Source organism: Nicotiana sylvestris, chromosome 7 (assembly GCF_000393655.2).
Source record: "Nicotiana sylvestris chromosome 7, ASM39365v2, whole genome shotgun sequence".
Classification (NCBI taxonomy): Eukaryota; Viridiplantae; Streptophyta; class Magnoliopsida; order Solanales; family Solanaceae; genus Nicotiana; species Nicotiana sylvestris.
The window spans coordinates 88,861,038-89,005,216 of NC_091063.1; the positions used below are offsets into that span (position 1 = coordinate 88,861,038).

Here is a 144,179-nt window from a genome sequence, read left to right on the forward strand (position 1 = left end):
CCCCGAGGATTCGGCTGAGTTTCAGACGTGTTTCGAAATGTTTTGCACTGAAAATAGAAAATCTGGTGTGTTGGTGCTCTGATGTCGCAATTGCGAGCACCAGATTTGCAATTGCGAACATGGTAAGGGAGCGACAGCTATCACAAATGTGATGTGTATTTCACATTTGCAAATTATGGGCCTGGTTAGGACAGCTCACATTTGCGAATCTTTTCTCGCATTTGCGAGGAGGACAGACTTCACAAATTCGCAATTGCGATATTTCCTCTGTGTATCAGTGGCTGTAATTGTGAGCGTTTCTTCGCAATTGTGAGGGTTCGCAAGTATCTCAAATGCAACATCTACAACTGAACAAAAGGTTAGAAAGTCATGATTTCATATCGTTTTATCATATTTTAGAAAGCTATGCTCGGTCGAAAGCGAATTGGAGAGGGGAATTTCATCTACAAACATTGGGTAAGTGATTCTAATAAATTTTCAAATATATTTCATGAATATATCTTAGATTTAATATTAAATTTATGTGAATCAAAGAGGAAAATAGGAAAGTTTTGTCAAGTCTTTGGGAAAAATAAAGAATTGTGTTTTGGGAGTCGATTTGGACTCAGATTTAAAAATATCACACATATATGGACTCGTGGAAATATGGGTTGTCATAATCTACCCTTAGACCCGGATTTTGATCGGGCGAGCCGGGGGTTGACTTTTGTGACTTTTTGAAAATTTTGTAAAGATCAAAGCTTTTTCTGTTTTAGTTATTTTCTCTAGCATTGGTTGATGATATTAAGTCACTTTTTGTTAGATTTAAGCAGTGTGGAGGTGAATTTTAGGGGAAAAGCTATTTTTGATGGTTGAGTTTTGCCTAGTTGAGGTATGTATCTTGCCTAACTTTGTGTGGGGTAACTACCCCTTAGGATTTGGGTTGATTGAGCTATTTGTGTTATGTAAAAGTCGTGTATGCAAGGTGACGAGTGGGTACATTGGCTATATGTGGTAATTAACCGGTTTAGGTTATTTAGACTATGTCTGTGCCTTTATTTGAATTGTCATAACATGTTATATTCCTCATTGTTAATCATCTATTACATGTGCTAAACTGCACTTACATGTTTTATTTGACATTGTTAACACTTGTTGTTCCTCTTACTTGTTATTTTGCTCTTATATGCTTTAGTTGAAGTTATTACGTTCCTTATTGCCTTGTTGGATCTTTAATTGTTGACTTGCCTTTACTTGAAGTTGTTGTTTCGTGAATTATCTTCTTGTTGAGATATTGGTGTTGAGGTTGTGAAAGTCGTTATCATACTGAGGTGAAGTTGTTCATTGTTGAGATATCTTTCATGTTGAGAAAATTCATATTTCATTATTGTTGAGATTCTTGTGCACATTATGGTTGAGCCATGGGCAATTTGTAGTTGAAATATTGATATTGTTGATTTTTGGCAAGTTATGGCATATGGGCACTTGTGGTGCGAGTTGTTATTGTGTTGAGATATTGATGCGCATGCAGAGGCATAAGGATAGGGGTTAATGTGAATTAGGCGGTATAAGGTTGGATTTATGTGCGTGTTGCTAGTAAGGGAATTACTTAAAGCCACGCGGTGACATAAGGTGGACTAATGTGCGTGTAGCTATTTCTGGAAAAATGTTTTCATAACTATCTAAATGTAAGGCTCACATGGCGGTATAAAGAAAGATTGTGAGTGAAATTGTTAAATGTGAATACGAGGTGGTACCTTGGTTGTGCTCTTGTTGTGCATTTCATATTGAATAGAGTTATTGGTTGAACAGATCTTGTTGCTTTTATTTATTTATTTTCTTACCAGTTTTGTCTGTATTTGACTACTTGTGATTCTCATTAATTGCTTCCTTCTGGCTATCTTTATGCTTACAGTTCTGTCATTAGTTTACGTTACTACATTGTTTTGTTATCATTCATTTCTCCATTTTCTATTACTTCTAGTTATTATATTTTTGTTCTGTTATCACGTCCTAGTAGGTGTCTTGACCTGGTCTCGTCTCTACTCTATCGAAGTTAGGCTTGATACTTACTAGGTATCATTGTAGTATACTCATACTAAGCTTCTACACTTCCTTTTGTGCAAATCTAGGTATGTCTGCCCATGTTGGATGTTAGTGATTGACTTGTTAGCTGCTTTTCGAATACTTCAAGGTATACCTGCTCGGCGTCCGCAGGCCTCGGAGTCACCTTTCATTATTTTCTCATTATCGTTGTTTCCTTTAGTAGACAGTGTTGTAGTAGACCATATTAGAAAATTTTGTAGAGCTTATGACTCAGTTCCACCAGTTTTGGGAATTATGTTGTCGAGGTTCTAGTTTGGAAGTTAATATGAGTAAATCTATTTTACTTTAGTATCTCTGATTGGTTATTTCTTTTAAGTTATTATCAAATGTTAGGCTTACTAGTCTTAGAGACTAGGTGCCATCACGACATCCCAAGGTGGGAAATTGGGTCGTGATAAGTTGGTATCAAAGCTCTAGGTTCATAGGTGTTACGAGTCATATGCAGGTTTAGTAGAGTCTAGTGGATTGGTACGGAGACGTCCGTGCTTATCTTCGAGAGGCTACGAGAATGTTAGGAAAATTCTACTTCTTTGATTCCTTATCGTGCGAATTTGTTAACTTCCAAATCTGAATATTTATCTTTCTATTCTCTCATAGATAGTGAGGGCTAGCACTGTTGGAAATCAGACACCCGCATCCCCCTACTAGAGTCGTGAAAGGCTGGGGTCGGGGCAGAGGTTAAGGCTAAGGCTTAGGCTGAAGAGGAGCACGTAGTGCAGCTAGAGCATCTGCCAGAGTTGCGACTAAGGAGCCACCAGTAGCTCCATTTGGGGGGCAGGCACCCGAGGCACATGTTATCACCCAAGCACTTTAGGAGACCCTAGCACAATTATTGAGCATGTTTGGTACTCTAGCTCAGGTGGGATTGATTCAACTTCCACTAGCCATATCTTAGGCTACGGGAGGAGCTCAGACTCCCACGGTCCGTACTCTAGAGCAGCAGGTCCATGTTGATCAGGTCCCGGAGGTTTTGCTAGCATAGCCTATCATTCGGATTCAACCCAAGGTTAGAAAAGTGGCATCTGAGGAGGAGGAGGATCTTAGACTTGAGAGGTGCAAGAAGTATTATCCTCCTACTTACAATAGCCTAGCTATAGAAGATGCATAAGGTTTTCTAGAAAAGTGCCACCGTATTCTATGCACCATAGGTACTGTGGAGACGAGCAGGGTTGCTTTTACTATATTCCGACTATCAGGACCAGCGTATCAGTGGTGGCGGTCTTACGAGGAGGATAGCCCATCCGATGCAGCTTCACTCATATGGACTCAATTTTTAGAGATGTTCTTAAGAGATTTTGTTCCCCAGACCCTTCGGGATGCATGGCACATGGAGTTTGAGTAGCTGCGTCCTATGACAGTGTTAGAGTATGCCATCAGATTCAGTGAGTTGTCCAGATATCCATCCACCTTGGTTTCTATAGTCAGAAAGTGAGTCTGTCAATTCATTGAGGGGTTCAACTATGGTATTAGATTCAGCATGGCTCGAGAGTTGGAGACAGATACCCCATATCAGCAGGTGGTAGAGATTGCTCGGAGTTTGAGGGTATACTGGGTCATGAGAAAGAGGACACGAAGGCCAAAAGGCCTCGAGGTACTAGAGGATTTAGTAGTGGCCACAGTGCAGCTACAGCCTGTCATGGTAGAGGCTATGTGAATCGTCCAGTTCATTCAACACTTCCAGCTTCTAATGGTGCTCCAACTGCTCTGAGGTCTCAGGTTGCCCATTTTGCTCAACCACTATCCAGTGCACCTCCTGCCCGGGGTGCCTTCAGCGGTTAGTCTAGTCGATCAGACTAGAGCCAGTTTCAGTAGCCATGCCCATTAAGAGCTTGCTTTGAGTATGGTGATACCCGACATATGGTGAGGGACTGCGCCAGGCTCAGAAGGGATGCACCTCCATAAACTACTCAAGCTTCGTAGATTCCACCTGGTCCACAGACTTCATAGGCCATGATTGTTGCTCCAGTTGCCGCTCTACCCGCACAGCCAGTTAGGGGTGGGGGTCAGGCAGGTAGAGGTCGCCCTAAAGGGGGAGTCCAGGAAAGATTCTATGCTTTTCTAATAGGATGGAGGCGGCCGCATCAGACATAGTCATCACAGGTATGGTTCCAATTTGTCATAGTGATGCATCAGTCTTATTTGATCCGGGATTCACTTATTCATATGTGTCATCTTACTTTGCTCCGTAATTGGATATATCTCATGATTTTTTTATTTCTCTTGTTTATGTGTCCATGCTAGTGGAAGATTGTATTGTTGTAAACTGTGTGTATCTGTCGTGCTTAGTTTTTATTGGTGGTTTCGAGACCAGAGTTGATCTACTGTTACTCAACATGGTAGACTTTGATATGATCTCGGGCATGGACTGGTTGTCCCCTTATCATGATATTCTAGATTGTCCCACCAAGGTTGTGACATTAGCTATGCCAAGCTTGATGCGATTAGAGTGGAGGGGTACATTGGATTATACTCCTAGCAGGGTTGTGTCCTTTCTAAAGGCTCGGCGAATGGTTGAAAAGGGGTGTGATGCATATCTAGCCTTTATGAGAGATGTTAGTGTTGATACTCCTACCATTGAGTCAGTTCCAGTAGTGAGAGACTTCCCAGATGTATTTTCAGCACATCTTCGGGGCATGCCGCCCGATAGGGATATCGATTTTGGTATTGACTTGTTGCTGGGCACTCAGCCTATTTCTATCACACCTTATTGTATGGCACCAGCAATGTTGAAGGAGTTGAAAGAGAGCTACAAGAGTTTCTTGATAAAGGTTTCATTTAGCCTAGTGTTTCATCGTGGGGTGCTCTGGTTCTGATTATGAAGAAAAATGATAGTTATATGCACATGTATATTTACTATCAACAGTTGAACAAGGTTACAGTGAAGAACAGGTATCCATTACCGCGCATTGATGACTTATTTGACCAACTCCAGGGTGCCAGAGTGTTCTTGAATATTGATTTGAGGTCAGGGTATCACCAGCTAAAGATTCGGGATCCGGATATTCTGAAGACTACTCTCAGGACTCAGTACGGTCACTACGAGTTCCTTGTGATATCATTCAGACTGACCAACACCCCGGCAATATTTATGCACCTGATGAACAGTATATTCCAGCCATATCTTGATTCAGTTGTCATTGTACTCCCCCAGTCGGGAAGATCATGAGCAACATCTTAGGATCGTGCTCTAGACCTTGAGGAAGAACAAGTTGTATGAAAAATTCTCAAAGTGTGATTCTGGCTTGATTTAGTAGCATTTTTGGGTCAAGCGGTGTCAAGTGAGAGAACAAAGGTAGATCTTAAAAAGATTGAAGCAGTTTAGAGTTGGCCCAAACCGTCCTCAGCTACTGAGATTCGGAGTTTTCTTGGTTTGGACGGATATTACCGTCGGTTTCGTATCTAATGTTGCACCTACGACTAGATTAACCTAGAAGGGTCCCCCTTTTAGATGGTCTGAGGAGTGTGAGGCGAACTTTCAAAAGGTCAAGACTTCCTTGACTACAGCCCCAATTTTGGTGTTGCCTACGGGTTCGGGGTCTTACACTTTGTATTGTGATGCGTCACATGTTGGGCTTTGTGCGGTGTTAATGCAAGACGGTAGGGTGATTGCTTACACGTCCCCATAATTGAAGGTCCATGAGAAGTATTATCCGGTCCATGACTTGGAATTGGCAGCTATTGTTCATGCAATAAAGATTTGGCGGCACGATTTGTATGGTGTCCCATGTGAGGTCTATACCGACCACTGGAGTCTCCAACATCTATTCAAACAGAAGGATCTTAACATGTAGCAGCGGAGAAGGTTAGAGTTGCTTAAAGACTATGATATCACTATCCTATATCATCCCGGGAAGGCCAATGTAGTAGTCGATGCCTTGAGTATAAAGGTAGAGAGTTTGGGCAGTTTAGCACATCTACCAGCAGCAGAGAGACCACTAGCCCTGAATGTTCAGGCTTGGCTAATCAGTTTGAGCTATTGGATGTTTCAGAGCCTAGACAGTTCTTGCTTGCGTGGTTTCTCGGTCTTCTTTATATGACCGCATTAGAGAGCATTAGCATGATGACCCACATTTGCTTGTCCTTAAGGACACGGTGCAGCATGGTGATGCCAAGGAGGTTTCTATCAGAAATGACAGGGTGTTGTGGATGCAGGGCCGATTATGTGTGCCTAATGTCGATAGGTTGCATGAGTTGATCCTTGAGGAGGCCTAAAGTTCACGGTACTCCATTCATCCGGGTGTCGCTAAGATGTATTAAGATTTGAGGCGGCACTATTGGTGGAGGAGAATGAAGAAAGATATAGTGGAGTATATGGCTCGGTGCTTGAATTGTTCAGTAGGTGAATTATGAGCATCAGAGGTCGGGCAATTTGCTTCAGAGATTTGAGATTCTCGAGTGGAAATGAGAGCATGTTACCACGGACTTCGTTGTTGGACTCCACAGACTTTGAAAAAATTTGATACAGTATGGGTGATTGTTGACAAGTTGGCCAAGTCGGCTCATTTTATTTTGGTGGTGACTACCTATTCTTCTCAGGAGTTGGCTCACATCTTTATTCATGAGATTGTTCGTCTCCGCGGTGTGCTGGTGTCCATTATCTCCGACCAGGGCATGCAGTTTACATCGCATTTCTGGAGAGTTGTGCATCATGTGTTAGGCACATGGGTTGAGTTGAGTACAGCATTTCACCCCCAGATGGACAGGTAGTCCGAGCGCACCACTCAGATATTAGAGGATATGCTTCATGCCTGTGTTATGGATTTTGGGGTTTCTTGGGATCAGTTCTTGATGTTGCAGAGTTTGCCTACAACAACAGCTACCCATTGATTATTCAGATGGCTCCTTTTGAGGCCCGGTATGGGAGACGAGTCATTCTCTAATTAGTTGGTTTGAGTTGGGTGAGGCTAGATTGTTTGGCATAGATTTGGTTTGAGATGCCTTGGAGAAAGTCAAGTTGATTCAAGATCGGGTCCGTACAGCTCAGTTTAGGCAAAAAAAGTTATGTCATTTAGAGAGTTTTTAATGTTGCATTCATGGTTGGAGAGAGAGTTTTGCTCTGTGTTTCACCCATGAAGGGTGTAATGAGATTCGGGAAGAAGGGCAAGTGGCGCCCTAGGTATGTAAGTCTTTTTAAAATCCTTGAGATAGACGATGTTCCATGTTTCTATGCTCTGGAAGTATTGTGATGATCTGTCCATGTATTAGACTTTAGCTCAGTCCAATTGGACAAGGATTTGACTTATATTGAGGAGTTAGTGGTTATCTTGGACAAACAGGTCCAGAAGTTGAGATCAAAGAATATTACTTCAGTGAAGGTTCAATGGAGGGGTCATCCGGTCGAGGAGACGACCTGGGAGACCGAACACGACATGCAGAATTGTTATCCTCACCTTTTCATCACTTTAGGTATGTCTTTATGCACATTCGAGGAAGAACGTATATTTTAAGAGGGGGGAAATGTGACATGACCGGTCGTTTTGTGTAATTGTCACGACCCAAACCGATGGGCCGCGACAGACACCCGGTGCCTTACTCAACCGAGTAATATATCTTTCTTATTACATCATCATGGGTAAGTGGGCCAGAAGGGTTGTATGAGGCAACAAGAATAAAATATAAGGAAACACTCGACATAAAATGACCTAACCTGATATAGAAACTTATACACGTGACATTCGGGCCTATAAGGCCACATGATCATTTGTAAACTCAAAACATAGGCCAACAAGGCCATACCAGTATCTGTATATATGGCATCTGTCTATAAGCTTTTAAGAGTACATACGTATCATAAAGGTCGGGACAAGGCGCCGCTATACCAAATAATATGCGTCTAAATCATACTGACCAAACAAGCAACTCCGAAGCAGATGGAGAGCACCAACATCTTCCACTGAGCTGATAGCCTACTTGGAGGACTCTCGACCTGTCTATCGGGACCTGCGGGCATGAAACACAGCGTCCCCAGGCAAAAGGGACGTTAGTACAAATAATGTACCGAGTATGTAAGGAATGAAAATTAGTCAATAATAGACATGAGAGAAACATGGAGTAAAAGACTTAACATGTATATCTGAATAGCTTTATGAATCATTTAATATTATAATGTCATGCATATGCGTATAAATGCCATACCATGCATGGGTATATGCGTTCATAATATCATCAAGCCTCTGAGGGCATCCCATCATATCATCTCAGCCACTCTAGGCAAAATCATTAACGTATACCAGCTGATCAGGTGGTGGTGTGTATATAATGCTGTAACCTTTTCTCATATCCCATATACATATAATATACATATATATGCGTATATAACGTCATCTGGTCTTGGGTTAATATACATGTATAAATGAATGCAATGCATGAGAAGTGCGTCAATAAAAGGGGTTGAAAATTTATTGATTTTTTTTAGCAGGTATATTGGTATGAATGAACATATTATAGATTATATAATATAGAAGAGCCATACGGCACGAGCAGTTGACGGAACGTCATAAGACCATTGTACCTCTGAGTAATATCATGAAACAAACTTTATCAACTTATGTATTTTCTGAGACTCATAAATAGACGACAGAATAATAAGACATATGGCAATTCAAGAACATAGGCATCTCTAATATTTCTATGAATAGATTCATTTATGGAAGTTGTGCATATGCTCGTTTCGTTCGTGTCATATAGATCATGCCAAAAAGAAAGAAGGGATAACCTTAACATACCTGAGCCGATTCTCTTGGAAATCCCTCTGACCCACGTCAATTGCAACAACATGTAACGGCGGATCGAAGTAGGGAGAAAATCCGTATGATATTCTTGAGAAAGATTGTATCGTAGTTCCTTAAAATTGCAAAATCTCGTATTGCTAGGGTGCTAAAAAATTTCGTTGGATTCACGTTTTTAACATTGGAATCCTTGTATGAATTGGTTGAAGATGTTATAAAAATTCCTTACGTTACTTGAGTTGGAGAAGTCTTATAAAATTTCTCAAAGTTGTGAGCTTCTCCAGCCGTGACCTTGAGTTATTCATTCAAACATCATTTTCTTGATCCTTTGAGATGTCTTTTACTAAGTGGGTGTGGGCCCCACATCTTTGATGACTAAGCCCGATAATTTACATAAATAAGCCACCTTAGCATGTGATTAATGAGTCATTTATTCAAGACCTCTATGGCTGCCACCTTTTAGCTTATCCATTCTCAACCAATCAACCACCAACATCTTAGTTAATTGTTAATCCTTCATTAACCACTAATTACCCAATTATCCACATAATTAAGAATTATCTCAAATTACTTAAAATAATACTCACTTTTAACACATCTTATATACCTTACTATCATGGTCATGTGATACCTTGTATGGCAGAAGTCCATAAATACCGAGTATTTTAGCTCGGGTCGTATTTTATCCCAATATGTCAAACTTCGAAGAAACTTATTTTCTTCGATTTGCTTACCTTCTCACCTTCACGAATTTACTCATCATTTGTTTGAAATAGCATAATGCTTATAATCTCAAAGTAATCTCATTCCCGAACTTACGTTGATTAACTTACGACGAAACTTTAACATACGAAAATGTGGGATGTAACATCTCATTTCCGAGTTTATACCAATTTACTTATGGCGTACTTCTACGTACAAAAACATGGGATGTAATAGTAAATGCAATCCATTTTCCATTTTGATGCTTTACACATGTGTAATTTAGTTTTTATGACTTGTGGGGTTGATTGGTTTTGCTTCGGGAAGACTTCGGGTTGATTTAGACCCTTTTGGTTCTTGACTTAGAAGCTTAAGTTGAAAATATTGACCAAACTTTGACTTTTGTAAAAACAACCCCGGAACGGTGTTTTTATCGCTTTGATGGCTTTGTATCGTGATTTCGGACTTGGGTGTATGACCGGAATCGAATTCGGAGGTCCGTAGGTTGATTTGTGTTGTTTTGCTAAAAATTGGCAATTTGAGGTTTAGAAGTTTGACCTTAGGTTGACATTTGGATATCGGGTTTGGAATTTTATTTTGGGACTTGGAATAGATCCAGTATGATACTTAGAACTTATCAGCATAATTTGGTATCTATTGGAGTTGATTTGATAGGATTTGGATGCTTCGTTGCAATTCTAGAAGTTCTTGAACTTTACTTTGAAATTCATGCGTTTTGGTGTCCGATTCATAGTTCTAGATGTTATTTTTGTGTATTGATCACGCGAGCGAGTTTGTATGATGTTATTAGACTTGTGTGAATATTTGTTTCAGAACCCCGAGGGCTCGGATGAGTTTCCAACGTGTTTTGGAATGTTTGGGACTGAAAAAGGAAAATCTGGTGTGTTGGTGCTTTGATGTCGCAATTGCGAGCACCAGCTTCGCAATTGCGAACATGGCAGGGTAGGGTAGGGACAGTTATCACAAATGTGATTCTTAGTTCATATTTGAAGTATGGGCCTGGGTAGGACAACTCGCATTTGTGAAACTTTTCTCGCATTTGTGAGGAGGACAAACTTTGCATTTGCGAAGTCTAAGTCGCAATTATGACATTTCCTCAGTGTATCAGTGGTCGCAATTGTGAGCCTTAATTCACAATTGCGAGGGTTCGCAATTGCGAATCCAGTGTCATAAATGCAACATTTGCAACTAAACAAAAGGTTAGAAAGTCTGGATTGCATATCATTTTATCATATTTTAGAACCCTAGGCTCGGTAGGAAGTGATTTGGAAAGGGGATTTTCATCTACAAACATTGGGTAAATGATTCTAATTAATTTCCAATTATATTTAATGAATGTATCATAGTTTTAACATCAAATTTATGTGAATCAAAAGGAAAATTGGGAAGTTTTGTCAAGTTTTTGGAAAAAATGAAGAATTGAGTTTTGAGAGTCGGTTTGGACTCGGATTTTAAAACAAAATACATATATGGACTTGTGGGCTTATGGGTAGTCAAAATATACCCTTTGACCCGATTTTTTATCAGGCGAGCCCAGGGTTGAATTTTTGTTGACTTTTTGGGAATTGTGTTGTCACGACCCAAAAATTGACCCGGTCATAATGGCATCTATCATATAACTAGGCCAGCCGATACAATTTCTGAATCAACCATTATTCAATAAAAGTCATTTTTATACTATTTATTAATCAATAATCTCATGATGTAAGTCTAAATGAACAATACGGAATAAACACACAAGCTCGACATCGGGGAGTCACTAGTCATGAGCATCTACTACAACTGTCTAACAACATCAAGACCAATATGGCGGGGAAAATCACAAGAATACACTAAGGGAGAAGAAGGAGGGAGAAAAGCAGGGTTGCGATCACCAGGCTGCTACCTTGATAACTCTGATGAACTTGCCACCGAGCTTAGAAATACCTGAATCTGCACACAAGGTGCAGGGAGTAATGTGAGTATGCCAACTCATAAGTAATAAAAGTAAATAAAGACTGAGCATTAAGAAATCATGTAAACCACATCATAACAGCACAGTGGGTACAACATATTTCCAAAACAAGATACAAATCAAATCACGCCGTTCAACTCCTATTTTGGGAAAATCCTTTGAAAAATGTCTTTCTAACAGTTTTAGTAGAAGTTCAATGCAATTTATAGTGAAAGTGGTAAAATCATAATCGGCCCCTCGGCCAAAACATAGTTCGTATATAGCCCCTCGGGTAAGCAGAAATTCATAACCATCTCATAACTTAAAAATCTCAATAGAAGTAACAAAGCCAAATCAGTGACTAAATTCTGAATACCTCGTAAAAGCTCTAATATTAATGGAAGTTGTTTAAAACATTTGCTTAACATTTTCAATAGAGGCTCAGTATAAAGATGAGGGAAAGTAGTAATTTAATCAACATATTCAATAGATACTCACTTTAAGGAGAAGTGAAAACAGTAATTTCATAAACAGGCCCCTCAGGCAAAGCATCACTTGTATATGTGTATATATATAGCCCCTCCGGCAAGCCTCTCAGTCACTCATGACTCAACTCTCAGGAATCAGCGCTCACACTCAGTACTCACGATCAATAGGTACCTTATCATAACCGTTGCGGCGTGCAGCCCGATCCATATATCGATGCGGCATGCAGCCCGATCCATATATATAATCTACTGCGCTTACTGGGGGTGTGCAGACTCCAGAGGGGCTCCTACAGCCCAAGTGCTATATCGCTGCAGCGTGTGGCCCGATCTAACATATCGATGCGGTGTGCAGCCTGATCCATATATTATATAATCCTCACAACCAGGCCTTCGGACTCTCTCAGTCATTAACCTCATAATCAGGGCATCGGCCTCTCTCATCCATCAACCTCACAAGCCACTCGAACTATCAGTAAAATAGGGCGTTCAGCCCAAAATATCATTTATAGCATCAAAACTGGGTCATTAAGGCTGAGTTATGAAATCAGTAAAACACAACATCGCTGAGTACAAATATTAAGTCAAAACTATGAGGAATAGTAGTAAAAACCCCTAAGGGTCCAAACAGTTGGCACGAGGCCCAAATATGGCATTCAGCTCAAAACATAATAATTTTTTCCAAAACACAATAGTATCAAATAGTTTTCTATCAAATACGCGACTTAATAGTCGTACAGGATGGACCAAGTCATAATTCACAATGGTGCACGACCCCACGCTCGTCATCTAGCGTGTGCGTCACCTCAAATTAGTGAAATGATGTGAAATCCGGGGTTTCATACCCTCAGGACAATATTTACAATCATTACTTACTTCAATTCGGTCCAAAGTCTAGTCTGTGTTGCCTTTGCCCCTCGAATCGGCTTCCAATTGCTCCAAATCTAACCAAAATCATATTCATACCATTAAAATATGCTAAGGGAACAAAGCCCACTCGAAAATAACCAATTTACATCAAAAATCCCGAAATTGACCAAATCTTACTCTCGAGCCCGCGTCTCGAAATCTGATAAAAATCACATCAATAGAATCCTTACACTCTCATGAGTCTACCCATAATAAATTCATCAAAATCCGACCTCAATTGCCCATTCAAATCCCCAAAAGAATTCTTAAACTTTTCCACCATTTTCCCCCAATTTCCACTCTAATTTCTCAAATTAAATTATGAAATTCAAGACTAAATCATGGAATTAAACCAAATATGAGTGAAGAATACTTACCTCAACCACTTCTCTGAAATTCCTTTCAAAAATCGTCTAATTCTGTGGTCTCTAGCCCAAAATATGATAAATGGGTTCAATCCCTCGATTTTAATATTTAACACTGCAGCCCAGATTTAACCCTTTGTGAATGTGGTAGCTCCCTCGCATTCGTGAAGCACAATTAACTCTGACTCGGAAATCCTTCTATGCAAACGCGATGACCCACTTGCGAACGCGATGACCCACTCGTGAACGCGAACCCTTACCAGCTCAACCATCGCGAACGTGATAGCCTCTTCGCGAACGCGATGAATACTCAGATCAACCTTCGCGTTTGCGTCCATACCTTCGCGAACACGAAGAACAAAATTACCATCTCAGAAAATACTCTTCGCAAACGTGAGGCCCTCCCGCGAATGCGATGAACAACCCTTCTGCAACAGAAAACTAGCAAAAATCTGCTAACACTCAAAACCAAGAATTGGTCCGTTAACCATCCGAAACTCACCCGAGGCCATTGAGAACTCAACCAAATATGCCAACACATCCCATAAAATCATCCAAACTTGTTTCAACCCTCGAAATGCCTAGAACAACATCAAATCATCATTGGATTCAAGCTTAAGAATCCCAAAAACTTCCGAATTACGAATTTGATCAAAAAATCTACCAAACCTCGTCCAAATGACCTGAAATTTTGCACACACATCACAAATGAAACAATGGACCTACTCCAACTTCAGAAATTTCATTCTAACCCCGATATCAAAATTTCCACTGCCGACCGAAAAATGTCAACTTTCCAATTTTGCTAATTCAAGCCTAAATCTACCACGGACCTCCAAAATACATTCCAGATGCGCTCCCAAGTCCAAAATAACCTAACGGAGCTAATCAAATCATAAAAATCCAAATCCGAGATTGAATACTAAAAAGTCAAAACTTGGTCAAACCTTTCAAATTTTAAGCTTCAAACTGAGAACTGTTCTTCTAAATTCATTTTGATTACCCTGAAAACCAAAACCAACAATTTACATAACTCATAATACATCACACGGGGCTAGTCATGCTTGAGAACTGACGAGCGAAGTGCAAATGCTCAAAACGACCGACCGGGTCGTTACATATGAAAAGATCAAAGCTTTATTTATTTTAATTATTTTTCCTTTCATTGGTTGATGATATTAAGTCACATTTGGTTAGATATGAGCGGTGTGGAGGAGAACTTTAGGGGTAAAACTATTTCTAAGGGTTGAATTGGCCTAGATGAGGTAAGTATCTTCCCTAACTTTATGTGGGGGAAATTACCCCTTTGGATTTGGGTTTATTGTGTTATTTGTGTTATGTGAAAGTCGTGTACGTAAGGTGACGAGTGAGTACATGGGTTATATGTGATAATTGACCGGTTTAGGTTATTTAGACTCTTTTCATGCATTTAATTGAATTTTCATAATATGTTATATTCCACATTGTTAACCAACTATTACATGTGTTAAACTACCCTTACATACTTTATTTGACATTGTTAACACTTGTTGTACGTCTTACTTGTTATTTTACTCTTATATGCTTTAGTTGAAATAATTGCCTTCCTTATTGCTTTGTTGAATCTTTAATTATTGATTTGCTTTTACTTGAAGTTGTTATTTCATGAATTATCTTCTTGTTGGGATATTGGTGTTGAAGTTGTTAAAGTCGTTATCACATTGAGGTGAAGTTGTTAATTATTGAAATATCTTTCATCTTGAGCAAATTCACATTTTATTTTGCTATTGCTGAGATTCTTGTGCACATTGTGGTCGAGCCATCGGCTATTTGTAGTGAAAATATTGATATTGTTGATTTTTGGCAAGTTATGGCATATGGGCCCTTGTGGTGCGAGTTATTATTGTGTTGTGATATTGATTCACATGCGGCGATATAAGGATAGGGGTTAATGTGTATGCGGCATCATAAGGTAGAATTTATGTGTGTGTTTTTAGTAAGAGAATTACTTGAAGCCACGCGGCGACATAAGGTGGGCTAAAGTGCATATAGCAATTTCGGAAAAATATTTTCAAAACTATCTAAATATAAGGTTCATGCGGCAGTATAAGGAAAGATTGTGATTGAAGTTTTGAAATATGAATACGAGGCGGTACCTCAGTTGTTATTCTTGTTGTGCATTTCATATTGAAAAGAGTTATTGGTTGAACAGATCTTTTTGTTTTTATTTCTTCCTAGTCTTACTAGTTTTGTCTGTATTCGACAACTTGTGGTTCTCATTAATTGCTTCCTTCCGGTTATCTTTATGCTTACAAATCTGTCATTAGTTTACGTTACTAAATTTCTTCGTTATCATTCATTTCTCCGTTTTCTATTACTTCTCGTTATTATATTTTTGTTTTGTTTTCATGTCCTAGTAGGTATCTTGACCTAGCCTCATCATTATTCTACCGAGGTTAGGCTTCATACTTACTAGGTATCGTTTTGGTGTACTCATACTACACTTCTGTATATCTTTTTGTGCAGATCCAGGTACATCTGCCCATGCTGAACGTTATTGTTAGCTACTTTTTCGGAGACTTCAAGGTGTACCTGCTCGGCGTCCGCATGCCTCGAAGTCATCTTCCGTTATTTTCTCATTATCGTTGTTTCCTTTATCATATAGTGTTGTAGAAGACGTTTTTAGAAAATTCCGTAGAGCTTATGACTCAGTTCCACCGGTTTTGAAAATTATATTGTTGAGGTTCTATTTTGGAAGTTAATATAAGTATATATGTTTTACTTTAGTATCTATGTTTGGTTATTTCCGTTAACTTATTATCAAAAGATAGGCTTACCTAGTCTTAGAGACTAGGTGCCATCAGGACATCCTAAGGTAGGAAATTGGGGTTGTGACAAATATCCTTTACATGAAAGACAATCAGGGTCTATTATCAAACAACAGGTGCAGAAACTTTAACGAGGATACTCAGGCTCATACTAATAAAGTTTTTAGAGGATTGCAAGATGATAGAGGAAGTTTCAGAACATTAATGATATATTAAGCAGGCATGGTTCTAGTAGCAGAATAATCAATCCAAGTGAACAAGTTGAGTATGATAGCCTGGACATGATGATGATGATGATGATCAGTCTTAGATTTGTTGACAGCATAGTTAATCCAAGAGGTGATAATATGATATAGCACAAAGGCAACAAGCATAACTCTTAACCAAACTCTAAGGATAATCAAGGGCATAGCATAAGCTAGGTTAATAACAGCTGACAGAATACATATAAAATTAACTGTAGAAACTTATTAGAATTTTGGTCAATCACTTCATGACATATTCATACAATGGAACTCACACGTATGGCCACACAAATATGAAGGTTAATAGAAGATCTCCACAATGATGTTTTAATGAGTTACAGAATTACAGAACACATTTAAAGAGAGCAGGAAACTCAAACAACGAAGCTGATCCATTTAACTACAATGATAGGCTTGTATTGGACCTTTAAGTGTTCACAATTAGCATAGTCCTAGCTTTGTCAAAAAAATAAATAATTCAAGTTCATGACATAGATCAACAAGTAGTAGTTTTAATCAATATGAGATAGGTGAAACAGGCATAAAGAGCTTAGTAATACATCAAAAAGGTTAAGATCAGAATATGTATAGAGAATCATTAAGGTCTATTAATTAACTACAGAAATCCATTACTTAGATCATTCAACTTAGAGAAACATTCATCAAGTTCACAAAGATAGTCGATTAGCATTAATAGTTTCAGATTACAAGAGAAACATTTGGTTCATATAGTGAAGATAACATACAACTTCAAGGCACGATTAACAACAATAAACCAATAGCATATACCATAGACAAATATAAGTAGCAGAAATAACATGGCAAGCATGATTTCAAATTAAACAATTAAAGAGGGCAGGGTTAGTATATACTGACCTTCCTTTGAGCAGCAAACCAAACAAGGTTTTTGTTTTGCCATTTGGGAAACAAAAACTTAAACTTCAAACAGTAAATGAACTCGGAGCCAAAAAACAACAACAACAGTCCAGTGTAATCCCACTAGTGGGGTCTAGGGAGGGTAGTATGTACGCAGATCTTACCTCTACCCTGAGGGGTATAGAGGCTATTTTTAGGAGACCCTCAGCTCAAGAAGACGATAAGAGACAATATATTAGTATTATCAATAGAATCATAATAAAATAACAGTAATATAAAAAAACACGAAATAGATGGAAAGTAAAACAATAACTAGTAGGTAAAGACCGGCATCAGTAGAAACCACTAACATCCTAAGACTAAATCCTAACTGGCAAGTCTCACTCTGATGCGGCGAAGAAATATTCACAACTACCTCCTAACCTACAGCCTTAATGCTCGACCTCCACAATTCCCTGTCAAGGGCCATGTCCTCAGTAATCCTAAGTCGTGTCATGTCCTGCCTGATCACCTCTCCCCAATACTTCTTGGGCCATCCTATACCTCTCCTCATGCCCACCACAGCTAGTCGCTCACATATCCTCACCGGTGCATCAGTGTTCCTCCTCTAAATGTGCCCGAACCATATGAGTCTTGCTTCCATCATCTTGTCCTCCACAGGGGCTACGCCCACCTTCTCCCGAATAACTTCATTCCTAATCTTATCCATCTTAGTATGCCCTCACATCCACCTCAACATCCTCATTTGTGTTACTTTCATCTTCTGGATATGTGAGTTCTTAACCGGCCAACACTCGGTCCCGTACAACATGGCAGACCTAACCACTGTTTTATAAAACTTACCTTTTAGTATTGGTGGCATTTTCTTGTCACACAGGACCCCCGATGCTAACCTCCACTTCATCCACCCCACTCGGAGTCAAAAAAAGAGAAAGAAAACTGATAACTCAGCTAAAAACCTAAGCTTTCAATTGTGTTTGTCAATGTATGTTCGTGTTAGGTTCTTTTGTTAGGTGAGAGCATTGAAGGCTCTACTTATAGTGGCATTGAATGACTAGGGTTAATAGTTTTGAAATGGTGAGTAGAAGATGACGATTATCTGATCATGAAGGCAAAGCGAGTGAAAATCAAAAAGGATGGAGGGAAAATCATTGAAGAATTTTACCTGGGCATGAGGAATGGCCGTTGAAGGTGAGAACCCATCGGACAAACCCCAATGTCCAGAGGTCATTGCATTTGACCTCTGGACACAAATAATGATAATGGTGCTGAAGAAAAACGACCATGCATGCCATGGATTTGAAAACGGGAAGAAAGAAACATGTAATTCTTCAGTAACACATTCTGGGTCTAGGGTTTGATTTGGGCTTTTTTGAATTCTATCAGCGGAAATGAAAAAGAAACAGTATGATTCACGGATTAGGGATATATACGCATTTTAGATTTCAATTGAGATGACTTTGCACAAATTTATACAAGGTTTTGAGATTGATGGGGTTAGGGCAGAGGAAAGAATAGGGAGCAAAAGGGGAAGGGGGTGGCTGGTAACGGCAAAAATGAATTAGGATTAGTGGGTATATTGGGGTCGGTCTCTAGGATTAAGGGTGAGAGATGGAACGGGAGCCGATGGATCTTTTGATCAATGGCTCCAATTATTTGCAGAATTAAAATTAGCAAAAAAGTTTAATGAGGAAAAAACATTGGCTGTTGGATTCTTGTAATCCAACGGTTGAGATAAAATCTGGTAGGGGTTTTAAAATAAGGAGAGAGCGAAGAATAATTGTAGACTGTTGATGAATTATATCAACGATCCAGATGTATTGTGCTTGTTTTGTGAGTGTGGGAATGGGCTACGTGGCATGATTTTGTTGGCTTAGAGGGGAGTTCATGGATTGCCAACATAAATTGGGTCAGGTTGTTTGGACTGTGTCAGGTGGGAGAATTGGGCCAATTGTTGGGCTGGTTTTAATTCAAGAAATAGCCAATTTGTATTTAATTGTTCAATTGCAATTATAGTCATTTAGTCTTTAACCCTTTAAAATTAATTTAAATTAAACTTAATTAATTCTAATAAATCTGATAGAAAATATAATCATCAAATACGCCACTAATTACTGTAATTAGCAAATTATTTATTAGACACTTTATTTTCTAAAATGGAAAACTATTTTTGGATTAATTCAAATAATAAACGAGTCAATTAAAACCCAAAGGTTAATTTGTTTAAATTAATTCTAAAAGTTATATTTCAAAATATAGAGGTTATTTTAATTATTTTAAAATAGCAAAGGTAATATATTTCTTATAAATATTTAATATCTAATTATTAATTTAACATTATTATTACCTATTTGTATAAAAATAAGTATTATTGATTGGAAAATATTTTTAACACATTTTTCGCAAATCATTCAATAAAAATAATTTAATTTTAAAGGGGAGGGTCAAAATTGGTCGTCAACAAGCACTGCCTCGTTCGCATAGGTTAAGCACTGCCTCATCTGCACCTCATCTGCATATGCTAAAAATTGCCTCATATGCATAGGGCTAAACATTTGTCTCACTATTTGCATAGGGCTGAGCACCGCCCTCTTGCTTCCATGAGGCTAAGCTCCGCCTCCACATCTGCATAAGGCTAAACATTGATATCACTATTTGCATCGGGCTAAGCACCACCCTCCTACTTGCATGAGGCTAAGCTCTTCCTCCATACTTACATAAGGCTAAGCATTGCCCTCACTATTTGCATCAGACTAAGTACAGCCCTCCTACTTGCATGAGGTTAAGCTCTTCCTCCATCATTGCATAAGACTAACCATTGCCTTTATCTGCATAGGGCAAAGCATTTCCCTCATTATTTTCATAGGTCTAGGCACTGCCCTCATACTTGCACGAGGCTAAGCTCTACCTCCCCCCTGCATAAGACCAAGTATCGCCCTCCCGTCTACATGAGGCTAAGCTCTGCCTCTATCCTCTCATAAGGCTAAGCATTGCCTTCATTATCTGCATAGGGCTAAGCGTTGCCCTTTTTCTTGTTAAGTAGTTAAATATCGCTCTATCATTACATCTCATGGGCTGAAGGATCGCCACACTATCCAAAAGCGTCATGGCCTGAAGGCACCATCTTCACAACCTAAGGACACTATCCAATGGCCTAAGGACCCAAAAATGTATATCATTATCCTAAAACGTCATAGTCTGAAGGCACCATCTTCATGGCCTAAGTACACCATTTCATGGCCTAAGGATCCAAAAGTTAAATATCAGTATCCTTGTCACGGCCCCAAAATCCTACCTTTAGGATTGTGATGGCACATAGTATATAAGACTAGGTAAGCCTAACACATGATGAGATATAGCAGAGATAACCAACTTAACTATTAGTTATAAAACTGATACCTGACACAACATAGTTGAAACTGAATAATAGTTATACACTCCCCAAAACTAATAGTACAGAATCATAAGCTCTACTGAGAGTACACTAAAAATCACTAAATACAATCCTATATGGAAATAAAGTAAACAGTAGCAAAGAACAATAGAAGGTGACTCTGAGGCCTACGAGCGGACATGTAGGTATACCTTGAAGTCTCCACAACAACTCTGATAATCAGCTTGCTATCGCTGGGCTCGCTTCAAGGTACCTGGATCTGCATATAAATATGCAGAAGCATAGTATGAGTACACTACAATCGATACCCAGTAAGTATAAAGACTAATCTCTATGGAGTAGTGACGAGGTTCAAGTCAAGATACTCATAAATCATATAACTTGTGGAAAATATCATGAACTAGCGAAAGGATAATAACCGAAAGGAATAAAAACTAAAATCTCATCATATAAGCGATAACCGATTAGAACAAATAAGGTCCCATTCCGACAATAAATCATCAAATAGAATCACACAAACGGCACTTCATGCCCATTTTATCAATCACCCTTGGCACAACAAAGTTATCATGCCATAATATAGGTCACACTCGCATGGCAAAGACTTCATCCTATAATGTATATCACAACCACGGCAAAGACCTCGTGCCATACTATATACCACACCCGCACGGCAAAGACCTCGTGCCACAATGTATACCACAATCGCACGACAGAGATCTTATGCTACAATGTATTTCATAATCGCACGGCAAAGACCTTATGCCACAATTTATATCACAACCCGTGCCAGTTAGCCATAACATGCTCAAGAGAAATTTATCGATAATCAAATAAAGTAATGCATGATAACAACTTATGTTTTATTTCATTCCGTCATATCACCAACAATTCAATAGAATATGAGATAACACGCCACGTAGGTGAATTTACCTTGGCAACCAAATCAGCAAGTAAATGACAGAGACATAGATTAGCACATTGGGAACTACACAACAAAATAGGTAGAAATGCATGACACGCACAAGAAGTCACACCACCACACAAACCTCATCAATAAAACGCCCTCAGGCCATCACATGTTATCCCCACATACCCATGTTGTCTTGCCGCGTGTGCAATAATAAAGTAAATGCCCACCTTATCTCGTCATACGCGCATAAATAATTATCCCACCATGTCTTGACACATGCTCAAATCCTATATATATATATATGGAGCCCGCCTTGTCTTATCGCATGTGCAATATCAATAATAACAATAGCACGGCATAAACCTCGTGCAAACACCCTGACAATCTGCTCAACAAATCCACATGTGCCAAAATCATAACAACACAACATGCCAATAACTGTCATCAACACATAAACTCACAAATCTGCCAACCCAATGCACAAGGACAATTCAATAAGAAAATGTGGGTCGGTATTCAACATATAAGCATGAAAGCCATCTCAAATTAGCAAGAATCTTGCAAACGCCCAATTTGGCCAAATAAGAATTAAAATCCTAGAACATGATCTCTAGCATGGGATATAAAATTAAAGTAAACAACTAAAGTGAAATCATGTAAAACAAAGACTTCTCAATCAAGAAAAAGCGATAAAATCAACCTCGAGTCAAATCTGGTCATAGCCAACACATATATGCCCGTATACACACTTGTCACCTTATGTACACGTCGTTCACGCAGTACAAATGGTGCAATTAGACCAAATCCTATGGGAAAGTTTTGTCCACACAAAGTTAGGCAAAGTACTTATCTCAAAATCTCTTAATCAATACTCTAAAAATATTGTTCCTCTAAAAGTCACCTCCGTTCGGCTCAAATCTAACCAAAATCGACTTAATAACATCAAACAATGCAAGAGAAACCAATTTCAATTAATAAAGTTAATATCTTTACATAATTTCCCAAAAGTCAACTCCGAGCTCGTCCAATCAAAATCCGAGTCAAAGGGTATATCTTCACCCAAAATTATCTCTTCAAATCTCATGATTTAGATTTTAAATCTCATAAATAATCATGTTATATAATCTAAATTGAGTTAAAATCACTTACTCAATGACTTTGTATAAAAATATCTCCTCAAAATCGCCTCCCACTGAGTCTAGGGCTCAAAATATGTGATAAATGAAGCTAAGTCCCAAAATATCCAACTATAAACAAGCTGCAGATGTCACATCTTTTACCTGGGATTCGCAAATGCGACCTACCACAAACGCGGAGAAGTCATCGCAAAAGAGGCCCTTGAACAACTCTGAAGATGTCGCAAAAGCGACATAAAATTCGCATATGCGAACACAGGCACCTTCGCAAAAGCGACAGAATTGTCGTAAATGCGGTAACCCCCTGTCTAGGTTCCCATCGCAAATGCGATCGAATAGTTCACAAAGGTGAACTCCTCATCCCCCATCCACACTTCGCAAAAGAGAGAAAAATCTCGCTATCACGACCCTAAACCCAGACCCGATCGTGATGGAGCCTCTCCTGAAGACAAGGCCAGCCAACACACTCCCAATTCATTTTTAAGCAATTAAATAATACAAATTAAGTCTTAATCATAATAATAATCCCAAAATAAGATGAACCATACAGTTTGCGGAATATACATAGCCCGGCATCGGGGTATCACCAGTCATGAGCATGTATGATAAAATCTACAAGTCTGAAAGAGTATACACCAACTATTACATAACTAAAATAGGAGAAAATAAGATAGAGGGAGAAGCACTAGGCTGCGAACACTGAGCAGCTACCTAGTGAATCTCCAAAGTCTGCTGAAAGTTGCCAACTCTCGCAAGCAGGACCTGAAGCGCCTGAATTTGCACACGGGGTGCAGTGAGTAAAGTGAGTACTCCAACTCAGTGAGTAATAGTAATAAATGCGGACCGAGCAATAAGAAATCACGTAAAGTCACATCATCAGGCTATAAAGAAGCAGTAAAAGCCAGTAAAAACAATGAAACAATGAAGATATGAAAAGTCACTTTAATTCAGTTTAATCTTCTTTACAAATGCCTTTTTAGCAGTTAAGCAAGTAAATGACAGGCAGCTAGAAAAGATAAACACATAAATAACCGCCCCGCAGGCACAATACCAATAGAATCAGTCCATCGGGCAACACATGGAACAATACCAGCCCCTCGGGCTATATCTCATATTATAATGGGTACCCGCACTCACTGGGGGTGTACAGACTGCTAGAGGGGCCTCTTACGGCCCAAGCGCAATATCAAGCCATCTCGTGGCATAATCACATAGGTTCTCGGCCTCATATCAATTAGCCACTTCGTGGCGTACAAATTTCAGGCCCTCGGCCTCATAATTATAATTAGTGTTTCCTCACAACATAGGCCCTGGCCTTACTCAGTCAAAATCTCACAAGCCACTCGGGCAATAGTAAAATATGATGCTCAGCCCAAAATATCATTTAAAATATCATTTTAAGTGTTAAAGCAGAGTAAACATGGCTGAGTTATAAAAACAGTAGAATATAGCATTACTGAGTACAAGTATAAACTCAAAACAATGAGGAAATATTAGTAAAAATCCCCTAAGGATTCAAATAGTTGGCACAAGGCCAAAAAATGGAATTCAGCCCAAAACATGATGATAGCAAATAGTTTTCAATCAAATACACGGTAAAACAGTCATTCGGGATGGACTAAATCACAATCCTTAATGGTACACGACCCCACGCTCGTCATCTAGCGTGTGCATCACCTCAATATAGGACAACGATGTGCAATCTGGGGTTTCATACCCTCAGGACAACATTTACAATCATTACTCACCTCGATCCGGTCCAAACTCTAGCCCGCGATGCCTTTACCCCCTCTAATCGACCTCTGGATGCTCCAAATCTAACCAAAATCAGTACATAGCCATTAAAATATGCAAAGAGAACAAAGCCCACTCGAAAATATCTATTTTACATCAAAAATCCCAAAATTGCTCAAACCCGGCCCCCGGCCCCACGTCTTGAAATCCAATAAAAATTATATCAGTAGAATCCTCATCTACCCACGAGTCTACCTATATCAAATTCATCAAAATCCGACCTCAATTGCCCATTCAAATCCTAAAAGAATTCTCAAACCTTTCTTCCATTTTCCCCAATTTTCACTCTAATTTCTCAAATTAGATGATGAATTTCAAGACTAAATCATGGAATTAAACCAAAATATGAGTGAAGAATACTTACCCTAATAGATCCACTGAAAATCCCCTCAAATTTCACATTCTCCCGAGCTCTCCAATAACTTTTATGATATTGGACTTAAACCCTCGATTTTAAAATATAAACAGTCTGCCCAGATATTTCTTCATCGCGAATGTGACATATCCCTCGCATTCGCGAAGCACACCGCTTCACTGACCGGAATTCCTTTTACGCGAACGTGAGAACCCTCTCGTTAACGCGATGCACACCTGACTCAACACTTCGCGAACGTGACCTCTACTATGCGAACGCGTAGAACAATTGCCTTGGGGAGCCAACTACTCCTCTTCCTCTATGCGAACGCGACATAAGCCTCGCGAACGCGGAGAATCACAGCATCACAACATCGCAAATGCAACACACAAAACACGAACGCGAAGACAAAATTTGCTGCTTCAGAGAATACCCTTCATGAACGCGAAGAACAAATCGTCTGCAACAAAAACCAGCAAAAACTGCCAAGTCCAAAGTCCAAAATTGATCCGTTTAACCATCTGAAACTCACCCGAGGCCCTCGGGACCTCAACCAAACATGCCAACATATCCCATAACATCGTTCAAACCTGTTCCAACCTTCGGAACGCTCAAAACAACATCAAAACACCAAAACTACAGCGGATTCAAGCCTAAGAATTCCAAGAACTTACAAATTCCGCTTTCGATCAAAAAGTCTACCAAACCTCGTCTGAATGACCTGAAATTTTGCACACACGTAAAAATTGACACAACGGACCTACTCCAACTTCCGGAATTCCATTCTGACCCTTATATCAAAATCTCACCTATCAACCGGAAACGCCAAAATTCCAATTTCGTCAATTCAAGCCTAAACCTTCCACGGACCTCCAAAATACATTCTGATCACGCTCCTAAGTCCCAAATCACCTAACGGAGCTAACCAAATCATAAAAATTCCAATCCAAGGTCATCTACTAACAAGTCAAATCTTGGTCAAACCTTCCAAATTTTTAAGCTTCAAACTGAGAACTGTTCTTTCAAATTCATTCTGATTACCCTGAAAACCAAAACCGACGATTTACATAAGTCATAATACGTCACACGGGGCTAGTCATGCCCGAGAACTAGCGATCGAAGTTCAAAATCTCAAAACGACTGATCGGGTCGTTACATCCTCCCCCACTTAAACATACGTTCGTCCTCGAATGTGCCCAGAGCCGATCCAAAAGCCAACCAATCGCTGAATAACCTTACCACGCACATACCCAGGGGTGATCCCACATCATTCTATCTCATATAGGTCCGATAACATAACGTAACTGAAATTTCACAATCCAACCTAGCCCATAAATCTTAGAACCACATTTCCACTTCTGAAATCATCCATAAGATTAGAATCTCACATCTATACTCTGAATAAGCCCAAATAAACTGTAATAACCCATACCTGCAACCTCAGGTGCAATTACATGATATACCACATAACTCAAATACTTGTAGCGATGACTTCTAATCACAGCAGCTGCACACAACAACCGAATACCGATAGTAAACCTCTTATCAACTAAAGCCTTATTCCCACACATTCATATACTGCCAATGATAAATGAAACACGTAGAAAGTCAATAACCATTCCTCATATCAACCATTCATGAAGCCACTCATCCTTCGGTAAGGACCCTAGCAAATTTCTGAGCCGAACATCAATATTATCCTTCCAACATGCCGAAACCGATTCCGTTTGTATTCATTTTAGATCCCGACGATCTCATCTAATTCAACACACCTACTCTAGTGACATGACACATCAATACAATCTAAAGCCACAACTCTTGCAACCCGCGCACCAATAAGCAACAATCCGAACGTACTCAAATCATGAAAAATGACTCAAATGAGAGAGTTGTACCGCAAGCTCACCAGTACCACCACACACAATGCTGAGAACCCATCACACATCATAGAAACAAAACACACGAATCTAACCCGAAGGGTCATACCTCCATATAACTTCACTGCAATACGTGACCCTATCCAAACACCAGTCCACACGAAACACCTCAAGTCATTACGCTCAAAATAGACAACCACGCACAATTTGATGTCTGGAACCAAAGCAAATCATCATACCCATGGTGATGCAATGACATAACGCCATACAAACCCTAAAGGACACAACCGATACGCCCTCCGTCGAGCAATACCCAATACTCTTCCAGCTCGAATTCCACTGAGAGACCCCAATAAAACTGCACCACATGTGCCTATAACCAACAAATTCCAACACCTCGCAACACGTAAAGGTAACTTATAGATCTCTCCAGGTCACTAATAATCTCAACAACAATCGAATAAACACATCCATCAACAATACAACTCGGAGTCAACCAAGCCGACTCAAGTTAGAACACACATCCACATTGGCCTGCCAACGAACCCCTTATCAAGGAAACCCTGAAGCTACTCCTTCAACTCCTTTAACTCTGTTGGTACCATACGATACGATGCTCGGCACCAAATCAATACCTAAATAAACAATCTTGTCCGGCGACCTGCCCGGCTACAAGAAACACATCCGAAAAGTCTCTCACCACCGGAACTGAATCAATGGTAGGAGTCTCTACACTGACATCCATCACGAATGCCCAAATAAGAAAGACAATCCTTCCTAGCCATCTGCTGGGTCTTCGAAATATAAAACTACCCTACTAAGAACATAATTCGTCGAACCTTGCCACTCAATCTGCGGCATTCCCAGCATAGCCAACATTGCCACCTTAGTGCAATAGTCCAGAATAACAAGACATAGAGACAACTAGTCTATACCCAATATCACATCCAAAACCTAACATACCAAGCAACAAGGATCCACTCAGGTCTCCAAACCTCCCAATAGTTACCACACAAGACCGATGTACGCGGTTCACAACCATGACCTAACTTTTCTATGAGAACTTCTAGTCTCCAAATCCTTATAGCACACGGATCACCATATCTGATCCCAACTCCACCTAAATATGCAACACACCTCTAATACCCAAACATCCATGAGAGGTACTCCTATAATTCTTCTGTTCCACCAAGCAAACTCGAATATCAGCAGTCGATCAAACAAGAGAGTGTCGTAATACTAGTGAAGTATTCTTAACTCAACCACATTGCTCTTTCTAAAATATATACCCTCATCAAGCCACATTAATTAGCAATATCACCTCCCTAATAATCTGAAGATCATTTCCCTAATCATCTGGAGTTGTCCATGCTACCTAAGATTTTGTGACCTTCCTTCCAAAACTGACCCGTGATATTACACATCAAATCTCAATCCTGCACAACATACCGCACATACCATACCATCCTAGGATAAACATAAGAACTTCATATCCCTTCTGAGCCACAAGAAACTATGTACTCAACTAACTAAGAACTTCCCATTTGATCCCATCTAGGAGAAAGAATCACTATACATCCCATGCTCCTCATGCCAGTAGAAAATATACATCTCCAAACCGTGGTAGAAACCATCAAGAACTCTCTGAATTCTATTTGCAAAAAACTACACCGTCAGGACTGAATCCTTCTAACTCAAACAAGCTACGCAGGTCACTAAAACCCAAGAGAAAATTCTACAAAATACCTGAAGAAACTCATTACCTCGTACGTAAAGAACTAATCATATCCTTACCATGCCGATCCGGCCTACTACCAAGCTATCTCATCTATCCAAGTTCCTTCTGATTTACCTCCAACTTGATACTTCTTCTTGCTATAACACCATAGTTCCTCAATCCAGGTTCACCACACGAGACCCAGGCATAAAACCACAGCGTCTAAGGCTCATAAGCTACTGAATACTCTCTTAAATATTCCCAAAAGCACCACATTCAACATAACTACCCTGGAGGGTTTTCCTGCAGTCCCAAAGTCATTTCCTTCACCTTCTTGATACTGATATATAGAATCCCATGACGATATAGAAATACCATGAGTCTTGACACCCTCCAATGAACAACTCAGTTTCTAGCCAAATATACAACTTGAAAAACTCCAATTACTACATATAAAATCTTGAACTGATTAGAACCATTCTCGAGAGTCATCCACTCTACTCAAACTTCAATTAGACTGATCAAATTAACTGAACAACCTGTGCCTCATTAGCACTCCGACACCGCATGATGTAACATCACCTATAACCAAGCAACTTCCTGCTCTATGCGTCGCACATCCTTTACCAATAACCACTCAAGACATTCCGTGATTCTCATATATCTATGAAGCATAATATAACCTTTTTCAAAATTTTACTTTACTCAAGCCATCCTCGGTCTCAATCTCAGTAAACCATAATTGATTCACCCATACGCCTCAAACTGGAACCAATATAGCACATAACCATGCAATCAACTAATCAATAGCAGACTCCCCCACTTGGCTCGAAGCCATAGATCAAGACACACTCAATAACTCATAACGCATATACTCTATTACTGCCATAATACCATAGTGAGATTAAACTCAATCCTTCATAAGCTCGTGAAACATAGACCATCTAGTACTTTAAATCTTCTGCAAATCTCGCATTTACTCTCGTAACAGTTAAACCCACTCTCTTAGGCAACCCAAGTTCAAATTGCAACACATATATTTCCCCGGTACAGAGATCTTCCAATAAACGACATAAAGGATTACGCAAACTTTAGAACAATCCGCAGGAGATAACCCACCTGATTCGCCTCAACTAACATCTCTTTATACCCTTCCACCTTCATAGACATTACGCAGTCACTTGATCTTCCTAAGTATGAACTCATATCACAATATGAAATCCACTTCACTCCCCCAACTAGAAAACATGAAAAGATTCTTCACACACCAATAACTCGGGGCTATAAATCAAGACGGAAATCAAGCACCTAATAGTTCTTCTATCCTCCAACAGACCCTTCTTGTCGCTCCCAAATCGTATGAATACATCTCGCAGTCATAACATACTCATCACATCGCCATCCAGCCATCACTTCTACTAATAGGGACATTACCGAACATTTAAGTTCAAAAACACGTGCTCACATAATCAATGCCTCAGTGCTCAAGCTGTAAGCGAAACCCGGCCTCAAGTCCTCCAGACTAGACCAACATCAACGCACAGAGATCACATCTCGCCCCTCGATCAGGGAATCACAAGCCATCGATGCATATCTGATACTGAGCGCTCATGTGCGCATACGAACGCGTTGAAGGAATTCAAAGAGTTATATTTCAAGCTGAATCAAGGACGCACGATAAGAATTCAAGAATGTGAAGTTTTTCCTAAAGGTTTTGTAGCCTCCCGAGGATAAGTACAGACGTCTCCATACCGATCCGCGAGACTCTACTAAACCTGCTCATTACTCATGAGACCTATGTAACCTAGGCTCTGATACCAACTTGTCATGACCCTAAACCCGGACCCGATCGTGATGGCGCCTCTCGTGAAGAAAAGGCCAGACGACACACTCCCAATTCATTTTTAAGCAATTAAATAATACAAATTAAGTCTTAATCATAATAATAATCCCAAAATAAGGTGAACCATACAGTTTGCGAAATAGACATAGTCCGGCATCGGGGTGTCACCAGTCATGAGTATTCATCATAAAATCTACAAGTCTGAAAGAGTCTACACCAACTACTACATAGCTAAAGCAGGAGAAAATAAGATAGAGGGAGAAGCACTAGGCTGCGAACGCCGAGCAGCTACCTAGTGAATCCAAAGTTTGCTGAAAGCTCCCAACTCTCGCAAGCAGGACCTGAAGCGCCTGAATTTGCACACGGGGTGCAGGGAGTAAAGTGAGTACTCCAACTCAATAAGTAATAATAATAAATGCAGACTGAGCTATAAGAAACCACGTAAAGTCACATCATCTGGCTATAAAGAAGCAGTAAAAGCCAGTAAAAACAATAAAACAGTAAAGATATGAAAAGTCAATTTAATTCAGTTTAATCTTCTTTAGAAATGTTTTTTTAACAGTTAAGCAAGTAAATGACAGGCAGCTAGAAAAGATAAACACATAAAGAACCGTCCATTGGGCACAATACCAACAAAATCATCCCATCAGGCAACAAATGGAACAATACCAGTCCTTCGGGCTATATCTCATATAACAATGGGTACCCGCGCTCATTGGGGGTGTGCAGACTCCTGGAGGGGCCCCTTACGGCCCAAATACAATATCAAGTCATATCATGGCATAATCACATAGGCTCTCGGCCTCATATCAACGAGCCACCTCGTGGCGTATAAATCTCAGGCCCTCGGCCTCATAATTATAATCGGTGTTTCCTCACATCATAGGACCTTGGCCTTACTCAGTCAGAATCTCACAAGCCACTCGGACAACTGTAAAACATGATGCTCAGTCCAAAATATCATTTAAAATATTATTTTAAGTTTTAAATTAGAGTAAACATGGCTGAGTTATGAAAATAGTAGAATATAGCATGACTGAGTACAAGTATAAAGTCAAAACAATGAGAAAATATCAGTAAAAATTTCCTAAGGGTTCAAATAGTTGGCACGAGGCCCAAATATGGCATTCAGCCCAAAACATGATGATAGCAAATAGTTTTCAATCAAATATACGGTAAAATAGTCATTCGGGATGGACTAAATCACAATCCCCAACGGTACATGACCCCACGCTCGTCATCTAGCATGTGTGTCACCTCAATATATCACAACGACGTGTAATCCAAGGTTTCATACCCTCAGAACAACATTTACAATCATTACTCACCCCAATCCGGTCCAAACTCTAGCCCGTGATGCCTTTGCCCCCTCGAATCGACCTCCGGATGCTCTAAATCTAACCAAAATCATTACATAACCGTTAAAATATACTAAGAGAACAAAGTCCACTCGAAAATATCCAATTTACATCAAAAATTCCGAAATTTCTCAAACCCAGCCCCCGGCCCCACATCTCGGAATCTGATAAAAATCACATCAATAGAATCCTCATCTACCCTCGAGTCTACCCATATCAAATTCATCAAAATTCGACCTCAATTGCCCATTCAAATCCCCAAAAGAATTCTCAAACTTTTCTTCCATTTTTCCCCAATTTTCACTCTAATTTCTCAAATTAGATGATGAAATTCAATACTAAATCATGGAATTAAACCAAATATGAGTGAGGAATACTTACCCCAATAGCTCCAATGAAAATTCCCTCAAATTTCACCTTCTCCCGAGCTCTCCAATGGCTTTTATGGTATTGGACTTAAACCCTCGATTTTAAAATATAAACAGTATGCCCAGATATTTCTTCATCGCGAACGCGGCAAATCCCTCGCGTTCGCGAAGCACACCGCTTTACTGACCGGAATTCCTTCTACGCGAACGTGAGAACCCTCTCGCGAACGCGATGTACAGTTGACTCAACACTTCGCGAACGCGACCTTTACTATGTGAACGCATAGAACAATCGCCTTGGGGACCCAGTTACTCCTCTTCCTCTATGCGAACGCGACATAAGCCTCGTGAATGCGGAGAATCACAGCATCACAACAACACGAACGCGGCACACAAAACGCGAACGCGAAGACAAAATTTGCCGCTTCAGAGAACACCCTTCGCGAAAACGTGTCCCTGACCGCGAACGCGAAGAACAAATCGTCTGCAACAAAAACCAGCAAAAACTGCCAAGTCCAAAGTCCAAAATTGATCCGTTTAACCATCCGAAACTCGCCCGAGGCTCTCGGTACCTCAACCAAATATGTCAACATATCTCATAATATCGTTCAAACTTGTTCCAACCTTCAGAACGCTCAAAACAATATCAAAACACCAAATTTACATCAGATTCAAGCCTAAGAATTCTAAGAACTTCCAAATTCCGCTTTCGATCAAAAAGTCTACCAAACCCCGTCCGAATCACCTGAAATTTTACACAAACATCACAAATGATACAATAGACCTATTCCAACTTCCGGAATTCCATTCCGGCCCTTATATCAAAATCCCACCTATCAACCGAAAAATGTCAAAATTCTAATTTTGCCAATTCAAGCCTAAACCTTCCACGGATCTCCAAAATACATTCCGATAATGCTCCTAAGTCCCAAATCACCTAACGGAGCTAACCAAATCATAAAAATTCCAATCCGAGGTCATCTACTAACAAGTCAAATCTTGGTCAAACCTTCCAAATTTTTAAGCTTCAAACTGAGAACTGTTCTTCCAAATTCATTCCGATTACCCTGAAAACCAAAACTGACGATTTACATAAGTCATAATACGTCACACGGGGCTAGTCATGCCCAAGAACTAGAGAGCGAAGAGCAAAAGCTCAAAACGACCGGTCAGGTCGTTACACTCGCAAATGCGATCATTGCAAATACAAGCGGACCTCCGCAAATGTGAGTTCTGCATCACCAACAACTGGAAGCAATGATTAAAACACTCTGAAACACATTCGAAACTCACTCGAACCCCCGGGGCTCCACACTAAATATCCACACAAGTATATAAATATCATAGGAACTCGCTCGTGCAATCAAAATACCAAGATAACAACCAAAACCACGAATCGGACACCAAAACATATAAAAATTACAATGAAACTTAAGAATTGCTAGAAACACATTCATGCATCGGATTCCTATCAAACCAACCCGGAATGATACCAAAATTTTCAAACAATTTCTAAACAACAAAATGGACATGTTTCAAGTCCCGAAACCAAAATCCGAACCCAATTTCCATGAAGTCAAACCATGATCAAACTTGGGAAAATTCTAAATCTTCAAGACAACTTTCGCCAACAAGTGCCTAACCAACCTAGGAGCCTCCGAATCTAATTCTGGGTATATGCCTAACTCCACAATCACCATCTGGATTTAACAGAACCATAAAAACTCTGATCTGAGATCAAATATGTAAAAAGTCAAACTTTGTCAGCTCTTCTAACTTTAAGCTTCTAAAATGAGAATTATTCTTCTAAATCAATTCCGAATCGCTAGAAAACTGAAATCGACTATACACACAAGTCATAATAAACAATATGAAGCTACTTAAGACCTTAAACCACTGAACAGAATACTGAAACTCAAAATGACCTGTCGGGTCATTATAATTTTAAGGTGTCATAGTCTGAAGGCACCATCTTCATGGCCTAACGACACAATTTCATGGCCTAAGGATCCAAAATCTACACATCATTATCCAAAGGCTTCATAGTCCATAGGCACCATTTTCATAGCCCGAGGATACTATTTCATAAACTAAGGATCCAAAATTGCACATCATTATTTAAAGGCACCATAGTAAGGCATTATTTTTATGGCCTAAGGACACCATTTCATAGCATGAAAATCTCTTACTTTACACTCCATGGCCCAGGACATCATAGCCAAGGACATCATTCTCATTGTCTGAAGGCATCTTTCATGGTCTAAAGGGAATTTGCATCATGTTTAAATATCCGCGGTATATTGCATTCATCATATTAACTCTTACATCTACTTGCGTACTAATTGTCTTATTTAGCAATACTTAAAATTTGCAGGTACAAGAAAAATTGCAACAAGTTCTTGTTATCAAACTGGGGCAATTTTTACATTTAGTATCTCTCTACTTTCGATTTCTACTCGATTTCAATGTCACTGCAACTTGACATTGAAGTAATTTTCTAGAATTAACGTCTCCTTCAAGTGTTAAGTGCGCCTTTATACTCTTTATAATATTTATTTTCACCTCTTACTTCTCTTTCCTCAATTTTCGCAACCATTTCTATCTTACTTAGAATTATATTACTTTTCAGTCCTATTTTCACCATACTTCCTTCTACTTTTATGCAATCATAATATCTGGTATTATCATTATTCAATACTGGGGAAATTTTTTAGGTATTCATGTCCTTACTTAATCTAGAACTACACGTGGCATAATTCTCGTAGAGCCCAAGATATGTAGGCAACTCAAAAATCGGAGTTCGGCTATTTTTTTTTTCAAAACTCTTATTCCCTCTTTTCTTGTGTTACACCACTACTTTTTAGTGAGACAAAAGTGGCTACTATGTCAATTTCTTTGTCCGACAACCCCTTTATTATTCTCAGGCAAAAAGGGCAACTGTTGAACATTTAATTTTGTTCTTCATTTTCCTATTTATTCTTTTGAGCCTCTATTTCAATTGTAAATTTCATAATAAATTTTTTGTAGCATTAAAAATATTATTATAAATATTTTATCACCTTTGTATCATACATCATGTTTTTCATTACGTACCTTATTAATTTAAATTACAATATTAGGCATTTTAGGTATTACAATTTAAAGCCACTGTTTTCAATGTATTTAGACTTTAGTCACTCCTTTAAAAAACTTATACCTGACTGGACAAAAATACCCTTCTGGTATAACTTATACCTACGCTATCAACACAAGCAGTAGTTACACAAAGAGAAGAAGCGAGTAGCAGCAGCAGTTACCACAGCGGCGATCAACTGAGGACGAACCACCATTTCTCTTCCCGATTTCAAAAATTCAGCATTCTAATCCAAAAAAACGACATAGATAAACAGTAAGTTGTAATTTCATGTGTTTCTATCGATTTTTATTTCGCTATAGTTATACTTTTTTAGATCTGTATTGATTTGATTATATATTAGATAAGAATTTGATTTTTTTTGAATTTCTGGATTGATAAATTTATAGACATTGCCTCCTATGATAATTCTGTATTCCGGACATAGTGTCTTCATTTTGGAAATTGAATTCAAAAAAATAAGAACACTATGTCCTTAACTTTGATTCTACTGGCCTCATTTTGCAAATTGAATAAAAAAACTTAAGGACAAAATGTCCTTCACTTTGTTGTTGTTCTTCTGTATACAAAGTCCTGTAGCTTGAGTTTCAAATTGTATGTTTTAATTTCTGGTTCAAATGTTAAGGACTGACAGTCCTTAACTTTTAAATACATGTTTAAATGTTAAGGACTAGCAGTCCTTAACTATTAATTCCATGTTTAAATGTTAAAGGACAGGCAGTCCTGAGCTTTTAATTTCTGGTTGAAAAGTTAAGGACTGGCAGTCCTTAACTTTTAATTCCATGTTTAAATGTTAAGGACTGGCAGCCCTTAACTTTAATTACATGTTTAAATATTAAAGGACAGACAGTCCTTAGCTTTTAATTTCTGGTTCAAAAGTTAAGGACTGTCAGTCCTTAACTTTTAATTCCATGTTTAAATGTTAAGGACTGGCGGTCCTCAACTTTTAATTTCATGTTTAAATGTTAAGGACTGGTGGTCCTTAACTTTAATTACATGTTTAAATGTTAAAGGACAGGCAGTCCTTAGCTTTTAATTTCTGGTTCAAAAGTTAAGGACTGACAGTCCTTAACTTTTAATTCCATGTTTAAAACTTAAGGACTGGCAGTCCTTAACTTTAATTTTATGTTTAAATATTAAAGGACAGGCAGTCCTTAGCTTTAAATTTCTGGTTCAAAAGTTAAGGACATGCAGTCCTTAAGTTTTAATTTCTAGTTCAAAAGTTAAGGACAGACAGTCCTTAAGTTTTAATTTCTTATTCAAAAGTTAAGGACTGGAAGTCCTTAACTTTTAATTCCATGTTTAAATGTTAAGGACATGCAGTCCTTATCTTGGTCTTGCACTTACAGTACACCTGTTCTTAATTCTACAAGGATTGCTTTATAACGTATGTCCTTTGTTTCCCATTCTCTTGACTTGTAGGATGGAAACAATATGCATAATAGTTGCTTTTAATGGTAGATGGACTGAAGACTATAAATATCTTGATCATCAAACAAAGCTTTTCCTAGCACCTGAGTCAATTCAGTTTGAAGATTTCGTTAAACAGATTTTTGAGCTTATTGAATTGGATAGAGAAAAGTTTGAAATAGTGATATGGTTTGATATCAACCTTGGAACAAGCAAAGGAATGCTTGTATCCAAAGATTTAGATCTTCACACATGTATAGAGTTGCTAAAAACTCATTCACTCTTCAAGAGCTGTCGTTTCATAGTTGATATTTCGGAAAGAGTTTTTGCATCAACAAGCAATGAACATGCCAACACAAAAACTCAACATGACAATCAAGAGCGATGCCAACAGATAGTTGAAGTAGATATGGTTGAAGCTCAACCATTAAATGAAGAGGTGCATCAAACATTTGATTCTATTCAAGTAGAAGGACAAAGCATTATAGAGATTGACAACGAACAAGCTTTGGGTATTCAAGTCTTAGAGAGTGCACCGGTAATCGAAGTAGTTGCTGACAAAACCTGCACTCAAATAACTAGACGAAGATCAAATTTGAAACAAAAAGAATCCCCAACTATGATATTAAGAGAAAATGCTTCTTTGGAGAAAGTAAAAGTCGGATCAGTATTTGACAAGAAGAAGAGCATAATTAACTATTTTTCCAATATAGCAATCAAAGGACATTTTGAATTCAAAGTTGTTAGATCAAGCTCGACAAGATATTCGTTGACATGCAATGATGATAGGTGTCGTTGGTGTGTGAAGAATTAAAGACTCAACATTATTCAAGATAGTAAAGCTTGGGAAAAAGCATGACTGCTCTCTTAACACTAGGAAAGCAGATCAAAGGCATGCTATTTCAAAGTTGATTAGTGGTTACATTATCGATAATCTTCGGGACCCAAGATTTGAAGTTACACCAGCTTTTGTCATGGCAGAGATGCAAAAATTGCATGGACTAGACATTGGATATCACAAGGCGTGGCGTGCTATTCAACATGCTTCCGTTTTAATAAGAGGAAGTCCCAAAGAAAATTATGAATTATTGTGTTCATACTTGTATATGATGACAAGTAAGAACCCGAGAACTTATACTAACATAAAGATAGACGACAACAACAGGTAAAGAATTTAGGACATGCTGTCTTTAGCCTTGTTAACTTTTTAGTTGTAACCAAAAGTTAAGGACTGCATATCCTTAAGTTTTGAACTTGTAATTAAAAGTTAAGGACTTCCAGTCCTTAAGTTTTGAACTTTGAAATAAAAGTTAAGGACAGCATGTCCTTAACTTTATAACTTGTAAATGTAAGTTAAGGACTGACTGTCCTAAACTTCGGGTATTTTAACCTTGTTTTATATTGTATTTTCAGGTTTCTTTATATGTTTTACGCATATGGATCATCGATAGCTGGTTGGAATCATTGTAGACCAGTGATTGCTATTGATGCGACTTTTTTGAAGTCAAAATATCGTGGTGTTTTAATGATTTCAGTTTCAAAAGATGCAAATAACCAAATTTTCCCATTAGCCTTTGGAATAGCAGAATCTGAAAACAACAATTCCTATGAGTGGTACTTTAGTCAGCTTCGCAATGCAATTGGGAGCCGTGAGAATTTGATTTTTTTATCAGACAGGCATCAAGCTATTGCAAATGGCATTGTAAAGGTATATCCTGAAAGCCATCATGGGATTTGCATCTATCATTTGGAGCAGAACCTAAAGCGAAGAAAGGTGAAAAGTGAGGTCATAAAACTTTTCCAAAGTGCTGCAAGAGTATACAGGCGTAAAGAATTTGACATATACATGTCAGATATTGCAAATGTAGATAAGAAAACTTATGACTACTTGATGGAAGAACCACCAGAAAGATGGGCACGTTCTTATAGTCCACGACGAAGATATGACATGCTCACAACAAACATAGTTGAGTCGATGAATTTAGTGCTATTAGAAGCAAGGGAGCTGCATATACTAAGAATGATGGATTTCATTCAAGTAAAGCTACAAGATTGGCTTTATGAAAGAAGAAATAAAGCAGAAGGAACATTTTATGATGTTTCTTGTTGAGTAGAGGAGGAATTGAAGAAAAGAATAGATTTAGCATTTACTTTGAACGTAAGTATTATGTTTTATGTTTATATTATGATTTTAACATTTTTTAACATAATGTACTCACTTATAATTTTTCAACATTGAAGGTCTTCCCTGTTGATTCATGGCGTTCTAGAGTTGAAGAAGAAGGAATAACTTTCTTGGTGGACTTAAACAAAAGAACATGTGATTGTTTTCAATTTCAACTTGATGAATTACCATGCATACATGCAATTGCAGCTATCGAGAAGAGAAATATCAAGAAGTTCGACTTTTGTTCGCACTGGTACTTAAAGGAATCTTGGCTGAAAACATATGAAAGACAAATACATCCTGTAGGACATACTAATTCTTGGATTGTACCAGAGAGTGTTAAGTCACAAATTGTTAAACCTCCAGATTTCAAAGTGCCACCAGGTACAAGGCAAAAGAAAAGGCATATTCCTGCTACCGAGCCATCAAAAATAACATTCAAATGTGGTCGTTGCAGAAGAATTGGTCATAATAGAACAGTTTGTATATATTCTCCGGCACTCCATCCATTTTCAAGAAAGCATAGAGAAGAGTAGAAATATACACTTATGTTTATCGACTCTTTTAAGTTTTTGCTATAGATTGTATTCATTATTATTCTAATTTGAGCGGATGCCTAGATTTTCAATATTTATATCTTGTTACGTTCTTTTAATTTCTTTTGAGTTCAACAATTAAAAGTTATTAACAGGAGTCAGTAAGTTCAACTTGCAATTTTGAAAACTTAAGGACTGTCTGTCCTTAACATTGAATTTCAAGTTCAAAAGTTAAGGACATGAGGTCCTTAAGTTATAGTCCCATGTTAAAAACTTAAGGATTGTCTGTCCTTAACTTTGAATTTTAAGTTCAAATGTTAAGGACATGAGGTCCTTAAGTTATAGTCCCATGTTAAAAACGTAAGGACTGTCTGTTCTTAACTTTGAATTTCATGTTCAAAAGTTAAAGATATGAGGTCCTTAAGTTATAGTCCCATGTTAAAAACTTAAGGACTGTCTATCCTTAACTTTGAATTTCAAGTTCAAAAATCAAGGACATGAGGTCCTTAAGTTATAGTCCCATGTTAAAAACTTGAGGACTGTTTGTCATTAACTACAGGAGTCCTTAAGTTTGAAATACAAGTTCAAAAGTTAAGGACATGAGGTCCTTAAGTTATAGTCCCATGTTCAAAACTTAAGGACTGTCGGTCCTTAACTTTGAATTTCAAGTTCAAAAGTTAAGGACATTTGGTCCTTAACTTTGAATTTGAAGTTCAGTTACACTTAGTCATGAACAAATACTAACAAACTCAATGGACAAATCAACAGTTGAGAGAAACAACGAAATAAATAACAAAATGCCTTGACATAACTTTTGAAATTATAATTTTGCATAGCTGTTACAAAAAATTACGCTATGCCAACAAAACAAAATATAAGTGTCTTTTCACAAATTTACATAATATTTCAGAACTATCCTAAACTGGCAGAATTTAGATGTCACCTTTACAGCAATTTTATACAAAATAACACCACAATTTCTTTATAACTCCTTTGGACAATGTTTCATTTTCACTCTCATAATCATAACCAACATTTTCTGGTGGAGTATCATAACCAGAATTTCTTTTCCATTCACCATGTGCCCAAAGATTTACACAAGTTCATTTCGAAAGTCTTTTATGTCTTCGGGTTGGAATTGCTGCACGTCTTTCCCCATCATCAGCAACTCGGCAAATTTGACCAGGAATGCACCACAATCAGTCCTAAGAGAAATGTAAGATATGCAGTGAATTAAACAATAAATCTCAAGTACATATAAATAATATAACAAATAACAACACGTACGATCCAGTTTGGTGTGGTGATCTTTGCCACTGTATATCAAATTTGTTGAAGACATTCCCAAAAGACTTGTGATTTTTGTCAAACTGTGAGAACTTTAGCAAATGGGGGATCATGCGTGCATACATTTGCATGTAGTTCATTCCTGCTTCATATGGCTCACTGTATATGGAATCGTATACATCAATCTTTTTCTGATTCAAGTCCAATACTCCCAACAGAAAGTGTGTCACAGCTTTATCATCTTCTGAAGGAAGCCGACATGGAAAAAAGATTTTGTCAACCTCAGTCCATGCAATTCCACATCTACGGCTGTCCCCCCACACATATGGTGTCAGAAATAACTGATTATCACCAGCACACCAAAACTCATCACTAGCATCTTCACTGAAATCTTTATACACAAGTGCCATATAATTATCAAAAAGAACATCAGTAGTTGTGCATCGAAAAGGATGATCGCGAGGGTGGTAGCATTCCTTCTTTCTCAGATAATAGAGAGCAATGTCAATATGCTTCATAAAAAGGCAAAAAATAAAACAAATCAATAACAAATCAGTCATAAAATAATGAAAAAATGATAAATTAATAATAGAAAAAATAAATGCCTTGTGAATTATCTAACCTTATCATCAAGATCAAATTTGTTATCTGAAAGCTCAAGGAAAAACATTTTGCTACTGATTTTTTGATGATACAATTTGTATGGTTTTTTCCTCACACTATTATCATCAGCATATAAATCAATTTGTCCCCTGAAAATTTTGAAAATGTCAAGTTAGAATTTAATCCTGAACTTAGCCTTTCATGCTGAAAAATTAATGACAGGCAATCCTTAAATTTGAATTAGAAGTTCAAAAGCTAAGGACAATTGGTCCTTAACTTATAGATTCAAGTTTAAAACTTAAGGACTGTCTGTCCTTAAGTTTGAATTCAAAATTCATAAGCTAAGGACATGCAGTCCTTAAGTTTGAGTATCAAATTCAAAAGCTAAGGACACTTGGTCCTTAACTTATAGATTAAAGTTTAGAACTTAAGGACTTTCTGTCCTTAACTTTGAATTCCAGGTTCAAATCTTAAGGACAAGAAGTCCTTAAGTTTTAAACTTGAATCTATAAGTTAAGGACAGTTAGTCCTAAAATTAGTCTTACAATCACAGAAGTTAAGGATGTAGTGAAACACATTAAGAGACTTACTCTTTTTTGCGACCTCTCCTTTTCTCCTTGCCCAACCACACAATGAATTTCTTCTCTAATTTTTCATCTTCTGTGGCATAATGAAAAATACACCTACGAGTATAGGTTGATTTTATCCAACCTGAACTCTTCGGAGTATTTTGATTGTCTGCCTTGGAACTTACTGATTTTCCTTCCTTATCAAAAAGAGATTTCAACTGCCAGCTTAACTTCTTGTTCCTTTTACCTCGACCAAGTTCTTCTTCAACATTTCCTTCACCCTCCATAGTCAAAGTCGCATTAATGTCCATTTGTGTACTTGGAGGAGTAGGAGTAAAAAGAGAAAATGACGGACCATCATAACCAATACTGTGTCTCTTTTTTTTCCTTGTATATTGGTTAAGATCGTCATCATTGGTGTCCTCTTTGTTTTCCTCTGCTGGCGACACTATATATATATATATATATATATATATATATATATATATATATATATATATATATATATATAAATATTCATATTAGTTTTCTGCAACAGGTCAAATGAAGAGACAAAATTTTAATTGTACATATAATAATTAGGGCACAATCTATACATGTCTTCTCCGCAGTACCTTCTTGTGTTTTTTAAAAAGACAACTCAGCTAAGATATTGCGTGCAACATTTTCTTTTTCTTGTAATTCCACATTTTCTTTATCTTGCAGTTGTTCATCATGATCTTTAGATGCTTGTTGACATGATTCTGCAAAATTATTTACAAGAGCTAACATGTTAATAATCTTTAATTAAAACAAACATATATAAAATTAAAAAAGCACTGCCTAACCATTTGCAATATCCAAGATCATTCCAGCTACATCATCATCATCACATGTTGCATCTATAGATTTGGAACCAATCTCACTTCTTCCTATGTCTTGAGATTGTAGTGCAGTTTTCTCTTGTTACTGCACTCCAGCTTCTTCGCTTGTTGCTTCAAAAGATACTGTAACATTTGCAATTAATACCCATTCTAATAATTCACTAAAATAAAGATACAATATATAATGAAAATTTTATCTAACCTTGACTGGCACAAGTTTGAACTCCAAATTTTTCTTTGTATGACAGCGGTGTAGAGAGATCATACGTTCCTTCTAAGCATTTGCATACAATCTCGCTGACACTTGTCCCCAATGGACTTGTTAAATCCTCCTGTGATTGCAATCCACAAACTCTACAAATTTTCTCTGGCACTCCTTTCTCTTGTTGATTCTCCTTCTCTTGACAATCTCCTAAATGTTCAACTTCTGATGCACATGCATAGTTTATATGTATTAATCTATTGAATATACATTTCAACGAAAAAAATCAAAATTTATATCTAACCTTTCCCAATATCAGTAACATTTTCAGTTTCATCATCTAGATGTGCATCTTTAAATTCTCTTTCATACTGACCCTCTGCATGCACATCCATATCATCACGTTCAATACCACCTGCATCTTGGTTGAATATGCCAGTAGGCTCAGTAGCACGACAATGATCATCAACTCCATATTTTCTAATTGGAACACTAGATTCTCTATCTGTGTTCATCTGATCAGCTTTCCCAAACATGTTCATCAAAGTATCAAGCTTTGATCCTAGAGTTTTCTTTAAATCCTGAGAAAGCAACTAAGTTACAAAGAGAAGGACATGTTTAAAACTTAAGGACATGCAATCCTTAAGTTTGAACTCCAAGTTCAAAAGTTAAGGACAAGAAGTCCTTAACTTTGAATTCCAAGTTCAAAACTTAAGGACATGATGTCCTTAAGTTTCATTTCAAAGTTCAAAAGTTAAGGACAAGAAGTCCTTATATTTCAATTCCAAGTTCAAAATTTAAGGACACAAAATCCTAAAGTTGGACTAACTGAAATTACCTTGATTTCATTCTCAATCTTTTTTTCTGATACAGCAATTTTCTGATTAACTCTGGTAACTTCTGCTTGCAAATCCTTCTTAAAACTCTCTGATAATCTCTAAATCAAAAAACATAATATAAAAAAAAAGGTGTTCGTAAGCAAGAAATAATCAAATAAAAAACTAATATTATTCAAAGGCAGAAACACATACTCTAACAATTTTCTAAAGTACGCCTTCGTCAAATTGTGTGAAAGAAGACCTTGAGCCTCGACCTTGTGAAACTGGCTCATCCACACAAAGAGGCTCCGTATCTTCTTCTTCCACGGGAATAAAGGGTGACACCTCAATCAACTTACACCTATTATATAAAAAAACTAAACATAAGTATACATAACTAAAACAAATAAACAAAAAAAGAGATAGTAATTACATTAACTTACTTTTTCATTATGAAAATATTTTCTACAAAGAGCATCAAATTGTGGAGACTTCATTTCAGAATAACATAACATTCGAGGATAACCAGCTTCTTTGAAGTTCACAAATTGTTTCTCTTGGAAAATAGGAAGTACTTCCATAATCCAGACACAAAACGCAAAAGGAAAGCCAACTAAAGTGTAGCTATCAATATCTTTTTCTTTCTCTTTCTCCTTCTGAACATCATTCTCATTTGATTTCAAGCAACTCTTCAATGATTTTAATAGCGTCTCATAAGCAAGAGAGCCCCAGTTGAAGGAAGCGCAAAGTGCATCATCGTCAACAATTTTCATTATTTGCTCTGACACATTCCTATTTTTCCTCTTGCCCATCAAAACTGACTCAACAAAATAGAGTGTTGCCAACTTCAAAGCATCATCATCACTGCCAGCAAATGATGAAGTTGTACCATGTGGGCGACTATAAATAAAACTATACAAATCAGCCAACTCAATTTTGTCCTTTCCAGGGAAATAGACTCTTAAAAGCCTATTCTCTTTCTCATTTAAACCTTTCATGTCAAGCGACGAATAAGACTTCAAACCAGTAATAATATGGAATGCATCACGAGTAAACTTAATATCGCGGTCAAATACCTTGAAGGTCATCGAATCAGGTTCATTACTAACAATTTCAGAAAGCAATACACAGTGCATAAGTTTACCCGAGAACTTCACACTTTGTAATCTGAAGAAGTTGCCAAAAATACTTTCCCTCAATTTCTTCCATTGGCTATTCGATAGAAAACTTTTAATTGTTTCCTTATATTGAAAATCTCCTTTCCAATATACCAGAAAATTACGCCAATCGTCAAAATCAAACAAATGATCGTCTTCCATTATAACACTAGAAAAGAAGGAAAAACAAACAAAGATTAGGACTTAACTTAAAATTTCAAGTTTAAAAGTTAAGCAAATACAATCCTTAACTTTAAATTTTAAGTGCAAACGTTAAAGAAATACAGTCCTTAACTTATACTTTCAACTTCCAAAGTTAAGGACACTTAGTCCTTAACTTCAAGTTTCATGTGCAAAAGTTAAGGACAATAAGTCCTTAACTTTAAATTGTAAGTGCAAAGGTTAAGGAAATACAGTCCTTAACTTATACTTTCAACATCCAAAGTTAAGGACACTTAATCCTTAACTTCAAGTTTCATGTGCAAAAGTTAAGGACAATCAGTCCTTAACTTTAAATTGTAAGTGCAAAGGTTAAGGAAATATAGTCCTTAACTTATACTTTCAACATCCAAAGTTAAGGACACTTAGTCCTTAACTTCAAGTTTCATGTGCAAAAGTTAAGGACAATCAGTCCTTAACTTTAAATTCCACCTACAAAATTTAATGTCGTTTCTTCCTTACATTTAATGAACACAGTTAACTGAAAATTCATAATCACAGTAAGCTTATGAATTTCAACGACTATTTTTATGAAATATACCTACATAATCAAATATGTTGAATCAACCACAAACACATTTCAAATTTCACACACTAAAAATTTATCAAAAACAGAATCACACAAAATATACTACACTAAATCAACATATAATGCTAATTTTTGAAATTTCACACATACTTCACATGGCATTGAACCAACTTACACATAAAGAAAAACGAAAATGCATAAAAAAAACATATTACCAGTCGCGATTGACAGAAGATGACGGAGAAGATGAAGGAGCAGAAGTTTAACTGAGATTGCAGTTTCCATGCGAGGAAGATGAAGAAGCGCAGAATACGGAAATAGAAAATAAGGGTTAACCGCTCTCGTCTGAACTCTGAACGAATGAAAATAAGGGTTTTCGTCGATTTTGGGATTATACAAGAAATATAGAAAGGGTAATTGTGTCTTTTCCCCCTTAGTCATGGCTATTTTTGAAAAGCATTTTAAATAGTGGATAAAAATTAAATACACCCTTATTTAGTGGCTACTACACGCCATTTTTACAAAAATAAACAATAAAATAAATAATAGCCTATTTGGCCAAAGAAATAAAGCCCAAAGCCAGCAACCAACGGGTTAATTTTCAAAGTCTTACTAGCGCCTCTTACTCTTTTTTTTTTATTTTTCTTTTTGGTTCAAATTATTTTATTAGTCTAGTTATATTTTTATAATATTTCCTTTCCTTGCTCTCATTATTTATTTTATTTTTTTAACCACCCGTTGGCTTCTCCTTCCCTCTTTTATTGGATTTTTTCTCTTCATCTTCAATTACCGCTATAATTTTTTATACAAGAATCCCAAAAAGTTGCTCTAATTTTCCTACCATTTTTGTTGCTCTTATGCATCTTCCTATATACTTATACGGATTCGTCCATTCTCTTTTAATAGAGATTTGAATATTTTTTAAAAGTCAATCGTCATTGATTTTCCGTTTAAATTTCAAATGAGATCCTAACCTTAATCTCATTATAAATACATATATCTTAAGATTATTGTAGGAGGCTGCATCTATATACGCTTTTTCACTACTCTCAGTGCTTCTCAAAATCACAGCACTCTCTATTCTCTTTTTATCTTATGTACTGTTACTGTATTAGTCAAAATCTGACCGCTACGGTCGATCCAACCAACATCCCGTCCAAGCGGCGAGGCAGTGGAAGACGACATGGTTTATTCCAAATCTCATACTCACAACATCCTCCAAAGTTAAAAAAACAATGCTCAGGGGACGACGAAAGCGGACATAGTAGGAAAGTGTATCGAATCAAACACATAGCAAAGCTTCCATAACTATATATATGGCGGGAAACCTTCTGAAAAAGGGGGGCTCTTTCTCTTTCTCTTTCCTCTCTCCTATAACCTTCATAGTAGAAGGAAGAAAAAGGCAATCTCCAAGGGAGCATGTAAAAGGTTTTTCTCCACCGATTAATGGGAGGCAAAATGAAAAGCTTCAATAAGATTGTTCACCTCTATTTTGTCTTATGCATTACTTTCTAATTAAGTTCATAGATCTGGAGTTTATTACATTTGACTGAGATTTACCTCATCATTTTCTTTAATTGATTTATTCAAAAAGGTTTCAATATCTTTTGGGTCAAACAATTTGGCGTCGTCTGTGGGGATTTCTTAGTGAAAACTTCCTAGTCTCCTCCAGATCAAAAATCGAAAACACGATCACCCACCGAAATGAATGGTAAGTAAACCTTACACGCCAACCTAGATCATAATGCTATACACAAGCAGAGGTTGCAACAAACATCCTCCCTCGCGTGTCGGGCAGCCCACGAGCCAGTCAAAATGAGCCTAGCCCGCACAGGACGATGGCACCAAAAAAAAGAGAAGGGAAAGAGAGCCGAATATGGCTACCGAGTTCAAAAAGCATCACCCCCGTCAACCATTGAAACTCCAAGCAAAGCGAGCAACGTCACAGATCTACCTTTTGTTGTTTGCTCAAACAAAAACGCAAGCATCGCGCGGGCAAGCACGTGAGGAAACATCCCAACTGAGGAATAGGGAATTGCTACGAAGCGACCGAAATATCGTCCGCCAAACGAGCCCAACTCCTAGGAAATGATACCCCCTGAGTAACACCCCTTCTCCCTCACTAAGAAGGTGTCCCGGGAAGGCCCTTCCAGGGATTTAAAGACCGGGCCGACGAGGGAACTTCCCAAGATCAAAAGGCCGACGAGGGAAAACTCCAACAGAAGTGTGAAACGAGTGCTAGCAAAGCAGCATTGTTTTCTGCTCTCCAACACCACATTCCCCGACCCAAATAAAATTAGGCTAACTCGAACTCCCCTAGAAGATACCCGACTATCCGGAAAACCAGGAACAACGACAGGTTAATATTTCGACGAAAGTTCGAAATAACACCCTAAAGGCCAAGGGCCTTCGTCAAAAAGAAGAGTTCGACCTTGATCGAACAACGGCGGGTTAATATTTCGACGAAAGTTCAAAATAACGCCCTAAAGACCAAGGGTCTTCGCCAAAAAGAAGAGTTTGACCTCGATCGAACAACGACGGGTTAATATTTCGACGAAAGTTCGAAATCTCCTCTAAAAGAGGAGAAGGAGGCACTGTCCATAGCAAAGAGAATTAAGAAAAAAACAAGAAGAAACAAGAAAAGCAGAAGAAAATGCCAAAAAAGAAGAGTAAAGTTCTATTCAAACCAATTCATAATCAGTTGAGCAACAAACAGACTAGTATGGAGAAAGCTCCTAAAGATCCAAATCTGATATTACTCCAAGATGCAAGAAGTAGAACAACTAGCACTGCAAATGGCCAACAGGATCTACGCAACCCAAGCAATGAATCGGTGTCGAAGGTCAAGGATAGTACCATACCTGTTCATACAAAAGACATAAATAAGACTACTGTTATGGAGTGAAAATTCGAAATAACATCATAAAGGACAAGGGCCTTCGCCAAAAAGAAGAGTTCGACCTTGATCGAATAGCGACGGGTTAATATTTCAATGAAAGTTCGAAATAACACCCTAAAGGCCAAGGGCCTTTACCAAAAAGAAGAGTTTGACCTCAATCAAATAACGACGGGTTAATATTTCGATGAAAGTTCAAAATAACACCATAAAGGCTAAGGGCCTTCGCCAAAAAGAAGAGTTCTACCTTGATCGAACAACGACGGGTTAATATTTCGATGAAAGTTCGAAATAACACCCTAAAGGCCAAGGGCCTTCGCCAAAAAGAAGTGTTAGACCTCGATAGAACAGCAACGGGTTAGTGTTTCGACGAAAGTTCGAAACAACACCCTAAAGTCCAGGGGCCACCGCCGAAAAGAATAGTTCGATCTCGATTGAACAACAACGGGTTAATATTTCGACGAAAGTTCGAAATAACACCCTAAAGGCCAAAGGCCTTCGCCAAAAAGAAGAGTTCGACCTCGATAGAACAACGACGGGTTAATATTTCGACGAAAGTTCGAAATAACACCCTAAATGCCAAGGGCCTTCGCCAAAAAGAAGAGTTCGACTTTGAACGAACAACGACGGGTTAATATTTCGATGAAAGTTCGAAATAACACACTAAAGACCAAGGGCCTTCACCAAAAAGAAGAGTTCGACCTCGATCGAACAATGACGGGTTAATATTTTGACGAAAGATCGAAATAACACCCTAAAGGCCAAGGGCCTTCGCCAAAATGAAGAGTTCGACCTCGATCAAACAACGACTGGTTAATATTTCGATGAAAGTTCGAAATAACACCTTAAAGGCCAAGGGCCTTCGCCAAAAAGAAGCGTTCGACCTTGATCGAACAACGACGGGTTAAGATTTCGACGAAAATTCGAAATAACACCCTAAAGGCCAAGGGCCTTCGCTAAAAAGAAGAGTTCAACCTCGATCGAACAACTACGGGTTAATATTTCGATGAAAGTTCAAAATAACACCCTAAAGGCCAAGGGACTTCGCCAAATGAAGAGTACAACCTTGATCGAACAACGACGGGTTAATATTTCGACGAAAGTTCGAAATAACACCCTAAAGGCCAACGGCCTTCGCTAACAAGAAGAGTTCGACCTTGATCGAACAACGACGGGTTAATATTTCGACGAAAGTTCTAAATAACACCCTAAAGGCCAACGGCCTTTGCCAAAAAGAAGAGTTCGACCTCGATCGAACAACGACGGGTTAATATTTCAACGAAAGTTTGAAATAACACCCTAAAAGCCAAGGGCCTTTGCCAAAAAGAAGAGTTCGACCTTGATCGAATAATGATGGGTTAATATTTTGACAAAAGTCCGAAATAACACCCTAATGACTAAGGGCCTTCGCCGAAAAGAAGAGTTCGACCTCGATCGAACAATGACGGGTTAATATTTCGACAAAAGTTCGAAATAACACCCTAAAGGCCAAGGGCCTTCACCAAAACGAATCGACCTCGATCGAATAACGACGGGTTAATATTTCGATGAAAGTTCGAATTAACACCCTAAAGGCCAAGGGCCTTCGCCAAAAAGAAGAGTTCGACCTTGATCGAATAGCGACGGGTTAATATTTCAATGAAAGTTCGAAATAACACCCTAAAGGCCAAGGGCCTTCACCAAAAAGAAGAGTTTGACCTCAATCGAACAACGACAGGTTAATTTTTCGATGAAAGTTCAAAATAACACCATAAAGGCCAAGTGCCTTCGCCAAAAAGAAGAGTTATACCTTGATCGAACAACGACGGTTTAATATTTCGATGAAAGTTCGAAATAACACCCTAAAGGCCAAGGGCCTTCGCCAAAAAGAAGCGTTCGACCTCGATCAAATAGCAACGGGTTAGTGTTTCGACGAAAGTTCGAAACAACACCCTAAAGTCCAGGGGCCACCGTCGAAAAGAAGAGTTCGATCTCGATCGAACATTGATGGGTTAATATTTCGACAAAAGTTAGAAATAACACCCTAAAAGCCAAGGGCCTTCGCCAAAAAGAAGAGTTCGACCTCGATAAAACAACGACGGGTTAATATTTCAACGAAAGTTCGAAATAACACCCTAAAGGCCAAGGGCCTTCGCCAAAAAGAACAGTTCGACTTTGATCGAACAACGACGGGTTAATATTTCGATGAAAGTTCGAAATAACACACTAAAGACCAAGGGATTTCGCCAAAAAGAAGAGTTCGACCTCGATCGAACAACGACGGGTTAATATTTCGACGAAAGTTCGAAATAACACCCTAAAGGCCAAGGGACTTCGCCAAAACGAAGAGTTCGACCTCGATCAAATAACGACGGGTTAATATTTCGACAAAAGTTCGAAATAACACCCTAAAGGCCAAGTTCCTTCGCCAAAAAGAAGAGTTCGACCTTGATCAAACAACGACGGGTTAATATTTCGACGAAAGTTCGAAATATCACCCTAAAGGCCAAGGGCATTCGCCAAAAAGAAGAGTTCGACCTCGATCAAACAACGACGGGTTAATATTTCGACGAAAGTTCGAAATAACACCCTAAAGGCCAAGGCCCTTCGCCAAAAAGAAGAGTTCAACCTTGGTCGAACAACAACAGGTTAATATTTTGACGAAAGTTCGAAATAACACCCTAAAGGCCAAGGGCCTTCACCAAAAAGAAGCGTTCAACCTCGATCGAACAGCAACGGGTTAGTGTTTCGACGAAAGTTCAAAACAACACCCTAAAGGCTAGGGGCTACCGCCTAAAATAAGAGTTCGATCTCGATCGAACAATGACAGATTAATATTTCGACGAAAGTTCGAAATAACACCCTCAAGGCCAAAGTCCATCGTTGAAGAAAACTGGGACTCACGACAGGATATTATTTCGGTGTAGGCTCGAAAGTAACATCCCTCCGGCTCAGGTCACTGTTAGAAATAGAGTTGGATCTCTTTCGGGCTATGATGGGATAGTACCTCGACATAAGCCCAAAAGCATCATCCCATAGGTCAAAGCCATTATTAGGGTCCTACTCAGCCCATGTGACGTTAGATTCCCTAAGAGTCAAGAACTCATCACACGGGAATCTACTACTTTGCACCAAAATTATGAAGAGCAAAATGGGAAAGGAAGTATAGAAAGCATATGACACTGGAAAATCCCTCTTTACACAAAGTTACTACGCAAACAGCCGTAGATTACATACGGCTAAAATCAACGGAGTCCAAGAAAAACAATAAACAGCAATAGAAAAGAAAAAAAAGACAAAGATATCAATTCTTTCACTCGGCACCATCTCCAGGAAGTCCTCCCTCATCAGCCTCCGGCGTCAGAGTCATATCCGTAGTTAACACGAGCCTCTCATGCCTTCGCCTGTGCTCCTTCATACGTGGCCTCGGTAACATTGCCCACCTCCCACAGACTCTTATATATATCCCGTTGGGCTTCAGCATGAACCCAAAGCTCGTGCAAGTGGTGGGGAACAGCGACGGAGGAAGATTCGACTTGAGCCAATAGTTGCTCTTTTTCGGCCTCCAGAGCAACAACCCGATCCCCCAAGGTCGATGCTTCCCGGTCGATCTCACCAATGCGTTCCTCAAGCCTCGCCTCCCTTATCGTGGCCATCGCCCTTTCTGATTCCTACTCGGATTGGAGGACGCAAGTAGTGTTCTCCAGGGCCGCCGCCCTTGCCGAAGCCGAAGACCAGACACTCTCAATGTTCTCCAACCCGACAACCTTTCTCTCCAACTCAGCCAATTTTCCCATCCACTTCGCGCTCATCGCCCCGACCCGTATAAGGTTCTGATCCATCTCAGACTGCATTGACCTCAGCTTTTCCTAAAGATATTCACACGTTGTAGCAACCCCCTTGCCTAACTCAAGCTCCTCGTCCTTCGAACCAAGTTGCTCCTCGAGCACGCTACTTCTGCAAACGGCCTCCATCAATTGCTGGTCCCTCTTCTCTAATTCCTCGCCAAGGGATCAAGCACCGGGATTCTCCTTTAGTCGCTCGTGTATCTCACAGCAGTTATTGCGATAGCGCCAATATTTCTCCAACGCCTTCAGAAAAATCTTAGTCTGAATGTACCCTATGAGCGTTCTCAATCTCCAACATGTACGTCTGAAAAATGAAAATATGGGTTAAGACCGTGTCTTCTAGAAAATAAAAGGGACATGAAAGAAAGGCGGAACGTACCCGCAAGCCCATAGCGGCCACTTCATGCATCAAGTCAATATCAGGAACATTCCGAAGAGCCTCGTTCTCGGCAGCGAAACACAAAATATCGAACTACGGCACCAAATCCTCCGTGTCCCCTGGGAGATTAATATCTGATGAGATCTCAAGAATACGGGGCAGGCCCCCCGCATGAACCACCAAGCGGGTAAGACCCTCTTCAAATATCCTAACATCATCGGGATCGAGGTCCGACTTGGATTCGTAGTCATCAACCATGACACCCTTTCCCCTTTTAACAGCCGAGGAGGAAGCACGATTAGGTATTGAGGTCAAAAGCCCGTTCGAAATAACAACAACGGCCTCAGAAATCTGGCCCCCCATTGCGGCAAGTTGTTTATCAACGATAGTGGCAGGAATCTCCGCCGACGGGGCAGATACAATGGCTGGCTCCGTTTCTACAGGCGGAATAGTATCAACCCCCGCCCCAGATCCCGTCAAGGGAGAGTCGTCCTCCAGATGTATTACAGTCGGAGGTGCTGTCCCGGACTCCACTCGCCGCCTCTTGGACGGCCCTCTCCTTCCTCAGCACGGGAAGACTCACCAGCTAGATAAGCGGCATGGGTTGGAGCCTCAATATGAGGGTTGTCCTCCGTAGGTATGACCACAACCGTAGACTCGACTGAAGCAGCCCTCGACGAAGGTCGAGCAGTAGATATTGCAGCTAGGCGAGCAGACGATGCAGGCTGGCGAAAAGCTAATGGAGGAGCCCTCACTCTCCGCACTCTCCCTGACATCAACGAATAGCACATGAGAAACCAAGTAAAAAGGGAAAAGGGAAAAATAGCGAACAAAAACGACATCATTCACCTGTAAGAGGCTTGCGTCCATATTTCTCATAGAAGGTCGACCATGTGCGAACCCCCACCGTATGAGAAAGGATGGCACTCACCCACTCGCGAATACCTTCAACAGGTGTAGGGGTAGTTTCGCAGTTGTAAGAACATAAAACAGTTTAGTACTATAATAGAAAGCGATCGGGCATCCCTCCGACTAAAAGTATAGAAACTTGCGTGAGAAGTTCCACTTCTCAAGGAACCCCGTAGGATCCGCCACAAGGTGCTCGGTCCACACATAGAAGTAATTCTCATAGAAGTGATGGTTAGCCCTGTCGTCCATCTTTACCACCCATGTGAATCATCGTGCCACGAATGAGCTGAGGGAAGAAGATATTGAGCATGTGCCCCAAAGTGATCTCGCGACCGGCGAGCTCCGCAAACTTGAGCAGCATAAGGAATAGTTTATACAGGTACGGTGAAAGTTGAGCGAGCATACCACATAATAGCGGCATAAATCTACCACCAAAAGAGGGAGATGAACCTTGTATCCAACAATAAAGGGATAGGCGTAGAACACGCAATACCCTGGGCGGTCAAAATGGACTATGTCGTCCCCCACCGCCAGCAGTATTTTGATGTAGCGAGGAATTCCCCACCTAGCCTTCAATTCTATGATCCCCTTTTCATTTATAACAGAGGAGGCAGGTTCTGGCTCCTCCCCTGCGGGATTGTAGAAGTCAGTTAATGCTTTCCCAGGGCAAGGCAAGATCTCAGCCACCGATGGGACCTCCTCATCCCCTGCCACTTCTGCTCCTCCGGTGGTCAGAACATCACTTTCCAGCGCCAGAATTGTGATAGGGAGATCAGCGCGAGAAGAATCACCAGCCATTTGTGTCAAGTTGGTAAAGTAAAGGGATAAAGAAAAGGATAGATAAAAGTTTTCGACTAACTGGGGAAAATTAAAAATTTGAAGTATCAGGAGAAAAGAATATTTGCAAAGTTCTTTCAAGTAAAGGGCAAAGAAGTGTGTCAACCGAATGATGTATTCCTTCTATTTATAAGAGACATAAATCCTCCAAGCACGAAACCCAAGAGTCGCCAATCGAATCTGATAGGGCACGAAACATTTCAATTCCCTGGGAACGTGTGTCATAATGGCGGCAACCACGAACAATATTTCAATCCAAATGACGTTTCGGTTCTGAAACAGCTGCAATGGTCCAAGGATATAGAAAGGGCGACGTTACCTTACTTGAGCCTAAGGATCATGCCCAAGGGGCAGGTAGTCAGATTTCTCTCAGATATGTAATAATCATAGTTCGTCTGTCAGGCACGGCAGAGGACGACCCCGAAAGACAGAGGGACTAACTGTATTGGTCAAAATTTGACCGCTACGGTCGATCCAAACGACATCCCGTCCAAGCGACGAGGCAGTGGAAGATGACACGGTTTATTCCAAATCTCGTATTCACAATATCCGCCAAAGTAAAAAAACAATGCTCAGGGGACGACAAAAGCGGACGTAGTAGGAAAGTGTATCGAATCAAACACATAGCAAAGATTCTATAACTATATATATGGGGGAAAACCTTCTGAAAAAGGGGGGCTCTTTCTCTTTCTCTTTCCTCTCTCCTGTAACCTCCATTATAGAAGGACGAAAAAGGCAATCTCTAAGTGAGCATGTAAAATATTTTTCTCCACCGATTAATGAGAGGCAAAATGAAAAACTTCAATAAGATTGTTCACCTCTATTTCGTCTTATGCATTATTTTCTAATTAAGTTCATAGATCTGGAGTTTATTATATTTGACTGAGATTTACCTCTTCATTTTCTTTAATTGATTTATTCAAAAAGGTTTCAATATATTTTGGGTCAAACAGTTACGTTTGAACTCTGCTTTCGCTCCTTTTCTTTGAAATCCGTTATAAACGAGAAGTTTTATTTTGTGTCTCATACAACTGACACTAGTTGTATGAGGCTCCTTTTTGTCTCACAAATTTGTGGACCCCAATCTTACACTTCTGGGTCCACAGAAATCTAGGTCCACAAAACCGTGAGACAAAAAAATTGGTTCATACAACTAGTGTCAGTTGTATGAGACACAAAATAAAATTTTCTGTTAGAAACTTACCGTATCGATAAGTTTGGAGGCTCTGTTGTATTTTTCTTGAACTAGTATTTAATGATGGAACTGGTATTCTGTTCAAAGACTCTAGTATTCCAAATTGATTTTAGTTTTCTTTCAACTGTTCTTCACTCTTCAAGAAGGTTAGAGCTCTCATCTCCTTATGTTTAAAGACTATGTATTTAATGTCTGTTTTTACCCCATGTTGTGTCCTATATGCCTAGAGATAATATGTTGCATATAAACTGATTAAGTTCATTGAAAGATACATTTATTTCCTCCTTCCTCTTTCTGCTAAGTGCGTGAGTCAGTATCTGTTAGCCTCTTAATTTTGGTGAACCCATAGCACATACTTGGATATTATAGAAATCAGTTGTAAGAATCTCTTCATTGCGAAACTCTTGCTAGTAACTAGCTGTAGCCGACGATGTACATTGTTCCATGTGTATTATTTCTTAAAAATCATTCCTTTAAGTTCTTGTTAGAATAATTATGTTGCTAAATATGTTTATGGCAGATGATAAAATTCTATACTATCCTTTTTCTAATTTTATTTACAGTAAGCACTAATATTGGTAATGACCCGACCGGTCGTTTTGAGCTTTAGCATCCTATTCTGTGGTTTGAAACTTTGAGTAGCTTCATATGATGTATTATGACTTGAGTGTATGGTTAATTCGATTTAGTGGTAAATTAATTTGGAAGAATAACTCTTGATTTGGAAGCTTTCCAAGGGAAAATAATGATGAACTAATGAAGGAATCCAAGCATCTCATGGAGGAGTTGAGGAAGGACAAAGAAGCTCATGCTCAGCAAATTACAACTCTTGTGAAGGCCTTGATCCCGTCTATCTCTCACCCCTGAACTTGGTCTTTATCCCCCTTTCAATTGTTTCAGTCTAGTGTTCCCAGTAGTGTTCTATTTTTTCCATTTGTGTTAGTTCTAATTAGTATATCTGAATTTTTTTGTTTTAATGCCTTTTTTATCAAGGCCTTTGGCTTAAATTGGCACTATCTAATGCATATTCTTATGTTATTCTCTTGTTTCTCACATAGCTAATATCATTAGAATAGTTCATTTTGTCATGATTTATCTTGTGTTTGTTGTGCAGCCCCAATGGCCATGAATCTTGTATTATGTGTGATTACTTAGTTTATCTCATAGCTATCCAGCTTTGATGATGCCAAAAGGGAAAGATATAATAGGGGGAGGGGGAGGTTCACATGTCACTTCACCCGTTTTTAATATTTGATGATTGATTGATGATTGATGCTTTCTTTGATATTCATATTTGACAGTTCTAGTTCTCTCCTGATTCATAGGCATAGTGTTTGTCATCATAAAAAAAGAAAAATTTGTTGAGTTATGTGTTTTGATGATTAACAAGTATGTGTAATGAACATATGCTAAGAACCAGGTTCTCACAGTATCTGCTAAAGGTCCTTACAAGGAGTAACTTTTTCTGCAAAAGTTACTACAATGTGATATTTGTGGAAGGTATTACAATGCGATAAAGGATGCTGCCTAAAGATATCTGCAGATAGGAGTCACGAAACTTGAGAAGTCCTTATGATCTTAGGACCTATAAGGGGATTAGAGTTTGACTGTGTCTAGGACTCCCAAAGATCTGGAATCTGTGGCGACTTAAATACTTTGCCCAAAGACTGTTGAAGATCATCCTTTTACACATCTACTGAGCACAAGAAGCATAACATTTTTCAGTTCACAATACACTTAAAGTTTCTGACCAAGACTATTTGTAAAGTCAGTTTATTTTCTACTAGAGTCAGTCTAGTTCGTGTATTAGGGAATTGAGTTGTATTTAGGTTTTCATTCAAACAGTGTTAGTTTAATTATTGTCTCAGTTCGCAAGTTAGAGTAACTTGTAGTTTTCATACAATCAGTAGAAGAAGTTGAATTGTGGAGAATTGTGGAGGTATATTAGGTTACAAGAGTTGTAATCTCACATTTGGTTCATTTGTTCTAGTGAAGTTGAAGTTAAATCCTAAGTGGTAGGTCGCAGTTTTTGCATCTTTGAGCCGGGTAATTTTCTATGTTGAATTGTTGTTCTTTACTTTTCTATTAATTTTTTCTAAGTTCAAGGAATAGGGTAAAGAACCAAGTTCTTTAGTTATTTAGGAGGGCACTCAAACTAAAATCATGAATTTCTTCATTACTAGGCGGTTCTAAATCAATCAACTTTCCCCTCTTCTCACAATCTTTTTTTGTCTCCTGTAAATTCAATGGTTGTTCAACAATTCTAGTCCACCACATATTCACATCGAGCCAATGTAATCAACAAATGGAATACTAGCAATGATCAAAGATTTTTTAAACTGTACCATAATAAGAATCAAATGAATATTGAAGGCATCAATGATTTTACCAAGAAAAACAAACAAATCTGTTTCCTCCAAAGACAACCACATTTTAGATCAAAAAGCATGAGAAGAGAATATCAGCATACTTATTGGTATCTCTCCTAAAAGCATATACATCAAATCATCATGACCAAGCATAGGGGTGAATCCACCCCTTTAGAAAGGGGTAGCATGGCACCCGCTAAGATGATAAAATTTTCATTACCTATGTTAAAATTTTTTAAATTAGGTTAAATATTTGATCCTGTCACCCACAATCGTAAACTAAACAAAGATGTCATGGCTAGTAGAAGATGATCAAAAAAATATTCTACTAGGGGTCCTTAAGATTTTGACAAGAAATTTGTTTATTTTTGTAGTTACAGAAGTAAAGAAACCATGTAATATGTGTGTGTATACCACCAATAATCTATATCTATATATTACTAAAAGAAAAGGAAAAAGCCTCCACATTAAGCCAAGTAGTAACCTCACAGCAGGCCACTTGGCAATTTAGGACAAAGTTAGTTAGGTTAGGTAATAATTTATTTATTTTTAAATTTAAATTTAAATTTAAAAAAATTTAAATTATACATTATGTGTTGTTAATAATTAGTTACTCTCTTTGAGTTAACAAATTTGAAGTTTTAAAATTATTTTAAAATAAAAAAACGAAAAATAAGAATATTACCAATTTAAATCGGAGAATAGTTTCTTCCTAATATGATAGTATATATCTATAAATAAATAAATAAACTGCAAATATTTTTTTTGATAAAGTAAATAATTTGATTTTGAATTTTAAAAAAGAATTATTTCGAATTTATAGATAAAAATATTTGAGTTGACACAAAATAAAAGTTCATATGTTTATGGAAAGTAATCTAACATAGCAATAATTAAGAATATCAATAGATTTATAACAAAATAGTAAAATACTTATCTATTTATATTTTAAAAAAATCAAAATTACAATTTGATTTAAATATAATTGTATTTCAATTATAAGTAAATTCAAAATAAATAAAACTAATTACAATATTAGAATAAATAAATGTACACATATGAAAATAGAGATGATATGAGGATATTATAACATTGAATTGATTTAGAAAAATAAAATAAAATAAGTAAATAATACAGAAATATATAATTGAAACTTTTATCTTTAAATTCGAATTCAAATTATTTTCTTTATCAGAAAAATATTGGCAGTTTGAATTGGCAATTTTTATAGGTATAAACTTTTATAGGTATTGACAAGAGGGGTTGCTCTGATGGTAAACAACCTCCACTTCCAATTGAGAGGTTGTGAGTTCGAGTCTCCCCAAGAGCAAGGTGGGAAGTTCTTGGAGGGAAAGATGCCGGGGGTCTATTTGGAAACAGTCTCTCTACCCTAGGGTAGACTGTCATAGAGGGAAGAAACTACATCCCACTTTGAATTGGCAGTTTATTATTTTATTTATTTTTATCAAATGTTTTAAATAATTTTAAAACTTCAACTTTATTAAAGCTTAATTTTATTTTATTTTTAAAATTCTTTAATTTTCTAAATTTATCAATTATATCTTTGGGTATTATATACTTAATTTATTTTATTTTTCTAAATTAATTCAATGTTGCAATATCCTCATATTATCTCTATTTTTATCTTATGTATATTGTTTCTACTGTAATATTATAATTAGTTTTCTTCACTTAAAATTTTACATACAATCAAAATATTACCATAGAATCAAATTGTAGTATTGAACTTTTTTTCAAAATATAAAGAAATCACTATTTTACTATTTTATCAGAAATTGACTGATATTATTAATTATCGCTATTTTTGTATTATTTGCCATAAGAAAATAAAAAAAATTATCTTAATTTAAATATTTCTATTTATAAATGTAAAATAATATCTTTATCTTAGTATTCAAATACAAATTATTTTCTTCATCAAAAAAATATTGAAAGTTTGGATTGACATTATAAATATAGACTACCATATTTGGAAGAAACTACTTCCTAATTTGAATTGAAATTTTTTTAAAAAAATAATTAAAACTCCAACTTTGTAGGAGTATAATTTTATTTTATTTTTCACAATTCTTTAAGTATTATTTCGAATTTACAAATAGAAATATTAGAGTTGAGATAGAAGAAAAGTTTATTTACTTATATCATATAATGTAAAAATATCAAATTAAGAATATCAGTAAATTTATGACAAAATAGTAAAATTATTTATTTGTATATATTTTTAAAAAAAAATAAAAATTATAAATAAATTTAAATATGATAGTATTTCGATTATATGTGAAATTCAAAATGAAAAAGAATTAATTATAATATTACACAAAAATGTACAAAGATGAAATAGAGATAATATAAGGATATTTTAAATTTTAATTAATTTAGAAGATAAAATAAATTAAGTATATAATACACAAATATATAATTGATAAATTTAGAAAATTAAAGAATTGTAAAAAAATAAAATAAAATAAAGCTCCAATAAAGTTGAAGTTTTAAAATTATTTAAAAAATAAAACAAAAATAAAATAAAAATTTGACAATTCAAATTGGAGGGTAGTTTCTTGCCCCTATGATAGTCTATACCTGTAAAAAGTTTCCAATTCAAACTGCCAATATTTTATGATAAAGAAAATAATTTGAAGTCAAATATAAAAATAAATTATTATTTCGTATTTACACATAGAAATATTAGAATTGAGATACAAGAAAAGTTTATTTTCTTATAGCAAGTAATGCAAAAATAGTAATTATTAAGAATATCAACAGATTTATGACAACATAGTAAAATTAGTTATTTGTATATATTTTTTTAAAAAGTCAAAATTATAATTTGATTTAAATATTATGGTATTTCGATTATATGTGAAATTCAAAATGAAGATAATTAATTATAATATTACAAAAAAATGCACAAAAAGAAAATAAAGATAATAGAGGATATTTAACTTTGAATTAATTTAAAATAATAAATAAATTACGTAAATAATACACAAATATATTATTGACAAATTTAGAAAATTGAAGAATTGCGAATAATAAGATAAAATTTTAAAAATAATTTTTCTAAGAAGTAATAGTGAACATTGATATTAAGGCAAGTGGCACGCTAATAAAATGTCATATTAATAATTTAATAATACTAAATAATAAATAAAATAAGAAACAAAATGTTATACGATGATTATGTAATTCATTTTTCTTTAATTTCATATAGTTTATTTAATGAAATATTGTATTGAAAAGTAAGATGCCAATTGAAATTTTATTGACACAGCATAATATAATATAATAAAACTATAAATTGTAATTTAAAATAATAAATATTCTTTAATATTGAATGCGCAGTGCGCGAGTTCTAATGCTAGTTGACTATAAAAGCTGGAGCAGTAGCTAGTACCTCTCCATTATGGAGACAAATATCATCTTGTAAAGAGTATCTCATGGTATAGAGATGGAAAGTCATCCCAAGCAATTCTGATATCACAAGTCCATAATCGTCCTGAAATTATGAATATTGTTCGCGCTTTGCATTATTAGGAAATTTCTCTGATCCATTTAAATACAACTTTAGACATGTCTGAATATTCTAGAATTAAAAAAACTAAAGCAAGAAACACATTTCAACTAGAACCAGATAAGGTAAAAAGATAGTACTCTAATATATATAAGAATGCTTTTAGATTTAACATTAGAAATGAAATCACTTGATTCTAGACAAAAGACCGCGATAAAGGTGTACATAACCAAAAAAAAAATTTTAAAAAAGTACTAACCAATGTTTTAAAAAACTAAAGCAAAGTTGGAGTATAAATGATACACCCATAAATTATTTCAACTTTATATTCCTCCTTCATTTAAGATGAGGAACATGTTAAAGAATAGATTTATATAATGTATACGGTTAAAATCGGGCTTCCTTAATTTTGGACGGCTAATCGAAACAGGGTGGCATATCAAAGCTTGGCCCCACATTGTATCGAACCATGGCACAGAGATGGGTTGCTAAGCTCATTAATCGGTGATCGATCAAGAACGAGACCAGCCATGATCGAGACCGAACCGGGTAGAGATCGAAGAAGGTCCGCTAAAGTCGAATAACAGAAAGCCGAGATATCCGTGATCGGGCAAGAATCGTGGCGGAAATCTTGACACGTATCAAGTCAAGGTCGGACATTTAGCCAATCATGGGATTTCCTTCTATATTCAGAATTGTACCATAAGTGGAACTCCTCTACTGTATAAAGGGGATTCTAATCATTTTGTAAACATCTTATTCACGCATAACAAAGTAATATATTAAAAATTTCTCTCTTAAGCTCTGTTGTTTGGTTCATACTCTTTTTAGCATACTCTGCTGGTTCGAGGGCGATCTAGCTCGAAGGCCATATTCGCTCATTATATTGGTTTATTTTATTTTACAGTTAATTTCTAACATTAATTCTCATATTTCTCAGTTTGTACTAAGTAAAATCGCGTATCCTTAAAACCACTTATAAGTTTAATTGTTATATAATTTTAAAGGTAAACACATAAGTTGAAACATTTAAATAAAACTATATGCAAACTGGAGATTATATATATTTCTTTCGAAATATTGACAAAAATTGAAGAGTTGCCTAAAAAAAGGGGGCATTTGCATCTATACCTGCTTTTTGTGTCACGCTTTAACTTGTGCCCATTTTGCAAAAAAATTACAAGCGTACCCGCTTTTTCGCATAACTTCAGCATACGAGGCTAAAGTAGCAAAGGCAATCATGCAAAACTTCAGTATTCTAGTAGCTGGGCCTGAAGTTCAGCTCCAGAGCTGAAGTTTTTGTTTTGTAACTGGCGAACTTCAGCTCTAGAGCTGAAGTTTTGTTTTTGTAACTGGCAAACTTCAGTTCTAGAGCTAAAGTTTTTGTTTTGTAACTAGCGAACTTCATCTCTAGACCTGAAGTTTTTTGTTTGTAACTGGCGAACTTCAGCTCTAGAGCTGAAGTTTTTATTTTGTAACTGTCGCACTTCAGCTCTAGAGCTGAAGTTTTTGTTTGTAACTAGCGAAATTCAGCTCTAGAGCTGAAGTTTTTGTTTGTAACTGGCGAACTTCAACTCTAGAGCTGAAGTTTTTAAAACCCTTAGAGTATGTACTCCTGAAGTTTCTATTTTTTGGGGAGGAAGATTGACCTTTCAAATTTCGTATTCTAAGTAAGGAGATGGCTTCATTAATTTATTCTGGATCGAAACGTTGAGAAACACATTATGGTTCTGCTTGACCATAGCATCTCGACGATGGAGACGGTGTCAAGGAGATTCAAAGAAATGCAAAATTATATTTGAGATTTGAACTAATGACGTAAAAAAATATTTTGAGTTACATCAACCATATCACAAAAAGGTTTTCTTACGTTACAATTATCATAATTATGTATAGTAAGATGACTTCTGAGGAATTGAGTGAAGCCACAGTATTGTTACATCAATGTTAAGTTTCGGAGAGATATGGAGATCACTGGGAGAAGGAGGAGGAAGAGGAGAAAGGAGCTGAAGTTGTTTAAAAAGGGGTACAAGTTAAAAGTTTTTTTAAAAAATAAGTATAAATTAAATGAAGGCGACCAAATAGGATGCCCCATGCAATTTTATTTTTTTTAAAAAAATGCCACATGTGCAATTTTTTGGTAGTCGGGGCACAATGTTTATTACGCCCAAAAATAAAGAAAAAAAAAATTAGTAGGAGTACCAAACTTTCTTGTTCGATGATTGGAATATTTGTGGGATTAAACCGCAGTTTTCCACTTCCCGTCGTTAGTAGTCTAAAACCCGACTCTGATAGCGACGGCGACAAGTTACCTACAGAGCCCCAAAAATATAGGAGTTCTCTAAACACCCAATTCTTCGGAATGCATGCCGTGGAATCGCAGGTAATTCTCCTTTGAAAAAATCGAGAATATGTCGGGAGGCGAGTACGATCACAACGTTTTATTACGTTCTACTTCATCGGCGTCAGAAGGCGATTTAGAAAGCCAGTCGCCGAGGAGAACGAATACCAGAAGCTTTAAGGATCTATTAAAGCGGTTGGATCGAGGTTTTTCGGGTCGGCGATCATGTGATATAAAGCGATCAGATAGGGACCAAAACTCGTCGTCTTCTCCTTCTTCTAATCGCGGTGTTTCGGATGAAATTCTCGGCGATAGTGCTCCGCCGGAATGGGCGATGTTGCTTGTTGGATGTCTCCTTGGCCTTGCTACTGGCCTTTGTGTTGCCGCCTTTAACCGCGGGGTTAGTTTCAGCTTTTCTTTCAAAATTTTATAGCTTTTTATTCCTTTCTTCGGTTGGCTTATAATGAACTTATTTTTGCCTCCAATAACTGGACAAATATGAGAAATTTAACCTCCAATGGGGACCGTTATACTCTATTCTGGCGTGTATCAGTCCAATACTATATAGTTTATCTTCTAAAGCACATTAGGGTTCTTATTTAGTACCAAAATCTGAAAGCTAAAAATTATGGACATTGGGAACAGCAAAATGCTGTTGCATTCGGAAATCTGCATGTTATATTTAAAGATATTCCTCTTATTTATTTGCTTAAGTCTCTTTCCTGGGGTTGTAGGGTTTCCACAGTATAGATCTAAAGTTAATGAGTAGCCGCAGTTCTTCTGTATGCGTGTGTTTTAATGAGGGAATATGCATGTAGCGGGACTGATTTTGTGACTTGCAAGTTTATCCGACCATTTTCTTTGTTGATTAAAGGTGTTGCATTTAGAGAGTTACTTTGAACAGTATCGTTTCTTGTTTTGGATGACAACGAGGATATTTGTTTAGGTACACGTAATACACGAGTGGGCGTGGGCTGGTACTCCTAACGATGGTGCTGCTTGGCTTCGTTTGCAAAGACTAGCTGATACTTGGCACCGGATACTTTTAATACCAGTTCTGGGTGGAGTCATTGTTGGCATGCTGCATGGTCTGCTTGAAATATTGGACCAAATAACACAGTCCAGTTCTTCTCAGGGACAAGGATTTGATTTGATTGCTGGAATCTTCCCTACAGTGAAGGCCATTCAGGCTGCTATAACTCTAGGTACTGGTTGTTCTTTGGGTCCTGAAGGCCCTAGTGTAGATATTGGGAAGTCATGTGCCTATGGATGCTCAGTGATGATGGAAAACAACCGGGAAAGAAGAATAGCTCTTATTGCAGCTGGTGCAGCTGCTGGAATTGCTTCAGGTATGCTGTTTCCCATTACGAAGTATCTGAACCAGGAGTTTTTTCGTTTATCACTTCCTAAGTAATGAAGAGTATAAGACCTTTTGCAAAATTATATGTCTGGAAGATGCACGGTTTGTTTATAAATTCTGGTATGATGATCACTGAGAGGTTAGAGGTAATCTAGGGACATTGACAAAGATCAGAGACATTGGTTGCTCGATCTCAAAACCATTATGAACGGATGATTTTTGTAAAATTCTCTCGTTAGGAAGGTTTTTGCTATGTTATTGCCTCTATGGATTATGAATCTCATGCATATTCGAGTGACACTAAGAGCACTAAAGAGACTCTCATGCTTTCCCATCTTTTACTTCATTCCCAAGAGACCTTTCTCTTTCCCAAAAATGAAACAGTGTCACCAAAATAGGCTGTCGCCTTGGCGCCCAGCTGTCCCTTTATTTGTTGTATAGAAAAGCCGGCAAGTCTTTTGGGCTTGAAATGTTCAATATGGGTCTTATTATCAAAGGAGTAGAAACTATTCCTGCAAGCTAATATGACTTCTGTGTTCCCAAAGGCTGTTTGTAATTGTAAGGAGATATACTTGCTTATTATGTTTGTCGATATGCCACATACATATTCCTCCTTAGTGTACTTCTTGATATGTGTATGTATGGGACAGTATAATTGTCTGTGTGAATTGTGGAGCTTTGTGCCTTGCCGGAGCTTGCCTCAGCTGGTGGATGGATCTTCAGGTTTAAGTTTCTTGTACTACAGGTTTCAATGCAGCGGTAGCGGGTTCTTTCTTTGCGATTGAAACAGTTTTAAGACCACTCCGTGCAGAAAATTCACCCCCATTTACAACTGCAATGATCATATTGGCTTCTGTTATATCATCAACTGTATCAAATGCAGTACTTGGAGAGAAACAGGCTTTCACAGTGCCCACGTATGATATGAAATCTGCTGCTGGTATTTGATCTAATTCTGGTTTATTTTATCATGGCTAAAACATTGCTACATCAGTGCTTCGGTATTTCCGTGGCTGCTGTTCTCTTTATTTATGGTGTATCTGCGCTTGTACCAATTGCCATGGATATTTGCTCTTTCACAATTTCGCTGCACACAGTTGCTGTTCATGTTGCATTGTTGGATGGAAATTTTTTTAATCAGGGAACTGGGAGTTGCATTTCTGCTCTATTTTTACCATTTCTCCTGAGAATGTTTACTGTTGGTATTATCTGTTCATACTTACATACTGTCTTTCAGACATAACATCAAACACTCTTTTCTTCGCTTCTATATGCCTATTGTAACATGTGAATATACTGCGCTTTTGATGGTAACAAGGAAAACAGTGACGTGTTCTTATTTTTCCACGCATAGGCACACATTAGTTAGCTCGTAACTTGGAGTCAGTGTGCTATTCAAGTTTTTAGCACGTACCAATGTTTTGAATAGCGTGAGGCGACAAATAGCGATGAGGGCCCGCTTCACTGAGGCGAGAAGCGAAGTGCTCGCCTTTTTGATGTGAAGCGACAATTTATATAAAAAAATAAAATATTAAATTATAAAAATATTAAATTATATATATACACACACACACATACTCAATAACAATAATATATTAATAAATATATCAATTCAAAAATATATCAATTAAAAACTCAGGTTTGAAGAAGCTCTCTGCCTCTGCCCGTGAAGGAGAAAATAGAGCCAAAAAAAAAAAAAAAAAAAAAAAGAGAAGAAGAAAAGGGAAGGAAGGAAGGAAGAAATAATGAAAGAAAGAAAAAGCTCTCTGCTGCTCGATCCAAAACAACAGAGCAAAAAAGAAAAAGAAGAGAAGAAGAAGAAAAAGGAAGAAAGAAAGAAAGGAGAAACAAGAAAGAAGAAAGAAAAAAAAGGGCAGAAACTCGAAGAAGAAGAAGGGAGAAGAAAGAAGAAAAGATATGAAGAGAAGCATACCTGATGAAGAAGCTTGAAGAAGAAAGAAGAATCGTTGATGTGACTGGGTCGACTTGAAGGAGAAAGAAGAAGAAATTGCTGAAGCCCTAAATTTTTTCTTTAATCGCTGGTCTGCTGCCATTTTCTTTTCGTTTTTTCAAAAAGCGATGCTACAGGGCGTTTCTCGCGACACAGTGCCTCTCGCTACACAGGCAGAGGCGCTCGCCTTTTTGAAATCGCCATGCAAGAGGCAAATAGCGCTGGAGGCTCGCATCTCATCGCCTCATGCTATTAGCGCTGAGGCGAGCGATATTTACAACACTGACACGTACTATGATTATGCTTAACGATTAACCTCTTTCAGTATCTCGGACTTTCGATTGTGTAAAAGTGGGCTGTAGTCATTTCCTGTATGATAGATTTTTAGAAAGGGAGTGGATAAAGTGATGACTGTTGTAGATAACTGGTTATCATGTTACTTCATGCTTTTACATGCATAAGCTCTGTCTTGATTGTCATTCTATTCAATATAGATTTCTTTCTGAATGCTTAAGAATCTTCCTTTTGTAGAGCTTCCATTGTATCTGATACTGGGGATGCTGTGTGGAGTGGTAAGTGTGGCTTTCACTCGATTGGTGTCCTGGTTCACCAAGGGGTTTCAGTTCCTCAAGGAAAAATTTGGACTTTCTGATGTTGTCTGCCCTGCCTTGGGGGGTTTAGGAGCTGGTGTAATAGCTCTTAGATATCCTGGAATTCTCTATTGGGGTTTCACTAATGTTGATGAAATCCTTCATACTGGGAAGACTGCATCTGCACCTGGAATCGGATTGCTAGCCCAATTAGTTGCTGCTAAAGTCGTGGCCACTGCTTTGTGCAAAGGGTCTGGCCTTGTTGGTGGATTGTATGCACCAAGTTTAATGATAGGTGCTGCTGTAGGTGCTGTATTTGGAGGGCTAGCTGGGGAACTTATAAATTCAGCTATTCCAGGGAATGCTGCTATTGCTCAGCCACAGGCATATGCACTGGTCAGATGATATACTTTTTCCATATTACTTTCTCCCAACAATTATTTTATTACACTTCATTGCAGTTTAGGAAGTAAACTTTTCTAATGGATAAATTTAAACAATGTAGGTGGGAATGGCTGCTACACTAGCTTCCGTTTGCTCAGTGCCTTTGACTTCAGTGCTCTTATTGTTTGAGTTGACAAAAGATTATAGAATTTTGCTTCCTCTCATGGTTAGTCTTGCTGAACAAAGATTCACTAGCTCTACTTGTTTTCATGTGTGTTACTAAAAGCTGTTTCACTTGCTTAAACACCTAGCTATGTCCATAATCTCCTATCTTCTGAGTAACTTAAGTCTGTCACATAATCTTTCTTACTTTCTAGTTTCTACTAACCCAAGTCTTCTTTCTGATGGATGGCTGTCATACTAGGTTATGGAGGAAATGTACTTTTATTACGTATGAGTTACTTCTGAGTTTCTTTCATCCTGAAATCAAGGTTTCTTGACTTTCATGGATGTCTGATTTGCCTTTACAAGTTATATCTTAGGGAATCATTATTTATGTATCTGAGTTTTAACTTTGTGGCAGTATGGCTGTTTGTTTGTACTAAATTTTAACTTTGTTGCATTGAATTTGAGCTCTTAGTGTGTGTTTGACCTCCAAATTTGGATTGTGTGTATCGTTTGGCCCTTATTCGAATATTCTGCTGGAAGAGACTAAATTAGAAATTTTTGGGTGAAATAAGATCAAGTAGTTTGCTTAAATCTTGGTTGAAATCACTCTGGGGAGGGGTTGACAAATGATCCTGACACGTTGGACTGTTGTCCACTCTACATATGAGAAGTCAGAGGGCTAGAAAGTAGGAGAGCATTCTATAATTAGGAGGAGAGTATTCTGTAGTTAGGAGCCTAATTCTCTTATATTACATTACATTACATCACATAATAATGTAATATTACATTGTATGTATATATATATTTGTGTCCGTGTGTGTCCGAGTCAGCTTGCAAGCATCGCGAATATTCCAGCATGTACTTGCTATCTCCCACCAGCATAGGTAGCCTACCAAGGCTTAGCAGAGAGGAAGAAATCACCTAATGTTTTCTCTGCTGGGATTTAAACACATTATTGTACTATAGTAAGACTTAACCGTTATAGGACTTTCACATATAAAAATATGACTTGTATATTTGACAACTAGGAGTTAATGGAATCCTATAGAACACCCGGATTTATACAATAAAGGATCGGACACGATCTATGTAAAATTAGATCTAGAATGCTTTCTAACTGAGTTACAAAATTGTATGAGATAAATCTAACTTGCTCTCCTAGTTTCCAGACGTGTTAGTTCTCCTAATACTCTAGGTTATCTGGTATCTTGTGGACCCATCGAAGTCGAATGGGGAAATGTCTGTTCATTATTACGATCGGGAAACAAAAAGCATTTATTTATTGAAGTCCAGCCCAATCTTGAGTAAAGTTGCCACCATATCTAGGAAAGATAGAGCTAAAATACTGAGTTTCCTACAAATAAATAAATTAACAAATATTTTGTTTAACTTATCTCGTTGATTTGATTTAGTAAAGATTGATCTCATCTGAAGGTAGGGGTAAGGTCTGCCTCACACTAGCCTCTCCGGATCCCACTATGTAAGATTATACTGGGTATGTTGTTGTTGTTGGTGTTGATCTCATCTGAAGACCTTGTATTGAAGTCTAGTCCAATCTTCAGCAGAAATACCAAATATTAAGCTGAAAATGTAGAGTGCTTAATATATAAAACAATAAATGATTCATTACGTCTCTTGATTTCATTAGTAAAGGGTCTAGATATCTGATGGAATTATTCTAATTCAGTTCAACTGAAAGATAGAACACCGAAATGGAAAAGTTTTACTTAAGGATTTAACTACTCCCTCTGTTTCAAGTTCTGTGCCTTACTTTTCCTTTTTAGTCTGGTTCAAAAAGAACGTCTCTTTCTATATTTAGTAACTCTTCAACCCCAACTTTCCACATGACATATTTATAACCACAAGATTCAAGAGCATTTTGGTGCATTACACAATCTTTAGTTTAAGACCACAAGATTTAAATGTCTTCCTTACTTCTTAAACTCCGTGCCCAGTCAAACTAAGACACATATATTGAGACGGAGGGAGTACCTCTTTTACCAGCCAACCAACGACCAGAGTTCTGCAAAATCTTAGTTGTTTGCTATTACAAGGCTTGTTGGTTACTTGCGTCCTAGTAATTAAATCCACTAGGAAGATTCCTTGAGCTCCAATCGGAAGAACCGTGAATAAGTATGGTTGAAATCTTAGTTTGGACAGGCAAACTCATGCTCGCATCACTCGCATCACTCAATTATAGAACAGGAACATATCTCTGCATGTTAACACTTCTAGAAACGACAGTATAACATAACTTACTAATAAAAAGCTTGCTGATTTGTTTGCCACCTCATCTAATAGCTTAAGCTGTTAGAGTTGGGACACATTCATTTATTCATTCCAGATCACTTGCATGAAGAAGTAGACTAAACACACCTGGACTTTGCATTAGCCACTAGGTGAAGAAGGAGAGGATCAGCTTCTCTGAGCTGAGGTATATGAAGAATGGCATTGATAAACATCTGGAATGGAGTCAACTGTTACTTCTACCTGCTCTTGTAGCATGTGGAATTGTTTGACTGCCCCATCTAGAAGCTCAAGTTAGAGAGACACATTTATTTATTTATTTTAAGTAACAAAAATGCTGGTTGCAATAACCATGTGTATTTTCCCCATACAGATTCAGAGATTTTTGATAGAATACTGCATTGCCTTCCTAGCAATTTTTTTTGGGGGGGTGGGGGTGGGGGTGGGGTTGAAGATGATTGAACTTGGAAGATCGAATTTTTTTTGCTTATGTGGTTGTAAAGTAAATTAGGGTTATTTCCACGTAAAGCTATAGTTTTTTCAGATTGTAGTATTAATGCCTGACCGTATGGTTTGCTAGTTAGTGGATCTCAGTTATCTTTGTACAATCGCATGGATAAACTTTGTTATTGTTGGTTGAATTTTCAATGCCATAATGATATGTGGGGTAACACTTGCACCTTTTAATCATGCAAGTGTTTTAAATTTTCTTCACTAGGGTGCTGTTGGACTGGCAATATGGGTGCCTTCTGTTACAGACCAGCCAAAGGAAACGGATGTATCAGAAGCGAAGTTTGCATCAAAAGGATACTCAATTCTTTCACCAGTTGAGAAAAATGAAGGGAATGTTCCGAGGAAATCTGGTGAGGGAAATGACTTGGAACTATTGGTGATTGGGAGTCATAATAGTCGTGAATCATTTGATGAAGGTCTCATTCTGGAAGATCTAAAGGTACTATCTTTGCTTTCGGCATCTAAGAATGTGGAAAAGTTTGTGTTTTAATGGATCTTATACTCATGTTTCATTTTCTTATTGATTTTTTTTAACCAAACACTGCCTCGTTTTCTTTTGAATACTTGTTGTATGATTTAGGTACGTCAAGTTTCTAATGTGTATTTCCTTCTATTAGGTTTCTCAGGCCATGTCAAATGATTATTTGAAGGTCTCTCCGAGCCAAAATGTGAAAGAAGCTTTAGAGTGCATGCATGACGGCCAACAGAGTTGCGTTATTGTGGTTGGTGCTGAAGGTTATTTGGAAGGAATTCTAACATATGCTGACGTCAAAAGAAGTTTGTTTAAGAGCCATGGGGATTCTTCTAACAGTGATTTATCAGTCACGGATGTATGCGCTTTAGATTGCCATCATGCCAAATGTCTTTTAATGTTCAGTTCTTTTGTTTTCTCTTTCCCGTCTTTGCCCCGGGGAGTTCACTCCCTGCACGTTCCTGCTTTTTCTTACTTTAGTTACATGATTTAGCAGGCAAATACTTGTCTTGTGTCCTCTATATGCACAAGAGGAATAAGCTATCGTGGCCAAGATTGTGGACTCCTAACTTGTTATCCTGATACGGATCTAGCAACTGCAAAGCAACTAATGGAGGCCAAAGGAATTAAGCAATTGCCTGTGGTCAAACGTGGTGGAGAATTCAGAAGAGAAAGAAAGCGCAGAATTATTGCTATTCTGCGTTATGATTCAATAGAGGAGTCAATCAGGTTTTGCATTTTCTCAATGTAGTTTCTCCTATTGTACTTGTATGTTGTTCCCTTTCTCTCTAATCCAAGATTTTAAATTTGGTTCTATGTGGTATGCAAGTCACAGAGTAGAAGTTCTATTTTTTGTGGAATTTAAAAAAGAAAAAAGAATGGATTAATGGCAATTGTTCTTGCATTAGCTGTAGATCCTACCAGTAGCTTTATCCAGAGAATTAAATTGCAAACTTATCAAATCCAATGGTGTTATCTTTTGGAAATTTAGCAGAAATCTTTGTTATGCGGGCCTGTGAATGAATGTGAGCTTAAGTGATAGTTATAGGGTTCTTTTAAAATTTGGTGCTAAATTAGAGCTTGAAAAAATAAGTGTGAAGGACTGTACAGCTATAGCACGATTGAACACTTCTTATGGCCGGTGTTTTGTCTAGGTTGGTTGGTGTCTTGGTGAGGGTAGGTTGTGAGTATGACCTTGATATTTAGTCTTTGGCCAAGTCTGATCTTGTCTAGCTTGCTTCCGATAGTCAACTACAAAAGAACATTAATATGTTTCTAACCAAGTAAGTAAAAGGAAGGAAAGAAATGGAAGGTTTTGAAGATAGAAGTAGCTCAACCCAGAAAATTAAGATGAATTATCTTTTGTTATTTCATTTTTGGTGTAAAGAAAACTATGCAGATCAAGCTGAACTTGACTAGGGTGTTTAGAAATCCTTGTAAGATGAACAAGGATGTACTTTTGTTTTTCTGAATTGTAAATTGGCTTCCAGCGAAACCTTTGTGCTGATGCCTAATAGGCTGTACCTTTCGGCTTTCTCCTGAGGAAAAAAAAAGAGGGGAGGAAGAAGAGTAAAACTACTCAACTGTGTCATTTGAATTATCTAGAAGTGCTTGGTTTTTGTATTGTCAGTGTTTTTCTGAACGTAATAGATTCCGCAGGAGTGAAGTGAGTCGCCGAAAGTCGGTCTACCAGCAGAGTGAAGAAGATAATGACAAGCACATTGTAACAAATGGCCATTAATTGCTCAAGGCACTGAATATCAATAGCAAGTTTCAACAAGAAATCTTATGTTTAGTTCTATAGTTGAGCATCAGTTGGTATATACAACTTTGCTGCACTCTTCTCTAGTCCGAGAATGGAAGACAAGCTGCAACAAGAAATTTACCACCTTAGTTGGACATCAGCAGATATATCAAATTTACTGTATATTCCTATTCTTTAACTTATGCTGCGTGCAGAAATTGAGGTTCCTTGTCAAGCTAGTGACCTGCTTGTTTCTGGAGCGGACACGCCGAACCAGGCTGCCTACAGAGCCCGTGCTTAATAGCATAAATTTTCCTCAACAGTTTTGGTTGTATTTGCTGAAATCGGAAAGGCAGTGTACCCGTGTAAATTTGACATTTGACATTTTGTAAATGAAACTTATACTTGATAGTTCAGGATAAATTCAAAGCAATATCGCCATTGACGATTATATTAGCAAATCGAAAGGCAGCATATTGCTAATAGTTGAAATTATATTGATACTCTTTTGAACTGTTAAGATTACCTTTACCTCAATTTGTTTTCATCGCAAGTGAATTAAATACCTAATGTAACATGTTTTGGGTAAAATTACAAGAAGGTAACACGTGTAATAATAACAAATTATGCTAGTGATATGGTGATGTCTGTACCCTTCCGTTGTTGAGTATTAATATTGTGATTCAAGAATATTAATTTGTAAAAATTGCACGGGTCGTCCTATTTGGTCGCTCCTATTTAACTTATACTTATATTTTTAAAAAGTTTTAATTTGTACCCATTTTTTAAACAACTCCAGCCCCCTTTCTCCTCCTCCTTCTGCTCCGTCGTTTTCTTCTTCTTTCTTCTGCTGTTGTTGGTGCTGCTATGAAACTTAAGTCCATGGGATGATTGCTATAAGTATGTTTATCAGATTATTTAAAAATAAATTATAAATAATTACGTAAGTTAGTAGACAATAATTTGTGAATATTTCCACGTACGGGAAGTTTAAGGTCACACTTAGTGATTCTTTTCATGATAATTTTGTTCTTTTCACGTTTATTGTTTCCAAAATTTATGATTTAGATACTGTTGGCAATCTGATTATTTATCTAGTATGTTAGAAAGCTTTTTCAAAAACTTCAGCTTATATAGTGCTGAAATTTTTACAAATGAACTAAATAACTTCAGCATCTTCTGCTGAAGTTTTTGAAAAAGCTTTATGACAAAATTAATGAATCCAGGACAAAAAAACTTCAGCTTATTTAGTGCTGAAGTTTTTATAAATGAACTAAATAACTTCAGCATCTTTTGCTGAAGTTTTTGAAAACTAATGAATCCAGGACAAAAAAAAACTTCAGCTTATTTAGTGCTGAAGTTTTTATAAATGAACTAAATAACTTCAACATCTTCTGTTGAAGTTTTTAAAAACTAATGAATCCAGGACAAAAAAATTTCAGCAAATAGAGAACAAAACTTCAGCAAATAGAGAACAAAACTTCAGCTACTATGCTTAAGTTCAGCAATTACAAACAAAAACTTCAGCAAATAGAGAACAAAACTTCAGCTACTATGCTTAAGTTCAGCAATTACAAACAAAAACTTCAGCACATTTGGTTCAATAATTTTTGCTGCTTCAGGCCCGTCTACTAGAATGCTGAAGTTTTGCGTGATTGTCTTTACTACTTCAGCCCCGTATGCTGAAGTTACGCAAAAAAATGGGTATGCTTGCAATTTTTTTTTACAAAGCGGGCACAAGTTAAAACGTGACCCAAAAAAACGGATATAAATGCAAATGCCCCTATTAATTTAGGGATCGGCAATAATAGACGAAAAATAAAAGGGAACAAAGAAGAAAAAAGCATCAGATTGAAACTTATAACGGGCAGACCTAATAGTGTTCCTCCAATCGGTTGCGCCGCCTAATAGTTTGGTTGCGCCGTGAATTTTATCTAAATAAGAACTTGTTGCGGCCAAACGCACATATAAGTATACACGATCGTCAAGTAATAAAGTAATAAGATACAGTGTCGAACCCACGAGGAATTGTTATCAAGTATTAACTAGATCAGACTATCCTAATTATCTAGATTTTTATATTATCAATATAATGAAAACGATCCAGGGTTATGGGCTATCTAACATTCCTATTGTATTCTTCAGTTAAATTAACTAATTAATTCATCTAATTTATTGGTTGACAGGGTTAATATTTGCCCATAAGTATTTGTCGAGTTCTTACTTGCCTATTCAAGCTAACCTAACGCCTAAATGTATATGGAATTAGAACTAACAAGAATTCATTTATAATTCCTGTACATCAACCAAGCAAGGTAATTAGGTATATGTCTATCCCAATCGCGAATATGTTCCCCGATGCCCGGGTTCAAGAACGTGCTCTATTCAATCCTATGTGCAATCTAGAATTCCCGCTTTCGAGTTCAATTCTAGATTCGTAGATAGTATTCAATTGATGATCAAGCAATTAAACAATTAAGTGTAGGATTGAGTAAATAAACCAATACGATAAATCAAGAAAGCAAAATCAATACTCGAATAACAATAATCATGAAAGAACCACAACCCTATAACGTGAAGGTTAGATCTACATTGACATAGTAGCCAAATAACAAATCATACAAAGAAACATAAAAATTACTAAGTTTGGCGGAAGAAAGATGAAATCTGAAGAATTCCAGCCTTCACGGCTGCTCTGTGGTCTCCCTTGGTCAAAAGTTACTCTTAAAAACGTCATCCCCTCCAAAATAGGTTTAGATTTATTTTTATACTAGTTGGGGGTATCTTGGGTCGAAATAATCTTGTTCCGGGAGAAATAGGACAATTTCCCATCACCCAGCGCTCAAGGTAGCATGGGGCGCTAGCCAGGCTTTGGAAAAAAACTTGCTTGTGGAAGTTGGGCCACAGGTAGCGCCCCACGCTAGCCTGGGCGCTACACTGTTCACTTTTTTCCTTTTGTTTCCTTTTTTCTTCAAATCGTATACTTTCGTCCCACATTTCCTCTGGATGACTCCTACACATAAAAATTTCATGAATTAGCACAAATTATTACATTACACATCCTAAATCTACAAAACATGAGTAAAATGCAGACAATATGCATATAAATATACATACTTTAAGCCGGATATCAACATCCCATACTTAAACGCTTGTTCGCCCTCGAGCAATGGAACTCTAAACTACACCCCAACAACATACATATCAACAGTGGAGGAGCAATTCATTATTTTAATATACACTCTACCAATGACCATGGTTAATAGCAATAATTAAATGGCAGAATATGCAATCACTTACACTTTCCTTTACTTATGTCATTCTTCAAAGATATTTACAACAAAGTCAATGTGCTCATAACAATTCTAGCCTCAAAAACTGACTCAATGTCAAAATGTACTCATGGCTTGAACACCTAATATCATAGAGAAACCTAATAACTTCACCTATCCCTTATGAAAATTATGTTCCCTCACAACAAGAACAAGAGAATAAGTTGAATCCACACTCAAATCTCATGATCAAATGTACCTTAAGGACTCACATATGTCAAAAAAAATCTCTCTCTCACAAAGAAGTCATATGCAAGCAATTGGTACTATAGGCTTGCCCATAATATAAATCTACTAATGTAGGCTCACTCGATCTAAAATCAATTAGGACTTTTCATGGTTGTAAGTGGGCTAAGGGACATGTTGGATATATTTAGGAATAGTGGTTCACCCTCCTAAGTAGTTTAACACATCGCATAATCAACTTAAAATGCATAATTCCTCAATCCAACTTCAACTTCACAAATAATATCACCCCCAAAAATATTTTCTTTTTCTTGAAGCACTATCGTCATTTACATTTCACCAGCAAAAATAAGATATTTATTCATCTACATTTTTTTTCGACTATTTTTTTCTCTTTTGCAATTTCCACTAGTGGCATATTCTTTTACAAAAATAAGTTTACCTTTCTTCCTTTCATTGGCTCCACCAAAAACCACCACACACTTAGTTCCTTCTTACTTTTTTTAGCGCTCATTTCACAATTAAAGTGTTTTAAGAGGTAAAATGATTTAAAAAGAGGTCAATTAAAAACAAAAAGGGTATATTCTTGTAATGTGGGTGTCAAATAAAAGTCTATACGCTCAAAAGGATTAACTAGGGATAAATTTTATTTATGGTAAGCAATAAGCTCAAAAAGATTAAAAAAAAAAGGCTAAAATCATTTTTCACACCGAGCGTCACCTAAATTTTTGCTTTAACTCACATACCGGTAAAGTTGTAGACTCAATTATAATGACATGGATTACACAAAACTCTCACCACACATTTTACATGTCTCACTAAGGATAGTCCCATTCCGACTCTCAAATCAAAGAAAATATTCACGGAGCCATGAGATATTAAGCATTAAGCACAAAGTGACCATAAACCAAGAGAACGAGACATAGGCGTCAATAACATGCTATCCAGATAAACAACGCATCATGGAAAGTTTTAAAACATAAGGAAGATACTACGCATGCCAAAGTCTAAATATGTTACTATCAAACAATTCAAAGGCACCTTGGTTCATCTTTCTCCTCCAATTATTTTCTAAGTCCCACTCTAAAAAAATCTACTATCCGGTACAAACTACATCCCATGGAAAATAACCGAGGCACAAAGAAAAATTACAGGGGATTATTACCATATAAAAAAAGACAAGTTTTTGTGTTTTTCTAATTTCCAAAATTTTCTAGACTTTAATACCTCAAGTAAACTGTCTAGGAGATACATCGTCAGGAATGTTTTCTATTTTTGTATTTTTTTATTTTTCTGATTTTCCACATTTTTAAAAAAATAAGCTACTAAAATTTGTAACAACCCAGCCGATTGTTTTGTATATTGTAGCCTTGTTCCCCCATTTATTGCTTATTCTATGCTCACTTGTTCTTATGTGACTTGTCGGTGTGATTAGTATAGTTCCAGGGATGTTTCGGAATGAGTTGGGATACTTAGTCCTAAGGTTGGAAGCCTAAGTTGAAGGAGTCGATCGGATGTTGATTTATGTGTAAATGACTCCGGAAGAAAGTTTTGATGGTTCCGATAGCTCCTTATTGTGATTTTGGACTTAAGAATGTGGCTAGATATTGATTTGGAGGTCCGTAGATGATTTCGGTTTGAATTGCGAAAGTTGAAAAAGTTGAAGTTTCGAGAGTTGAGAGGTTTCATCGAGAGTTGACTTTGTTATTATCGGGCTTATATTTTAGTTTCGGAAGTTGGCATAGGTCTGTTATATCATTTATAACGCGTGTGAAAAATTTGAGGTTAATCGGAGTTGGTTTGATAGGTTTCGACATCGATTGTAGAAGTTGGAAATCAATTAGTTTTCTTAGGCTTGAACTGGGGTGCAATTCGTGATTTTGATATGATTTGAGGCCTCAAATAAGTTCGTATGATGTTTTGGGATATGTTGGTACGTTTGGATGGGGGCCCGGGCCTTGGTAGTGATTTGGGTTGAAATCAGAATAAGTTTGGACTTTAGGAAATGCTGAAATGCTTCAAGTCTGGTGCGATCGCACCCGTGAAGGATTTGGTCGCAGGTGCGTGACTACAGAAGCGATCATGGAATCACAAGTGTAGATTTTGTTGGTGCTGAGGGGATGCGCAAGTGTGAGGTTTTGTTCGCATTTGCGGGATCGCAGATATAAGAAATGGAGCGCAGGTGTGAAGTGGCGAAGGGCAGGAGTTTTGGCAAAACCAGAGCCCAGGTCGCAGGTACGACCCCGCAGAAGCGGAGACTGGTTCGTAGAAGTAAAGACAGGGGGGCCTTCATAGAAACTGAAGAAGCAGAGTTTTTTGCTGCACCTGCGGAGCCAACCGCAAGTGCAAAAAGCCTGGCAGATTTATAAGGTCGAGGGTTTGAGTTATTTTCTCATTTTTAGACTTTGCAAGCTCGGCTAGAGGAGATTTTTGAGAGGGGTTTCACTAGATTTCAAGAGGTAAGACGCTTTTAATTATTTTTATTCATTAATATTGAATTTTCCACCTAGATTGTGTGTTATTAAGGTGGAATTTGGGGAACTTTGGATTAGGGATTGGAGAGTAAGATTTGAGAATTTGAGTGACGATTTGAGGTGGGAATTGAGTAATTTTGGTATGGTTGGACTCGTTATGGAATGAGTGTTCGGATTTTGTTAATTGTTTTTGAATTCTGAGGTATGGGCCTGGGGTTAACTTTTTTACTTTTGTTAAAGAACCTAACTTTATCATATGGAATCGATTCCTTTAGCTTGTGTTGATTGTATTAAGTTATTTGTGACTAGATTCGAGTCATCCGGAGGCCGATTCGCGAGGCAAGGGCTTGTTGGAGTAGTGATTTGCACGATTTGAGATTAGTAACTCTTCTAAACTTGGTTCTGAGGGTATGAATGCCTGAAATATGTGTTATGTGGTTGGTGTTGAGGTGACGCACATGCTAGGTGACGGGCATGAACCATGGTAATTATGACCCGGTCAATTCTACGTTACTGTGTAGTTATCTAATCTCGTTATTATTTATGTACTCTCCATGTATTAGAGAAATTGAGCTGTGATTCATGTTATAAATCATGATTGGGCTATATACTGGTACTATTGGGACTAACTGAGGTCATTTTTGTTGTTGAATCATTTGTTTAAATTGCAGTTATGTACTCAGTCGCATTCATCATTTGCATATCATATCTCAGTCTCAGTTATCATTTATTGTACATCATGTGATCCTTATTTGGGCTAATTGGCATGCTAGATTTGTGAGCCTGAGAGACTGGAGAGATTATGAATGAGTGGGGTCTGAGGGTCGGAGTGTGAGTGATATTGATGGGATCGAGCTGCACGCCACAACAAGTTTTATTTATTCATGATGGGATCAGGATGCACGTCACAACAGGTATTATTGATTTATGATGGGATCAGGCTGTGCGCTGTAGCATGTTTTATTAGTGCTTGGGCAGGATCCGCCCCTTCAGAGTCTGATATACCAGGAATGAGCGCATGTACCGTATAATGCTGAGTGATTGAGTGAGAGTAGAGAAAGTCAGATTGAGCACTCTAGGAGTGTGAGTACGCGAGGTTATCATTGTGATGCATTACATGTGACATGCATTCTTGACATGTAGACATAGAGATGTAACATTCCTCATATCAGTCACACCTGGCATATATTATTCGTGTTGAACTTAAATTGTTAAACTTGAAAGCATGCCTACATTTCTTTACTGTGCACAAACTGATTATGAGATTTCTCTGAGTTGTTACTGTTATTTTTCCGGTCATATCCGTACTGTTATAATCTAGATTTAGACTATACCTATCTGAGCTCATCACTAGTTTTAGCCCGAGGCTAGTCCAATTACTTATTGATTATATTGGGTCAGTTATACTCATACTATACTCTGCACTTCGTGTGTAGATCCAGGGTACTTCTGGGCACGGTGGTTGCTAGACTTGGAGCATTTCCTACTTGGAGACTTTTGAGGTGGCTGCTTTCGCGTCCGCAGACCTCGACTCTCCTTCTCTTCTTTTTATATAGTACCGTTCTATCATTCCAGATAGTTGTATAGAAGTTTTAACTATGTTAATATCTAGTAGCTCATGTACTCAGTGACACCCGGATTTTGGGAATTTTATATTTGAGTCATAGTATTTCTTATCGACTATTTATGAGAGTTATTACTGTTAAACCTGTTCATCTTATTTTCAATTTAAAAAATGCGCAATTATTTGTGGTTGTCGACTTTCCTAGTGCGGTGATAGGCACCATCACGGTATGTTGAGTTTTGGGTCGTGAAAAAACTACTACTAAGAAGTTAATGTTTTTACTAACAAAAGGAATTCTCCCACCCCACTGTACCTTAAGGAAAGACACCACCCTGCTAGGAACTTAATCCAAAGTACCCCTCCACTCCACCCGTGGAAACCTTGGCATAGCCAACATTACCGTCTTGGCGTGACAATCAAGAATAGCATGATAGGGTGACAACCAATCCATGCCGAAAACAATATCAAATTCTACCATACTGAGCAATAATAGATCAACTCTGGTCTCAAAACAACCAAGAATAACTAAACATGATCGATATACACAGTCAACACTAATGGAATCTCCCACAAGCATGGAAACATAAATAGGAGAACTCAAGGAATTACGAGATATACCCAAATATGGAGAAAAGTAAGATGACACATAGGAATAAGTGGAGCCTGGATCAAATAAGGCTGATGCATCTCTATGGCAACCAGAACAATACCTGTGATGACTTAGTCTGATGCAACCACCTCTGTCCTAGGGGGAAGAGCATAACATCTGGCCTGGCCTCCCCCTCTAGGGAGACCCCTACCCGCCTGACCTCCACTTCTAGCTATCTGTGTAGGTGGAGTGACAGCTGGTGCGGCAACCACTATTTGAGAAGTTTGAGGACCCGGTGGAAGACGTGGAGCAGGAGTGGTCTGTGGAGGTGCACCCCTCCTGAGTCTGGGGCAGTACCTCACTATATGACGAGTATCACTATAATCAAAACAAGCTCTCATAGGACGTGGCTGCATAAACTGGCTCGGGCCTGGTCAACTGGATTTACCGCTGAAAGCACCCCGTGTAGGAGGTGCACTAGACAGTGGCGGTGCATAATGGTCAACCTGAGACCTAGGAGTAGCCGGAATACTACTGGAAGATGGATGTGTTGAATGAACTGGGTGACTTACATAGACTCACCATAAATGGCTGGCACTGGGGCACATGTACCACTATACGTGCCAGAATCTCGAGGCCTCTTAGACTCCCTAAGCTCTCTCCCGACCCCATATACCCTCCAATCTTTGAACGATCTCCACCACCTACTAGTATGGGGTATCAGTCTCCAACTCTAGATCCATGATGAATCTAATACCATAGTTGAGCCCTTCAATAAATTGACAAACTCGCTCTCTGACTGTAGAAACTAAGGATGGTACATGTCTGGACAACTCACTGAACCTGAAAGCATACTCCGACATGGTCGTAGTACCCTGGCATAACTACTTAAACTCGGCGTGCCATGCATCCCTAAGGCTCTAGGGAACAAACTCTCTTAGGAACATCTCTAAGAACTAAGCCCATATGAGTGAAGCTGCCTCGGCTGGGCTACCCAACCCGTACACTCGCCATCACTGATAAGGCTCTCCCTTAAGCTGGAACATAGTAAAATCAACCCCACTCATCTCCACAATACCCAAAGTACGGAGGATACGGTGGCACTCCTCAAGAAAACTATGTGTATCATTTGAAACTAAGCCATTGAAAGTAGGAGGGTGATGCTTGTTGTACCTCTCGACCTGAGCTGCTCCTCCTCAGATGTTGCTGCCCTAACCTCGGGCCAAACTAGGATAACCAGCTGCACTGGTATGACCTCTAGGACCTGGTCAACCTGGACCCGCTGCTTTAAGGTACGGGCTGCCAGAGTTTGTGCTCCTCCCCCAGCCTGAGATGTGGCCGGTGGAAGTGGGATCAACCTTGCCTGAGCTAGAGTACGAGAGATGCTTAGGAACTAGGCGAGAGTCTCCTAAAGTGCAGAAGTAGTAGCAGGCATCTCAGGTACCTGCCCTCCAACTAGAGCTACTAGTGGCCCCTCTGTCGTAGTTCGAGCAGGTGCTATTGGCTGCACCATGTGCCTGTCCCCGGCCTCTCACGGCTCTAGTAGGGGGTGCAGATGTATGATCGTCAGATCCTGTTGTGCGTGTCCTTACCATCTGTAAGAGAATAGAAAGACAAATATTTGGACTTTGAAGTCAACAAATTCGCACAATAAGGAATCAAAGAAGTAAAGCTTTTTCTAATAGTTCTATAGCCTCCCAAAGATAAATACAGATGTCTTAGTACCGATCAATGAGACTCTACTAAACTTGTTTGTGACTTATAACATATATGAACCTATAGCTCTGATACCAACTTATCACGATTCCAATGTCCCTCTTTAGGATGTCGTGATGGCACCTAGTCTCTAAGACTAGGTAAGCCTAACATACATGCAAAATATAACTGAGATAATGATAAAACTCTCAAATAACTCATCAACTATAATAAAAGAACTCCGCAACTCAAAAAAACAAATTCCCAAATTTCGGTGAGATCAAGTCACAAGATCTACAAGAAATTACTGAACATCCCTATACATCAGTATCTAATAAAAGGGAAAGAAAATAATATAGAACTAGATAGAGGGTGACTCTGAGGCCTGCGAACGCCGACATGTATACCTTGAAGTCTCCAAATCTGAACTCAACTCACTGGTGCTTGAACTAGCACTAAAAGATGTGTAGAAGTATAGCATGAGTACACCACAACGATACCTAGTAAGTGGCAAGCCTAACCTCGGTAGAGTAGTGACGAGGTCAGGTAAAGGCCCTATTGATGTGATTCTTTGAGTTAACAAAGAACCAATTCCGATGTGATTCTTTGAGTTAACAAAGAACCAACCAATCAAGATCAAGATCTTAAAACGAAAACACGGTTTGTGGGTCGATTTCAAGAAACAATATATCTCAAGTTTAGGACTCGGAATCTGATTATTCAAAAATGACGTGAAAGATGACGATTTGTTGAAGGAGACAAAGGCTTTCTGCAATAATTCTTGAAACTTACACGAAACAAAAGTTGAAGACAAATGAGAGGGAGAAGATTGACAGCGAAGATTGATAATAATTGAGCAACATCAACCCAAAATTATATGTAACTCGATCGAGATCGACCTGGGATGGTCGGAGACCATGGCAGGGCAGAGGCTTTTACAGCGATACTGTTAACGCGCAGGTTTTCCTAGCGTCATTCTTCTATATCGTTCTAATTATAGGGTTTGGTTTTTCCTATTTTTTTTTTAAATTGGAGGGTTTTCTAATTGGAGGGAATGTAATTTCTTGTCCCAAAAAATTGGAGAGAAAGGTTGTACGGAGGGAAAGTTAAAATAATAAAAAATTTAATTCAATTAGGGATTTTTAGTGGTAATTTTTTTTATTGTCATTAAAGGATATCTTTTACTGGCTAATGGTCATGTGACACTAATATTTCAGCTTAAATAATTCATTAGTGGCAATTACCTAATTGCTGCTAAATGATAGCCGTCAAAGACCTTTTTTGTAGTAGTGTAAACAGAAGGCATCGGAAGATTTTCTGCTAAAAATAAGGTGGATATGATTGATTGTCTAGAGACTAGAATAAAATCACACAAAGCTGATAGAGTCACTATGAAGTTTGGTAGAGATTGGTCCTTTCATACTGAATATAGTCATACACCAAATGATAAAATATGAGTAGGATGGAAGACTGACAATGTGGCAGTCACCATTCTAGATTTTGCAGCTCAACTAATTTACTACCAACTGGGGGATCTTATTTTACAATTCCATTGCTTGATGATAATTATCTGTGGCCTGAATACTGTAGCTGAGAGGAAAGAATTATGGAACCATTTGAAGATGATACACACTACTGTAAAGGAACCTTGTCTTGTCCTTGGTGACTTTAATGTTGTCTTGTCAGCAGATGATAGAGTGAATGGTAATCATGTTCCTTTCAATGAGACTATGGATTTTCAACAAGGCATCACTCCCTTATTATTATAGACACTAAAGTTGCCAGACATAAATTGAAGACTCAATTCAAATTGTTGTCTATATTGCTTGATCAGGAATCTTTTAAAGATGCTTTGCATGAAACATAGAACATACCAGTAGAAGAGCATACCATGTTTGTAGTATGAAAAAAGTTGCAAAAGTTAGAAAGCAACACCAAAGGGATACAGAGAGAATACTCCTCAGAAGAGAAGAAGCTAGAAAACCTGAAACAATAGATGACGACAGTACAAGAGGCTCTTTCTAGTGATATGTTCATTCATCAACTGATAGAAGAAGATAGAAACACCTTGTCACAATTGGATAAATGGATTGTAGTACAATAAAACATATTAAGGTATGAGTTTAGGGCCACATGAATAGACTATGGGGATGCCAATACTAAGTACTTCCATGCCCACATCAAGGCCAGACATGCTCGAAATAAGGTATCATCCATTTATAAATCATTTGAAGACAGTCTCACATAACCAATGATGGTATATAAAGAGTTCACAACTTTTTTCCAAGGATTGCTAGGGAATTCAGCTACTGAGTTGCCTTGTTTTGATGTAGAAATAGCTAGAGATGGCCCTTGCTTATCAATTCAACAGCATCAAGAGGTAATGATACCTGTTACCAGAGATAAAACCACAAAGGTAGTCAAAGAACTTCCAGTTGAGGGATTGATTGATTCCAAGCTGAATATTTTCAGAAGTACTGGGAGGTGATTGGTAATAAAGTAACCTTGGCCATACAACAATTCTTTGAGAATGGAAAACTCTAAATAAACTGCACCACCATCACCTTAGTGCCTAAACTTCCAAGTCCTAGCTATGTCAAGGACTTTAGACCTATTACCTATTATTCTACTATCTACAAGATAATTGCAAAACTCCTTACCAACAGGCTCAAGAATGTAGTGAATTGCTTGGTTAGTAAGTCCTAATATGTTTTTATTGAAGGCAGGATCATTCTGGACAATGTAATTGTAGCACCTGAGTTGGTAAAAGGATACTCAAGGAAAGAGGTGTCTGCTAGATGCATTATCAATGTGGACATTAGAAAAGCTTATGATTCAGTTGAATGGAGCTTCTTGAGAATGATATTACTTGAGTTTGGCATCCCTTTAGAGAACTTGATTATGACTTGTGTCACTACTGTGAGATATACACTGCTGGTAAATGGAGGCCCAACTTCAAAGTTTCAAGCAAAGAAGGTACTAAGACAAGGAGACCTCATGTATCCATATCTCTTTGTCTTAGCAATGGAGTAATTAAATATATCCCTAAAGCAGTTGAGATACAACCCAAATTTTAACTTCCACCCCAAGTGTGATAATCGAGAATTGATTCACATTTGTTTTGCGGGTGATCTGTTGATGTGTTGTAGAGCAGATAAGATCTCAAGCCAATTGATGTTGCAAACTTTCCAATATTTCTCTTAAGTTTCAGGACTTCAAGTAAATTTGGAAAAAAGTTCCATATACTTGGCAGGAGTCTCACAGGAATTCAAAGCAGAAATCATACAGAACTGGCTATTTACTGCTGGTGAACTACATTTCAAATACCCGGGGGTGCCACTTTCTTTTAAAAAGCTAAACATACATCAGTGTATGCCCTTGGTAGACAGAAATGCTGCAAGGGTCAGATGTTAGACAATAAAGTTTTTAATCTATAGTGTAAGAGTACAATTGATTAAGGGTGTGCCGTTTGAGATGCAAACTTATTGGGCTAGGTTTTCTTGTTGCCAAAAACGATTTTAGCTGTGGTTACTAACATCTACCGGACCTTCCAGTGGACAGGAAGTACTAATTTCTCCAGGAAAGCCCTTTTGGCATGGGATAAACTATGTCTGCCTAGATCTACTGAGGGAATCAACATCATTGACATCCTCAAGTGGAATATAGCTACTTTATGCAAATTACTATGGACAGTAACATTGAAAGAAGATAGACTATGGACTAAATGGATACATGGTATCTACACCAAGGCACAAGATCTAATGCAAATGAAAACACCACAACAAGCTAGTTGGCTGGTTAAAAAGATCTTTGAAGCAAGGCAATAGCTAGATGAAGCAAGAGATCTTATCACAATGCTAGAAGGAATTGTTGACAAAGGAAAATTCAACATTAAGAAAGCCTACATATCTCTTATGCCTCAATATGAAAAAGTCTCATGGAAAATTCTGGTGTTGGCTAAGAGCTTACTACCTAGTAGCCAATTCATATTATAGCTAGCTATCCAAAAAAGACTATCCACACTAGACAGACTAAAGAGATGTGAGTGCAGGTTTCTCAGGGTTGTGTGCTCTGTGCGACTGACTCTATTGAAGATCTTCAATATTTGTTCTTCTCCTGCCTATACTAAAACAACATGTGGAGGATCCTAACAAGCTGGGCAGGAACAATAAGACCTAACTAGGAAGAGGAGGTAGCATGTCACTTCAAGAAAGTTAACAATTATAGACCAAATGCATGTATCCTGGGACTCCTATTTGCAGCAACAGTCTACCATATCTGGGAAGAAAGAAATAGGCGCAGGTTCATCAACCAGAAACTAGAAAGCAAGCAGCTCATCAGAGAGATCATAATACATCGACATATGAAAGTGTGACGACCCGGCCGGTCATCTTAAGAATTAATGCCCTGATCCCCTATTAACTGCTTTCCTCATATTTATTCTACCATTTTAATTTGTTGTGATGTTCGGTTTTGAGTTTCGGAGAGTTTTGAGACATTAGTCCCTAAATGAGAGCTTAAGTTTGGGAAATTTGACCGTAGTCGGAATAGTGTGAAGACGGCCTCAAAATGAAATTATGATGGTCTCGTTAGCTCTGTTGGGTGATTTCAGGTTTACGAGCGTGATTGAATTGTGTTTTGGAGGTCCGTAGCTAATTTAGGCTTGAAATGCCGAAGTCGAATTTTTGAAAGTTTCCGGTTCGATAGTGAGATTTTGATCTGAGAGTCGGAATAGAATTCCAGAAGTTGGAGTAGGTCCGTAGTGTTGAATTTGATGTGTGTGCAAAATTTCAGGTCATTCGGATGAGGTTTGATAGACTTTTTGATTGAAAGCGTAATTTGCTAGTTTTTGAAGTTCTTAGGCTTGAATCCGACGTTAAATTGGTATTTTGATGTTGTTTTGAGCGTTCCGAAGGTTGAAATAAGTTTGAATGATGTTTTAGGATTGGCTGGCATGTTTGGTTTGGGTCTTGGGGGCCTCGGGTAAGCTTCGGGTGCTTGGCAAAAGTTGAATTTGGACTTAGGAAGATTTTTGCATTGCTAAACCTGTCATAACCGCACCTGCATGTGTGGGACAGTAGGTGCGGCGCCACAGAAGTGGCTATTGGACTGCAGAAGCGGAAATTTGGTCCAGCTCTAGGAGCCGCAGGTACGAGAAAGGTAACGCACCTGCGAGACCGCAGGCGCAGAAAGTCTGTCGTAGAAGCGGAAAGTTGATTTAATGAGAAGTCGCAGATGCGACCTTGGCTCCACAGAAGCAGGACCGCGGGTGCGGTCCCAAGGCCGCAAATGCGATTTAACTGGGCAGAACATATAAATACTTGCTTTCGCGAATTTGAATTATTTTCACCTCTTTTCAAACGGGAAGAAGCTTTGGGGAGCATTTTCAAAGGAGATTTTCAGAGGAATTCATTGGGGTAAGGTCTTTGGTCCCTAAACTCGTTATTGGGGTGATTTTTATCATTATAAACATGAAAATTTAAGGAAAATCAGTGTGGGGGTTAGGGCTTGACTAATTAGAGACCTTTGAGTGATGATTTGAGGGACCATTTGAGGTCTGATTTTGGTACTTTTGGCAGGACTGAACTCGTGGGAGTGTGAGGATTTTCGAAATGTAAATTTCACCTAATTCCGAGATGTGGGCCTGAGGGGCATTTTGGTCATTTTACCTAATTTCGCGCATTAGCTTAGAATTTAATTGTAGAATTAGTTACTTGAAGTGTTATTTACGTTATGCAATTGAACTGAATAGATTTGGGCCATTTGGAGTCAAGTACTTGTGACAAGAGCGTGGTTTCGGGTTGATTTGAGTTGGTTCGAGGTAAGTGGCTTGCCCAACCTAGTATGGGGGACCTTCCCCTTAGGATTTGGTATATTTGATAATTGAAATTCCTTGTACGTGAGGTGACGAGTGTGTACTTGAGCTAATTGTTGAAAATTCGGTTTTCTTTAAGTAATTTCAATTGTGTTCATTTTTCCTGTTTTATACTACTTGCAATTTAAGCTTGTTGTTAGCTTAGAAAAAGCATCTTTAATTGACTTGATTGCTTATCTACTTAAACCGCCTTAATTGTATGATGGGAAGCATGTTAGGTTAGAATTACCTGTTTTACTTTGTACAAAATTGAGCTTAATTGAGTATTCTTTGTGTTGCTGCTGTGTGTTATTACTTTGGGACTACGGGACGGCATCCCGGGAGATCCTTATACGTATTTATGATTTGAGCTGAGGTGAGGGATACCGAGAGATCCGTGGTACGTATTTTGAGGATACCAAGAGATCCCTAGTATATATATTGAGGATACCAAGAGATCCCTAGTATATATATTGAGGATACCAAGTGATCCCTAGCATATATTGAGGATACCAAGAGATCCTCGGGATACCAAGAGATCCTTGACATATATTGAGGGTACTAAGAGATCATCGGGATACTAAGAGATCCCCGGTTATTATCCTTGTGAAGAGTGGTATTTTCTTGTGATTGTTTTATCTATGTTCCAGTTATTGCATTCCTTATTATCCTGCATTAAATTCTTACTGTCAACTTTCAACTGTACTGGTTATCTTATTCTGTCATCCCTTATATTTTATTTAATCTCAGTAGGGCCCTGACCTTCCTCGTCACTAACCGACCGAGGTTAGGCTCGGCACTCACTGAGTACCACTGTAGTGTACTCATGCCCTTTCTGTGCATGTTTTTCATGTGCATATCCAGGTACCTCCATGCAGACTTTCCACGCTTGAGATGAGGCATCGTAGAAACTTCGAGGTATATCTGCCGCATCCACAGACTGAAGAGTCCCTTTTCTACTCTCCCTTTTGTATTAGCCCTTCCGTACTTTGTATCCTTGTTAGATATTTTGGAGCTAGACATTGTAGACTTTTAAAGGCTTGTGATCATGAGATTTCGGGTTTTAGGAGATGTGTTTAGCTTTCGAGAGTTATTATTGTGTATGCCAAGAGGCACTTTAAATTACTGTTTTATTTCACTACTTCGATTTTAAATTATTTCTTCCGTAAATTGATTTATTTTTCTGCTTTGTTAGGTTTACCTAGTCGTAGAGACTAGGTGCCATCACGATGGTTCACGGAGGGTGAACTGGGGTCGTGACAAGTTGTCATCAGAGCTCTAGGTTTATAGGAGTCATGAATCACACGCCAGTTTATTAGAGTCTCATGGATCGGTACGGAGACGTCTGTACTTATCTGCGATAGGCTATGTAGCTGTCAGGAAAATTCCACCTCATTTGGTTTCCTTGTCATGCGAGACTTTGACATCACAATTCTTAACTTCTGTCTTTTATTCTCTCATAGATGGTGAGGACACGCGCTACCCGAGATGATCAGGCACCGATGCCCCCTACTACAGCCGTTAGAGGCCAAGGATGTGCACATGGTGCAGCCAGAGCACCTGTGCAAGCTGCCACCAAGGCACCACCAGCGGTTCCAGCCGGAGTCCAGGCACCTGATACGCCTACTGCTACTACTACTCTAGCACTTCAGGAGACTCTGGCATAGTTTATGAGCATGTACACCACTTTGGCTCAGGCAGGGTTGCTTCCCCTTGCTGCAGCTACATCTTAGGCCGGGGGAGGAGCACAAACTCCCGCTGTCTGCACTCTTGAGAAGCAAGTGCATGTTGACCAGGTCCCTAAGATTATTCCTGTATAGCCTGCTGTCCGAGATCAGCCCGAGGATAGGGCAACGGTTTTCGAGAATGAGCAGCTGAGGCTTAAGAGGTTCAAGAAGTACAAGCCTCTTGTATTCAGTGGTCTAGCATCGGATGATGCTCTGGGATTTCTATATGAGTGTTACCACATTCTCCATACCATGGGTATATCAGGGTCGAGCACAGTCCGGATGAGGCTGCTTCACTGACTTGGACTCAGTTTTCAGATCTGTTCCTGAGAGAGTATATTCCTCAAAGCCTCAGGGATGCATGGCGCGTAAAATTCGAGCATTTGCTCAAGGGTGCTATGACTGTCTCAGAGTATGCTGTCTGTTACACTAGTTTGACTAGACATGCACCAGCCTATGTTTCTACTGTTCGCGAGAGGGTTCGCCGGTTTCTTGAGGGCCTTATTCCCAGCATCAGGTCTAGCATGGCTCGTGAGTTGGAGATAGATATTTCTTATCAGCAGGTCATAAGCATTGCTAGGAGGATTGAGGGTATGCATGCTAGGGAGGGAGAGGAGAGGAAGACTAAGAGGTCTCGAGAGTCCGGCCATTATTCTGGTGCCTGTGCCCCAGCTGCAGGTCGTCATGGTAGGGGTTATATGAGTCACCCTATTCATTCCGCACTTCCAGTAGCTAGTGGTATTCCAGCTCCTCCTAGGCATCAGGAGCCTTATTATGCACCTCCGGTATCTAGCGTGCCTCATGTGCGGGAAGTTTTCAGAGGTTAGTCCAGCAGACCTAACCCGAGCCAGTCACAGCTGCCACGTCCTCCCAAAGCTTGTTTTGAGTGTGGTGACACACGCCATATGGTGAAGGATTGCCCTAGACTTAGGAGAAGTGCGCCTACACAGACTTCTCAGCCATAGCCAGCCCCGTAGAGTTCTCAAGCTATGGTTACAGCTCCAGTTGCTACCCCACCTACTCAGCCAGCAAGAGGTGGAGGTCGAGGAGGTAGAGGTCGCCCTAGAGGGGAGGCTAGTCCCGATAATATGCCCTCCCTGCCCATACCGAGGTTGTTGCCTCTAGTTCTATCATCACAGGTATTATACTAGTTTGTCACATAGATGCATCGGTTCTATTTGATCTAGGCTCCACTTACTCTTATGTATCTTCTTATTTTGCTCCGTATTTGGGTATACCTCGAGATTCTTTGAGTTCCCCTGTTTATGTTTCTACTCTCGTGGGAGATTCTCTTGTTGTGAACCGCATTTATCGGTCGTGTTTGGTTGCTCTTAGTGGTTTTGAGACCATAGCCGATTTATTATTGCTCAGCATGGTAGATTTTGATATTATCTTGGGCATGGACTGGTTGTCTCCCCATTATGCTATTCTTGATTGTCACGCCAAAACCGTGACGCTGGCTATGCTAGGTGTACCGCGTGTTGAGTGGAGGGGTGCTTTAGATCACACTCCTAGTAGAGTTATTTCTTTCCTTAAGGTTCAGCGAATGGTTGAGAAGGGGTGTGATGCGTATTTAGCTTATGTGAGAGATGTCAGTATTGATACCCCTTCAGTTGATTCAGTCCTAGTAGTACGATATTTTCCTGATATGTTTCCAGCTGATCTTCCGGGCATGCCACCTGATAGAGATATTAATTATGGTATTGATCTGTTGCCGGGCACTCAGCCCATTTCTATTCCTCTGTATTGTATGGCTCCTCTTGAGTTGAAGGAGTTTAAGTATCAGTTACAGGAATTGCTTGAAAAGGGTTTTATTCGACCCAGTGTATCACCTTGGGGTACTCCTATCTTGTTTGTGAAGTAAAAGTATAGTTATATGCATATGTGTCTTGATTATCGCCAGTTGAATAAGGTTATTGTGAAGAACTGTTATCCTTTGCCTCGTATTAATGATCTGTTTGACCAGCTTCAGGGCACACAAGTGTTTTCTAAGATTGACTTGTGCTCAGGTTACCATCAGTTGAAGATTCGGGAGCCAGATATCCTGAAAACTGCTTTCAGGACTCGATATGGTCATTATAAGTTCCTTGTTATGTCATTTGAGCTGACCAATGCCCCAGCAACCTTTATGGATTTGATGCACAATGTGTTCTGGCCGTATCTTGACTCGTTCATCATTGATGATATTTGGTGTATTCCCGTAGTCGGGAAGATCATGAGCAGCACCCGAGGATAGTTCTTCAGACCTTAAGAGAAAAGAAGTTATATGCTAAGTTCTCGAAATTTGAGTTTTGGTTAGATTCCGTTGCGTTCTTAGGCCACGTGGTGTCGAGTGAGGGTATTCATGTCGATCCGCAGAAAGTAGAGGCCGTGCAGAGTTGGCCCAAACCATCCTCAGCTATAGAGATCCGTAGTTTTCTTGGCTCGGTGGGGTATTACCATCGTTTTGTTGAGGGGTTTTCATCGATTGCAGCCCCTATGACCATATTGACCCAGAAGGGTGCTCCGTTCCAGTGGACCGAAGAGTGTGAGGTGAACTTTCAGAAGCTCAAGATAGCTTTGACTACAACCCCAAATTTGATACTGCCTACAGGTTCAGGGTCTTACACGGTCTATTGTGATGCCTCGAGGATTGGCCTTGGAGCGGTGTTGATGCAGGATGATAGGATGATTGCCTACGCGTGTCACGACCCAAAAATCCCTCCGAAGGAGTCGTGATGGCACCTAACCTCTAAACTAGGTAGCCTAACATTAACTGAAATAACATTGAAAATTACCAACTTTAAATGAAATTTTTCTAAACAATTTACAATTCCCAAAACCGATAGTATAAGTCATAAGCCTTTCTAGGAGTAGTCATACAACATAAATACATCACTATTCCGAAACAAGGGAACATATGGAAATAAGCTCAATTGAAGGTGGCTCCAAGGACTGCGAACGCTGCAGCAGGTTTACCTTGAATCTCCACCGCAACGAACAGCTACTATCGATCAAATACCTGGATCTGTACACAAAAATATACAGAAGTGTAGTATCAGCACAACCGACCCCATGTGCTGGTAAGTGCCTAGCCTAACCTCGGCAAAGTAGTGACGAGGCTAGGACCATATTACCAAATAAACATGTACAATATAGCGTACAAAAATAATAGGAAGCAGATAACAATGATGGCAACACTGATCAACCAGTGATATAATTAGCAGGCAACATGAACACCATAAATGCTTCTCAACAAATAATAAATACAAGTGCAATCAATTAATCAAGTCCTTCAAATATAAATCTTTCGCCTATAATTCCTTCAAGTAATAATCTTTAAGATAATATGCTTTTCAATAAATATGTTTTGAATATATTTCCTTCAAATAAATATCTTTCAAATAAGCATCTTTCGAATATAATTCTTTCGAGTAAAGGTCACCTTGTGATGCCTCATTTCATAATCATAAATAATATAGGTCTCAGCCCACTTTCATATTTTCACGACATCTCGTGCCCATATTTATATCACAACCACATGGACAACTCACGTGCTATTAAATAAAACCATAATATTTTCCCTAGCACCTCGTGCTTATATCATAATCTGTCATTAATAAAAATCATCATATTTTTCCCGGCACCTTGTGCCCACATGTTTCTGTCTCACATTTCGCAACAACCTTCTCATGTTACTCAATTCATAGGGTCCATAACCCAATACAATTAAGAATGTTCAAAGAGCCTCATTTACTTGATATAAAGTAGAGTACAACTTCCAACCCAATTAGGAAATCAACAAGAAAAGATGAAATTATTTTTAGAAATCATTCGATAAAGAAAATACCCTTTTTCCATTAAAGTACAATATCGAATGAATCATTACCTCTAATACAAGAAATCAATAAACCAAAACATGGTAGAAATTCCTTTTAAAGTAAAGTACAACCTCAAACGGTTTAAGGGGATATAGTTGGGGAACTAATTGAATTAAGGGTGTAACAATTATTGAAGTTTGAAGTATTGGAATGTATATATGTGTATAATGCAGTGAGATATTGCAAACACTGTAGGTTCTAACACAAAGGATCACAACAATAAAGGAATTCAAACAGTTTAAACACTTGAATTGATAACAACAAATAAACACAGCAGTAGAAAGTGCATGGCATCACCCTTCGTGCTTTTACTCTCTCTCACCAAAATAATACACGGCATCACCCTTCGTGCTTTATCGCACTTCCTCACCAAGACAATACACGGCATCACCCTTCGTGCTTTGACGCTCTTCCTCACCAAAACAATGTACGACATCACCCTTCGTGCTTTATGCTCTTCCTCACCCAAACAACAATCATAAGGCAGATAGGGTAAGGGAATCTATAACCTCGAAATAAAACCAAGTAACAACAGAAAATCAGTAAATAAACGTAAATGACAACATAACTCAATTATCGGCAAGAATCAGGGAAAATCAAGGACAAATGCATGGCATCACCCTTCGTACTTTTACTTTCATCCTCACCACAAGAATCAATATAAACTGCACGGCATCACCCTTCGTGCTTTTACTCTCATCCTCACCATAAAATCAATATAATCGGCACGGAATTGTACATCGTGCGGCACGGCATCACCCTTCGTGCTTTAACACTCTTTCCTCACCATATGAATAATATAAATGTGCACGGCATCACCCTTCGTGCTTTATCGCTCTTCCTCACCCAAGCAACAATCACAAAGCAACTTGGGCAAGGGAAAATCAAAAATATCACAATAAAATCCCAGCAAGGGAACAATAGTACAACAATCAAATCCCAGGAAGGGAAACAATAACATCCCAGCAAGGGAGAAAATATCGCGATTCTCTCTTTCCTTTATTCTTTCACGTTTACTTCACAACTCAATTCACAACTTGAGCCAATGCTCTATAATGTTTAACAGTTCTATTCTCAACTTGAGCCAATGCTCTACAATGTTCAACAATTAAATTCTCAACTTGAGCCAATGCTTTACAATGTTCAACAATTCAATTCTCAACTTGAGCCAATGCTCTACAATGTTCAACAATTCAATTCTCAACTTGAGCCAATGCTCTACCATATTCAACAGTTCAATTCTCAACTTGAGCCAATGCTCTACCATGTTCAACAATTAAATTCTCAACTTGAGCCAACGCTCTACCATGTTCAATTAATAATAATACTTCCACAAGTCATATACCTCAATAGAAATTATCATATAGAGCATATCCAATACGAAACGGAGTCACATTAATCAAAGTATAAGACTCACGGGCATGCTTGACACCAACGTATAGATACTCGTCACCATTCCTATATGTCGTACTCACCAAATAACATATAACAAATAGGACATAACTCCTAATCCTTCAAGCTAAGGTTAGACCAAACGCTTACCTCGCTTTGTAACCAATTCAAAATTCCAACAAGTCTTTGACTCGCGAATTTGTGCCCGAAATTCTCAAATCTAGTCATAAATAATTCGATTCAGTCAATAAAAATTATAGGAATTAATTCCATATGAAATTCTACATTTTCCATTAAAAATCTGAAATTGCACTAAAAATTCGCCCGTGGGGCCCACGTCTCGAAACCCGACAAAAATTACAGAATATGAAACCTCATCCAACCACGAGTCCAACCATACCAATTTTACTAAAATCCGACATCAACTCGACCCTCAAATCTTCAAATTAAACCAAGAGAGTTTTCAAGATTTTCCCAACTAAAATCACCAATTAAATGCCAAAACTAGTAATAGATTCGGGTAATCTAATCAAAATTAAGTTAAGAACACTTACCCCATTGTTTTCTATGAAAATCTCCCAAAAATAGCCTTTTCCCGAGCTCTAATTCGACAAAAATGGAAAATGGGACAAAGTCCCATTTTCAGAAATAAACGTTCTGTCTAGAATTCAGAGTTACTGTTCACGACTATTCACGGGGTACTGTACACGGTACTGTTCATAGGATACTGTACACGGTATTGTTCACGGGGTACTGTTCACATGCTGTAAAAGAAAATTTAACAGCCTTTTTATATCCGTTAACCTTCCGAAATCCACCCAAGGCCCTCAGGACCTCAACAAAATACACCAACAAGTCCTAAAATATAATACAGACTTAGTCGAAATCTCAAATCGCATCAAATAATGATAAAACCGTGAATCACACCCCCATTCAAGCCTAATGAAACTAAGAACATTCAACTTCTATATTCGATGCAAAAACCTATCAAATCAAATCCGATTGACTTCAAATTTTGCACACAAGTCATAAAGACATAACGAAGCTATGAAAAATATTAGAACTGGATTTCGACCCCGATATCAAAAAGTCAAATCTCCGGTCAAACTTAAGAAATCTTTAGCCTTAGATTTCTAGATTCCGTTAAATGGCGATAATTTGATCTAGGGACCTCCGAATTCGATTTCGGGCATATAACCAAGTCCCAAATCACGATACGGAACTACCAGAATGGTCAAAACTTTTATCCGGGTTCGTTTGCCCAAAATGTTGACCGAAGTCAACTTAGTTGAGTTTTAAAGCTCTAGTTCACAATTTAATCCATTGTTTTCACATAAAAATCTTCCGGAAAATTATACGGACTGTGCACGCAAGTCAAGAAACTATTGATACTGCTTTTCAAGGTCTTAAAATACGGAGATAATTATTTAATTTAAAGATGACATTTTGGGTCATCACAACGCGTCCAGACAGTTGAAGGTACATGAGAAGAATTACCCTGTCCATGATCTAGAGTTAGCTTCCATTGTTCACGCCCTGAAGATCTTGCGCCATTATTTAACGGTGTTCCCTGTGAGATTTATACAGATCATCGGAGCTTGCAGCACCTGTTCAAGCAAAAGGATCTAAATTTGCGCCAAAGGAGATGGTTAGAGTTTCTGAAGGACTGTGATATCACTATTTTGTATCATCCGGGCAAGGCCAATGTGGTGACCGATGCCTTGAGTCGCCGAGCAGAGAGTTTGGGGAGTTTGACTTATTTACCAGCATCGGAGAGACCTATGGCGATGGATGTTCAAGCCTTAGCCAGCTAGTTTGTGAGATTGGATCTTTTGGAGCCCAGTCGGGTTCTAGCTTGCGTGATTTCTCGGTCTTCCTTATTTGATCGTATTAGGGAGCGTCAGTATGATGACCCTCATTTGCTTGTCCTCAAGGACAATGTTCAGCATGGTGATGCCATATATGTGAATATTGGTGATGACGGGGTATTGAGGATGCAGGGTCGAATTTGTATGCCCAATGTTGATGGGCTTTGGGAGTTGATTCTGGAGGAGGCCCATAGTTCGCGATATTCCATTCATCCAGGTGCCACGAAGATGTATCAGGATTTGAGGCAGCACTATTGGTGGAGGTGGATAAATAAAGATATAGTTGGATTTGTAGCTCGGTGCCTCAACTGTCAGCAGGTGAAGTATGAGCACTAGAGATCGGGTGGATTACTTCAGCAGATAGAGATTCCAGAGTGGAAGTGGAAGCGGATCACCATGGACTTCGTAGTTGGGCTCCCACAGACTTTGAGAAAGTTCGATGCTATTTGGGTGATTGTGGATTGGCTGACCAAGTCCGCTCATTTCATTCATGTGTGTACTACCTATTCTTTGGAGCGCCTGGCAGAGATTTATATCCGGGAGATTGTTCGTCTGCATGGTATTCCAGGTTCCATCATTTCAGATAGAGGCAGCTAGTTCACATCACGATTCTGGAGGGACGTTCAACATGAGTTGGGTACTCGAGTGGAGTTGAGTACAACATTTCACCCTCAGATGGACGGACAGTCGGAGCGCACTATTCAGATTCTTGAGGATATGCTCCGTGCGTGTGTGATTGAGTTTTGAGGGTCTTAGGATCAGTTCTTGCCATTGGCGGAGTTTACCTACAACAACAACTTTCAGTCCAGCATTCAGATGGTACCATATGAGGCTTTATATGGTAGGCGGTATAGATCCCCAGTGGGATGGTTTGAGCCAGGTGATGCTATATTATTGGACACAGACTTGGTTCAGGATACTTTGGAGAAGGTTAAGGTGATTCAGGATAGACTCCGTACAGCCCAGTCCAGACAGAAGAGTTACGCGGACCGAAAGGTTTGTGATGTTTCCTATATGGTTGGAGAGCGGGTTTTGCTTCAGGTTTCACCTATGAAGGGCATTATGAGATTCGGGAAGAAAGGAAAGTTGAGTCCGAGGTTTATTGGTCCTTTTGAGATATTGCGGCGTATTGGGGAGGTTGTTTATGAGCTTGTCATACCTCCCATCTTGGCAGGAGTTCATCCGATATTTCATGTTTTGATGCTCCGGAGGTATCACAGAGATCCGTCGCACGTGTTGGATTTCAGTTCAGTCCAGTTGGACAAGGATCTATCCTATGTTGAGGAGCTAGTGGCAATATTGGACAGACAGGTGAGAAAGTTGAGGTCAAATAACATTGCATCAGTGAAGGTTCAGTGGCGGGGTTAGCCGGTCCAGGAGGCGACCTGGGAGACCGAGCAGCATATGTGCAACCATTACCCTCATCTTTTCACTACTTCAGGTATGTCTCTATGCTCGTTTGAGGACGAACGAATATTTAAGTGTAGGAGGATGTTATGACCCGACCGGTCGTCTTAAGAATTAATGCCATGATCCCTTATTAACTGCTTTTCCCGTGTTTATTTCTGCTATTTTGATTTGCTGGGATGTTTGGTTTTGAGTTTCGGAGAGTTTTGGGACACTTAGTCCCTAAATGAGATCTTAAGTTTGGTAAATTTGACCGTAGTCGGAACAATGAGAAGACGGCCTCGGAATGGAATTTCAATGGTTCTGTTAGATCCGTTGGGTAATTTCAGGTTTAGGAGCATGATCGGATTGTGTTTTGGAGGTCCGTAGCTAATTTAGGCTTGAAATGCCAAAAGTCGAATTTTTGGAAGTTTCCGGTTCGATAGTGAGATTTTGATCCGAGGGTCGGAATGGAATTCCGAAAGTTGGAGTAGCTCCATAGTGTTGAATGTGATGTGTGTGCAATTTGTGAGTTTTTTAAGTTCTTAGGCTTGAATCTGATGTTAAACTGGTGTTTTGATGTTGTTTTGAGCGTTCCGAAGGTTGGAACAAGTTTGAATGATATTTTAGGATTGGTTGGCATGTTTGGTTTGGGTCCCGGGGGCTTCGGGTAAGTTTCAGGTGCTTGGCGGAAGATGAATTTGGACTTAGGAAGAGTTTTGCATTGCTGAACCTGTCATAATCGCACCTGCGTGTGTGGGACCGAAGGTGCGGCGCCGCAGAAGCGACTATTGGACCGCAGAAGCGAAAATTTGGTCCAGCTCCAGGAGCCGCAGGTGCGAGAAGGGTAATGCACCTGCGAGACCGCAAGTGCGGAAAGTCTATCGCAGAAGCGGAAAGTTGATTTAATGAGAAGTCGCAGATGCGACCTTGGCTCCGTAGAAGCAGGACCGTGGGTGCGGTCCCAGGGCCGCAAATGCGGTTTAACTGGGTAGAACATATAAATACTTGCCTTCGCAAATTTGAGTTATTTTCACCTCTTTTTCAAACGGGAAGAAGCCTTGGGGAGCATTTTCAAGGGAAATTTTCAGAGAAATTCATTGGGGTAAGGTCTTTGGTCCCTAAACTCGTTATTGGGGTGATTTTTATCGTTATAAACATGAATATTTAAGGAAAATCAGTGCTAATTTGGGGGTTAGGGCTTGACTAATTAGAGACTTTTGAGTGATAATTTGAGGGACCATTTGAGGTCCGATTTTGGTACTTTTGGAATGACTGAACTCGTGGGAGTATGATGATTTTCGAAATATAAATTTTAAACAATTCCGAGACGTGGGCCGAGGGGCATTTTGATAATTTTACTTAATTTCGCACATTAGCTTAGAATTTAATTGTAGAATCAGTTACTTGAAGTGTTATTTACATTATGCAATTGAATTGAATAGATTTGGGCTATTTGGAGTCGAGTACTCGTGGCAAGAGCGTGGTTTCGGGTTGATTTGAGCTGGTTCGAGGTAAGTGGCTTGTCCAACCTTGTGGGGGGGGGGGGACCTTCCCCTTAGGATTTGGAATATTTGATAATTGAAATGTCTTGTACGTGAGGTGACGAGTGCGTACTTGAGCTAATTATTGAAAATCTAGTTTTCTTTAAGTAATTTCAATTGTGCTCCTTTTTCTTGTTTTATACTACTTGCAATTTAAGCTTGTTGTTAGCTTAGAAAAAGCATGTTTAATTAACTTGATTGTTTATCTGCTTAAACTGCTTTAATTGTATTATGTGAAACATGTTACGTTAGAATTACCTATTTTACTTGATACGAAATTGAGCTTAATTGAGTATTCTTTGTGTTGTTGTGTATGTTATTACTTTGGGACTACGGGACGGCATCTCGGGAGATCCCCTATACGTATTTATGATTTGAGTTGAGGTGCGAGATACCGAGAGATCCCTGACACATATATTGAGGATACCAAGAGATCCTCGGTATATCAAGAGATCCCTAGTATATATATTGAGGATAACAAGAGATCCTCGGGATACCAAGAGATCTCTAGCATATATTGAGGATACCAAGATATCCTCGGGATACCAAGAGATCCCTGGTATATATTGAGGGTACTAAAAGATCCTCGGGATACTGAGAGATCCATGGTTATTATTCTTGTTAAGAGTGGTATTTTCTTGTGATTGTTTTTATATATGTTCCAGTTATTGTATTCCTTATTATCCTGCATTAAATTCTTACTGTCAACTTTTAACTGTACTGGGTATCTTATTCTATCATCCCTTATATTTTATTTAATCTCAGTAGGGCCCTGACCTTCCTCGTCGCTACCCGAGCGAGGTTAGGCTCGGCACTTACTGAGTACCATTGTGGTGTACTCATGCCCTTTCTGTGCATATTTTTCATGTGCAGATCTAGCTACCTCCATGCAGACTTTCCACGCTTGAGACGAAGCATTCGTAGAGACTCTGAGGTATGTCTGCCGCGTCCGCAGACCGAAGAGTCCCTTTTCTACTCTCCCTTTTATATTAGCCCTTCCGTACTTTGTATCCTTGTTAGATATTCTGGAGTTAGACGTTGTAGACTTTTAAAGGCTTGTAATCATGAGATTCCGGATTTTGAGAGATGTGTTTAGCTTTCGAGAGTTATTATTGTGTATGCCAAGCAGCACTTTAAATTACTGTTTTATTTCATTACTTCGGATTTAAATTATTTCTTTCGCAAATTGATTTATTTTTCCGCATTGTTAGGATTACCTAGTCGTAGAGGCTAGGTGCCATCACGATGGTTCACGGAGGGCGAACCGAGGTCGTGACAGAAATGACAGAAGATCCACAAGTGGAAGAAAGAGTTAGAACAGTTAAATAGTTACCATATATAGTTCAAGTGGAATTAGTGAATATAGTTCAAGTAAAATTAGTGAGTACTTAGTGAAATACAGTTTTAATTGTAATTGAAGAATGACTCCATAGTCTAGGCAAGTCATTTTTTACATATTGAGTTACTTGGTTAAATAAAAAAATTATAGTTTAACCAAAAAAAAAAGTCCTTTTTGGTGGGATAACTGGCTTAGCTCTTGGCCTCTTGCTCAATTTTTTCCAAGTACTTATCATTAAAAAAAAGGTTAGAGTTTCTGAATTCATCATTAATGGGGCTTGAAATTTTACTAAATTGCATATTGTTCTTCCAAATTACTTGGTTAGTCGTATTGCCACCATTGATATTTTGAAATATAACATTGATTTTCCTATTTGGACCCCAAATCAAAGTGATTTTTTCACTACTAAATATTCTTGGCAAGTACTAAGAAAGACTAGAAGTCTTAATTTTACTGCCTCCAAGATCTGTTCAAAAAAAAAAAACCTTACAAGATCTCATTTTTATGTTCAAGTTAATGGACACCAAACTTCCTACTTACGAAGCATTGCAAAGATTTAAAGTTCATGGACCCTCAAAATGCACTTGTTGAAAAGCATGAAACATGAAGAGCGTGGATCATCTGTTCAAAGAAGGAGAGTTGGCTGACACAGTTTGGAAATACTTCTCCAATAGTTGTGGTATTACTATCAGACAAGGAGGAATAAGAGATACTCTTATTACATGGTGGATGATCAAGACAAATAATAGAGTTCATATAATTCTTATTTACTGTCAATCTCTGTTCATTTGTTGGGAAATCTGGAAAGCCAGATGTAGTCACAAGTATGATGACATCAAAAGTTTTTTAGGTAACATCATCAACAGAATTATTTATCAAATTAGAATATTGTTGACCGCCCAATTTCCTCAAGTCAATCTACAATATCAATGGGCCAATACTCTTCTACATATTAAAACATTTAAACCCAGGATAAATATCAAAAGTCTTAGGTAGAGTAAGCCTAGCCCTGATAGATTGAAATTGAACATTGATGGTATAGCAAAGGAAATCTAGGAAATGCAGGAGGAGGTGGTATTCTAAGAGATGATAATGGTCATCTAGTCATGGCATACTTAGAATACTATGGAGAATGCTCTAATAATGTAGCTGAATCCAAAGATATTCTTTACGGAATCCAATGGTGCATTACAAATGGATTCAGGAATGTGGATATTGAATCTAACTCTATGATCATTATCAACATGATCAATAATAAAAACAATTTCAAGAGACATATTCTGCATATCACAAGCCAGATCAATAACTTAAAGAAACAAGGCAACTTCAAGTTCCCAGATTGCTATGGAGAAGTGAATAATCTTGCAGATTATTAGCTAATTTTGGTGAGAGACAAAACAAAATACATTCTTTACACAAGATTTGACCCCACCTAATGGGGCTAAAAACTGATTGAAGAAGACATGGAAAGAATCTCAAATTTCAAAATACGAGCGGAAAGGATGGTCTTTACTTCGTATTATAGTTAATTAAGCTTGAAGTTTTTTGTTCGGGCATATGTACACTGCTCTCCTTGTAACTAAGGATCTTAGAAGTTTCCCAAGCTTGATACCTAATCCCATGTATACTGCCACAGGAACCTTTTTGTACAAGGATGAATTATTCATCCTTCTTATTTTGTAGGGTGACTTGGACAAAAATTCAGTACACCGGCTATTTAATATTGTTACAATCAATACATAGATTAGGCTATGCCTAATCACCACACAAAAAAGAGAATATTCATTTTCTCTCTTTTGCGTTTCTCGTTTCTGTGTAGTGAATGATGAAATACAATTCCTAGGCTTCCTCGCAGGAGCCGCGAGATTAGGGATGTGCATTTGGATCAGATATCTGAAAATCCAAATCGATCCGCCTTATTCGGATTTTCAGATCGGATATGGGTTAGGTTTTTTAAAGGTTTGGATATTCGGATTGGATTTGGATTTGTATAATTTTGATTGAATCCGATCTGAATCCGACTTATGTGGACATGTATAAATATTAGACTTGCATTTTAAGGTTAAGTCTTCTCATTTCATTCTCTCTCTTTAGACTCTTCTTTCTTAGTTTATAGCAATGTCTCTCTCTCTATCCTCTTTTCAAATTGCTCTGTCCGCTTCTCTTAAGTCTTATCTTTGTGTCTCTCATTCTCAGTCTCTTCTTCCTATGAAGAGACAACGACGCCTCTTCTTTATTAGACATATGATCGAAATTTCAATTTATTTTATTTTGCTATGAAACTTTTATTTTTATCTATTGCTATGAAATATATTTGTTCCCTTTCAATTTAATAGAATGGTGAATAACAATAGCCTTAAAAAGTGTCGTAGCCGATTAGTTTGTTAGTAAACTTAATAAGCCGTACAATCCTATTAGAAAATCTGAAATATTTACCTGATCTAAACTTTAAAATCCAATCCGATCCAATGTAATTCGAATTGGATTCAGATTGAATTTTATAAAATCCGAATTTATAATCCGAAATATGCTTAATCCGATCCGATGCGACCGATGTACATCCCTACCTGAGATGCAGACAACAAAGTGTTAATGACCTCGAATATTATGTAGTAAAGGAAATTAAATATTTTTAATATCTTAAAAAGAGGCGTGAGGCTGGGCGTTTTACTTAATGTAGGGCGAGATGTAAGCCTCGAGACACAAACCGTAAGCCACACAGATCTTTAAGAAGTTTTAATTCATAAATTATTAATATAACATTAACACAAAAATATAGAAAATACATTTAAACTTCAAGAAAATCAAAAATAAATTTAAAAAATAAAATATCTAGAATGTTTTTACAAGTATGAACAACGCAATACTGTTAGAGTTACTATGAAATATACTGTTAGAGTTACTATGAAATATAAATCAACTATAACGTCTTAACTTTCAAACAATTCAAAATCAAATTTTCTTAAAAAATATTATCACACTATATATTTTACCTTCCTAAAAGTAAATACTTAATAAATTTCATCAATATTGTAATTTAAAATATTACTCCTCCATGAGTAAATCGAAAATTACTTTTAAATAACAAAAGAGAAGTCAGTGGAGTTTAGAGCAGGTCACAGATTCAGGCCTAGCGGAAAGAGTGGTGATAATATCTCTAAATTCAAGACGAAGGCCTTCTATGTTAAAATCAGAGAAGCAAAGAGGCCAGCCTGCAACAGCCAATTCATCAGCGAGGAGTTTAGCCTTCTGAAGGTACTGAGTGATCGAAAGATATGCTTGTTTGAGATTTTGGAATTGCATATAAATGTTAAGAATCTGGGTGTTCGAGGGGGAGGATAAGGCTATCGCAAGTGCATCCCAGATGTCCTTGGATGAATTTAATCCAATGACAATAGGTAGAGTCTCTTCTAAGAGAGAAGAGATTAAGAGATATATGATGAGTTGATCTTGTTGAATCCAACGGGTGTAGAGTAGATTTGGCTGAAAATTAGTGGATCCTTCAATAGGAGATAGGGGTGAAAGAAAAGGATTTGTTCCATTTATGAAACCTTGAAGATTTTGTCCTCTAAGATATGACAGTAGTTGAGTTTTCCAAAAGAGATAATTGGCGTTGGTGTTAGTTTAATTTAGTCAAAGTGGTACTGAGCATGGTTTTGAGTGTTGGAACAAGGAGATGGCACGGAGTTGTTTGAAGATGAACAGGTTGGGACTATCAGGGAAGAAGTTACCATTGTGTTGTGAATAGAGACAAGAGACATGGTGCGGAGAAAGAAGAAAAAAACAAGAATGAACCCGGCTTAGTCTGATACCATGCATGTCAAACATAATACACGGCAGAATTCAATAATTGGAAGACCATGCTTGTATTCTTTATTTCACGTAGTTTATATAGTACAATGTACATGAGATAAGCTAAGAGTCCAATAGGTGAAAGTTGCTACAAGAGATAATCCAAAAGCGTCTTAAGCGGCTAGACTACAATTCTAAGTCATTATCATAATATTTGAATATACATGATAAGATTAAGATGGTCTAACAGATCTTAGTGACACCATTTCAGAAACTCTGAATTAGAAAGTTCTGCGCCAGATAAATTTGTAATCTTAGTTGAAGGGATGATGCTAGATCCATCAATATGATGTTGAAGCTCTTAAATATGAAGAACATGAAGGAAAAGATAACTCAATTTCATGTAGTTAGAATTATCTAGGCAAAAAGGAACCAAATCTTTAATATTAACCGTGTAAGGATTGTTAGGAGGTTGGGTAGCCATAAGTAAATAAACAAGAAGAAATAGTTTGGGGAGAACAATTTGGATAATATAGGAATTGCTTAGCTGAAATACGATAAATATATATGATCATCAAGGCTTTATTTTCTGATACCATGATATAAAACCAAGGCACACCCTTTATGGGTTGTTATTTATCTTTATATAGTGCTACAAAGTACAAGTAGGATATCTACTGAATCTTATTGGAAGAGTCCAACTCAAATACAATAATAACAGTGGCTTGTTGGAAGAGTCCAACTCAAATACAATAACTGAATTGTAGCAATTTCTGTATCATTCTTTCTTTGTGTGTCTAGTCTAGGTAGGGTGACTGGCCTTGAGAGTTGCATAATTTAACAACTCTTTATTTTTCTCAATCATTTTCATGTCTTCTTCACTCAAAGTAACCCAAGCTTCTACTCCACCATCCTTTGGATCTAATAATATTGTCGCATTCTTCACTTTTGCCTTAATTGTACCAAACAAAATTGGCTTCCCCCACCCAAAATGTACATCATAAAATGTGTAACCACACCAGCTAGTAAATCGATAGAAATCCACATCCTTTATGCCACTCAGCAAGCTTAAACCGTCCCTCAACAACTCTAGGGTAGTTTCCACGGCCTTATCCCCCTTCAATCTCTTCACATAGTTATTATCCAACTCGAATAACCCTTTTCGTATTGAAACCACCATGCTAGCTATATCTTCCTCACTCTCATGCTTAGATGCTAAAAGTAACCATGCGAAGTTTCGAATATGGTGAGCATGCATTGGAGGGTCAACTCGTTTCCTCAAGTTTACCGTATGAGTTAGCAAAGATGGCCTTTTGGAGTTTGCTGTTAGGCACTTCCACAAAATACTTGTCACTACTTCTACACGCGAAGGTATTGGTATCTTCTCACTTGACCCCTTAATCTTGAGATTTCCAATACCAGAAGAGTTAAAAACATAAATGTTGGTACGACATGGCTCACGAGATATAACGGCTTCAGCATCTGGTACGTGTCGTACGAGCGTTGCAATGGGAACAAGTTGTGTGAGCGCAAAGTTGGGATTGTCTTGGCGTGCCAAAGCAGACCAGTCAGTTAGGAATGTGAATACAGAAGAAGCATCAAATATTTTGTGGGTAGCTGAAATTCCGATAACCAATCCTCCACATTCGAATAGGTAACTTTAACGAGAAGCAAAACGGTCGATCAAAACGACTCAAAGGTAAGTGGAAGAAAAGATTTTGTAATTGTTTTTTCATGAGGGTTACTCATGAGAATGTCTTCCTAGCGTTGATTGTGCACAAATGCCTCGATAAATGGCACACCTTCATCGTTGCATCAACTGAAGTATTGTTTTTTCCAAGTCTTCCTGCCAAAGGGTAATAATGAGCAAGAACTTGAGACAAGGATTTCTTCAACTGCTTTAATCTTGTTGAATTGATAGCATTTGGGTTTTGGTTATCCTCACCAAGAGCTGGAGGAGGGTAATATAAAAGTATAGAGATATAATTTGAAGGAGAAAACTGATCGAGAGTGGAATAATCATAGGATTTTAGGTGATTGTGAGTGGGAGAAACAGGTTTGATGAATTCTTGGGAGATTAATTCCGTCATTTGTTTCCTAGTTGGTATGTTACGCCCTTTGGTTGCAGCTATGACTGCACGCATGAGATGATTTTATAGCGATAAATGCATCGTACTCTTTATTTCTAATGTTTCAAACATTTAGGTGAAGTCAAAAATTGTAAGCTGCATAATCAAAGTCTTGCCCAACCATTTAGGACAGCTTCCTGATATGTTTGGCAATTGCATTAATCATCAGCTATTGCATAAATATTTTTCTCCCATTGTGATGATATGCAAAAGGTGAACTATCTATACATGTATTATTTTAAAAGCAACGCTAAACGTTGACAAGTATCATTTTACTTATAAAAATAAAGTTTACATTTGACAAAAATATCATTTTTTTTAATGTTTAGAACTCTAAAATAAACTAAAGTTTTGGCCATTAAATCTGTTCAATTTGAACTATGAAATCCCTTCCCTAACTTTTAAGATTTATTGAAATTAACTAGGTGTCCTAATAATTTACACACACATTGTACCTTTAATTTACAAAATTTCATTATTTCTTCATATTCATTAGTACTTTGAAGTTTTACTCAATGAAATTAATTTCTTTTCAAGAAAGTCCACGTCTCCCATTCCGATTCATTATTTAACAAAGTACAAACAAGTTTTATATATCTATATTACTATAAAAGCATGAATACAATATCGGTTTACAAAATCTATATTATTATAAAAGCATAAATACAAAATCGATTTACAAAAATAACCTTATAATATTAAGCATAATAACTCATAATAAAAGGAAATAATCGAAATTCTAGATATTAGACTTATAATCCTATTAATTTTAGGTTACTACTCATACTACCTTCAAATTAAATACAAAAGGACTTGTCGTTATTTTGGTGAGTGAAGTCTAATAATGAATTTGACCCATTTACTTATCCACGTGATAATGTTTACAATTTGGTTCCAATAATGATAGAGGAATAAATTTTGAGTCCGAATATATTTATAACTCTATATTTATTAACTAGAAGAACTCATAGGGAAAGGACATAACTGTAATAACTTATTTTTTGTACTACAATACCTTCTATGCTAATTTTTAATATTTAAAATTAATACAATCTTATCTATTAAATTCTTATTTAAAATATGTGGGAAGGTTTAATAAAATCAATTTCATAAGAATCCTCCGTATTGGCAATATATTACCACTATATAATCTCCAATACAAAGAAAAAATAAAAGCAATATTAAATGGAATGCATAAAGAGTTGAAATTGAGAAGAAAAAAAAAATACCCCCACGATAATATATGTTTTTATTATATTTGAACTATTTTCCTACTCAAATAATATTTATTAATCAATTTTTCATGTAATATTGAAAAATACTCAATTATTAAACAACAATTAAGAAAATATTTAAGAATATAAATGTGTGAGAAAGAGAAAAAAATAGTTGGTGAGAGTCAACACCACTAATGATTCTACAAACATAAAGATCTAAAAGTGAAATGTCATATCAATCGTTTACTCTTTGAAAATAAAATTTATGGTGGATAAAATTATACTAATTAAGATTAAATATTCAAAACAAGAGATGAACTAATATTAAGATCTGAATCAACATAGAATAAATTATTTTTTATGTTAAAACCAAATAATTAAATCTTTTAGTTAATTATTTAGCAAGAGAATCCAATTCATCATATGACTAAAAAATTTATTCAAGTTAAAAAATATCTTGGGGCACATAAATTTATTCCATAAAAAAGAGCGTTAAACACAAAGTAAAAAGGTTAGTATATTATTAAGAATCAAAATGCTATACAAGTGTCTGAGGAAGCACAATCAAAGCTAAATCCCAAACAAGAACGAGTTTTCAAGACTATATTATAAAGTGTCGACTCTGGTATATCAAACAAATATATCAAAGTAGAGCAATGGTGATAAATTTATAAGGAAAATAAAATTGATAATAAGGGATGAAACACTTATGGCTTAGTGTCAAACGATCGAAATAATTGAGCAGAATTCTAGAGATATATTGGATGTTAATGAATCGTTTGATGAAAAATTAATGGTTTGAGAGGTGATTTCTGTCAAGTACTACCAGTAATTCTAAAATCGACAAAAGCAGAGACTGTAAAAGCTAGCTTGCCAAAGTTATACTTCTTGCCACAAACGAAAAATATTCAACTAACAAGAAATATAAAGTAAGAATAGATTCAATATTCAGTGTCTTCTTGCTTCGTGTCGGAAACGGAGAAGAGCATCAAATAAAAGATGATTTGGTTCTTCCTAAACACTTGGTTATCAATCCCAATGGTAATAATAGTGCATTTAATAAGAGAAATATTTCTATCATTAGATTAAAACACAATTTGTGCAAATCGCATAATAGAATTAAAAAGATATCTTAGCTAGCATAAATGAATATGTTGATAAACTAAATAAAAGGTTGATTGCATAATGTTATAGTAAAAACAAAATATTTTTCAGTTTTTGACTCAGTAGAAAATGATACCAATAATTACTACAAAGAATAATACTTAATTACTTTAATACAAATAACCTTCAACCATACATGTTTGTTGTCAAGTTTCTTATTTCTTATGTATGTTATTGTCACCGTATATATAATAGACTTAGTTAAAATTGATCTTCCATTGTATATAGATTAATTTTGAAGAAAAATATGCATGTCATGATACTGAAAAACTTAGATAAGCCGAGTAGCTTATGTAATAGCACACAAATGATATATAGAAATTTTGACAATAACGGCATACATGCAAAAATTATGGTATTGGTTAATGTGTTTCTAAGTATATTCTTATCCCTGAATTCAACTTTCGTCTTCCGAAACTAAGGAATATAATAAACAAAGTACAAGGACAAACATCCTAAATATTGGACTATATTTATCACAATATGTTTTCTTGCACGAATAACTGTATGTTGCACTTTCAAGAGGGATATCAAGAGGCAGAGCAACCAGCGCATTAGGAGGAAACATACACAAAAAAATGTTGTCCACAAAGAAGTGTTCGTTAAGATACCGTCACATTAAATACTTTTAAACTTTAATATATAATTATCTAACTAACATGATAAAATTAATCATTTGTGTAAGTTTTGATAATGTCCTTTTATTTTTATTTCATGTATTATGCTATTGTAATAGTATTTTTCTTCATTTAGATAATTGTTGTATTATTATACATAAAATTTCTCTTATTAATTAAATTTCATTGTTTCTTCATATAAATAAATGTTAATCATCACGTGCACGTTCATAGATATATATCTATATATATATATATATATATATATATATATATATATATATATGATAATATTTTTGTCAGCCCATCATGCGAGTATTGATACTAGTATGTACTTACAAAGTTACATGTAATTAGGGAAACGATAGTTTATTTACTCATTGTCAATGTGTGTGTGCTTATAGGACTATCATCTCTTTTATTTGCCTCATTTTTTAAAAATGTTTTATAATTTTTTCTTACACGCTCTCTCTCTCCTGTGTAATATTTACAAATTTAATTGAGTAAGATTTTTTATTTTTATAATCGATTCATGTGTGGTATTTTTACGTATTTCGGTGATTTTTCATTCTGCTGTAAATGTGCATGACAATTAATTGCATATGTTCTATTCATGTCGTTTTAGTGAAATGTAATAATATGCGGATAATATAAGGCATTTGAATATTGAGGACTTTTGTGAGGTAGAATTTCGAGTTAGTTAAATATATTAACCTTCATCATTTTTAGGGACTTGAATTTTTTTCCTTTAATTTTGCTTAGAGATTAAATGCATTATTAATTATATTTATTTGACTTCTAAGAAAAAATATGCTCATTCATATGGATGCATACTGTAACGACCAGACCGGTCGTTTTGAGCATTTGCATTCTGTTCAGCTGTTTGAAGTTTTGAGTAGCTTCATATGATGTATTATGACTTGTGTGAATTGTCGGTTTTCGTTTTCAAGTGATCCGGAGTTGATTTGGGATAATGATTCTTAACTAGGAAGCCTTAAGTTGGTTTAGTTGACCAAGTCTGATTTTTGTGTATTTGACCCTGGATCAGAGTTTTGATAGTTCCGTTAAGTCCAGATGTTAATTTTGGACTTGGGCGTATGCCCGAATTTGCATTTGGATATTTTTTTTTTGAAGATTTTGGCGTTACTTGGCGAAAGTTGGCAATTTGGAGTTTTGAAATGTTAATAAGTTTGATCGAAAGTTGACACCTAGAACTACGGAGGTCTAGTTCAGCATAAGGTTCAGGCTATGACTTCCGCACCAGTTACTTCACCACTCGCTTAGCCAGCTCGGGGTGGGGCTCAGGCAGCTAGAGGTCGCCCTAGAGGGGGAGGCCGATCAAATGGCGATTAGACTCGATTCTATGCTATTCCTGCCAGGCCAGAGGTCGTTGCTTCAGATGTAGTGATCACACGTATTGTTTTAGTGTGCTACAGAGATACTTTCACATTATTTGACCCTGGTTCTACTTATTCCTATGTATCATCCTATTTTACTCGTTATTTGGATATGCCCTGTGAGCCCTTAGTTTCACCTGTTCATGTATCTACGCTGGTGAGCGGTACTAGTATTGTGGACCGTGTGAATCGGTCGTGTGTGGTGACCATTGGAGGATTGGAGACTAGAGTTGGTCTTTAATTACTTAGCATGGTTGATTTTTACGTGATTTTGGGTATGGATTGGTTGTCTCTATATCATGCTATTCTGGATTGTCACGCTAAGACCATGATGTTGGTAATGGCGAGGTTGCCAAGGATTGAGTGGAGAGGTTCTCTAGATTATGTTCCCAACAGGGTAATTTTATATCTGAAGGCCTAGCGGATGGTTGGGAAGGGGTGTCTATCATATTTGGCTTTTGTGAGGGACGTTGGTGCTGATACTCCTACTATTCATTCTATTCCGGTAGTGCGAGACTTTTCGAATGTGTTTCCTACAGACATGCTGGGCATGCCACTCGACAGGGATATTGATTTTGGTATTGAATTAGTGTCGGGCACTCGGCCTATTTCTATTCCTCTGTATCGTATGGCACTAGCAGAGTTGAAGGAATTGAAGGAGAAACATCAGAAGCTTATTGATAAGGGTTTCATTAGGCCTAGTATGTCGCCTTGGGATACGCCGATTCTGTTTGTGAATAAGAAGGATGGTGCTATACGGATGTGCATCAACTATAGACAGTTGAATAATGTTACAATTAAGAACAATTATCCTTTACCGCGCATTGATGATTTTTTAACCAGCTTCAGGGAGAGAGGGTGTTCTCTAAGATTGACATGAGGTCTGGGTATAACCAGTTGAAGATTCGGGACTCCGATATTCCTAAGATGGCATTCAGGACCCGCTATGGTCACTATGAGTTCCATGTGATGTCTTATGGGCTGACCAACACCCCAGAAATATTCATGCATATGATGAACAATGTATTCCAATCCTATCTTGATTCATTTGTCATAATATTTATAGATGATATCCTAGTTAGCCAGGAGGAGCATGCACATCATTTGAGGATTGTACTTCAGAGATTGAGGGAGGATAAGCTTTATGCCAAGTTTTTCAAGTGTGAGTTTTGGCTCAGTTCGGTGGCGTTCTTGGGGCACGTGGTGTCCAGTGAGGGGATTAAGGTGGATCCAAAGAAGATAGAGGTGGTTCATAGTTGGCCTATATTCCCTTGTTAAACTACTAAGATTTAGATTTTTCTCGGCTTGGCCGGATATTGTCGTCGCTTCGTGGAGGGTTTCTCGTCCATTGCAGCACCTTTGACCAGGTTGACCCAGAAGAGTGCTCCATTTAGGTGGTCAGATGAGTGTGAGGAGAGCTATCACGGCCCGAAATTCCCACCGTAGGGACCGTGATGGCGCCTAATATTTCACTTGCTAGGCAAGCCAACGATAGAAATCATTCAGCCAAATTCTTAAGTTTTTCAATGATAAATATCAAATAAGCCATAACAAGGTAAAAAGAAAAATGCGAAAATCCATAACAACTTTAATACTTATACACAACTACCTAGAATCTAGTGTCATAATCCACGAACTACTAAGATTTAGCTACAAGTAAGGTGTCTGAAGGAAATACAACTGTTTTCAATACAAATAAAACAATAAAGGAAATGCATAAAAGGGGATGGCAGGGCCTGCGGACGCCAATATGACTATATTGGGTCTCAAACAGATCAAGCCAGCACCTAGACTCAGGTTCAACTCAGTCCGGTACCAAAATCTGCATAGAAAATGCAAAGTGCATTATCAGTACAACTGACCCCATGTACTGGTAAGTGTCGAGTCTAACCTCGGCGAAGTAGTGACGAGGCTAAGACAAGATACGTTCATAAACCTATGCAGTTAAACAATATACGAGCATAATAACAACTAATAGAAACTAAACAGATAATAATGGGAGGGGAAACATGCTGAGGGGAGTACAAGATAAAGAAAACTGTAACAGTAAAGAAACCACAACACATAATATGCTTTGCACCAATGAAAGTATAAAACACAGTAAAGACAAGTGCACGGCATCACCCTTCGTACTTTTACTCTCAACCTCACAATAATAATTAACAAAAATAGCACGGCATCACCCTTCGTGCTTTAACTCTCATCCTCACCATAATAACAAAATAAACGACACGGCATTACCCTTTGTGCGTTAACACTCACACATCATGGCACGACATCACCCTTCGTGCATTAACTCTCACAAAACATTGCACGACATCACCTTTCGTGTTTTAACACTCTCCCTCACCAAAATAATGAACAATAACAACAGAGAGATAGAAATATCAAGAAAAAGCCTTACTCAACATGTAGTTCCACAATACCAACCTCAACTTTGAGTCAATACTCAATCAATACCGAATTCCGTAAAACATGATAAGAGTTTCTCAACATATCGGATAGCTAGTCTAAGCATGAACAATATAATTAAAGAATACAACAGTTACAAGAATAAGACTCACTTGCATGCTATGACTCGATAACGACGCATAGGTGCTAGTCACCTCACCTATACGTTGCACTCAACATCCAAACACGTATCAAATAGGCAAATAATACTTAATCCCTTAGGCCAAGGTTAACCACGACACTTACCTCGCTCCAATGGCCAAACTCACAGCTCAATCACAGATTTCCCTTCACACAAACCTCCTGACCAATAGAATATAGCAATTTATCGACCAAACGATTCAAATAAAGCCTTAGGATCTACCATTATTGCAAAGAATTCAATTTAGGCCATTTTTGAAAAAGTCAACACCCGTGCCCGCTTGGTTCAAACCCGAAATTTGGATCAAAACCCGATTACCCATTCACCCCAAGCCCGGATATATAATTAATTTTGAAATCCGACCTCAATTTATGGTCTAAATCCCAAAATTTCGAAATCCTTAGTTTCTACCCAAAAACCCCCAATTTCACCATGAAAACCTTAGATTTTTGGTTGAATCTTATAAAAAAAAAAGTAGTGAAAGATTGAAAGAAATTAGTTTAAGATCACTTACAAATGATTTGCGGAAGAAAAGTTCTTTGGAAAATCGCCTCTTGTGGTTTAGATTTTGAAAATTTGGGAAATGAATCAAAAATCCCGTCTAAGTAATCTTTTGTTCAGCTGCAGGTATCGCATTTGCGAATAAGACTTCGCATTACGAATGAACAGTATTTTCACAACCGCCATATATGGTTCGCAATTGCGGATGAACAGTGCTTTCGCAATTGCCATTAAAGGTTCGCAATTGCGAATGAACAGTGTCGCACCAGAAACCAGCAAAACCCAAACTTCTCCGAAATGATCCGAAATCACCCCGAAACTCATCCGGAACCTCCCGGACACAAACCATATATGAAATTTCAATCATAAAATACACTACGGACCTGCTCGTGCACTCAAAACACCAAAAATAGGTCGTCTTAACCCGATATTGACCATGGTCAAACTCTCAAATTTCTTAACTTTACTAGTCTCTCAACCAAAGATCCAAAAATACACCTAAGCCCCTCGGGACTCCAAACCAAACATGCACACAAGTCTTAAAATATCATACAAACTTGCTCGTGCGATCAAATCACTAAATCAACACTTAAAACCACGAATTTAGCACCAAATCAAATGAAATTCTCAAGAACACTTTCAAATTCCTTTTTCACAACCAGACGTCCGAATCAAGTCAAACCAACTCCGTTTCTCACCAAATTTCACAAATAAGTCAAAAATATTATATTGGACCTGTACCAGGCTCCGAAATCAAAATATGGACCCGATACCAACGAGATCAAATATCAATAATCTCTTAAAAACAAATAAATTTTCAGACTTTCAATTTTAAACAAAAATTCATAACTCGGGCTAGGGACCTCCGAATCCGATTTCGGGCATACACTCAGGTCCCATATTTAGAAACAGACCCACTACGACTTTCAAAACATGAGTCTGGGTCTGTTTACCAGAAATGTTGATCGAAGTCAACTCAAATGAGGTTTTAAGCAAAATTCCTTATTTTATCAACTTTCAACATAAAAACTTTTCAAAAACACATCCATATTGTGCACGCAAATCGAGGATGGATAAAATAAGGTTTTTAAGGCCTCGTAACACATAATTTGATTTTAATTCATAAGATGACCTATCGGGTCATCACAAAAGCTTAGAGAAGCTCAAGATTGTCTTGACCACAGCTCCAGTTCTACTTTTTGACTAATGTCAAGCTCTTATATAGTGTATTGTGATGCTTCTCGGATTGGTATAGGGTGTGTCTTAATGCAAGAGGATAGATTGATTGATTATGCTTCGTGCTAGTTGAAGCCCCATGAGAAAATCTACCATGTTCGTGATTTGGAGTTGGCAGCCATTGTTCATGCATTAAAGATTTTGAGGCATTATATCTACAGTGTGTCTTGTGAGGTGTTACGGATCATCGGAGTCTCCAGTACTTGTTCAAACAAAAGGATCTAAAGTTGAGGCAACGAAGATGGTTGGAGTTGCTAAAGGACTATGATATTACCATTTTGTATCATCCCGGGAAGGCCAATGTGGTAGACGATGCCTTGAGTAGAAAGGCGGTGAGTATGGGTAGCCTTGCATTTCTTCATGTTGGTGAGAGACCTCTTGCATCAGATGTTCAGGCCTTGGCCAATGAGTTTGTGAGGTTAGATATTTCGGAGCCCGGTCGGGTTCTAGCTTGTATAGTTTCTCGGTCTTCCTTATATGATCGCATCAAAGAGCGTAAGTATGATGACACCCAATTGCTTGTCCTTAAGGACACGGTTCAACACGGTAATTCTAAGGAGGTTACTAATGGGGATGATGGGGTGTTGAAGATGCCTGGTTAGATTTGTGTTCCCAACATGGATGGGCTACATGGATTGATTCTTGAGGAGGCCCACAGTTTGATGGAATTTTATTCATCCGGGTGTCGCAAAGATGTATCAGGACTTGAGGTAGCACTATTGGTGGAGTAGGATGGATAAGGACATAGTAGGGTTTGTAGTTTGATACCTAAATTGTCAACAGGTGAAGTACGAGCATCAGAGATCGGGTGAATTGCTTCAGAGGCTTGAGTTTCCAAAGTGTAAATGGGAGCGCATCTCTATAGACTTCGTAGTTGGGCTCCCACGGACATCGAGGAAGTTTGATGCTATTTGGGTGATTGTGGATCAGTTGACCAATTCCGCGCATTTCATTCTTATTGGGACTACTTATTCTTTGGAGTCGTTGGTTGAGATCTACATTTTTAAGATAGTTCGCCTTCAAGGTGTGCCACTGTCCATCATTTCAGATCAGGGCACGCAATTACATCGCAGTTTTGGAAAGCAGTGCAGCGAGAGTTAGGCACACGAGTTGAATTGAGTACAACATTCCACCCTCAGACAGACGGACAGTCCGAGCGCACTATCAGATATTAAGGATATGCTTCGTGCTTGTGCCATGGATTTTGGGGGTTCTTGGGATCAGTTCCTACTGCTTGTAGAATTTTCCTATAACAACAGCTATCAATCGAGCATTCAGATGGCTCCGTATGAAGCTCTGTATTGGAGATGATATCGGTCTCCGGTGGGTTGGTTTGAGCGGGGTTAGGCTAGACTATTGGATACTGACTTGGTTCAGGATGCTTTTGACAAGGTTAAGTTGATTCACGATAGGCTTTACATGACGCAGTCTAGACAGAAGAGCTATGCTAATCGGAAGGTTCGTGATGTTGCTTACACGGTGGGATAGAAGGTATTGCTCAGAGTTTCACCCATTAAGGGTGTGATGAGGTTCAGAAAGAAGGGCAAGTTGAGTCCTCGGTATATTGGGCCTTTTAAGGTGCTTGAGAGGATTAGAGAGGTGTGGCTTACAAGCTTGCATTACTGCCTAGTCTGTCGAGTGTTCACTCAGTGTTTCATGTTTCTATGCTCCGAAAGTATGTCGGTGATTCGTCTCATATTTTGGACTTCAGCACGGTTCACTTGTATGGTGATTTGACTTATGATATAGAGCCAGTGGCCATTTTGGACTGGAAAGTTCAAAAGTTAAGGTCAAATAACATAGCTTCAGTGAAGGTACAACGGAAAGGTCAGTCAGTCGTGGAGGCTACTTGGGAGACCAAGAGGGAGATGTGGAGCAGATATCCAAGCCTATTTGAGACTCCATGTATGATTCTAGACTCGTTCGAGGACAAACACTTGTTTAAGAGGGGGAGGATGTAATGACCTGGCTGGTCGTTTTGAGTGTTTTAGCCCCATTTTCCCATTTACTGCTTATTCTATGCTCAATTGTTGTTATGTGACTTGCCGGGGTAGTGTATTTTGGTCTGGGTATGTTTCGGAATGAGTTGAGACACTTAGTCTCAAGGTTGTAAGCTTAAGTTGAAAAGGTTTCCGTATGGTAATTTTGGACTTAGGCGTGTATCCAGATATTGATTTGAACGTCCGCATGTGATTTTGGCTAGAAATGGAAAAAGTTGGAAAATTAGAAGTTCGGAGAGTTGGAAAGTTTGACCGTTACGAGATTTTCAAAGAAACTCAAGAACATGCAAATTTACAATCGGACGTCTGAATCACGTCAAATCAATTCCGTTTTGCACCAAATTTTGCAATCAAGTCATAAATATTGAAATGAACCTATTTCAAGTCCGGAACCTATTTTGGAAGATTAACAATTGGTGAATAGATTGAAATCTAATAATAAACAGTTATCGGTTCGGGGACAGATTACTCAATTTCTTTATTGGATAAACTGTTAACCTGTTAAAAATTATTATATCCATATTTTTACCCCTATGTATATAAGTATCTTTTCTACTATTTGAAACCCTAATTTCATATTTTCCTAAATCTCAACAACACAACAACATTATCTATTTCTCTCAACAAGCCTTAGGATATAACTACACTAGTCATACTTATAAAAGAAGCACCGATTTAGCGGCTTAGGCTTCAACATCATCAAAATTTATTTTTGGGGTAGGAATGAGTAGATCTGGACAGTTTTTGATACATTTATGCTCAAATTAATCATTTAACTTGGTAACTGAAGCAAAACGATATCCAAATTTATGCTAACTGAACTTTTATTACTGATTAAAGATACTCGGCTTGTATTTTAGCTAGATGATTATAAAAGAATTAAAGAAGAAGAAATTGTCATTAACAATAAGAGTTTTATTAGCCTACTAGAGTGTAGTTATGATTGAATCGTCTATCTATTGTTTACTGTCTTGCTTATGTAATTTTCATTGTCTAATTCATTGTAATAGTTCTTGAATAATATTCTTCTTGTTATTATTGTTGAACATTTCATTATTCTGAGATATTCTTTTATTTCATTATTTTGAGATTTTCTCTCTTCTCCTCAAAATAATGTCACGATCCCAAATTCCCTCCGTGGGATGTCGTGATGGAACCTAGTCTCTACGGCTAGGTAATCCTAACAAATAGTAATAATTTGATAGAACAATTATCAAAATGCTAGAAAACCTTTTGATACAAAACATAATCTCAACAGAACACTCCCCCAAAATCGGTGGAACTAAGTCATAAGCTCTACAGTGTATAACTAGAGTAACTACCACATTACTGTCCAAAAGTAAATACAACAGTATATGAAAATAAGGGAAGGTGACTCCGAGACCTGCGGACGCCGAGCATGCATACCTTGAAGTCTCCAATAAAAACAACTAGCAGGAAATCTCTAACGATCGGCACGAGAATATGTACCTAGATCTACACAAAAAAGTGCAGAAGTGTAGTATAAGTACATCACAACGGTACCCAATAAGTATCGAGCTAACCTCAGTAGAGTAGTGACGAGTCCAGGTTAAGACACCTACTAGGATATAAATAAACAGTATGAAAAATAATAATGATAAATAATAGAAAGTAAGAAATAACTGAACAAAACAAGAAAATAACCTGAATAGATACTGAAATCTATACATGGGAACACGTAAATGAAACAACTGAAGAAAAACCCAAGTGGTCATATATGGACAACAACTGCTAAAATAATAAGAATGAAACAACAAGAAATATTTCCACCAAAAACTCTTTGCAACATGGAATTAAAAGTAAGAATCACAACGAGGTACTGCCTCGTGTATAATAAAATCAAACCCAGGTACTACCTCGTAATATCAAGAATCACAACCAAGGTATCGTCTCGTATTCACATTTCTCAATTTCAATCACAATCTTTCCTTATACCGCTGCGTGAGCCTTACATTTGAAATAGGTTTTGAAAACATTTTTTCCGAAATAGCTACATGCACTTTAGACCACCTTATGATGCCATGTGGCTTCACATAGTTCCTCTATAACCAACACACACATAAGTCCCACCTCTTACCGCTGCATGCACATTAACCCCAAGCCTTATACTGCCGCATGCGCGTCAATATCATATCACAATAACAATTTGCACCACAAGTGTCCATATATCATAACTTGCCAACACCAACAATGCCAATATTTCCACAACAATAGCCCATGGATCCACGACAACGTATACAAGAATATCAATGACAACAATGAATGAAAAATTCTCAAAAGATAGATGTTTCAACAATAACCAACATCGCCTCAACGTATTAACGACTTTCACAACTTCATCACCAAATAACTCGACAATGAGAGAAATAATGTATAACCATGATATTAGATAAGACTAACTCATAATAACATAGATAATATATAACAATGAGTCTCAATAATGGAAATCAACAAGTAAGGGGATAGCATGAACAATTACTTCAAGGAACAAAAATCAATAAGGAAAGAGATAACACGAACAATAACTTCAAATAATGATAATTATCAATAAAGAGATGGCATGTAATAATTAAAAGAGGTAACAAGTTCAACTAAAGCATGAGAGCAATTTAGCAAGTAGGATGCAGAATACTAAACAAGTCAATTAATTCATGTAAGGTAAGTTTAACACAATTAAGGACAAATTGACTACCAGAATTTAGGACAAGATATGGTATTCCAATTAAATCATGGAAATAGTCTAAGTAGCCCAAATCGGTCAAATACCACGTACAACCCGTGTATCCACTCGTCACCATGCGTATACGGATTTTACTTAGCATAATTGAAACAAGTACTACCAATCCTAAGGGGTAGATCCCCCACACGAAATTAGGTAAGACACTTACCTCAATTAGGATAATTCAATACTGGAAAATAGCTTTTCCCCTAAAATCCGCCTCCACACTGCTCAAATCTAACCAAAATCGATTCAATATCATAAAACAATACCAGAGAATTCAATTGCAATAGATAAGGTTAAGATATTTATACTTTTTCCAAAAAGTCAACTAAAGTCAACACGAGGCCCGCCCTGTCAAAATCCTAGTCCAATGGTAGATTCCGTCTACCCATGACCCCCACGAGTTTATACATTTGATTAGTTTCAAGATCCGAGTGCAAATCGACTCTCAAAACTCAAATTCTTATTTTTCCAAAACTTAACAAAGTTTCACAAATTTTCACTTTGATTCTCATGATTTTTATGTTAAAATATAAGACATGTTAATGGAATGCGATTAGAAATAGATTAGAGTCACTTACAAAGGTTTGTAGGTGTGTCATGACCCGAAATTCCCACCATCGGGACCGTGATAGCACCTAATATTTCACTTGCTAGGAAAGCCAACGTTAGATGTAATTATTAACCAATTTTAACAAGTTTCAAATATGACATCAATAAAGGAAAACTGAATAGTCTGAAACAATGTAAATAAACTAATAAGTGCAGAAATCCAAATACAAATTCTGAAACTGGTGTCGCGAATACATGAGCGTCTAAGATGCTGCAAATAGTGGTCTAAAATAAACATAACTGTTTGAATCAAATAAACATCTAAAGGGAGTAGAAGGGGACTTCAGAGTTGCGGACGCTATGCATCCATACCTCAAGTCTCCTCTGGATAGCTGGATCGAAGCAAGTCTACGGAATGCCGCTGGGACCAACTATGGTATCTGCACAAGAAGTACAAAGTATAATATGAGTACTATCGACCTCATGTACTCTGTAAGTTTTATACCCCATATTTTCGCACGTAAAAGTATGTCATAAGTAAATTGATATAAGCTCCGAAATGAGATATTACATTCCGCATTTTTGTACGTTAAAGTTTCGCCATAAGCTAATAACGTAAGTTTGGGAATGAGATTATTTTGGGATTATAAGTATTATGTTATTTCAAACAAGTGATAAGTTAATTTGCGAAGGTGATAGGGTAAGAAAATCGAAGAAAATGAGTTCCGTCGAAATTTGGCAATTTGGGGATAAAATGCGGTCTAAGCTATAATACCCGTATTCATGGACTAGTACCATACAAGGTACCACATAACCATGATAGTAAGGTATATGAAGTGTACTAAAAGCGAGTAGTATTTTAAGTAATTTGAGATAATTCTTAAGTATGTGGATAATTTAGTAATTATAAATTTTTAGTGGGATATTAACTAAATAATTAAGCTAATTAAGTAATTAAGATTTGGATAAGTTTAAAGAACCTAAATGTGGCAGCCATGAAAGCCAACAAATTTTGACTCATTAGTCACAATGCAAGGTAGCATAATTTGGGCATTCTTTAGCCAAGTCACCACACAAGTGGGGCCCACAACCAAAGACATAAAGACCTCTCATAATTTACTGTTCATCTCTACTAGATAATAGGCAAAATTCGGCAAGTATCCAACAAGACTTCTCAAATACAAAGTAAGATATCACATGATTTGAATGGCAACGAAAGTTACTTCAACAATTCACACGAAATTGTATCTTAGCCATGTGAGATTGTGCAATTTTAAGGAAGTACGGTGCAATCTTTCTCAAGAATATCGTATTGATTTTTTCCTACTTCGATCCGCCGTTACGTGGTATCGCAATTGACGTATGTTAGAGGGATTGTCAAGAGAATCGGCTCAGATATGTTAAGGCTATCCCTTCTTTTTTTGGCATGATCTATACGACACGAACGAAACGAGCGAATGCACAACTTCCATAAATAACTCTATTCATAGAAATACTAGAGATGTTTATGTTTTTGATTTCACATGTGTCATATTATTCTATCATTTGTTCATGGGTCTCAAAAATACGCGTAAGTTGGTAAATTTTATTTCATGGTATTAATCAGAGGCATAATGATCTTATGACGTACCGAGAGATTTTATTAACGTATCTTATATGCATTTCATGCATTTATACATGCACATTGACTCATGACCAAATGGCGTTATATACGCATATATATATATATATATATATATATATATATATATATATATATATATATATATATATATATATATATATATATATGTATATGGGATATGGGAAAGTTGAGTCATTTACTCTATATTATATATGGGATATGTATTTCATAATTTACAGAGTTATCCAGACTTACAAGTTCAGTCATTATATATATATATATATATATATATATATATATATATATATATATATATATGTATATGGGATATGGGAAAGTTGAGTCATTTACTCTATATTATATATGGGATATGTATTTCATAATTTACAGAGTTATCCAGACTTACAAGTTCAGTCATTTACTCTATATTTCTTCCATATCTGTTATGTACTTATTTATGTGCCTTACATACTCGGTACATTATTCGTACTAACGTCTCTTTTGCCTGGGGACACTGCATTTCATGTCTGCAGGTCCCGATAGACAGGTCGAGAGCCCTCCAAGTAGGCTATCAGCTCAGAGGAAGATGTTGGTGTGCTCCATTTGCTTCGGAGTTTCTTGTTTGGTTAGTATGATTTAGACGTGTATTGTTTGGTGATATGTCCCGACCTTTATGAAAATTAAATATTCTTAGAGGCTTGTAGACAGATCTCATGTACGTAAAAGATTGTTTGGCCTTGCCGGCCTATGTTCAGTATACGAGTGATTATTTTGGTCTTATAGGCCCGTATGTCTTATGTATAAATTGGTATCACATGTTGTATTTTACTTATCTCATGGCAGCCTTCCAGCTCAGTTATTTTAAGGTTACACGCATTTATGCTATTTATAACAAGCGATAAGTAAGTGCCGTGACGGATAAAGGGTAAACGAATCAAAGAAAATAAGTTTCGTTGAAGGTTGTCGATTTGGATAAAATACAGTCTGAGCTTCAATACCCGGCATTTATGGACTAATTCCTTACAAGGTACCCCATAACCATGATAGTAGAGTACATAAAGTATATTAAAAGTGAGTAGTATTTTAAGTAATTTGAGATAATTCTTAATTATGTGGATTATTGATTAATGGGGGAACTAGCAAATTAATAAAAATTAGTAGGTAATTAATTAATTATGGATAAGACCAAGCTAAGACTAACGTGGAAGCACCCCTCCTTTTTCATTTGATGAATCTTGCAAGAGATGTAAATGTGTCACACTTGAATAAATTAGGTGACACCAAGCTAGAGATGTGGGCCCACCTAATAATCAAGGATAACATTCCTAATTCTCTTCTAATCTCTTAAGAAAAGGGGCATAGTAACATTAAAGAGTTCAGCCAAGATTCCTTATTCTTTCTAATGTTATTTCTGTTCTCTTAAGGAAAGAGTTCAACAAAGATCATTTTCCAAAATCTCTTTACATAGCAACATATTGTTAAGTGCTTAAGGAAAGTTTCGGCCAAAATATTCTTTGCATAGCAACGTGATTTCTTCGAGATTTTCATACGACTTATTCCGTGTTTTGTCACAATTAATGTATGTTAGAGGATTGTCAAGAAAATTGATTTGGGTATGTTAAGGCTATCCCGTATTTCTTTTGGCATGATCTATACGACACAAACGAAACAAGCAAACACACAATTTCCATAAATGATTCTATTCATAGAAATACTAGAGATGCTTATGTTCTTGATTCCACATGTGTCATATTATTCTATCATCTGTTTATGGGTCTCAGAAAAATACGTAAGTTGAAAAAAAAGTATACTTCATGATACTATTCAAAGGCATAATGGTCTTGTGTCATTCTAAGATATTTTATTGACGTACTTCTTATGCATTGCATTCATTAATACATGTACATTGACCCATGACCAGATAGCGTTATATACGTGTATATATGTATATTATATGTATATGGGATATAGGAAAAGGTTACGGTGTTATATAAAAACCACCTGATCAGCTGGTATAGGTTGATGATTTTGCCCATAGTGGCCGAGATGATATGATGGGATGCCCTCAGAGACTTGATGATGTTATGAACATATGTACCTATGCACAACATAACATTCATACGCATATGCATGACACTATGAGTATTTCATGATTTACAGAGTTATTCAGATTTACATGTCGAGTCTTTTACTCCATGTTTCTCTTACGTCTATTATTTACTGATTTTTATTCCTTACATACTCGGTACATTATTTGTACTGATGTCCCTTTTGCTTGGGGACGTTGCGTTTTGATGCCCGCCGGTCCCGATAGATAGGTCAAGAGTCCTCCAAATAGGCTATCAGCTCAGCGGAAGATATTAGTGCGATCCATTTGCTCCGGAGTTGCTTGTTTGGTCAGTATGATTTAGACATGTATTAATTGATATGTCGGGGCCCTGTCCTAGCCTTTTGACGTTTATGTACTCTTAGAGGCTTGTAGACATATGTCATGTATATGAAAGATTGTATGGCCTTGTTGGCCTATGTGCAGTATACAAGTGATTATTTTGGCCTTATATGCCCGTATGTCTTATGTATAAGTTGGTATTACATGATTTATTCTAGCTATCCTACGGCAGCCTTTCCATCTCATTTACCTATGATAGTATGATACGAAAAGGTATATTATGTTGGTACTCGGTTGAGTAAGATACAGGGTACCCGTCGCGACCCATCAGTTTGGGTCGTGACAGAATTAACTTACCGGGTCATCACAAGAATAGATAGGTTCGTAAATATAATAGTTACGACTGTTTATGAACCGTTGCTTAGGGATGTTTGGTTTTTTGTTTTTCTTTAAACTTTATTTCTTAAGTAGAATCTTCATGTTTTTTAGAAGGGTATTTTGGTAATCTAATTTTTAACTTTTGAGGTTCCTACTTTTATAATAACTAGTTTTTACGTACGTGCGTTGCACGTAAATTTTTAGGCATTCAAATATATGAAAGAATAAAAAGTTAAACTACTAAAAAGTATATACAATTGACATGGATACTATGCAAAAATCTTTTAAATGCTAAAACATAATGCTTTTGCGCGCGCGTACATATATATATAGTGTTGATAGCTTTGGAGACCCCAAAATATTTGGAGTTTGCTATGGCAGCAGCTATTACGAATTCTTGAACCAGTTGATCTTCAATATACATAATCTCATTGTTATATATATATACATATACTGGTGTCTAAGATGGACGAATAATTAGTCTTTATCCAATAGGACTTATAATTGAGGTACATAAGTCTTCTTAACCTTTACCCTAAACTTTGACTTGAAGTCTTTAGACAAAAAAATTAGGATTCTATCTTGTACAATACAAATTCGTGGGGGGTTGTTGATGTTCTAAAAGAATTATTAGAAATCTATCCTTTATAGCATGCGGCGGCGACTAAGTTGAGTTCAAAAAGAATTATATTCAACATTACAATTATAACCAACGTTACATTGCTTCATAAAAAGATATTTTAGCTTCCCAGGGATATAAAAGTCTATTAATATTTATGTGGATATTTTTGTCACTCAATATTTAATATTTTAGTATTGATGCTTTTATAATAACTAGTCTCTATGTTCGTGCGATGCACGAATATTTCTTGTTAAATATTATAACGCATACCAAAAGTAAAACACTTTCAATTGCATATATATTCTAAAATTATTTAATAATCAATTCCTTAAAATAAAAAATAACAAAGTATAACATATAGTGTAAACAAACTCATTAATTTTTTTTTTGACGCAATCAAAAAACAAAATGAAACTAAACATTTTGAAATCACATAGTTTGTGATTTAAGTTGTTAATTCATGTTAAGAATGCAACGGTACTTTTTTTGTGATGCAAAAATTTACTTTAGTTCAGCTTAAATGATTCATGTTAAGGAGGTCAATTTTAGATTAAGATTTACTGTATTAATGATAATAATAAACTGATTAATTTTAATAGATTTCCAATTTAAATTGAATGAGGAAGTCAAACAATCTGCGTTCTGCAAGAATACGTCCACAGTTGCGGTTAGATGACAAATGTCGTCTCTTCGTTTGATTCTCATATTTATGAAAAATAATTACTTAGTACTTTTATAAAATTTGCTTAAACGGTAAAAGAAGTTTGAGCACATATATATTCTATTTTTTAAAATTATAATACTACCAAGTTCTCGTTGTTAAATATTCTATTGTATCAGGCATCTCCAAATTTTAAGGCACTTCTATTTGTTTTATCCAAAAATAAAAAATAAACTTATATTTAAAAGCATATCTATTTTTATGATTAGTTTTCTTCCATCCATAAAGTTCCTCAAAATCTAAGTCCTAATATAATGAAATTAACAACTAATAGGATCAAGTAATCCCAAAAGTAAGTTCTTTGTTTTAAATTTTTTTCAATGGAATTTGTCTTAGGGAAAGTACTTTATGACAAAATAACAAATTTCAATTCTTTCACAATAAAATTCCAAATTATCAATAAATTGTTAACGTAGCAATGATTTACCAAGTTGCTAGACAAAAAGGATATTTAAAAGCAAACAGAATCTAATTCTTTATAGTAGTTATTAGCATGTACATATAGTTCTTTAACGCAATTCTAAGTTGTTTGAGTACCAAATCAATTTTCAAAAGCAGTTCTTATTTGGGCTTTTTTCTTTGCTTTGATAAAAAAAATTCCAACTGCTTAATTTGTTAGCAATATAGTTAATGTAAAAAATATAGAAGTCTTACATCTGGAACAGGATATGACTATTATTGAATTTAGTACATTGCTGATTCACCAAAGTTAGGCACACTTTTAGTTGATTTTTAAAATTAGGTAAGTTTAAATATAACAATTTTATCCGACATTTAACAGTTGATCAATATTTTGAGGATAACTTTGTATATAACTTTTTTAGACTATAAAAATTCAATAATAGACGAAATTGTATATTCTAATAGACAATGAAATTTACGTTTGTCTTGCACTTCATATTTCTTTTTCGAATCAAGCGAGTGCCAAATTCTTTGCGGTTCATGATTGTCGTCTATGGTATAATTGGTAAAGTTTTGTATATTACTCATCATACCATTGTAGTGTCTATAGCCTTGTAATTTTCAAATTATTGTGGAAGCAAAAAAAAATCATGAACAATAAAAGCTCAAAATAGGTCTCTTTTTTTTTTTATTAACTGCGTTTGAAAATCTATCTCATTCCTTTTGATAGATGATAGTCCTAATTCTTATTTGAAAATACATAATTTATTAGACGTATTTTCAATTGAAAGAGGAGTACTTATTAAGGTGGTTCTTTTTAATAAAATTAAACAAATAATGGCTCTTGAATTTCTTGGCCTAATGTTTCTAGGGAAACAATAACGTGCAATTTGATACAGACTCTCGGATAACTTCCTATTTAATAGACTCTTATTGTAATGACAATTATGGCCTTCACCAGTAGAATTAAACTTCAATTGTTCAAGGATATTTTCATATACCAAACATTATTATTCGTGCTTTTATAATAATATAGATACATATATAGATATAGATAAAGGATGGTGGACTGGATGCTTGGGTTACTTCAAGTGAAGAAGATAAAAAACAACAACAACAATCCAGTAAAATCTCACTAGTGGGGTCTAGGGAGGGTAGTGTGTACGCAGACCTTACCCCTACCCCGAAGGAGTAGAGAGGCTGTTTCCGAAAGACTCTCGGCTCAAGAAAATAGAAAGACAAAAGGGAGACAATATTAGTATCACCACATAAATCATAGGAAAAATAGTAACAACATTAAATTCAGAAGAAAGATGTAAAGCAAAAGCAATATGTAGTAAATAGGTCATGCATTGAAAAGCGTAATAGTAAGACACAGTATTGCCAATAGCTATCTTAGACAAAAATTCTACCAGACTAGTCTCATAGAGGTACCAAATAAAGCAAGACTCAACTAAATCCTAACCTACAATCCTAATACTTGACCTCCACATTTTCCTATCAAGTGTCATGTCTTCGAAAATCTGAAGCCTCGCCATATCCTGTCTGATCACCTCTCTCCAATACTTCTTAGGTCGTCCTCTACCTCTTTTCGTGCCCTCCACAACCAGCCGCTCACACCTCCTTACTGTGGCATCTGGGCTTCTCCTCTGAACATGCCCGAACCATCTGAGTCTCGTTTCCCGCATCTTGTCATCAATGGGAGCCACGTACACCTTCTCCTGAATACCATCATTCCTAATCTTATCCATCCTAGTGTGCCTGTACATCCACCTCAACATCCTCATTTCTGCTACTTTCATCCTCTGGATATATGAGTTCTTAACAGGCCAACACTCAGCCTCATACATCATGGCTGGTCTAACCACCGCTTTATAGAAATTACCTTTGAGTATCGGCGGCACTCTCTTGTCACATAGGACTCCAGATATTAACCTTCACTTCATTCATCCTACCCCAATACGGTGTATGATCCTCGTCGATCTCCCCTCCCCCATGGATAACCGACCCAAGGTACTTGAAACTGCCTCTACTTGGGATGGCATGTGATTCGAGCCTCACATCCACGTCCACTTCCCCCGGCTCAGCGCTGAACTTACATTCTAAGTATTCCGTCTTCGTCCTGCTCAGCTTGAAACCCTTAGACTCAAGAGCCTGTCTCCAAACCTCCAACCTCTCGTTAACACCGGCTCGCGACTCATCAATCAGAACTCTGTCATCGGCGAATAGCATGCACCATGGCACCTCCCCTTGAATATGGTGTGTTAACGCGTCCATCACCAGGGCGAACCCCATTACAACCGGAAAATAGTCAAAGTCGCCTCCAACTGTCCTAACCCGAGTCTTAGCCCCATCATATATATCCTTAATCGTCATAATGTAGGGAACCGACACCCCTTTTGCCTCCAAGCATCTCCAGAGAACTTCTCTAGGAACTTTGTCATACGCTTTCTCTAGGTCAATAAACACCATGTGCAGACCCTTCTTCCTCTCTCTGTACAGTTCCACCAACCTCCTAATAAGATGTATAGCTTATGTAGTGGAATGACCCGGCATGAACCCAAACTGATTGTCAAATATAGACAATGTCATCCTCACCCTCGCTTCAACCACCATCTCCCACACTTTCATGGAATGGGAGAAGATAAGAAAATGTTTGAGAAAACCACAGAGCTGCTAACTTATGCAACTCTGAAAGCTAGACTCCCTACCTAGACGCACAAAGAATCATACAAGACAACCGCAATTCTACATTGGTCAAACTGACCTAAGGAGTTCGGTCTTCTTTTTGGAGAAAAACCGATTTATTACACTGAACCTCATATACCCCTGCTTCAATACATAAAAGAAGATTGCCTACATATCTTTTCTAAAGGTTTCTTGCATGGGAAGAGAACCTTACAACATTTAATGCCCATGGAACTTTTCCACGTTACAACCTAAAACTATTTGTCAGAATATCAGGAAGCTGAAGCAAAAACACCAAATAAAACGCTGCTGATATATAGTATAGTATTAGAAGGAAAAACAAAGACCAAAAAACTTCAAAGAATTGAATTATAGGACGTTGTGTAGGGGTTATGCCCATTAAATACCAAAGTCAACATCTTTAACTTTCTTATCTTTAGAAAAGGCAAAATTTGTAAATTTACATCTGAGGTCCAAGCGGCAACCTGCTCATAAATTGCTGATAAATCGATGAGCCATTAGAGAGATCCAATCCAGGATCTGACATAGGTTCCGCTTTGGGTTCTTCCTTTGGAAACATAAATCCCCCATCATGCATGGGTCGCGGCTGTCCCAGATATGAATGGACAGGAACCTGCTGTTGCGACTTGCTTTGGTTAGGGTGAAATCCAGCCATTGCTAGACTGGCTAGGCTTTGCTGGTTCATTCCATAGCTAAATCCTGGGCTAGGTCCAAATGAGCCGAGTGAAGGTTGCCTGTCAAAACGTGCCATGGCATTCTGAAGTTGTGCAGGCTCAGGCCTATGTAAATGGCTTTGAGCAGGAGGAGCAGTTACTGGAGCTGGAAGGGTGTTGGAGGTCCCTGAATTAACATGACTACTGTTGCGAGCTGCAGGAACATCGTGGTTGTGCTTCCCTTCGTAGGTGGTAATCACAGACTTGAGGTCATGCGAGGCCCTCTCAACGTGCTTCCTGACATTGCAGCCAGCACTGGTGCACTTGTAGTAACTCCTGGCAAAGAGGAAATCAATCAATTTTAGCAAACAAACTTACAAGTAAAAATTGGGGATTCTTATGAATTTTATGAATGTGATATACCTTGGATTTGGATTCCCTTTAACAACCTTTTGCCCGTACTTGCGCCAACGATATCCATCATCAAGTATGTCCACTTCACTTGTAGTTTGCACCACAACCCTTGGTTCCCTGATGGCTCTAGTGGCACCACTCATATCTGTAGAGTAAGTCTCGAGCTTCCTGGATTATCAAGGAGATAATAACAAATACGTAATCAGGTCAATATGATAGAATCTTGGAAATTTTATTCATTAAAGTTAACGATGATAATAGAAACCTTCTTTTAGACTCAGACTCATCTCCTTCACCGTCATAACCTTGTGATACACTGCCATGAGTCCCACGATCATCTTCATCTTCATCATTTGAAAAAGTCGACGACACATCTACTGCACCCCCTGATTCCAACTGGGTGTTATTTTGAACAGGAAAAGAGGCTGATCCATTGCAGTATGCAGAGCCCAAGTGAGCTGACGAAGTTACGTCAAGGTTGTTGTTCCTCCAATCAAGACCTCCAGCATCAGGTGCTTTCTGAATGTTTGCCCGACCCAGATCACCATTAGAACCACTTACACCTTGCTCTGCACCGTCTAGCTGTAGTTCACCAAGTGAATTTGTGGATCCAAGGGCTGATCTACGGTTTGGCGGTGGTTTTGGGTGATTGTGGGCTCCCTTGTATATAATCTCAGTTATATGACCCTCGTGAGATCGCTCCACTTTCTTCTTGACCGGACAGTTTGGATGCGTGCACTTATAGTAACTCCGAGGATACTCGCTCCCTTTAACTTGTTTCTGCCCATACTTCCTCCAATTATAACCATCCTCGGCTGGGGCACCAACAACATTTGGATCTCCACCCACTCTTTGATCAATTTCCTCATCTTGTGGCTCATCAAGAGGTGGAGAATGTTCCACATTACTACCAACTGTCTGAAAGTTCGTTGAGTCTGGTGTGACATTACTATCTCTGACATCCTTCTCAGCAGAAAATCTAGGGAAATCAGATGATTGATTAAGTCCCTTCTCGTTCTGATTCTGCATTTGTGTAGCTTCCATACAGTGAGATAGAAGAGAGTTCTGCGAATGAACTGAAACCTTAATGTTTGGAAAGCATTGCTGAGAAATATTGGACGAGTTAACCTGCAACCAAGACTAACAAGCAATCTCAGAAATTGGAAACAGGCAGAAAATCTGTGCAGAGTGCATGTGAGTGAATGTGAGAGTTGTGAGAGTGTGTGATTACTCTGCTGGTCGCGCCAGGAAACAGAGATGAAGCAGTCTCTGGAACTGGCTTAAAAGAAAAGGACGATGAATTGATACTCTCTAAAGCATTCTCTTTCCTCTTATCAGGATCCTCCATCATAAATGTCGAGTTTCTACTCTCGATGCCTGAGGCGAATTGAAATTTTCCAGTTGTTGGAGATGGTTGCACCTGCAAAACATTGTTTGAAGCATTTACATGAAGGAGAACCTTCAGTTTCAGAACTATGAGAGTTCTCGTAAGAAGTACTACTTTACAAGTACCCAATACAAGTAACAATCGCATCTGGCCAAAAGCAAAATGATTCAAGCAAATTGTGCATTTTAATGATATAGTATTAGAAACAAGATCTTGCAAGATTAGCATCTTAACAATCTAACAGCTGTCCTGCACAAGTAGCTACAAATCTTGAAGTTCTCTTCTGAAACTTAAGTAAGCCGATTATTATGAATACTAAAACATGATATCTGGACCATGATGTGAAACTAGGACTCTTCAACTTCTTAAGATTCTGACATTTGGTTTTGCTTTTGCAACATAAAATGCAAGAGGAAGATGGACAAGGATGAAAGATCTAATTGCAGAACAAACTTTGCACAGCAGCAAACTTGAGGTAAGAGACCGTTGGTCAAAAAAATATATCATAACACTAATGCTACAAACTCGGAAGACGAAATCTTCCATAGCACAGAAGAGAATTGTATGGAGTTCCATAAAATGCAAGAATTCACTCCATATAAAAGAGAATGCTTGTGAGTCACAAGTTGTGACAGTAACACGTCATAAAAAGGTCATAAAATAAGTAAAAAAGTTTACTTTTATTTATGAGCTAGCTGTTTCAAGTAGAACATGATAACGACTAACAACAAATAGCTATCTAAGCAAGTGAGCTGATATCCTTATACAGCTTTATAATATTACTTTCTTTCTTTCTTTCTTTCTTTTTTTATGAAAGAAAGAAAGAAACTGAGAGAGTATTACTTAATTTCTACAAGTTGCAACAAAGAACAATCATGAACTCTTGATAAAAGATCGACGAAATTCGTAAGGTAGAACTGTTAAAATTGATACAAATATGTGTTTTCACAACTCCTCTTGACACATTGCAGACTCAATAGCTTATGTATTTAAACGTGTGTGCCATATTCTTCCATTTGTTGTTGTCATCCCTCTTAAACTTGCAGCATTATAACATAGATCAGAAATAAGCAACCTAAATCTGGGAATTCAATTATGTGATGGGGGTAAAGTTCAAAAATTTAATCATCAAATACATACCAGTGAATTTGAGAGGAAAACAGGAGACTCCAGCAGGGAAGTTGGACTAAGACCAGGAGGAATAGTTAAATAAGGAGAACGAACGCCCTGATTCTGCGACAGATCAGCAGGTCTAAGGCTCTCCGTGTTAAGTTTTGGGGCGTTAAAACCAGCTCTAGCTGCCATTCTTTCCAAGAGTCCTCCGCGAGAGCTCATTTTCTGGTCAGACTTCACTGTCATTGCATCAGTTTGTGCTCCATCAGAATTGCCAACATGCTCTTGAGGCTCGGAAGCTAAGTTTCCACGTTTATTCTCATTTGGGAACTCAAAAGTTGATCTTGACCCAATATCATCACCTAGCAGCGAAGAGAAAAACGTTCTTGGACTTGGACTTGGAGGCATCCAATCTCCCATAATGGCAGCATGGTCATCGAACCCACCCATCAATTGCCGGCACTGTTAGCATGAAATTAAGGAGCAGCATGAAATGAATATATGTCACAAAGATTTTAAACTGCATCAAATGTTAAAACAGCTACGTTAAAATTTACTGATTGCTTCTTAACAATATCAAAGGAGAGATACTCAGAGGCCTTAAGGCTACTTCTGCCATCAGACACTTAACTGTCCACTCAATTTCACTCTAGGTATTAAAACATCTCCCTGAAGAAGAAAAAAAGTAACTTCCCCTTTTCCAACAACAATCCTAGTATAGTCCCACAAGTGGGGTCTAGAAAGGATAGTATGTACACAGATCTTACCCCCTACCTAGAAGGTAAAGAGGTTGTTTCCGGTAGACCTCAACTCAAGCAAAGATGGAGAAAGCAGAAGTAGCAAGCAATAACAACAATAAGATAATAAGAAAACGAAGCGGAAGGAACATGTAATAGTAGAAATATAACAATAATAGAACTAGTACTACCTGGTATGCGAAAGAAACATTCTCGACTATCTACTAGTCGTTCTACCTTAATTATCGACCTCCGCACCTTCCTGTCAAGGGTCATATCCTTGATAAGCTAAAGCAACGCCATATCCTATCTAATCACCTTTACCCAATACTTCTTTGGCCTACATCTAACTCTCTCCTTTTCCAATTTCTAGGAAATAGCAAATACTCGTGAAGAAGATGGATTGTTGCAGTAGATTCTCTTAGGTAACTTCGCCATTCATCAATTAAATCTAGTAATCAGAAGACGACAGCAAAAAAGTATTCACAAGATATGCCTTCATTATACCCTTTTTTTTTTGTTATAAAAAAAATCCATCAAAGGAGAAGAAACACCCATAAATTAATTACATTCCAATAAAAGCAGAATTTTGATCCATCCAATTTCTAGAAGCTTACTTCTCCTGCCTGTGACTGATTATAGAAAGTAAAGTTTGCAACTTTACTAAATCTTGAAACACATCAGGATCTAACAAATAAGGAAACAGCAAAAAAAAAATCAAGAAAGAAAAACACAACAACATCGTACCTAGAACGAACTGAAACCATAAACCATGAGCAGTGAGACAAAGAAACATAATAGAGAAACAAGGAGGATAAAAACCCAGGAGGAGAATCAATCATTAAAAAGTGATGTGATGATCAAAGAATAATAATAAGTAATAATAACAAAGGCAAAGTACCTGAACATATAACATAAAAAAGACAGTCAAAGCAAAGAATGATAAAAATGAAGAAAGACCCTTTAATTTGGCCCTGACCTCAACAGATGAGATGAGATTTTCTTTTCTTTTTCCCACTCCACCAAAAGTCTTTCGCAAAAGCAATCCCCTTCAACTTGCTGTCAATTTCCTCTCTCTCTCTCTGTGGAAAAAATAGCTTAGCTTGGTCACAAGATTATCATTGATTAGGCAAAGAAAATAATATATATGAATAAAAATTGAAAGTGGGGTTTGTTTTTTTTTTTGGTGGACCTCTAAATGTTTTGGAATCTTTTGAAGAAGAATTGAGGATTTTGATGAGACTTTTAACACACACAATTATGATTGCTTTTTCTACTCTCCTCTTGTCTAATACAATTCATTTCATTATTGTTTGCTTTTCCAATTTTTCTTGAGATTAATATGCTGGGCTGGACAAGAGAAAGGTAACAAAAACCCGGTTCTTCAAATGGGAAATATTATCCAAGTTTGACCAGCCAATGATAGACAGCCATATGGAACGGGTAGTTTGACTGTTCGGCCCAATTTTGGGTATAAAATGTTGTGATAAAACGGACAAACGGCAACTATAGTAATTGCACCGAATTTGTTTTTGGCAACAGCATTTTTTGCATTTCTACAAGTACCTTTTTCTCAATTTAATATTTTTAATATTCGTGCCGCGTAAGTTAATCTGAAACAGTCTCTTCGTCCTTCCCGGATAGGGTTATAAGCTGCATACGTCATAACCTTCCCAGAACCTACTTATGAAATTATACTAGATGGTTGTTATTGTTATTATTTTGTCGGGTAAGTTAACGGATAAAGCGTCTACTTCTAAAATGCCAATTTAACATTTCTTATTAAGCCCCGTTTGTCCTTAAAAAAAATTCTTTTTTAAAAAAAATGTATTTGTCTATAAAATTTTACAAGTTTTTAGAAATTTTTCGAAAATAAGTTTATCAGAATTTTTAGAAAAACCACTCACAAATTGTAACATTTTTTCAAGTAAAATAGATGTTCAAACATAATTTTAAATTTCAAATAGTATTTTTCAACTTAACTCCAATTTTTATGCCCAGATGCCTGCTAAGAGTGAATAAATATAAATCAGTTTAGCAAGTATTAGTATTACTGATAACGGTATATGTACTAATACAAACAGCTATTTAATACGTTCCTCTATTAATAATCATCATATCATATACTATATTATGAGCATGAAGATCAAAAGTTGAATATGAAAGACCAAAATAATCCTATAAACTTAAGTGACTATGATACCCTTCAAAAAATTATACCTTCATAAATAAGTACAAAACCTTTTGATTCCCTCAACCTTTTGCAATTAATATTTCAAAATTCTTGTATAATTTTGCATAACTATGGGGGAAGAAAATTGTTAGAGTATGGTTCTATTATTATCAGTCGCTTCTTACTTAATTGTTCACAAAATTTTACAAATATTTAATTCTTCTATTCTTTAAAAAAAATATAATGTACAAATAAGTATTAGTTTCTCTTGTTATTTGTTGCACGGATTATTTCGTTGAAACGTCAAAATGGAACAACTTCCAGAATAATATCTACAAATAAATATTAGGTGAAATATACGATCATATTATATGTTTGTAACTCATAACAATTAAATTAATATAATTATAAAACACTCTTGTCTAACTAAATATAATTATTGATTTTCGCAGAGCTATTCAGTCAATTTGAGTTCAACACTACATCTTTAAAACTATTTATTATTTTTAGCTTGTATTTTTCTTTTAAAATTTTGGTGTAATATTTTACACGTTTTAATAATATTTTAATTTTTTTTTACTGCTTGTAGGAAATAACACGTCAAATGCACGTATCAAAAAATTAGTATAATCGCAAAGTCTAAAAGCGATAGATTAAGCGTTAAGATAGCAACTTTTTCATAAATACAGCATGGACAAACTATATTCGTCCTATTCACACCTGAAACCTCTCTTCAGGTGTGTTATTTTGCATGCATTCTTATGAGCTATCATTTGAAATTAGTAGTTGGAATATATAGAAAGTTCTCTACCCTTTCAGGCATATTATTCCAGATTTAAACCAGTCAACGAATAATTAAGAAGCACTCATAATTTTTTTGCCATATTTAACGTTTTGGATGAAATCTTAGATTATAAATTTTATGGATGATTGATGAATAGGAAGGATTCTTGTAATAGGATGGTACTCTTCAAATGGTTAAAGTTTTTGGAATCGATCTTTTGATGAAAATTTGCAGCTATATATATATAAATTAACAACCTTTGTCCTTTATATATTGACTTTTATAGATTTCGTATATGCTTTTTCCCCCCTTAAGTATGATGAATAGGGTAAGCAATTAGAACTTCTCTCTGGAAACAAAACAAAATTACGGGTACAGTTGAATTTATACATAATTTATAGATAAATGAATCAATTTGATCCCAAAATGATAAATAAAATTAAATAAGAATATTAGACTTAGTGCTAAAATCAAGATAAGACAATAGAGAGCTTGGTTCCGGGAGCAGAGCTTCTGAAGGCAATAATAACAATGTTAAGAAGCAAAAAAAAAAAAAGTGTTATTGAGCTTTGAACAGTATATATCATAAGTTTGTCAGAAAATTCGTGTCCCTATGATGGTTGTTGGAATTCTTATTTATAGTGACACCTAGGGAACAAGGCCCTAGGATCAATCCCCTCTTAAATGATAATTATGGGGGTCATTGAAGAATGTGTAACGACAAGTATGAATGTCATATTCTCTATAACGGATTATGTATTTAATAATGTAGAATATTCTTCATTGGATGCTATGAGGTGATAGGTATTCACTTGTCTTCATGAGCAACATTCCCCTCAGGGGCTTCCCGACACCAACTGAGACTGCTGCCCCCAGTCTTGACTTTCACCTGTCTTGCTTTCCATTTGTTTCTGGTTCCACGTGTCACTTTATTATACGAGCATTTAATATGAACCGATTTTACCCTGTACAGATAGTCCCCCTGCTTTCTGGTGGCACATCCTTGTGTCATCGGGAAGTTGGTAAAGATACCTTTCTTGGCGGGAAATTTACTGACTCTCTTTGAAAAGTTTTAGATGCTTGATTACACGTACGTCTCTCCGCATTTAATGTTCGAAACATGCGTCATCCCACGATTCAGCAATACTTTCATCGCTTCTCGAGGTAATCATGGCCACGATTTTAGCCATATATTCCTTTACTTATACGCTTCCCTCTTCTTCTTTTTGTACTTCATAATTTCTTAAACTCTCTGAAACTTTCATTATTCAACTCACACTTGTTTTCAACTTCCTTTAATCTTCTTCTTTAGAAAAAACCCCTTACTTTTTTCTCATAACTATGGCATGTTCTTTCAAAAATTCTAATTCTTCAAAGAACAAAGAAAACATTGATGATGATGTTCCTACTACAGTGAGCCGCATTATCCTCAGAAGGCTTACTATAACTAAGGACTTCGAAGAGAAGTACCCTACTGCTATTCCCCGCATATGGGCTATAGGTGTATATCCTTCTTCCATTCGTCCTTCCATCATCCCTCCTGTGAAGGAAGAATGTGGTTGTTAAGATTTGAACATTATTACTCCTGACCTAGCGGAGTGAGTAACCTTCTCCAAGAAAATTTTTACGTACGTTTACGCGTATCCCTTCACTTTGGGCTCGTTCTCATTGAGCGGGGGCATGATTCCGCTATCTTGGAGTTTTGCTTCTGTTACCAAGTCTGTTTGGCAGAAGTGAGCTTTTCTATGTGGCGGACGGTCGCTTGTCTTTGGCGTCTATGCCATGAGATAGGAGAATAGCTCTCCCTGGCTCGACTGATGAACCTTTATTCCCTCAAGATCTTCCGTGGGGGAATGATAAACTTCAGCAAACGTGGTCACCATGCTTTTCTCAACAGCATGGACAATGACAACGACCGTGGTTGGATGGAGCGGTTCGTTGTAATTGCCACCAGGGATATTATCCCGGCCACAACTCCATCTTTTTCCTGAATTATGAAACCGTACTCGTAAGTTCAACGTCTATCTTTCCATCAGATGAAAGGTTGTCCCTTGCTATTATTGATCCTTCTTCTTTCATTATTTCAGCAACTCGATGGACACCATCAATAGTTGAAAAGCTGGACCAGTGGGTCCAGAAGATTTTGGACGTCACTACGCATGAAACATGTCGGTGGAAACAACTAGCCTTTAAATATGGGTAGAAGGCCAAAAATCATGGTTGGTTGAACTTATCTTATTTTTACTTACGTATAGGAAAACTGCTAACTTTTCTCTTTTGTGGAATTTAGGTCTTCCATAAGGATCTGTAACTATCCCCGAGGGGGACGTTTTGGTCGATCCTACTGATGCGGCGAGGTTGCTGCAAGAGGCTTTCACCCGAACAGCTGTTAGGGTATGCCTCCAGTGCAAGTGCTTCCTCTCAGAGTCCCCGACCTGAGAACAACCAACAAAAAAGGATATGTTCCTCCATAACCAAGGGCAAAAATAAAAAGGCGAAGAGCGCCACGCCCGAGCCAGCCTCAGACACTGTGGTGATCGATGGTGATGGAGGAGCCAGTGATTAGGGGGCTTCTCTACATGGAAAATGATGACCTTCATCAGTTCAACAGAATGCTCAATCTATTGAGCTAGTTACACCAATCGAGGATGACGTCCAGGCACTCTGGGGGAATGTGATATAGTGGAAGATGCAAACTCTCACTTCTGAGTCCTACTCGTTGTTCCCAGTACCTTGAGGCTGGGTACCGAGTCTCTTCCGTATTCGGTTTATGAGCAACCAATAACTAGCACTGCTTTTGTCGCAGTTGCTTCTCAACCTACAACGCCATCGGCTTCATCTCCTTCTTCGCCAACTTTGACTTGGCCACCAGCAACTTCTACATCATCTCCACCGGCCGCAGTCGTTCGAGAGGAGAATGCCCCTCTTCCCAGTCCCCAATTCATGGGAATTTAGGACATAACTATTCGGCCCCTTCCGAAGATCCTAAATGGAGGAGGAGTGTTTCCTCTCGATTTCTACCGGATGCCATCTGCTATCCCGGCCGGTGGAACTTGCTAATTATCATGCCCGATTGAAGAAGTTGTTGTTTCTGCGGAAAAGCATGCCCGATTGGAAGACAGGCATAAGAGGGTCATAGAGCATAGTAAAGTTTTTAACTCTACTATCTGTGACCTTGATGTCAGCCTCCAGGCCGCTAGATCTGAGCAGAATAACTTTTCGACTGAGGTTGACCATCTTAAGGAAGAACTTCAGCGCCGAGCGACTTCCCTCATTGTTGGAAAAACATATTCTATGTATAGCATGAGGAGAAAACCCTTAAAAGAGGCCAAATGGGTGTCATTGACTTTGATGCCGAAATCGCCAAGGCCCGTGAACTGGAGTCAACTACCCGTAGGGGTCTCTCGATCCAACCTGATGCGATTGACTCTTCTGGTCCTGTTCCGGTTTCTTAGGTACCAAAGAAGAACCTGAATGGGATGATGGTTAAGGCCAAGATCTTGAGCCGGCGGTAGACCCGCTTACTTCTCCTAGGGATGTTGATGCTTCTCTTCCCCCAGATTCCGAGGAAGCAATAGCTTAGCTTTTTGCTTTCTTTCCACTTTACTTTTCCTTTCCATATTTTTGTACTTGTGCTGCTTGGCACATATGGTGTATATGGAAGTGCTTTTTCATTTTAGTATTGCACAAGTTTTTCTCTTCGCGTCGAATTATGCAAGGCTTCAGGTACACTTTTCTCCGATAGCTTTTGGATTCTGGGTAGGAGCTCTTTCAAAATCAACCCTTTACTGTGAGGGTTTCATAAGATAGGATCCTCTTATGATTATGGTGTTTTTGAAGAGGGCGTCTCCTGTTCATTCTGGCACTAGCATTTGAATTACTTGTTTAACTTTCAAAAGATAAAGTTAATTCATCGTTCGGACAAGAAAAAAGATAAAAATAAAAGGACTATACTTTATTCCTTCCGTTTTCAAAAGTACATAAGCATGCGTTGTGCTAAAAAGAAATTGCCATTACTTGTGGCTAACTTGTACAACTTGTTTCTATAGGGTTGGTCGCGCAGTCCCTGATCCCGATGATAAAACTTTGTTCCCGAATTTTGTAGTCCCGGTTGATGTGGTAGTCATGTTTCCCTATTCTCATATCATCCCCCCTCCCCCAGTGTTCGAATGCGAAGAATGAGAGTTTGAACATTGGAAGTCTTGCTCCTTTGAAGATTCCACTAGTGAATGGTTGGATAATCTTTGGTTTGATAACAAGCTTCACTTCCTGTTAGGAACTTTGCTACAGATCAAAAGATTACCTAACCACCCCTAGTGACTTGCACTCGTGAACAGTTGGGTTACGTTTGGCCCGATAGCAAGCTTTGTTTCCCTGTAGGAACTTTGCTATCGAGCAAAAGACTATCTAACCGTCTCGTAGTGGCTCATTGCTTGCATGCCTTATCATTTAAAGGTCTTACTTCTATTGACGATGTTTCTTTCGTAGTATGCTTTCCGTTACTGTCTCGTTAAAAATCTTGCCAGAAAAACCTAATTAGGATAAAAAATTGGACGAAGGGAAAAATAGTGCAGCACATACTTTCAGTATAAGCGGTGCTCATAAACAATAGTATCTTTTGAGGTGTACCACATTTCAGTTGCTTGGCAACTTTACTCCATCTTGATTTTACTATTCGTATGATCCTTTCCCGGTGACAGCTGAAACCCGGTAGGGGCCTTCCGATGTTGAACCTAGCTTTCCTACGTTGAGCTCCCGGGTGTTTTAAGTTACTTTCCTTAAAACCAAGTCTCCTATTTTGAAATAACGGAGGTTAACTCTTCGGTTGTAATATCTTTCCATTCTCTATTTTTGGGTTGCCATCCTTATATGCGTCAAGTCCCAACATTCGTCGAGCAGCTCTAATTTGACCAATAATGCTTCGTTATTTGTTTCTTCATCTGCCCGGAAGTATCTCAGGGTAGGTTCTATCACTTTCACCAGGATCAAGGCTTGTGCTCCATATACGAGAGAGAAAGGAGTCTCCCCCGTGCTTGATTTGGTTGTTGTTCGATATGCCCATAATACTCCCGGCAGCTCTTCAGGCCATTTACCTTTGGCTACTTCCAATCTTTTTTCACCTTGTTTATTGATTTTGCTTGATCGTTTGCACTCAGGTAATAAGGTTATAATGTGATTCTTTTGATTTTCATGTCTTCAAGGAATTTGGTGACCTTAGCGCCTATAAATTGTGGCCCCTTATTGCAGGCTATCTCTTTTGGTATCTCGAACCTGCAAATAATGTTCTCCCATAGGAAATCTACTACTTCGCGCTCGCCGATTTTCTAGTAAGGACCTGTTTCAACCCACTTAGAAAAGTAATCAGTTAAAATCAAGAGGAATCTTACCTTACCCGGGGCCGGCGGTAGCAGACCGACTATATCCATTTCCCACTTCATGAATGGCCAAGGTGGTAGAATCGAGTGCAATAACTCTGCCGGTTGGTGCACCAACGGTGCATGGCGTTGACACTTATCACATTTTTAAACATAAACCTTAGCGTCTTGTTCCATCTGGGGCTAGTAGTATCCTGCCCTAATTAGCTTTAATATCAAGGAATCCGCACCCGAGTGATTTCTGCAGATCCCTTCCTGGACTTCCCTCATGACATAGTTAGCTTCGGAGGCTCTCAAACACCGGGCCAACGGGTCTTGGAAAGATCTTCTATACAATTGACCTCCTTTGAAGCTATATCGAGCTGCTTTAGTGCGCAACACCCGATATGCCTTAGGATCTTCAAGTAATTTCCTATGCTCGAGATCATCAATGATCTTGTCCCAGAATTGGTCGTGTTTACTTCATAATAGCCATATACTTCCAATACCAAATGCATAAGCTGCACGGCCGTATCGGAGTCTGTTCCCTTTACTTTTGTGGACGATCCCAGATTGGCTAGTTCATATGCTTGCGTGTTTTCTTCCCTAGGGATGTGTATAATTGACCATTCCCTGAACCGTGCGAGCAAAGCCTGGACTTTCAATATATATTGTTGCATGCATTCCTCTTTGGCTTTGAAGATCCTGTAGACCCAATTTACTACCAATTGGGAATCACATTTTATTTCTATGACCTTGGAGTCCAGTCCCCAGGACAACTCGAGTCATGTAATCAAAGCTTCATACGGCTTCATTATTAGTCAGAGGAATAGTTCTTATGGCCTGCCTT

General features: G+C 37.7%; 4 protein-coding genes across 11 annotated transcripts; 1 reads left to right on the plus strand and 3 right to left on the minus strand.

Moving 5' to 3' along the window:
• Positions 1–39,959: 39,959 nt before the first annotated feature.
• LOC104220551 (uncharacterized) lies at positions 39,960–42,562 on the minus strand. 2 transcript variants are annotated; one of them, XM_070150844.1, is made up of 6 exons: positions 42,444–42,562; positions 42,231–42,359; positions 41,638–42,055; positions 41,067–41,196; positions 40,445–40,956; positions 39,960–40,362 (listed from the first exon to the last, which is right to left on the minus strand). In XM_070150844.1, the coding sequence occupies exons 3-6, from the start codon at positions 41,925–41,927 to the stop codon at positions 40,251–40,253; spliced, it is 1,044 nt and encodes a 347-aa protein (XP_070006945.1). In that variant the 5' UTR covers positions 41,928–42,055; positions 42,231–42,359; positions 42,444–42,562; the 3' UTR covers positions 39,960–40,250. The 2 variants fall into 2 exon arrangements, with proteins under 2 accessions (XP_070006945.1, XP_070006944.1); XM_070150843.1 differs by having other exon boundaries at positions 41,638–42,064.
• A 21,006-nt stretch (positions 42,563–63,568) lies between these two features.
• On the plus strand, positions 63,569–73,655 carry LOC104220550 (chloride channel protein CLC-f-like). Of its 2 annotated transcripts, none has more exons than XM_070150522.1 (9): positions 63,569–64,089; positions 64,636–65,038; positions 65,795–65,989; positions 67,532–67,986; positions 68,096–68,200; positions 71,108–71,341; positions 71,520–71,732; positions 71,868–72,103; positions 73,034–73,655. In XM_070150522.1, exons 1-9 carry the CDS (start codon positions 63,760–63,762, stop codon positions 73,113–73,115), a joined length of 2,253 nt encoding a protein of 750 aa, XP_070006623.1. In that variant the 5' UTR covers positions 63,569–63,759; the 3' UTR covers positions 73,116–73,655. The 2 variants fall into 2 exon arrangements, with proteins under 2 accessions (XP_070006623.1, XP_009769741.1); XM_009771439.2 differs by having other exon boundaries at positions 63,570–64,089; positions 71,871–72,103.
• Positions 73,656–106,522: 32,867 nt separating this feature from the next.
• Positions 106,523–107,810, minus strand: LOC104220552 (vinorine synthase-like). Its single transcript, XM_009771442.1, has 2 exons — positions 107,506–107,810; positions 106,523–107,378 (listed from the first exon to the last, which is right to left on the minus strand). The coding sequence occupies exons 1-2, from the start codon at positions 107,808–107,810 to the stop codon at positions 106,523–106,525; spliced, it is 1,161 nt and encodes a 386-aa protein (XP_009769744.1).
• Positions 107,811–131,037: 23,227 nt separating this feature from the next.
• On the minus strand, positions 131,038–136,316 carry LOC104220549 (probable WRKY transcription factor 2). Of its 6 annotated transcripts, XM_070150727.1 has the most exons (7): positions 136,211–136,316; positions 135,998–136,100; positions 134,309–134,743; positions 133,013–133,201; positions 132,047–132,921; positions 131,791–131,949; positions 131,038–131,703 (listed from the first exon to the last, which is right to left on the minus strand). In XM_070150727.1, exons 3-7 carry the CDS (start codon positions 134,729–134,731, stop codon positions 131,154–131,156), a joined length of 2,196 nt encoding a protein of 731 aa, XP_070006828.1. In that variant the 5' UTR covers positions 134,732–134,743; positions 135,998–136,100; positions 136,211–136,316; the 3' UTR covers positions 131,038–131,153. The 6 variants fall into 6 exon arrangements, with proteins under 6 accessions (XP_070006828.1, XP_009769738.1, XP_070006829.1 ...); XM_009771436.2 differs by lacking the exon at positions 136,211–136,316 and having other exon boundaries at positions 135,998–136,185; XM_070150728.1 differs by lacking the exon at positions 136,211–136,316 and having other exon boundaries at positions 132,047–132,909; positions 135,998–136,184.
• Positions 136,317–144,179: the final 7,863 nt, after the last annotated feature.

Excerpts from the sequence above, each read along its gene's own strand:
- LOC104220550 (XM_070150522.1), top strand. The coding sequence starts at position 63,760 with ATGTCGGGAGGCGAGTACGATCACAACGTTTTATTACGTTCTACTTCA. Across the intron at positions 64,090-64,635 it reads TTGCCGCCTTTAACCGCGGG|GTACACGTAATACACGAGTG; the intron begins GTTAGTTTCAGC and ends ATATTTGTTTAG. Across the intron at positions 65,039-65,794 it reads AGCTGCTGGAATTGCTTCAG|GTTTCAATGCAGCGGTAGCG; the intron begins GTATGCTGTTTC and ends CTTGTACTACAG.
- LOC104220551 (XM_070150844.1), bottom strand. The coding sequence starts at position 41,927 with ATGGACATTAATGCGACTTTGACTATGGAGGGTGAAGGAAATGTTGAA. Across the intron at positions 41,197-41,637 it reads AGGAGAGGTCGCAAAAAAGA|GGGACAAATTGATTTATATG; the intron begins GTAAGTCTCTTA and ends CAAAATTTTCAG. Across the intron at positions 40,957-41,066 it reads AATTTGATCTTGATGATAAG|CATATTGACATTGCTCTCTA; the intron begins GTTAGATAATTC and ends CTTTTTATGAAG.
- LOC104220549 (XM_009771434.2), bottom strand. Across the intron at positions 131,950-132,046 it reads GAGTCTGAGTCTAAAAGAAG|GAAGCTCGAGACTTACTCTA; the intron begins GTTTCTATTATC and ends TTGATAATCCAG. Across the intron at positions 131,704-131,790 it reads AAAGGGAATCCAAATCCAAG|GAGTTACTACAAGTGCACCA; the intron begins GTATATCACATT and ends CCTCTTTGCCAG.
- LOC104220552 (XM_009771442.1), bottom strand. The coding sequence starts at position 107,810 with ATGACGGAATTAATCTCCCAAGAATTCATCAAACCTGTTTCTCCCACT. Across the intron at positions 107,379-107,505 it reads AAGGTGTGCCATTTATCGAG|TTACCTATTCGAATGTGGAG; the intron begins GCATTTGTGCAC and ends TTCTCGTTAAAG.